The 144,179-nt window shown below is 42.1% G+C and overlaps 1 protein-coding gene across 2 annotated transcripts; it reads left to right on the top strand.

The window, feature by feature from the left end:
- The first annotated feature begins 83,090 nt into the window (after positions 1–83,090).
- Positions 83,091–129,361, top strand: LOC111968138 (protein FAM107B-like). 2 transcript variants are annotated; one of them, XM_023993714.2, is made up of 5 exons: positions 83,091–83,523; positions 102,247–102,319; positions 116,994–117,222; positions 126,659–126,821; positions 126,929–129,361. In XM_023993714.2, the coding sequence occupies exons 1-5, from the start codon at positions 83,500–83,502 to the stop codon at positions 127,040–127,042; spliced, it is 603 nt and encodes a 200-aa protein (XP_023849482.1). In that variant the 5' UTR covers positions 83,091–83,499; the 3' UTR covers positions 127,043–129,361. The 2 variants fall into 2 exon arrangements, with proteins under 2 accessions (XP_023849482.1, XP_023849474.2); XM_023993706.2 differs by lacking the exons at positions 83,091–83,523; positions 102,247–102,319 and adding an exon at positions 103,608–103,797.
- Positions 129,362–144,179: the final 14,818 nt, after the last annotated feature.

Below are 144,179 nucleotides of genomic sequence, written 5' to 3'. Positions count from 1 at the left end.
AAAAATGCACAGGAAACCATATGCAGACCACCACCGTACTAGCTAGATTATCTAATTAATAATGAATATACTCAGTTTTATAACATTTCTATGAAATCATTAACACTACTCTCTTGTTATCAAGCTTCCATTTTTCTAGGTTGGTAGCTAGATAGCTAGTTTGCTTTGTACATGGAGGATATGCTAGCTAGCTACAAAGATACTTTGCCTTTTATTTATTTATTTATTTTTATTTCACCTTTATTTAACCAGGTAAGCTAGTTGAGAACAAGTTCTCATTTACAACTGCGACCTGGCCAAGATAAAGCAAAGCAGTGCGACACAAACAACAACACAGAGTTACACATGGAATAAACAAGCGTACAGTCAATAACACAATAGAAAAAAAGAAAGTCTATATACAGTGTGTGCAAATGGCATGAGGAGGTAAGGCAATAAATAGGCCATAGTAGCGAAGTAATTACAATTTAGCAGATTAACACTGGAGTGATAGATGAGCAGATGATGATGTGCAAGTAGAGATACTGGTGTGCAAAAGAGCAGCAAAGTAAATAAAAACAATATGGGGATGAGGTAGTTAGATTGGGTGGACTATTTACAGATGGACTATGTGCAGCTACTCAGATAGCTGATGTTTAAAGTTAGTGAGGGAAATATAAGTCTCCAGCTTCAGCGATTTTTGCAATTCGTTCCAGTCACTGGCAGCAGAGAACTGGAAGGAAAGGCGGCCAAAGGAGGTGTTGGCTTTGGGGATGACCAGGGTGTTGTTATCGTGACCAGTGAGCTGAGATAAGACGGAGCTTCACTTAGCATAGATTTATAGATGACCTGGAGCCAGAGGGTCTGGCGATGAATATGTAGCGAGGGCCAGCCGACTAGAGCATACAGGTTGCAGTGGTGGGTGGTATATGGGGCTTGGTGACAAAACGGATGGCACTGTGATAGACTGCATCCAGTTTGCTTAGTAGAGTGTTGGAAGCTATTTTGTAGATTGCCTTGATTGCAGCTGACCTGTATGCTAGCCAGAGCCCCATATTTGTATGCATTTTTTTCAACATATATAGCCAGCTAGCTCTAATTGCAATGTTTGATAAATAGCTAATCTGTTCCATTTATGAAAATAGCGACAACTACACTCACTGTATTTGACCTTTTCCAATGTTCCACTAGCACTGTGCAGCATGCATGTATGCAAAAACATTAGCTAGCCCAGCTGTAGCCGCCAACTACCTAGCTGACTAGCTAGTTAGCTACCTGAGTTCCAGTTATTGTCTCATTATTTTTCAGCTGTCTTGTTTGAACACCAAATGACCACAAGCTGCCTGCCACTGGGTGCGCGAGCTAGCTAGATATCCCTGAATCAGTGATTGGCATTCCATTGGCTCTCTTGCCAGCATGCATGGATGAATGCAGAGGTCAGTCATGTAACATTAGCAAACAAGACAACCCTCGTTTTCAATGAATAAGCTGGATTAGTAGCTACAACATCACACACATATTTCCTTACCTGAGTGGCTGAGCTGGGGCTACGAGGTTATCAGAAAGTATATTACCTAGTTAAGCTAGCTACTTGTCTGGCATAAGCCGTAGCGTACATGTCAACATGTAATCATTGCAATTTGAGAGTTAATGTTATACACAGAAAATAACAACCTCTGCTTAAAAGACAATATTATTGCTTGATTGTGATGTCTTTAATCTATGATGAGTGAACAGGCTATCATATCATTGCTTGTTGTTTATTTGCGAAGAAACAGTTTGGCATAGCACACAACTCACATAGGCAGGTAATGGAGGTAGTGGCTCACTACCTAGATACTTTTGAGATTTCACCATGTGTATGAGTCGAGAAGCAGGTGCAGGTGAAACGTTTAATAAAACAACATGAAAACGAGACAGCGTAACAGTGGCGATAAAGCATGAACACAGGAACAATACCGACTGAGGAAGTAGCACAAGGTAGTGACAGATAAAGGGAAGGTAATCAGAGAGATAATAGAGTCCAGGTGAGTATCCTAATGATCTGCAGGTGCACGTAATGATGGATGCCAGGTTTGCGTATTGATGAATCCCAGGACCGGTGGTTAGTATTCCGGCGACATTGAATGCCGGAGGGGAGGAGCAGGAGTAGACGTGACACCAAGAAATAGTACTGCGACATTGACAATGGTTCATGCTATTGGAAAGTCAATTTTGCCGGCTCCTTACTGTGCTGTCAACTACATTATGTGATGACTGATTTGTAAATACAGAGCACAACCATGCAGAGAACCATGTACAGAACGCAACTTTCTCAACCCGGAACAAAATTTGCTTGCTATTGTGACATCATGGTGATCTCTCGTATTGAAGTCAATGTACCCAGAGGAGGACAGAAAATACAGTCGCTGTTCTCCGGCTACACCATGGTGCTACCCAAGAGGGTGCTGTTCAGGCTACTGCAGATTCAATGCAAAACAGTGTGTTTTCATCAGTTATTAGGTGACGTGAATATATACAGTATAGTTTTATCTAAAAAAAATTATGTTTCACAATATTTATTTTTATTCACTGAGTAGGATGGTCCTCCCCTTCCTGCTCTGAGGAGCCTCTACTGTCTGTTTTACCATTTAGAAATGAATGCACTTTATGTGTATTGTCCCATCATTTGAAGGTGCCATAAGCATTTGGACAAATGTACTTATAGTGATTTACATTTAGTCCAAATGTTAAGTGCTTGAGGAGTCACCCGGGTTCGATCGCAGGCTGTGTCACAACCGTCCGTGTCACAACCGTCCGTGACCGGGAGTCCCATGGGGCAGCGCACAATTGGCCCAGCCTCGTGAGGGGAGGGTTTGGCCGGGGGGGTTTTACTTGGCTCATCACGCTCTAGCGAATCCTTGTGGCAGACCGGGTGCCTGCAGGCTGACTTCGGTCGTCAGTTGAAACAGTGTTTCCTTCGACACATTGGTGTGGCTGGCTTACGGGTTAAGCGGGCGGGTGTTAAGAGGTGCGGTTTGATTTACCCTGAGAGATTCACAGCTATAATGTCTGCCAAAGGTGATTCTAACATGTATTGACTCAGGGGGTTGATTACTTACAGTATGTAATCAAGATATATCAGTGTTTGATTTTATTATATATTTTTTTACTAATGTTACAATTGTTCTTCCACTTTGACTTTACAGTGTATTTTGTGTAGATCGTTGACAAAAAAGACAATTTAATCCATTTGAATCCCACTTTGCAACACAACAAAATGTTGAAAAAGTCAAGGGATATGAATGCTTTCTGAAGTATGTGTCAGTCCATCTCTGAGCATGAACTGTGTAAAATGGGTTTGATGTCTGTTCAAATTGTGTGCATGAACTCTCACTTTAATAAAAAATTTAATCTATCTCCAACACTTTTAAGGTGATTGCCAACAAATGGCTTATGAGTGTATTTTAATGATGGGCTGTCAATTCCCATAAATCACAACAAGCGCTGTATGTTCAGAGAAATTAATGCAGAAATAATTGTGGTGCTTGCACTTTGCACACCTTTCTCCAGACATCTTATCATTATTCGCATTAGCAGTTGAGGGAAAGTCAATGCAGGACTGTAGGCGTGATAACAGAGTGTTGTGTTAATTACTTGGGCCTTAACCTCTGTGAGATGGGGTCCATTGGCTTAATTTGAATGGATTACCAGGCTAGTATGAGGCTGCAGACCCTTATTGAACTCCCAGCCTAATCAGCTTGAAGCCATGTTAATGCCAGGCAATTGTATCAAAGTGTTTAAGTTGTTAGGTGTTTTAGTGAACGCTGTCTCACTTTTGGAAACTTTTCTGTACCTACAGCTTCCATTACAGTTAACACTCTCTCACACTGCAACATGGCTTGGATAAAAGTTGACAAAAAGAGCAACCATTTTCCACATGTACAAACCAGAGGGCATTTGTGAGCATTGGCCTCATGGGAACAGGACTCTAGGACCATGCTGAGCCCCAGCCCAAGTGGGAAATGGACTGACTGGCAAATTAGCCACTCTCATACAAGGTAGCCATCATCCCCTTCCTCCCTCTCTCCTCTTGGTCGTTCAGCAAATGAAACCTCTTCCAGAGGCACTCATGTCCGACTCAAAGCACAAATGCCCTCTGCAAAAAAATACATCTTTCCATTAAATATAGCCAGGCTTAATCTACCAAAAGTACCTGTTCTGCTCTAACATCTTTTTGGGGTGTAATTTGTGGTGTTTCTAACACTCAACTGCCCACAGCCTAATAAAGTGTGTGACTGAAATGGCCTGGTATTGTTAGGAAGCAGATGGTAGCAGGTTGGCAGCTTTCCCTCTCCCTTCTTATCCTCGCAGGGTATAATTCTGTAAAGGGTGCTAATGACGTGGAAGCCTAATGTGTTGGCTCCCCAGGTGAAAGCAGGCCCAGTGTTGGATGGAAAGCGATGAGAGCAGTGTGAGAGTGTTTGAGCTGTCAGCGTGGGGTCCACATAAAGCTCTTCTCCAGAGCCAGAGGGACTGAATGTAGTCCATCACACCTGAGAGGACTTTTGCCAGAATTGAAATAGCCAGTTTCTCTAGACACAGGTACTATCACCCACCACCCCCTTCAGGGTTTCTCTTCAGCATGTGTTAGAAGAATACGATTTTGTAACTATGTGGAGTTTTCTGTCAGTTTCTTGAGTGAGCATTTGTTCAACTCCTGGACACACAAACACACATCCTTTGGAAAGGATGATGATGGCGAGTGTTGCCATGCCAACAACCGAAGGGGACCTGAGCTTTTGTGGCGTTAATGGTTGTCTGTGAGAGCCTGAGTGAAGTCTGTGAAACGCAGTGGACTGAAAGATGCACAGTTTAATCTGAGCATGCCCTTAAAATGTTGTTCCTTGGTGACGCTACTGTCTTGCTTGTGTTATTCCTGTGCTGATCTTAGGTTAAATTCCCACAGTTAGAAGAATGGAACTCCATTCTATTCAATGACCCACAATTTTTAAGTGGATGCTGGTCAGGGAAGGAATGAAAATATGTTCTATCGTTACTGACTACTGATGGGCTCTGACTTATAAACTTGAACGTTTACATTCTGGCGGAACATGTTATTGTTAGACATCAGGTATCCTATGGAAAGGAGAAGGGCCACAGTCTGGTTGCTACAACAGAAGTGAATGGGGGTCTGTAGGAGGAATGGATGTGGGGGAGTCAATTAAGGTTGGATATGAGCCAGGGGCTTGGAATGTTACTGAGTAACGGAAAGGCTATCACAAGGTTACGGTCACTGAGAAGGGTGGAGATCTGTGGAGTAGTGAGGAATGGGGGCCGAGGTTGGATCAGGTCACATCAAGGGAGAAGGAACAGTTTATTACCAACATCACTTAACTTCCTGCCTAGCAATAAAGATGAAATGTATAGAAGGAAGGAGGAGACTTCACCTAAATTGGGGTATATATACTTGTGCTGGTGGGAACATGTCTTTGTCTGTTCAGCTGTCTGACCCATTGGGTGAATACATTTTGTTTGAGCTTTTTATAGTTGTCCATCAGTTTTTACCCTGTTATTTAGAAGCTTACACTACCAAGGGCTGTGCTTCCACCAACAACTATGTGTGTTCCTCCCACTCTCGCTACCTGTTGGGGATTTCACTGTCAGATTTCTCTTCAAGAGTGTGCAGATGGGAAGGGAATGAGGAAATGATGCTTCCATTAGACAGTGGGATATTAAACCCAGGCACGACTCAGAGGAAAGGGGTCATTATGTAGGGGATTCATGAGATACCATATAGCACATTACGACTGGAAATCCAATGCATGATTTTCCAGTGTAGTTTTGATTTAGAATGCTGGTTATCTGTTTCAATTGAAAACTTAATTGAGATTTTTTGGATCCTGATTCCCTCCAGGATGTGCTAATTCTGTAAGATTCAATATTATTCAACATTCAACATTGTAATAGTACAACTTTTAATATAATGCAATTAATACAGTTAAAGTTTAATAGACATGCAAAAATAAATAAATAAATCTAAGTCCTTTTTATCCATCCTGACAGCTGTCTGGTAGGTTGAAAATGAAACCTATCCAACCTTGCCAAAAATAAATACTCACCGATCACTGTGAGTGTATTTTTATGTAAATTAGTTTCTGTCCTGTGCTATTAGCATAACAAACCTAATAACAATTAAAGAGGATTGATATTCACAGAGACCCTGGATCTAATAATACAAACAGGCTGTGTCAAATTGACATTATCACAGTACATTTGCCTCATACGAATATCTCATTATTTTAGGCAGTACAGCAATTTCAGGTAATCTGCTAACCAATGGGGTGCAAGTCTCTGCCATTGCATTCTTCCAATTATCATCAAGCAATCGACAAGTGTGTGTGTGTGCGTGCGTGCGTGCGTGTATGTGTGCATGTGTGTGTTCAGCAAAGCAATGCTAAAATGACTGAATTATTCATCCTAGGTACCTCTGCCTAGTAATTAAGGTATAGCTGTGGGAATCATTTTTCACACTGTTTACCAAACGCCATCTTCTTCTCATTAATAAACCAGGGCAAATGACACATACTATTCTTAAGCCATAATGCAGAGTAACAGCTAGGGGAAGTGGATATATTTATCCTTCAAGGTATTTAGATTAAATTAATTGCTACATTTTTCAGCAGTAGTTGTTTAGTATAAACATGATCATAATAACACTTGATTATGTGGTTGCAAGGCTCAAGATATCATAACATTGAATTTACAAAACAGTGGCAGCTATCTACGTTGGTAAGGTCAAATGAGGTGATTTGCTCTATTTTGTATTCCATTTTAGAATTGCTAAACTATGGAAAGGAACACACACACATATCACATGACCCATATGTTCTGTCCAAGATGCAGATGCTGAATGTGGGGGCGAGCTGTACTGTATATGTCCATAGTGATAGAGATCACAGGCGAAGCCTCTATGTCCGTGTGATGTTGCAGGCGGTTTTCCTAACGAGTTCTGGCAGTGGAGATGAATTCAGATGCCAGGCCCCCATTAGGCTGAGCATCTTGCTTGCGGTCAAAGAGAACTCACACTCCATTTGTAGCTGGGGCAGATGGCCACACCATCATGGAATCACTGGTGGTAGTGGGTGGATTTTTTCATTTTCTTTTTCAGGAGGCTGGAAGGTGCAGCTGTGTGTGTTTGGGGGGTTGGCATGGTGATAGCGGTGGCTGTTTAAGTAGCCGAGGGGATAATTTCGCATTTATAATGCATATGGTCTCATTTTGCATCAATTCCTGGGAATCTATATATTGTACCTTAGACCAAAGTAAGTTTCATGGAATTTTTCACTTTTTCTTTTCAACGTTTCACCATAATACTGGCAATATAAATCATACATTGCACATTTTCAAGGTTGGGTAAATGTATGAAATGCCACTGCAATGTAAACACACACACACTTTATTCCCTTGATTTCAGTCACTAATTCATCTGTTTTCTTCATACCACGGGGGAAGCCATTAGCAATGTTATCAAAAATTACATTCTGATTAAAACGAGCATGCTTAGCCTCACCTGCAGTTATTGTCAAATTGGCATTACTGAACATTGCAGCTACTCTCCAGTCCCCACCACAGAAGTGACTGGAGTATTGATTTGCACCATCCAGCTAAATCATGCTCTTAATTTTCTAATTTAAAGATCAAATTCAGCCCCTAGGTATCTATCTCTAATTAGCATTGATGATTCCTGTGTGCCTCTGTAATTAAGTTATGAAGATTGTATGACAAATTTGCTGCTAATCTCCACTTGATCGTGGCCACAGACCCGGGAGGGATTCACTCGTTTAGTTTCGGCCTTATGGTGCTGAAAGGGGATCATTCTGTGAGTCCAGATGTGCCTCAATCCACCGGTTGTGATTCTATAACTGTGTTAATCAACACTCTTTTCCTTCACGAGGCCAGCCCTGCTCTCTGAAATCCCACTCAGAGCCAGGGTAAGGTCACTGGGCAATGAGGGGCCTAAGGGGACAGTACTATAGAGTTACCATATGGAAGACGTGGAGACTAGACTATCATAATAGCTACATACCCTCCATTTGTCAATTTAACAATATCTTTATGGATTATATTTGGTGAGCTTGAGTGTAATTCATTCCATTCAAAATAAAACATTCCTGTGTCTTCCTTCCTATCAGTCTGAAGGAAACATACTGTAGCTATTTCACAATGCATTAAAACCTTTCTTTGTCTATTTACACGTAAGTAGCCTGATGAGAACTATGATGCTGAAACAAAGTGTTTTTTAATAATGAAGAGACCACTTTAATTCAACCTATATTCTCTTTCAAGTGGCTAGATATTCACAGCGTCGTCTGGGTTTGGCCGGGGTAGGCCATCATTGTAAATAAGAATATGTTCTTAACTGACTTGCCTAGTTAAATAAAGGTTCAATAAAGTGTGAGAAAAAGCCAATTTACGAAATGAAAAAGCTCTCTCAAAAAAAAAAATAGAATGTGGGAGATGGAGATCACATCCCCCCCACATGATCTGTTTTTAGATGAATGATATATCCATCTCTCCACCCACAAGATGGTCCCACTCTCCTCCACCAGCAGTTACATAATGATCTGAGACCTGCATAGGATAACGTGTGTGTGCCAGAGGGAATTTCAGCAGATTTTGAACAACAGGAGATTGAGAGTGGAATCAGTGTTCAGATTCAAGTAATGTTCTCAGAGCTGGTTAATGTTCTCAGCCCCAGCTTGATAACGTGCTGTATGCTTTCTCTGCACTAATTTCACTCAGAGCAGTAGTAGTGTCATGATGGGACACAGTTTTTTAGAAATGTTAGCAAATTTATAAAAAATTAAAACAAATACCTTATTTACCTAAGTTTTCAGACCCTTTGTTATGAGTCCACCTGGGGTAAATTCAATTGATTGGACATGATTTGAAAAGCACACACCTGTCTATCTAAAGTCCCACAGTTGACAGTGCATATCAGAGAAAAAAACAAGCAATGAGGTTGAAGGAATTGTCCGTAGAGCTCCAACACAGGATTGTGTCGAGGCACAGATCTAGGGAAGGGTGCCAACACATTTCTGCAGCATTCTTAAATGGGAAAAGTTTGGAACCACCAAGACTCTTCCTAGAGCAGGCAACTTGGCCAAACTGAGCAATTTGCAGAGAAGGGCTATGGTCATGAAAGTGACCAAGAACTTGATGGCCACTCTGACAGAGCTCCAGAGTTCCTCTGTGAAGATGGGAGAACCTTCCAGAAGGACAACCATCTTTGCAGCACTCCACCAATCAGGCCTTTATGGTAGAGTGGCCAGACGGAAGCCACTCCTCAGTAAAAGACACATGACAGCTCACTTGGAGTTTGCCAAAAGGCACCTAAAGGACTCTCAGACTATGAGAAACCAGATTCTCTGGTCTGATGAAATCAAGATTGAACTCTTTGGCCTGCATGCCAAGCGTCACATCTGGAGGAAACCTGGCACCATCCCTACGGTGAAGCATGGTGGTGGCAGCATCATGCTGTGGATATGTTTTTCAGCGGCATGGAGACATGTCAGGATCAAGGGAAAGATGAACGGAGCAAAGTACAGAGCGATCCTTGATGAAAACCTGTTCCAGAGCGCTCAGGACCTCAGACTGGGGCGAAGGTTCACCTTCCAACAGGACAACAACCCTAAGCACACAGCCAAGACAACGCAGGATTGGCTTCTGGACAAGTCTCTAAATGTCCTTGAGTGTCCCAGCCAGAGCCCGGACTTGAACACGATCAAACGTCTTCGGAGAGACCTGAAAAAAGCTGTGCAGCGATGCTCCCCGTCCAACCTAACAGAGCTTGAGAGGATCTGCAGAGAAGAATGGGAGAAACTCTCCACATCAGATGTGCAAGCTTGTAGCGTCAAACCCAAGAAGACTCGAGGCTGTAATCATTACTTTGTTGAAGCACCTTTAGCACTGAATAAAGGGTCTGAATACTTATGTAAATGTGATATTTTTTTTACTTGTAATACATTTGAACAATATTTGAAAAACCTGTTTTTGCCTTGTCAGTATGGGGTATTGTGTTTAGATTGATGAGGGGAAAAAACGATTTAATCCATTTTAGAATCAGGCTGTAACGTAACAAAATGTGGAAAAAGTCAATGGGTCTGAAAACTTTCCGAATGCACTGTATGTCTTTCAGAATGGTAGAACTCCTGGAGAAATACAGCAAATAAGGGATGTGATATTATTTTCTGAACCGTGGGAAAGACATTCATCTTATGAAGCTATAAAAAATAATGCTTACCTTTGTGCACATGGCAAGGGTGAATAAGTCTCTCATTGATACAATCTGTTCCTGAATTACATTACAGACTAGGAATATTACATCACCAATTGACACACTTTAGTGATGGCATCATTAAATCACTCCCCTGAGGACATGTTCACTGTCTTCAAATCTTTATTTGTCTGACTTTATTAAAGCTTACCTTTAGCTCTGTCCTGTACAGCAGAGTCCAGTATGCGTACATGGCCCTTTGATTGTCACTAGCTCCATTAAATTGTGTTATTGTTCACCATCTATAACCCTTGTCAGCGTGTGCCCCAAAAGAAGTGTGAAAGGGAAAGGGAAACCCTTGGCTGTTATGTTTGATTACCTGGACATTAGTAATAGAGCAAGTCTCCTGCTCAATGAAACACTGGTGATGAGATGGAGTGGCATTTAGAATGCATCTTCATGACCCCTTCCCTTTCCACACAGAGCCCACTCTGCAGTGTGCATAGTTGATGAATACCCCTGTTATTAAATGAAACTACTGCACCAGTTAGGCCTGAGTCAAATAAACACAATCAGAAACGACTAGGATTTCTCTGCTGCGATCAGGAGTCAAGTGAAAGCGATCTTTTCCTGGGTGATCTCCACTGAGATTGCTATCGATCGCTCTTTATGGGACTTCCCAGTGCCTCATTGTGCCATTTTAATCTGGTCCCTTAACCATGGAGGAACAGCTCATTCCCTATATATATATATATATGTGTGTGTGTGTGTGTGTGTGTGTGTGTGTGTGTGTGGTGTGTGTGTGTGTGTGTGTGTGTGGTGTGTGTGTAGTGTGTGTGTGTGTGTGTGTGTGTGTGTGTGTGTGTGTGTGTGTGTGTGTGTGTGTGTGTGTGTGTGTGGTGTGTGTGTGTGGTGGTGTGTGTGCGCCCTTACAAAAAAGGAGAGCTTTTGTGACATGTATGAACACACATTTGAACAAATCACGGGAAAAATGTGACGTACATTCCTTTATAATAAAAAATTAGTTAGACGTGATTTTCGAACATGTGTGAAGTTGCACATGGATTGTAAAATTTATGAACACAAAAAAAAGACACGGTTTTCGGACACATGTCAAGTTTCACATGACACGTGGTTTCCCAACAAGTTTCACATGTGCTTTTGTAACCTGCAGGAGTCTAACCTGGTCTAAGCCAATGTTTTGACCATTAAACCAAGAGGGACGACACTGGGTTTCTCTTCCAAGGTACTGTATATTTATTATCAATTTCTCTCAATCTCAGAATATTGACTGTTCAATTCCAAATAGGGCTGTCAAACGCTTAACATTTTTAACAAGTTAATCACAGGATATGCTGTGATTAATCCTGATTAATTGCAAATACTAAATTTCAATATTGACGTTTTGATTTTGTCCAAAGTAAGAGTTAGCAAATGTAGGTAAATTGATAAACGCACACTTTCTTTAACCTCAATGCCAGTTTGTTTTGACATCGCATTGTTGTTTTTAGCTGTATAGATTATGTATTTTGGATGTTTTCAGTGTAAAAGAAATTGGTGCACTAAAATTACAAAAAGTTAACTTGAGTTAACTGTTTAATTCTTGACAGCACTAATTAAAATTAATATCTTTGTAGAAAAGTATAAGTTCGAACACATACACAGATTTTCAAATACATTAAAATCCCCTTTAGACATGTGTATTAAATGTAACAAAAACCATTGGACAGTTAACAATAACAGAAGTTAAAAATAGCTAGTTAGCATGAAATGGAAGGCTAACTATTGCATATCACTAAGCTAGCTAGTCCTTAGCAATTAGCATGCTACCATTATTTACACATTTTATAAAAAGTAACCTTCCAAAATACATATTATTAGCATGGTTCATATGCACAGTACATTTGTTTTCAACAGGACAATGACCCAACACACCTCCAGGCTGTGTAAGGGCTATTTGACCAAGAAGGAGAGCGATGGCGTGCTGCATCAGGTGATCTGGCCTCCACAATCACCCGACCTCAACCCAATTGAGATGATTTGGGATGAGTTGGAACACAGAGTGAAGGAAAAGCAGTCAACAAGTGCTCAGCATGTGAGAACTCCTTCAAAACCATTGGAAAAGCATTCCAGGTGAAGCTGGTTGAGAGAATGCCAAGTGTGTAAAGCTGTCATCAAGGCAAAGGGTGGCTACTTTGAAGAATCTCAAATATAAAATAGATGTTGATTTGTTTCACACTTTTTTGGTTACTACATGATTCCATATGTGTTATTTCATAGTTTTGATGTCTTCACTATGTAGAAAATAGTAAAAATAAAGAAAAACCCTTGAATGAGTAGGTGTGTCAACTTTTGACAGCTAAAATATTTTAGAATATACAGTACCAATCTCAATAATTAAGTTTTAAAGTCTTTTGCCTGATGTTTTATATTATACATTACTTTTGAATGGATTGGGTTGTTAACCGTCTTTCGCTGGAGAAGTGGTCAGTTGATAAACAACAACGGATTTTCATTAAAACACTGGACACATATTCCATAAGCTTTCAAATCCCTGCAAGGTTTTTCATGAGAAATACATTGTTTTCGTGGGATGATGCTTCTAATGAAATTGAGCTTTCTTACTGTGGAAGCACTGGTATCTACAGCCTAAAGGAAATCTATCGAAACAGTAGTGTAGTAGGTGATCAGGGACCGAGGCTATGATGGAGGCTTTAGTAGAACTACCTTCAAATCATCATGTGAGATCATTCACACACTACAGAGTCTCTCTTGGTCAGTAGCACAGTACTCCAAAAAGCACATGCTCCTAGAACCTTCTGTGTGTATGTGTGTGTGCAGGTATATGGGTGTGTGTGTGCACGTGTGTGTGAGAGAGAGAGAGCGAAAAAGAGAGAGAGGTTCATTATCACTAATGGGACATTAAATAAAAGTCAGGGGGAAATCTCCCAGGCCCCAGGGTCTTCAGCACCAGCAAGGGCAATTAAAACGAGCGATCATGCCATAAAAGCTGCACTGACGTGCATTGAATATTCACTCATATACAACCCCTAGCCACCATGCCCCACCAACCCACCCCCTGAAGCCCATCACCTCAGGCACAGTGTGTCTGACTGAGCAGAAGAGGGGCTCCTTTTCATTTATTAAATAACTAATAAATCAGAGAGGCAACCAAAGCTGTCCCACAAAACCCACCCAGGCAGGCAGCATCATTCAGGGTGGTTTGTATACTGTACACTTAGGGAATTTCATTTATGTGTTGTTGTTTTGTAATGCAAAGCAGGTAATCCCATTTGTACAGAGATAAGACTGTTGTTTATTTTAACACAAGCTTTTTATAACCTCAATTTGTATTATCAGGTCATCAGGCACTATTAGGAGTATGCTACTTTCCAATCAACTGAATGAGTCTCCCGGTGGCTTCACTGTAGTTATTGTATTACAGGGGAGTCTGATTTTGTGGTGTCTGAGTTGTATATGATGATTGCAATCACTCACGTTATTGATTGATTGAAAGCCATTGTATAATACAGTGACAGAATAGATCATCAGTGTAATCTGGACATTATTTCCTGCCCTCTTCAGTTTCGTAGACGTACGATGGTAGAATGTCATCTACTTCAGAGAGAGGATATACACTGAGTGTACAAAACTGTAACGGCAGCCTTCCCTCTCTTCCCGAGAAGACACCACTCCACCATTGTCTTTGTCCCCCTCCTTAGCGTCCTTTGAGTGGCGACCCTCGCCGCCGACCTTGGCCTAGGAACCCTCACAAAGGGCCCCATCAGACTGAGGAGASAGCTCCRAACCGAGARGTAGCTTAGGACAGAGAGGTAGCTCAGGACAGAGAGGTAGCTCMGGACAGAGAGGTAGCTCCGGACGAATGGCAGCTCCGGAYTGAATGGCAGCTCCGGACTGAATGGCAGCTCCGGACTGAGTGGCAGCTCCGGACTGAGTGGCAGCTCCGGACTGAGTGGCAGCTCATGACTGGAGGGCAGCTCATGACTGGAGGGCAGCTCATGACTGGAGGGCAGCTCATGACTGGAGGGCAGCTCATGACTGGAGGGGCAGCTCATGACTGGAAGGGCAGTAGCTACAGTAGACTGGCGGTGCGGCTCTGGCAGTCCTGACCGGACTGGCGGCTCTGGCAGCTCCTGACTGGACCTGGCGTGTGCTGGCGCGTCTGGAGCTCCTGACTGGCTGGCGGCTCTAATGGCTCGGGACACGACGGGAAGGCGGGGCTCGTGACTGACGGCTCCGGGACAGACGGAGCGGCTCAGATGCGCGCTGGGCAGACGGATGGCTCAGATGGCGCTGGGCAGACGGATGGCTTCAGAATGGCGCTGGGCACGACAGGCGCAGGCAGCTCAGATGGCGCTGGGGCAGGAGCAGGGTCCAGAGGGGCGCTGGGCAGGCAGGCAGCTCAGACCTGCGGAGGCGCAACAGTGGGGCCTGGTGCGTGTTGCGGGAACTGGGTGGTACCGGTTTGTAGACACGCACCTCAACGGCTAGTGGCGGGGAGCAGGAACAGGGCACACGCTGGACTCTCGAGGCGCACTATAACGGTGCGTGGTACCGGCACTGGTGGTACCTGGTACGGGCTGAGGGCCATCGCACCTCAGGGCGAGTGAGTCGAGGCGAGGAGAAGGAACAGTGCGTACAGGGCTCTGGATACGCACAGTAAGCTTGGTGCGTGGTGCCGGAACTGGTGGTACCGGCTGGAGACACGCACCACAGGGAGGTGCGTGGAGGAGGAACAGAGTTCTGGAGACGCACAGGAAGCCTGGTGCGTGGTGTAGGCACTGGTGTTACGGGGCTGGGCGAGGAGGTGGCGCCGGATATACGGACCGTGAAGGCGTACAGGAGCTCTTAAGCACCGAGCTGCCCAACCTTACTGGTTTAATGCTCCCCGTAGCAGGAGCCAGTGCGGCGAGGGTGGAATAGCCCGCACTGGGTGTGCTGGCGAACCGGGGACACATGCGTAAGGCTGGTGCCCATGTACCGGGCCCGGTAGTAGCCGTACTGCGAGACCAGATATGTTGAGCGGCTTCATAGCCCCTGGCTCGATGCCCACTCTAGCCCGGCCGATACGTGGAGCTGGAATGTACCGCACCGGGCTATACACCGTAACAGGAGACACCGGCACCTTTCCGCACAACACGGTGTCTGCCCGTACTCTCGTCTCCCACGGCAAGCCGGGAAGTTGGCGCAGGTCTCCTACCTGACTACGCCACACTCCCCTTTAGCCACCCCCCCCCCCAATACATTTTTGGGGTTTCTTCTCGGGCTTCCTGGCCAGCCGTGTTCCCCTCATAACACCGTTCCTTCGCGGCTGCTTCCGCTCTCCTAGCTGCCTCCACCTGTTCCATGGAAGGCGATCCCTTACAGCCAGGATCTCCTCCATGGTGTAACAACCCTTTCCGTCCAACACCTCTTCCCAAGTCCATTCCTCCTGGTACCGCTGCTGCTGCTGCTGCCGCTGCTGCCCGTTGCTACGGTGCTTGGTCCGGAGATTGGTGGGTGGTTTGTAATGGCAGCCTTCCTCTCTCACGAGAAGAGAGGGTGTAACAGGGATCAGACCAACACGCAGCGTAGCCAGTGCTCACATGTTTAATAAAAACGATAAACAGTGAACACGATACAAAATAACAAATGTGGCAAACCGATACAGCCCTATCTGGTGCAGAGAAAACACAAAGACAGGAAACAACCACCCACAACCACAACACAAAAAAGCCACCTATATATGATTCCCAATCAGAGACAACACAAAACACCTGCCTCTCTGATTGAGAACCATATTAGGCCAAACATAGAAACAGACAAACTAGACACACAACATAGAATGCCCACCCAGCTCACGTCCTGACCAACACTAAAACAAGCAAAACACACAAGAACTATGGTCAGAACGTGACAAAAACATTTTAAAAAACTACTTTTTACATGACATAGACTGACCAGGTGAATCCAGGTGAAAGCTATGATTCCTTATTGATGTCACTTGTTAAATCTACTTCAATCAGTGTAGATGAAGGGGAGGAGACAGGATATAGGAGGATTTTTAAGCCTTGAGACAATTGAGACATCTATTGTGTGTGTGTGCCATTCAGAGGGTGAATGGGCAAGACGAAGGATTTAAGTAGGTGCCAGACGCACCGGTTTGTGTCAAGAACTGCAACGCTGCTGGGTTTTTCACACTCAACAGTTTCCCGTGTGTATCAAGAATGGTCCACCACCCAAAAGACTTACAGCCAACTTGACACAACTGTGGGAAGCATTGGAGTCAACATGGGCCAGCATCCCTGTGGAACACTTTCAACATCTTGTACAGTCCATACCCCGATGAATTGAGGCTGTTCTGAGGGCAAAACGGGTGTTCAACTCAATATTAGGAAGGTGTTCCTAATGTTTGGTATACTCAGTGTATGTATTAGTACATTGAAACCACCTCTTTGCAGTGGTTATTTTATTCCGTTTTAAATACTGTAACTGTTTAAGAACTTAAGTATCACGGTCATCTTTTGTTTTCCCAGATCCTCTGTAAGTTTTCATGTCCTTGAGTGTATTTTCATCTCAGTTGTAGGAGATCACCAAGGTCATTGTGTAAGAACGGAAAGAACAGAACTTGTACTGTTCATATATGAATGATTCTTTGTGGGTATGTTCAGCTATGTGTGAGTTCTCATCAAACATTGAGAGCATTCTGTCGAGCTGCATGTCTCACCGCCTGGTACGGCAACTGCACCGCCCGCAACCGCAGGGATCTCCAAAGTATGGTGGGTGTTCACCCCACTACCATCTAGAAGGCAGAGACAGTACAGGTGCGTCAAAGCTGGGACTGAGAGACTGAAAAACACTTAAATAGTCATCACTTGTCGGCCTCGGCCCGGTACCCTGCCCTGGTCCTTAGAGACTGCTGCCCTATGTACATAGAGTCATTGAACACTGTTCACTTTAATAATGTTTACATACTGTTTTACGTTTTAGGTGAGAAGTAGGCACTTTTAAAAATCTGGTATGTGGTTCTTGGTAGTGGCTTGACGGCTCATGGCGAGAGCCGTCATGTGTTGTGTACCTCCAATCAAGTTGATTGCGAATTGATTCGCCCCCACAATAATACTGTATTCTAGTCATGGCTCATCCTATATAACTACTGCTGTACACACCTTTTATATTAATATACTGTCTATACACACCATTTATATATTCCAGACTCTGACATTGCTCATGTCTTTCTTTATTATTTTTATTTTTTGGTTATTGTGTTGGTAGATATTACTGCACTGTTGGAGATAGAACCATATGCATTTTGCTGCACCTGCGAGAACATCTGCAAATCTGTATACACGACCAATAAACTTTGATTTGATCAGCACTGGCCCATCTCTGCTAATGATGTCATTGGTGTCTCCACAGGTGTCCCATAACACCCCCTTCACCAGTGGGGTCTTCTCTTCCTATATCTGACTGCTGCTGAGAGGGAAACTAATGTGTATTTTATTTACTTTTGTCGTGTTTATTTATGTAGTGGTGAGATGCTCATTAAAGTGATAGGCTGTAATTAAAGGAGCCAGAGTAAATCTATCTGTGAGGGGATGTTGATTAGGGGCCTCAGTGATCATTCATGGATTTATCTTATCCTACAATAATGTGATTGTGTGGCCATTTGCATATTTCGGTGCTAAGGAAGTGAAGTGAAAGGACGACTCTGCAATTAGCCCTAAACTGCTCCGGAACTCTCTTCTGGGATCGGCTTAGAATAAAGCCTCACCATGAACTTGAGAGAATTGAGTTATCTAACTTTATTGAATGACATTGACTCATGTGAAGTCACATGAAACTCTGTAATTGACGTTGTGGCAAAGTTGTGCCAATTTGTTTTATGCAGTACCAACCTCTTAATTTCCATCCAATAAGGAAAATGAGGAGGGGCATGTTTATTTTTGTGGTTGATTGTATATTGTCATAACTGAATGCACGGATTTACAATCAAAGCTCTGTGGGAAAAGACAAGCCCTTAGATAAATCGCATCCCTCTGATTTGTCATTTGATGGTGCAAGTCTTATACAACTGCAAAGTACCAAGATGCATTCACTAGCCCTCATCTCCAGAAAGTCCTTTTCTTCTCCTCAGCCCCTTGAACTCATCTGGTATTTTTTATGAGGGAGCCTTTTGAGTTTGTATCCCTGGGCAAGCAGCCATAAATAACCCCACAGAGTGATACTTCACAAGATTACAAGCCTAAGAGATGTGAGTCTCAACAAGCCTCTCATCACCACACGCCAAATAAAAAAGACAGCTGTCCCTAATGATGGCTTTACCACCGTAATCAAGCACTAATAAACGCTGCCTGAAACAGCTACCCAGAGCATTCATATCACATTGGATGCATGTACTCTATCTATTCATTCATTCTCAAATACGTTTACTCATCTTGCCTTGTTTATCTCTCTAATTATTTGTATTCAAGTTTACCAAATTGCGTATCTATCGTGGGAAGCTGATGTGTCATGGGAATTTTGTTGAGGAGGATCCTCCACCTTGCTGACACTTATATCTGTGTTGCGGATATCTTTTTCAAACACAAAAGAAAGAAAATAATAGTCGTTAGATGGTGCCATTTACTCCATGCCCCAGCTCCAAACATGGTTATTTCCCTCTGTCCTTGTTGTCTTCTGCAGAGGTGAGTAAACATGGCTATTTTCTGTCTAGGCCCAGATCTGAGAGGTAGGACAGACTCAGCTCTTTCTGTCTGGACCTAAGCTCTGTTTTTCTCCCTCTACAACCCTTCATCCTTCACTATATAACTTCACTATATAAAGTAAATATTTTATTATACCCACAATGTGTGAGACTTGCAATCCTGTTCAATGAATATTTTCATTGAATTAAAAAATTGCTCTGTTTTATTTATTTCATTAACTTAGTCTGGGTACCAGTCTATTTAGCTCACTCCCCACCTTGCCACTCCTGTCATGCTAAACATATGACATGGAATAAGGAGTGGAAATTTAGCTAAACAGACTGGTACCCAGGCTGTCATTAACTCCCTTTCAAGCATAAGAATGTCATTTTAAGTTGTTTTTGTCATATATAAAATATAATGTGATGACCACTAAGGAGTAAATGTAGAATAGTGTTTATTTTGTGTGGAGTGACAGCCTGTTTGCTTTGCTGTAGGTGTGTCTCTGTGACCACTGGCCCATGTCCAATCAGAAGTGTTTGTTGACTTAAAAAGCATTGAAACACATTAGACGTTCTGGGCAAACAACTGAAGGGGAACTTAGCAGGCACCAGTGAAACAGGACAACAAATTAGATCTTGAAATGCATCTCCAGTTAGGGTTATGAGATACACAATATCCACATACTATACAACATACCACAATACACTTATCACATCCACAGTACAGGACTAGCTCTACCCATGTGGTACAACTACGACAAGGTGAGGGTATACTCTACTGAAGTAGAATATGCATTATGTCTAGGTAGGAATAAGATTGTGTTGTTTCTTCCAAGGAAACTCTGGTGTGATGTTTGCTAGTTGTCTCAAATTGTGGTTAGCCGTTCATAGAGAACAGCATTTAAAAAAAATCTTATTCTTGTTTTTTGCACCAATGAAATGTGTTAAAGGGTTTCCTTTTCTCTGCACATTGTTTAAATTTGACTGCTTTAGCTTACACATCAGTGCTCACAGAAGGTTAGAACTGAAAAAGGGATACTTACAGGTGATTATTCACTCGTAAACATCTGCTAAATACAATTACATAAAAACAGTTTTCGGGGAGACCCTCATGCATTAAGATTCATTTAAAAAAAAGGTAAAGTACGAAACACAATTTCTCAACTGGCTCTAATATTAACCAGTGAATACATTATTCAGATGTACGATTTTCAGTAGTTTGCTTAGAAGGATGAAAATATCTGAACCATAAAATCATTTCGCTTTTACTTTTCCATTTGAAGACCTTTAATGTGCCCTGCCCGTCACTTTACATACAAATTACTATGACGGGTTCAGATTGCTCTTTCGAATTGCAACATTCTAGTGCCACAATGCAACCCTCTGAATGGTGAAGCTGTATGCCTAGATGTCATTCACAGCAGAAATTCATTAATAAGTGCTCTGATATTTTTCTGATTTAATCAAGTATTACTTTTTTCACAGACACTTAAACTCTGAAGTGCCAAAGCACTTGTGTGGCCTACCTGGGCAGAGTTTACACATTTGAAAATTGTTTTTGAATATTTACAAACAGTTTCCTCCTTTTATAGCACAATCCGTTGCATTAGTACACATTGGGCTTGTCATACCATCGTACCAGATGAGATGTTGTGCCTGCGGATAGTGTTGTTTCTCTTAGTCTTTAGCATCCTGTTACTCTGTATGTTTGCAGGTCTGTGTTCTCTGTAGACTTCACCTCAAAAAGCCTTTACATGGAATCTCTCAGCTGCTCCTCACACTATGCTAGACAGATGTAGTGATGCCCCTTGACTCCACAGTTTGGACTAGACATGAATATCCTTCTCTCTCTCTCTCTCTCTCTCTCTCTCTCTCTCTCTCTCTCTCTCTCTCTCTCTCTCTCTCTCTCCTTCTCTCTCTCTCTTCTCCTCTCTCTCTCTCTCAGGGCAATGTCACCTCTTTTCCATCCTCTGGGGTGGAATCCTCAGTCCCAACGCGTCTCTCCTGTCCTACAGTCTAACCAGCTGTTCCAATCAGCCTGATTAGCCAGTGGAGGGATCTCAGGGGCACTGAGGGGGACAGGGCACCTTTACATCCCCTATATGCAATGGCTGCTGACGAGTGCAAAAGCTATTCACCGCTCTGTCTGTCTCTACTCAACAAAAACTCCAGCCATCTGATCTGTCAGTGTACCTTCTACACCTTCCATGTGCACATACAAACTCCTCCTACTCTACCTTTAATTTATGTAGCACCTTCTAACAACAAAAATAAATGCTGATAGTGAAGTCATGCTTTAGACAACTGGTCCGGGTTGTCTTTTAGGTACGATCACATTACTCATATTAAACTACTTTGAAAAATACTACAGGACAAGGTTATTATAGTAAATGAAAACTGAAAAAAAACTACAATTGGAAAAATAATTTAAACAATTTTCTTTGAGTGCAAAACTAAAACAAATAGCATAAATTCGGTTTAGTTTGCGTTTTTCTTCTAAACTTTGGGCAAAAATCAAATGGGGTTTTCAAGCTTTTATTCTAATGATTTTTGGAACTTCTGAATCTGGCGGGTATATGCTGCCAGTAGATAGGCCTAGCTTGTGCATCACTATCACTAGCTATCACTAGGTAACAGGAAATAAATCAGAGGGCGAGCACGGAGTGTGACTGGGCCAAGCTAGAAGAGCTTGTGAAGTTGCTGGAGCTGATCGCAATCCACACCGACCAACTTCAAACTGACAGCCAGTCGCTGTCTGATGTGGTGCCGTGCCTTCTCAACCTTGAGGCACACTTGCAGTCAACTACTGTTGCAAAACAGTTGGTTCAGGTCTTCCAGAAGCCACTGTCTGAGCGCGTTTGCATGCGTACTGAATCCTCTGGGAGCCAACTTTGATTCAACCCCTGCAGCATCTTTTCTGATGGACCCAAGTGTGTCTCTGGCAATTTGCTCAATAGAGGTGGAGCAACTGTTCTTCAGCAAATCAGAGAGTACAGCCGTGGAATAGCAGGACCCCAGGAAGATGCACGATGAATCCAGCAAGCATCTCGACCACAGTGCTTCAGAAATATATCTTCCTCGCATCAAAGATTGTGTTTAAGGTCACTGTCCAGCAGCAGGGTCAACCTGGTAGGGCATTAAGTGCCCCGTGTGAGCTGTGGAAATATCTGGAAGCGGTAAAGGGGGGAGTCACCTCTCTAGTTCTGGGAGGCAAGGATGGCTGTTGATCCAAAGCTGTGCTCTATGGCACTGGATTTGTTTTCTACCCCTGCATCCCAAGCATTCATGGAGAAAATATTCTATGTCTGTGGACAACTGTCATTGGGCTTGAGAAACCATCTCGTTGTCATCTCGTCATCTTGTTGTTGCAGCTGTTTTTATTAACCCTATTTGAAGGGGTTAGTCAGTGATACATGATTAATATTACATGACTCTCTTTCTGTCGTTAAAGGCACTTAAAGCATTGGATTGGTGCAGTGTGCTGGGGGGGGGGGGGGGGGGGGGTAACATCACTAGGGAGGATGCATCTGGGCTTAACAAAATCATCAAGAAGGCTGGATCTACTATCGGCACCCACCAGTTTTTTTTATATTCATTGATGATGTGCTGCTTTTAGTGTCTGTGTGTCCTTGTTGTGTTTTTATGGCATATTTATTGGTAATGTACTGTATGTATTGGCTGGTGCAATCAATTTTCCCCTCTGTGGGATTAATAAAATACTCTCTTATCTTATCTAAACATGGGCAAGAAAGTTTCCTTCCACCATGTGTGACCGACCGCCTCAATTCGCTCTTATGTAGCAAAATTAGTAAAAGTAGAGTCCCAGATCTAGATAATGGTATGTCATACACTGCAATTGAGGAACAATGGGAAAGTAAATCTGCTTTGATAGTTGATAAACTTGTAACCCCACTTTTGAGGAAATGGTCCTTGTATGTTTTGGTACACCTACTGGAGAGCTCTTCTTTGTCTACACCCATTCAGTCCCATCCATCTCTTTATGGATTCACCATGTGAGGCCATGTGGTAAACACACGCTATATCATATCAAATCTAAGTTTATTTGTCACATGCAAAGGATACAGAAGGTGTAAACAGTACAGTGATAGTACTTGCATATGTAATGGGTTGAAAACAAAGTCACTAAAAACAGACACCCCTTTATTAGAATTTTTTAAAACCAATTTGTTTATGTATTTTTCTTAATTAATCAAAATTGTATTTTCTACATTAGCATTAGTAGTCCATCAAGCCAATTGATGGCGATGTTGCACTGTGGTAGTAGGAGAAACAGCATGTTCTGACCAAGTGCGTCCACCATTCTTCAGAATAAAGAAAGCACCAGAACTTTGCAGACATAAACCTCTGTCCATTCTTTTTACTATTACAGGTTAGTAACAGAACTTACAAACTTTGTAATATCGAAAGAATATGTAATGACATGTTATTTAACAACTTTGTCAAGGTATTATGTTAGGAAAGGTTTGGTGTTGTTTTTGTGTCTTTTTTATTTCTATTTAACCTTTCTTTAACCTTTATTGTTTTTGTGTTTTTGTAGCCATGAAGTCCTTTGAAAGGTTGGTAATGGCTCACATCAACACCATTATCCCAGAAGCCCTAGACCCACTCCAATTTGCATACCGCCCAAACAGATCCACAGATGATGCAATCTCTATTGCACTCCACACTGCCCTTTCCCACCTGGACAAAAGGAAAACTTACGTGAGAATGATATTCATTGACTTCAGATCAGCGTTCAACACCATAGTACCCTCAAAGCTCATCACTAATCTAAGGATCCTGGGACTAAACACCTGCCTCTGCAACTGGATCCTGGACTTCCTGACGGGCCGCACCCAGGTGGTGAGGGTAGGCAGCAACACATCTGCAATGCTGATCCTCAACACTGGAGCTCCCCAGGGGTGCGTGCTCAGTCCCCTCCTGTACTCCCAGTTCACCCACGACTGCATGGCCAGGCACGACTCCAACACCATCATTAAGTTTGCAGACGACACAACAGTGGTAGGCCTGATCACCGACAACGATGAGACAGCCTATAGGGAGGAAGTCAGAGACCTGGCCGGGTGGTGCCAGAATAACAACCTATCCCTCAACGTAACCAAGACTAAGGAGATCATTGTGGACTACAGGAAAAGGAGGACCGAGCACGCCCCCTTTCTCATCGACGGGGCTGTAGTGGAGCAGGTTGAGAGCTTCAAGTTCCTTGGTGTCCACATCACCAACAAACTAGAATGTTCCAAACACACCAAGACAGTCGTGAAGAGGGCACGACAAAGCCTATTCCCCCTCAGGAAACTAAAAAGATTTGGCATGGGTCCTGAGATCCTCAAAAGGTTCTACAGCTGCAACATTGAGAGCATCCTGACTGGTTGCATCATTGCCTGGTACGGCAACTGCTCAGCCTCCGACCGCAAGGCACTACAGAGGGTAGTGCGTACGGCCCAGTACATCACTGGGGCTAAGCTGCCTGCCATCCAGGACCTCTACTCCAGGCGGTGTCAGAGGAAGGCCCTAAAAATTGTCAAAGACCCCAGCCACCCCAGTCATAGACTGTTATCTCTACTACCGCATGGCAAGCGGTACCGGAGTGCCACGTCTAGGAAAAAAAGGCTTCTCAACAACAACAAAAAAGGCTACCCGGACTATTTGCATTGTGTGCCCCCCCCACCCAACCCCTCCTTTTACGCTGCTGCTACTCTCTGTTTATCATATATGCATAGTCACTTTAACTATACATTCATGTACATTCTACCTCAATTGGGCCGATCAACCAGTACTCCCGCACAGTGGCTAACCGGGCTATCTGCATTGTGTCCCACCCACCACCCACCAACCACTCTTTCACGCTACTGCTACTCTCTGTTCATCATATATGCATAATCACTTTAACCATATCTACATGTACATACTACCTCAATCAGCCTGACTAACCGGTGTCTGTGTGTAGCCTCGCTACTTTTATGGCCTCGCTACTGTATATAGCCTGTCTTTTTACTGTTGTTTTATTTCTTTACCTACCTATTGTTCACCTAATACCTTTTTTGCACTATTGGTTAGAGCCTGTAAGTAAGCATTTCACTGTAAGGTCTACACCTGTTGTATTCAGCGCACGTGACAAATAAACTTTGATTTGATTTGAAATGCTAACTAGCTAATATTAGGCTATAACTAGCAATGCAAAAGGATTTCTGATTCTAATAATATTACTACATATATCATGCATGTAACGTTAGCTAGCGAGCTAGCGAGCTAACGTTTGCCAGTTAACTAACAGTATGCTTTGACTTACAATAAAAATGACTTTCTGACAAATTTAGAAACATATATCTGGAAAATGTAGCTAGACTCTAACCTGTATACGTGGATGAACACTTGACAGTAGACTGGAACCATTTAACTTTGTTTTATTTTGTAGCCACATCTTGTTTGGCCAGCTTTGTGTCACGTCACTCCGGTTCACACTGACCATGGCGTGTGCAGAAAGTAGCCCATCACATTTTTCCTACTGATCTGTCGATAGTCCCTGCTAAATTCAGGGCATCAATGTAGTTGAGACAAGTAGCAAACTTCTGTAGTTCTCGATGGCTAACGTTATATCTTTCAAAATTGCGCGGTAGAAAGGGTTGTCAACACATACTGAACAGCTCATGTTATAGGCAGAAGCCTGCTACATGGCAGACCAATCGAAACTCATCTCCCGGCATGTACAGCCCATACATTATCTCAGCCAATCATGGCTAGTGGGAAAATTCCTGTTTCATTTGTTGGCTAAACCAACTAGGCTCGTAATTTACATGTTTTATTCATATTTATGGATGGAATACAAGTTTGTTATTAAGGCACATGAAAGTTCACATGTTCCAGAAGGCATTTCTGCCAAAAAAATGCATTTTGATAAAACATTTGTTTATGTTCAAATGCTGATCCTGTGGTATGCTCCAGCAACATCTTCTCAGGCAACTTACCTGGTAAAAAAAATAAAATTGTGATGTATGACATACGCCTAGTTTCTTGAAAAAAGTTACATATTTCTTGCACCAGTCTAGGAGCTCATCCTTTAAATCTAAGTCATAGGATTGATTTATAATTTAAACCTAACCAAACCTGGCCATGGAGTTGTATAGAGTCCTCTAGTGGCCAAAAGCCTGTCTTAGCATAGGCAGCTCTATTGAGGACTTTCACCATTTTGATATAGTCAACTGGGCGGAACTTCCAACTTAATTTGCTGATCCCTCCTGATGACCCGGTTGGAGTCATGACAGCCAGGTCTTCAGGAGTGATCAGCCAATGAATTATACTTGTGAAGACGAAAATGTACTATTTCAAGATGTAGAAGGCCTCAATGGTGTTGCCCATGCTCTCACAGATGCCATCATGACACAGATACAGAGATGCCTATGGTCCTCATCCATCACCGTATGTACTACTGCCTAGTGGAAAGAAGTGACATCCCCAAAAAAACTGTAGGCTTACAACACATAAATGGCTCCTAGCCTCCCACGTATAGGCTACTTTCTGTCCCTAACACTAACACTAAAACTAAAACTAAATCATCTACAAACCAAATAGAAATGTTTTTATCAAACTGAAACTAAATAAAAACTAGTAAATCAAGTCTTAAAACTAACAAACTAAACTGAATTTCAAATAAATTTCTAAAAACTAATAGAAAACCCCCAGGAATATTAGAGGTAGGTGCCCCAAGGCCCCAAATGCGGTAGTCCGGCCCTGTCTAAAATAGGGGTGTCAAACATATGGCTCCAAGAGCCTATTCAATGTACCCCACAGGTGGTTTGAGTAAAACAAATTCTTGATATAGACTGTTATTCTGCTAACAATATGCTTATCCAAATCAATGTGACATCACAGAAGCTACGGAAAAAAACAATGTTAATGCTGTTTTCACTACCTCATTGACTCCAGCTCTCTCCAACCAAAATGCCACGATATTGACCTTGGAGGCACACGTTGGGATCAGACGGGCTGCAATCGGCTGTAAAAAAACGTTGGCCGTCATAGTAGTTCAAGAGAGCCTCACATTTTAACCGCATTTCAATTCCGTAACCTTTTGTTCAAGTGGCCACAGATTGGATCAGTTTCTGGAAGAGATTGCTTCCTGAATTGGAAATGTTGTGCCCGTGTCAAGGGCACATGGCTGCTACTCTCCACTCTTATCGAAGCCTCAAGGTCAACGTTGTTGACACAGCTCTCCATCCTGGACCCAGCACAACAGTTACTGGTTAAAATATGCAAAGTGTTTGTCACAAGTCCCCAAAAACCTCCAATATCTCAAGAGGGGTCATGCTGAGAGCTCAGTCTCAAGTGACACTACTACTGTGTGTTTAATCACAGCAGTTTGGAATCATTATAAAGTGACAAAAGCATAATTGCTTGGATGTGACATTTCATATATCGTGTTATATAACAGCCTGAAACAGTAATCCATCTCCTTAAAGTTCTCATTAGCACCCTTGTGATCTTACAGAGAGCAGAGGTTAAAAACCTCTAACACTCATTGATTTCTATCACAAGACAAGTTTTTGAAAAATGTTTCTTGGTGCATCTGTGTCTCTTTCCCAAGTATGCTGCAATCCAATTGTTCAACACTTTGAACTGTGAAAGTGTCACATGCTCAAGTAGGGAAATACTTCATGATTGTGGCCATTATTTGATAACTTGCTGTGTGATATTGTCTTTGTAATCTTACCACATGAAATGAAATGATGGCCATCAATACATGAACCAGAAGGAAGATGGGCCTGTGTATTTGAACCATAAGAAATATGCATACTGTAAATGTGACCAAGCTGACAAACATCAGTTTCATGCATTTCTTTTGGTTGCCTTCAAAGTTTGTAGGCTTTGTATATTCTAAAAATGTTTACTTTGAAGGTTAAAAGCACGTTAACAATGTGGTTGTAATTTCCCCCAAAATTGGGGGAAAAGATCAAAGTTTGCCTAACAACTATCCCTGACCAATATGATACCATCTCCAGAATATTATTCATTTTTCAGTTAGTTTGGTTCAGTCCAAAAAGCACTTTGATTTACAACTTTGGTTCCATCAGTGTCTCTAATGAATGCCATATATCTGTGTCTCTCAGTGCATAGTGGCTTTGATGATTTGAGGGCACCTTTTACTTTGAGCTGTATTCATCCAGCATCAATGGAGTTTAAATCTACCGCTAGCATGCTGTATGTCTCACATGTTAGCTTGATCCAACAATCTATCTCATCTAGGGAAAGTTGTAGAGTGTGCTTTGATCTAACACTGTTCTAAGAAGATAAATAATGGGGATGATGTAAGTGGATGCAGGGGAGCAGTCCGTCAAATGAATACATTCTTTGCAACCATTTTGATATCCATCATGTGCAGGTCTACAGGGCTGACTGTTCATACTGGAGAACCCCAAAGATTATGAACACACTATAGATATAGACTTCCTAAGACTACATAGGATTATAGAGGAAGCTGGCAGACCATTATTATGTGGTGGAGAATGAGGCAACACTGAATAATGAGGTATTCAGTACGGCCTCTCTTCTTTGTGAGGAGAGCAACTTCACTCTGACCCTACAAACAGTGCTGATACAGTAATTAACAGCAGACAGACAGAGCCACTGAGACCCCTTTTCACAGAGAGAGCGGAGCAGCCAGAAAAAGGTTCCCCTGACAAAGTGCAAGTACACTACGGTACAGAAGACAAGCCCTGTGCTCTGCAAATGTAATCGCAAAACGATGCCAACACGCCTCTGAATGAGCCAAAGAGAGGAGGAAGCTTCTAAAACGCTGGCAAGGTACTCAGGAGCTGATGACATCGTGCATATTTTTTCTCCTTTCTCCCTCTATCCGTTGGTGCATGAGAGAAGTATTTGATGTATGAGGGAGGAGGGAGGAAGTGGGAGATGAAAGGGATGTATCAAAAGTGTCAGGGGATGAACTGTGTTTATGCCAAAATCACTGAACTCCACCTGAAACGATCAAACAAGTCAGGGTCTAACCTAACGTAGCAGGCGTAAAATAAATGCTGTCSGGGGGGGGGGGGGGGGGGGRGGGTTCTCACCTGCACTGTTGAACCAATCCAATAAATATGGAGGAGGAGTTAAAATGGAGTGTCGCCTTGTTAACGTACCAAAGCGAAAGTTGCATCAAATGCTCTCTTTCCATTTTCCCTGAAAACCAGATGCATCTGGTTGTTTCCGCCCCGCAGACGGTGGTCAGGGTCAGACCCCGAGAGGGAGGAAGGAATATAGAGAGAAGGGAAGAGAAAGAGAGTGTAAGCTTCTGCATGTGTACACACAAAAATGCAATCCTGTATTTTAAAAAGAACACACAAATAAAGCAAAAGAGAACTGTATTTCATGAGGTGGTTTGATGTCATACTCCTTTATACTTCATTATTAATGGAAATCCAATATTGTGTTTGTTTGCATATCACCTCTACAGTTACCTTTCGTGCTACATTTCATGTAAAAAAAACAAGCCAGCAGCCTTCCCAGAGTTATTCTGGCCATCTGTATCTTTACATAAGCTCCAATAACTTTGAAAAAGGTTCAACTACAGGCACTTGAAGACAGTCTCTGGATTTGTTGTTTAATATGTGTTGTGTAACAATTTGTTACACAATACATATGGAACAACAAATCTGCATTCTGCAAGATGTAGAAATAGATAACAGACTTAAGGTCATCCAGAAAATGTTTTTGTTGTCATTGTGGATGTATTGTTGCATAAATCAACTATAAAGAAATTATTATTCTGGTGTGTGTGCGTGTGCATGTGTGTGGTTGCAGTATCTGGCCAAGACCCTCATAGCTTTTTAATCTGTGCTGGGATGCTGAGCAGCCCCATGGCATGGGCAGTAATACTCTCATAGGACCTAGACAGAGTGGGGCACTGATGGGATCATCAGATAGCTTTATGTCCCCTTCCCTCCAGGACAGTAGCACTAAGTTTAGGGAGGAGGGAGAGCATTAGAGATACACAACAAGAGTGAGAGATGGAGGTAGGGAGAGAGGGAGAAAGAAAGAAAGAAAGAGTGTATCCTGTAAAAAGAAGTGAAAGGGGGAATTGAAAGAAAGTAAAATGTTCTGCTGTATGAGCAATGTCACTATAGTTCGATTGCTTTAATTGCAGAGGCACAGAACTATACTTATTGTAGGTATTTACAATCAAAGAAGATATCAACAGCTTTTCAAAAATTGCTCTACTGTGTAACCAAGATACACAATGAATAAATAATTATTATCAAGTTGTTATCATCTTGTCCTGTTAAGTATTTTTCAAATTCTAGGCTCAGTCCCCTAACTATAATCAACACAGGCTTGTATACAGTGCAAGGACAGTATCTCTTCTTTGTTATTGTGAAATTGAACACTGAGTAGCAAATGAGTAATAATAAGATTGGATTATCACATGCACAGGTTCGCAGATGTAGTTGCAGTTTTATATTTTACCCTCATTTTACCAGGTAAGTTGACTGAGAACACATTCTCATTTACAGCAATGGCCTGTGGAATAGTTACAGGGGAGAGGAGGGGGGATAAATGAGCCAATTGGAAACGGGATGATTAGGTGGCCATGACAGTATGAGGGCCAGATTGGGAATTTAGCCAGGACACCAGGGTTAACACCCCTACTCTTACAATAAGTGCCATGGGATCTTTAGTGACCACAGAGAGTCAAGACACCCGTTTAACGTCCAATCCGAAAGACAGAACCCTACACAGGGCAATGTCCCCAATTACTGCCCTGGGGCATTGGGATTTTTTTTTCTCGATCAGAGGAAGGAGTGTGTCCTACTGGCCCTCCAAAACCACTTCCAGCAGTATCTGATATTCCATCTAGGGACCGAACAGGACCAACCCTGCTTAGCTTCAGAGGCAAGCCAGCAGCGGGATGCAGGCTGGTATGCTGCTGGCGTACAGTGAAATACTTCATCGCAGAGCACCAACAGTGCAGGTGTGAATGAAACAATGAAAAATAACAATGATAAAATATATTTACAACTGTAACAATAAATCTAAATGAATGTTTATTGGGGTGCATGCAGGGCAAATGTTGGCCCAAATTTTGCTCCAACTTGATTACATTGTGCATGTTCATTTATAATTATTATTATGTCCTCACTCACACCCTCTTGGTTGATGGCATTCCAACATTCCAATCGTCCTACTACGCCACCATGTCAGTGTCAACTGTTAGTTAAATTGACTATTCTCTCCTCATTAATTTGACTTACATATTTCAGCAATTAAATTTTTTTCTCTATATTTGCCTAATGTTGGTAAGGCATATTACTTTGTTTTAATGTTATCCTTAATCACTATGATGAATAAAATAGTTTTTCTTTAGTGTACTTTTAACAGAGCTGAGACTGTTGGTTATCAAAACGTCATGACTGTAACGGTCCTGACCAGTTTTATGTTGTTTTTGTATGTGTAATTGGTCAGGGCGTTAGTTTTGGGTGGGCAGTCTATGTTATCTGTTTCTATGTTGGTTTTGGGTTGCCTGGTATGGCTCTTGATTAGAGGCAGGTGGTTTGCGTTTTCCTCTAATTAAGAGTCATATTTAGGTAGGGYGTTCTCACTGTTTGTTTGTGGGTGATTGTCTCCTGTGTCGTCGAATGTATGTTACCATACGGGACTGTTTGGCTGTTCGTTTATTTTGATGTCGTCTGTTTCCTGTCCGTGAGTTTACGTTTAGTTATGTAAGTTTATGTTCAGGTTTCGTCAACGTCRTTTTCTTGTTTTGTTTATTTGAAAGTGTTTTGTTTCGTGTTGCCGTCGTGTTAAATAAAAAGATGGCTTATTTCCCGAATGCTGCATTTTGGTCTGATGATCCTTCTCTCCTCTCCTCGTCCGAGGATGAGGAGAGCGACAGCCCTTACAATGACAGGGTAATCCTACACAAAAACACAGCCCTCATTTTAGGTGTTTCTAAAATCACCTATGGGAAAAATGAATGGTGGAAAAACAATTTGAACCATTTCCTTGTTTGACCGCTAGGTTTTATGGGTATTATGACACCTCCACTGTGGGGCTTTATAAACTTAGTTTTGATTTTATGTCAACGTGTGTAAAATATGTAAGTTGAGCTACGTTTGGGCCAACACTTTTTTGTTTTGTTCAAGTAACACTTGAAATGATAAGTTGAGTTAACAAAAAAAAAGTCTGTGGAACCAGTTACTTAATAAAAATTACTTGAAACTCAATTTTGTTTAGTGTATATGCTCACACACACACACATGCACGGGCACGCGCAAGCACACACACACACACACAAAGAAACACACATTGCCGTATTCACAGAGCTTTTAACTTTCTCAATTCAAACAGGCTCTTTGCATCACTAAGCATGCAGATATTCATATGAATGTAATAGCAACAGACGATGATGATAACATAAACACTGAAAAACAAACGCAATAAACTGGACTACATGAACCATATCTTGCAATCATGGATCTCTTACTATAAACAATCAGTGTCCATTCTCTCTCCAATGTATTCTCCTCGTCCTGATAAACCCATTAGCTGTTGTCCTTCAGTTTCTGTCCGTTAGACGCTGGGTCTACATCATAGACTGGCAACGTGTGGAAACACATCGCTCTGTGGTGTCTAAGGTGTACCAACAGTGCCACCATTAGACAGGCAGAAGTATTTATTCAAAGGGTTTTGAAATTGCAGATTCATTTATCACAGTGAACATAAAGGCAGATTTAATGAGTCTGAATACTAGTTGTGATTTTTTTAAATAGCAAAGACATTTTTGTAAATCAAACATACCTCAACAAACTTTAGGCCTCTGAGCTGTCAGCCTGCGTCTCTTCTCACAGTAATGTGTGTAGCCTACCTCTGACTTAGATTAAAGGAACAATCTCCGATGATTGTGTTATTCTGAGTGGAATTCATTGTCATCCATCTTTCCTCCATCTCCTTATCTTGTAAGTGGAGCATCAGTCAGATTTCATGATTTATTAAATCACTTATTAATTAAATAAATATTCAGTGTGCTAACAAACAGAGATAAGCTTTTGGTGGAGTGTGTTGAAGATGATTTTCTTTATTGATGATGGCAGAAAGACCATGTTGTTGTTGGTTTATACACACCACCCTCCTCCATTGTTTTGCTTTGAGGTGCTGGGATGTGATGGAATTGCTCCAGTGGTGTGCTGAAATGGAACCTCTTCCACCACCCAAGATTAGACGTGGTCACAAAGAAATAATTAAAAATATTGATTGTGCGTACAGTGCGAGGAAGCGATCTCGGACGGGAGAGATAGAGTTCAGCCTTCCAGCCCGAATTGGTTTCTGGGGCTGTGGCAGAGTGAATTACACTGTTGTACTGTGCCTAATGCTGTGCCCCTCAGTTCCACGACAGGGAGGGAGCAGGACCTTGTACAGAAGAGAAGGGGAGAGAGAGAGGGAGAGAGAGAATGAGGGAGGGGGAAAGAGAGCGAAAGGGAGAGAGAGAGAGAGAGAAAGAGGGGGAGAGAGAGAGTAGTTGTTGTAGGGTGAACCTCTGATTACATTAGAGGGTATTTTCTGTGTGGGTGTGTGTGTGTGTGTGTGTGTGTGTGTGTGTGTGTGTGTGTGTGTGTGTGTGTGTGTGTGTGGTGAGGAAGGGAGGTGGTATAATGTTGTGGTTTATTATGACCATTATGTATGACATGGCAGGAACCAAGACACTCACAGAGCATTCGGAACATCCTAGTCTTTCTACGGAACCAAATGATGTATTAGCTGCATAGAGAATTAGCTTTTACACTTTTGACGTGCAAACCTCGGGACTCCCTCAAATCAAATCAAAATCAAAAATAATTGTATTGGTCACATACACATGTTTAGCAGGTGTTATTGCGGGTGTAGCGAAATGCTTGTGTTTCTAGCTCCAACAGTGCATTAATATCGAACAAGTAATATCTAACAATTTCACAACAGTACACACAATACACACAAATCTAAAGTAAAGGAATGGAATTAAGAGTATATAAATATTTGAACGAGCAATGTCAGAGCAGCATAGACTAAGATACAGTAGAACAGAATAGAATACAGTATATACATACAGTATGAGATGAGTAATGAAAAATATGTAAACATTATTAAAGTGACTAGTGTTCCATTATTAAAGTGGCCAGTGATTTCAAGTCTATGTAAATAGGGCAGCAGCCTCGAATGTGCTAATGATGGCTATTTAACAGTCTGATGGTCTTGAGATAGAAGCTGGTTTTCAGCGTCTCGGTCCAAGCTTTGATGCATCTATACTGACCTCATCTTCTGGATGATAGCGGAGTGAACAGGCAGTGGCTTGGGTGGTTGTTGTCCTTGATTATCTTTTTGTCCTTTCTCTGACATCGGGTGTTGTAGGTGTCCTGGAGGGCAGCTAGTTTGCCCCCGATGATGCTTTGGGCAGACCGCACCACCCTCTGGAGGGCCCTAAGGTTGTGGGTGGTGCAGTTGCCGTACCAGGCGGTGATACAGCCTGACAGGATGCTCTCAATTGTGCATCTGTAAAAGTTTGTGAGGGTTTTAGGTGCCCTTTGTCCATATTGCAGTAATGTCTAATGCTTGCAAATGGCAATACAAGGTCAATATGTGTTCCACAAAGACTACCAATTCAATTGCTTTTTATGTTTATGCCTTAAAAAATATGTTTTCATGCCTTACAATTCTATAGACTACACAGACAGACAGACAGACAGACAGACAGACACACGCACACACAAAGCCGCAGCACTTTTCTATTGCTCGATGGTTTCGTCTGGGTGAACGGCGGGATAGGAGTTGTCCTTCATCTGCAAGGTTTATTTAAAGCAGATTCTACATCTCAGTACCTGTCTGTGTCTGAACAGAATCCCATTGTGATACGTGAAAATATAAGTAACCTTATATTTCTCCCAAGATCATAGTCTGAAAACTTTATTAACCTGAAATATTGAGGCACAGTTGTTGTTTGTAACATATTGTCGTTATCTGTCTTTATGGTTGTTGTCTGTCTGGCTTTATAAATAAATATGTTTGCCCCTGAAAAATGTGGTGAATTTTCTCAGATGAACACGCCATTGGGGCGGCAGGGTAGCCTAGTGGTTAGAGCGTTGGACTAGTAACTGCAAGTTCAAATCCCTGAGCTGACAAGGTACAAATCTGTCGTTCTGCACCTGAACAGGCAGTTAACCCACTGTTCCTAGGCCGTCATTGAAAACAAGAATTTGTTCTTAACTGACTTGCCTAGTTAAATAAAGATAAAATAAATTGCAAGCTGTGCTCTCCAGAGGAGGACAATGAAAATGTATACATGCATTGATCCAGATGAAACTCCAAGTGAAAGGACTCTCAGTAGCTAGAAACATGAAGAGGATATAAGTAGCTAAAATAAAAACCAACAAAGTATGGATAAATGTCACACAGACATGCTATTGTCTCGCTCCCCAGACTGCCTCTCAGATGTAATGAAGGCTTCACATTGCTTCTCTCAAACAAAGGCTTTAGGGTCATACTGCCCCACTGTAGCAGATTCTCTTGATGTCATAGAAAGTGTAAGGACAGAGGACACTCAACTATCAATCTCTTATTACTTCTCTTTATTACTCTTAGTCGGTCTGTATCTCTGTCATTGTCCCAATGTCTCTCGCTCTCTCTATTCATTTCAATTCAATTTCAATGTAAGGGCTTTATTGGCATGGGAAACATATGTTTACATTGTCAAAGCAAGTGAAATAGATAATAAACAAAAGTGAAATAAACAATAAAAAAATGAACAGTAAACATTACACTCACAAAAGTTCCAAATGAATAAAGATATGTCCCACGTCATATTATGTGCAAATAGTTATTAATCCACCTATCGTGTCAGATTTTGAAAATATGCTTTACAGTGAAAGCAATCCAAGCGTTTGTGAGTTTATCAATCACTAGACAAAACAGTAAGAACAGCTAGCCCCAAATTAGCTTGGTCACGAAAGTCAGAAAAGCAATAAAATTAATCACTTACCTTTGATAATCTTCAGATGTTTGCACTCACGAGACTCCCAGTTACACAATAAATGTTATTATTGTTCGATAAAGATTAGTTTTATAACCAAAAAACGCCATTTGGTTTGCGCGTTATGTTCAGAAAACCACAGGCTCGTTCCGGTCCTGAAAGGCAGACGAAAATTCCAAAAAGTATCCGTAATGTTCGTCGAAACATGTCAAACGTTTTTTTATAATCAATCCTCAGGTTGTTTTTAACATACATAATCGATAATATTTCAACCCGGACGGTAACCTATTCAATACTACAGAGAAAGAAAATGTCGAGCTACATCTCTCGCGCGCAGGAACTAATCAAAGGACACCTGACGCGTTTTGAAAAWTCTCRCAAATTTTTCAAAATAAAAGCTTGAAACTATGTCTAAAGCCTGGTCACAGCCTGAGGAAGCCATTGGAAAATGAATCTGGTTGATACCCCTTTAAATGGAGGAGGGGCAGGCAACGGAACAGGGATTTTTCCAAATAAAAAGGCACTTCCGGGTTGGATTTCCTCAGGTTTTCGCCTGCAAAATCAGTTCTGTTATACTCACAGACAATATTTTGACAGTTTTGGAAACGCTAGAGTGTTTTCTATCCTAATCTGTCAATTATATTAAGTACAAAAGGGAAAATAAATAAACATAAATATGGGTTGCATTTACAATGGTGTTTGTTCTTTACTGGTTGCCCTTCTCTTGTGGCAACAGGTCACAAATATTGCTGCTGTGATGGCACCCTGTGGTATTTCACCCAACAGATATGGGAGTTTATCAAAATTGTGTTTGTTTTCGAACTCTTTGTGGGTCTGTGTAATCTGAGGGAAATATGTGTCAGACATTTGGCAGGAGGTTAGGAAGTGCATCTCAGTTTCCACCTTATTTTGTGTGCAGTGTGCACATAACCTGTCTTCTCTTGAGAGCCAGGTCTGCCTACGGGGGCCTTTCTCAATAGCAAGGCTATGCACACTGAGTCTGTACATAGTCAAACCTTTCCTTAAATTTCGGTCACTTTTACTCACAGCTTTGTGGAAGTTACCTGTGGCGCTGATGTTTAGGCCGAGGTATGTATAGTTGTTTGTGTGCTCTAGGGCAACGGTGTCTAGATGTAATTTGTATTTGTGGTCCTATCAACTGGACCTTTTTAAGAACACCATTATTTTTGTCATACTGAGATTTACTGTCAGGGCCCAGGTCTGACTGAATCTGTGCAGAATATTTATGTGCTGCTGTAGGCCCTCCTTCGTTGGGTACAGAAGCACCAGATCATCAGCAAATAGTAGACATTTGACTTCAGATTCTAGTAGGGTGAGGCCGGGTGCTACAGACTGTTCTAGTGCCCTTGCCAATTTGTTGATATATATGTTGAAGAGGGTGGGGCTTAACCTGTCTAGGACTGGGGTTCCGCCCCACATTCCACTGAAAAGGCAGCGCGCGAAATTCAATTTTTTTTTGTTGAAATATTTAACTTTCACACATTAACAGGTCCAACACAGCAAATGTGAATCCAGCCAACATGTCCAATTTTTTTAATGTTTTACAGCGAAAACACCACGTATATTTATATTAGCTCACCACCAAATCCAAAAAAGCACAGACATTTCTTTCACAGCACAGGTAGCTTATACAAAACCCACAAATAGAGATAGAATTATTCACTAACCTTGGAAAATCTTCATCAGATGAGTCATATAACATCATGTTACACAATACATTTATGTTTTGTTCGATAATGTGCATATATATATATATATAAAAGAAATCTGTTTACATTGGCGCGTTATGTGCAGTAATGTTTTGATTCCAAAACATCTGGTGATTTTGCAGAAATACTCATAATAAACATTGATAAAAGATGCAAGTGTTATTCACATAATTAAAGATAAACTTATCCTCTATGCAACCGMTGTGTCAGATTTCAAAATAAACTTTACGGAAAAAGATTAATCTGAGAACGGCGCCCAGAGCCCCAACCAGCCAAAGAAATAGTCACTATTTTGGCGTCAACAAAAGCTACAAAAACACTATAAATATGCACTTACCTTCGAATAACTTCATCAGAAGGCACTCCCAGGATTCCCAAATCGACAATAAATGACTGAAAAGTTCCATAAAGCCCATCATTTAGCCACTTGTTGTTAGCATGTTCAGCCCAGGAATCCATTTTCATGACGCACGAGCAAACCTCCAGGCAAAAACTCAAAAAGTTCCGTTACAGGTCGTAGAAACAGGTCAAATGATGTTTGCAATCCATATTTAGTATGTGTTTTACATTAACCTGTCTAGCCCCGGGGTTCCGCTAGTGGAACTCCTCCCACATTCCACTGAAAAGGCAGAGCGCGAAATTCAAAAAATATTTTTGAGAAATATTTAACTTTCACACATTAACAAGTCCAATACAGCAAATGAAAGATAAACATCTTGTGAATCCAGTCAACATGTCCGATTTTTAAAATGTTTTACAGCGAAAACACCACGTATATTTATGTTAGCTCACCACCAAATACAAAAAAGCACAGACATTTCTTTCACAGCACAGGTAGCTTTCACAAAACCAACCAAACTAACCAAGAACCAACCAAACTAACCAAGAAACAACTTCATCAGATGACAGTCTTATAACATGTTATACAATAAATCTATGTTTTGTTCGAAAAATGTGCATATTTGAGGTATAAATCAGTTTTACATTGCAACTACCATCACAGCTACCATCACAAATAGCACCGAAGCAGCCAGAGTAATTATAGAGACCAACGTGAAATACCTAAATACTCATCATAAAACATTTATGAAAAATACATGGTGTACAGCAAATGAAAGACAAACATCTTGTGAATCCAGCCAATATTTCAGATTTTTTAAGTGTTTTACAGCGAAAACACAATATAGCATTATATTAGCTTACTACAATAGCCTACCACACAACAGCATTGATTCAAGGCAACAGTAGCGATAGCGACAAAACCAGCAAAATATATTAATTATTTCACTAACCTTCATAAACTTCATCCGATGACAGTCCTATAACATCATATTACACAATACATATATGGTTTGTTCGAAAATGTGCATATTTAGAGCTGAAATCCGTGGTTATACATTGTGAAAACGTAGCAAATATTTTCCAGAATCTCCGGATATATTTCTGACACTCACCTATTCTGACCAAATAACTAATCATAAACGTTACTAAAAAATACTTGTTGTACAGCAAATGATAGATACACTAGTTCTTAATGCAATCGCCGTGTTAGAATTCTAAAAATAACTTTAGTACGACATGCAGCTTACGTTATAGCGAGAGAGCGCCCAAAATCTGGGCGGAAACTAATAGTAAACATTTTCAACAGAAATATGAAATAACATCATAAATGGGTCCTACTTTTGTTGAGCTTCCATCAGAATCTTGCACAAGGGGTCCTTTGTCCAGAACAATCGTTGTTTGGWTTTAGAATGTCCTTTTTCCCTCTCGAATTAGCAAGCAAAACTTGCCAAGTGGCGCGAAGCTGTCCATCGTGAACAAACGCAGAGAACGGAACACGCCAAAACTCCCGAAAAAAATTCAATAATCTGATAAAACCATATTGAAAAAACATACTTTACGATGATATTGTCACATTTATCAAATAAAATCAAAGCCGGAGATATTAGCCGTCTATAAGGAAAGCTTTTCAGAACCAAAAGCTGATGTCCATCCCGCGTCTTCCTGAACAAAGGAAATTGGGGTCCTGTCATTCCAAGACCTCTCTTTTGACCATAGATATGGCTATACACTCCATTTCACCTCTCACAGCCTATTGACATCTAGTGGAAGGCGTATGAAGTGCATGTATAGTCATACATTTCAAGCAAATTGATAGGGAGGCCCTGGAACAGAGCCTCGATTTCAGATTTTTCACTTTCTGACAGGAAGTTTGCTGCAAAATGAGTTCTGTTTTACTCACAGATATAATTCAAACAGTTTTAGAAACTTCAGAGTGTTTTCTATACAATAGTAATAATAATATGCATGTATTACCTTCTGGGACAGAGTCGGAGGAAATTTCGTTTGGGAACGCAATTTGTTCAAAGTCAAAATGCTGCCCCCTATCCCTATAAGCTGCATCCTTGTCTCACCCCACGGCCCTGTGGAAAGAAATGTGTGTGATTTTTGCCCATTTTAACCACACACTTGTTGTTTGTGTTCATAGATTTTATAATGTTGTATGTTTTTCCCACAACACCACTTTCCATCAATTTGTATAGCAGACCCTCATGCCAAATTGAATCAAAAGCTTTTTTGAAATCAACGAAGCATGAGAAGACTTTTCCTTTGTTTTGGTTTGTTTCTTTGTCAATTAGGATGTGCAGGGTGAATACGTGGTCTGTACGGTAATTTGGTAAAAAGCCAATTTGACATTTGCTCAGTACATTGTTTTCACTGAGGAAATGTACGAGTCTGCGGTAAATGATAATGCAGAGGATTTTCCCAAGATTGCCGTTGACGCATATCCCACAGTATTTATTGGGGTCAAATTTGTCTCCACTTTTGTGGATTGGGGTGATCAGTCCTTGGTTCCAAATATTGGTGAAGATTCCAGAGATAAGGCTTATGTTAAAGAGTTTAAGTATAGCCAATTGGCAACAAAAAAAATGTTGTTTTTGAGCTACACTAAACTATATATTCTTAACTGTGATATATTTGGAGCTATGCACACTAATCTGTTTCAAAGTTATGTTTGTGAGTGATACACACAGCCTATATCTTTTCCTTCACAATGATGTTTTGGAGCTGCTACGCACACACTATATCTGTTTCACGCTGATGTTCTCTGGGCTCACATTGTGCACGGCTCCACTGACCTGAACTCCCATGGCTCGTTTGGCAACGGACAGGTCCATCTGTATTTTATTCTCCCGGCCGTGCACATGCATCTGATTACATCACTGATTCTGCCCCGGTCCTTCCCTCCTCTGTGGCAGAGCACGTCATCGAGGTCTTTAGCTCTGGTAATTACCCAGTGCTCATTGGGTTTGATTAATACATTGTGGCTGCTGGCTGGCCCTAAAATGAGTCACCCTCTGTTCATTATCTCAGTGGCGGCTTCACCCTACCAGGGCACCAGCGGCCATCTTTCACTGGCCTGGTGTCACCTTACTGACAGGCTAGCTAAAGCAGCTGTTATCACAGCCAGTCAAATCAAAGTCCAGGGTAAAACAACTCCATACACTCACTCTAATATGGATATTACATAGGGTTTTCTCCTAGTTGTGTGTTTGAATATTTTCAGATTTCAAACTCCTTTTGGATTCAAGAGCCATTCCACTTCTTACCCTTAATCGATCTGTAGATTAATATATGTTTCCAGAAGAAGTCACTGGTGCCGTATAAGTTTTGTACTACCATGGTTTTGTATGGCAGTTTTCTGTGGTATCGTAATAGTATTGGTACTGTTTTACATTTCAGTACTGTTTCAGTACTGAGCTCTAGTAGTACACTGTCTCCTAAGCCTTGTTTGGTGGCTCTCTAAGCCAAGCAAACACACACACACACACACACACACACACACACACACAGACACACACACACAGAGTTCTTAAATGATCTCTCTGCCCATATCAGCACTCGCTATCTTAATAATGTAACACTTCCTATTTTCCCAATGACACTCGCTCCCATTATTCTCCAGTAAATGTTGGTGCAGGGGAGGGTTTAGGGATGAAAGCTATCTGATGGAAACAATCTCCAGCTATCTCTTTCTGTTGTTGTTATCAGCATGAAATAATATTACGATATTAATCATGGAACAGGATGTGGGGATGAGGATGTTTGGGTTAGTTTGGTCTCTCTCTTCTTGGAAAATGTGACGCGTTTGTACTGATGAGTCTGACATCAGAAAAACCATTAGCAAAAATATGTGGTTTTTTTTAGGTGATTTTCCCCTTTCTCTATTCTGTCTTTTATCCTGCAGTATTTGCAATTACTTTTGAGCGCTGTGATTCTCCCATTGTAATTGCTCACTGCATCACTGCACTGCAGAGTATTACTAAGGATACAGGTCGCATATTAAACTGTCTCTTTCCAGTTAATCTAGAGGGTTAAACCCAGTCTGGCCCCATCAAAAGACAATGTATCATATTTATCCACAGCAAAGTGGAAGTGGCAGTGCTACTGTACACCAAGCACAATTGTAATATTAAAAGGCAGTAGTGCTATAATGTACTGATCATTCATTGATGGTATACTGCAATGTAGTTGTCAATTAAAAAGGTAGTAGTACAAGTAGTAATAGTGTAGTAGTAGCATAGTATAGTAGGAGTAATAGAAGTAGTAGTATAGTAGTAGTAATAGTAGTAGAAGTAGTAGTAGTAGTAGTAGTAGTCATTGTCGTAGTAGTAGAAGGAGTAGTACTGTAGTAGTTGTAGTAAGTGTTAATAGTTCAATAACTACAGCAGTAGTGGAGGTAGTATAGTGGTAAAATACATATAATATTGCCCTACTGATAATATCACATAGAGTATTTCTAGAAATAGATGTGTGTCCTCTGAGGTTGCTGGCAATGTGGAATGAATTGAGTGCACTGTGGGGTAGGCAGAAAGGCTCTGGGAGCTTGACCAGTGTCAGCAGGTTAAATCTCAGAGGCCCAAACCACTCTCCCTGTGCCCTTGACCAAGGTTCCCTACCAGGGAGGATATTTGGGAAACTAGGCCGAACAGCGGAGTGGAAGATTTGTTTAGAAATGTCAGATGAAGCCTCTTCCAACCACTTGCAGGGTGATTTTGGTACTTGCTCCAAGAGACGAGTCGAGATGAGAGATGGTTGCAATGTATTTTTGTTTGTCGTGCATTACCAACAGCTAGATTTAATTTTCACAGTCAGCAACTGGAGTCACCAATGCCTTCGACCTTCTAATCAGTACAACACTAGATCTGGGCCTGTACATGGCTGCACTCACTAGTTGGTTGACTTTTTTTTTCTTTTCTTTTTCTGGTAATGTCTGCTTATCCCACTTTTAGTCCCATCTGAGTAACAAGCAACCCACTGGTGTCACGACTTCCACCGAAGTCGGTTCCTCTCCTTGCTCGGGCAGCGTTCGGCGGTCGGCGTCACCGGTCTTCTAGCCATTGTCGATCCACTTTTCATTTTCCATTTGTTTTGTCTTGTTTTCCTACACACCTGGTTTTCATTTCCCTCATTAATTGTTGTGTATTTAACCCTCTGTTCCCCCCCATGTCTTTGTGTGGAATTGTTTGTTGTAAGTGCTTGTGCACATGTTTACTGGTGAGCGTCGAGTTTTGTACCCATGTTGGTTATTTCTTTATGTCGTTGGTTTTGCAAATAAACTGCTCCGGCTATTACCTAGTTCTGCTCTCCTGCGTCTGACTTCCCTGCCACCAGTTACGCACCCCTTACAACTGGGCACAAACTGAATGAATCAATGTAGTTTCAACCTAATTTACCAACACATTGTGACGTGGATTTTTTTTTGAAAATGGAGACGTAAACTGTTGTTTTGAGGGTGAAATTTCAACCACAGGATTATGTCATCCTGGTAACTAAATTTCAACATAAACAACCTCAGATCTTCAACTTTATATATATTATCAGAAAAAAAACTATAGGCTGTGCAGCACCTTCAAATGTAACGATATGTAGTGATATTGAATTGTGTTTGGTTGTCAACCAAATATAAACATTTGAAGGAGATCAAATGTTTGAAGGAAATCAACCAGAACTTGAAACCCTAGGCCTATTGTATGTCTATTTTTAGTTGAATTCTGGGTTGATTTGAAACAATAACTGTTGATTACTTTGAAAATGCTATGTAGGCCTAAACAGCATCCTTGATGACATATGAGTGATAAATTATGGTCACATTAAATTTGCTCTGTTAAGCCTATCCTCTGGACTGACATTTGGGTGACAACTAAACCAAAAATTCAGACATATTTTTTTAATTGGAATTTGGTTATGCTTTTAGATGGCATAGTGGTTGGCTGTCTTTTTGAGTGGGTGAATATAGGTTGTAATCTCATTGACCAACATCTCAACCAAATATTACCCAATTATCCACTTTGAAAAGACATGGTGTGCCTAGTGGGTAGTTCATCCCTCTGGAAGGCACAACACAGCGCTGTTGCCTGATATGTTAATATCTAACAAACATTTTTTCCAGCAACTTCCTCTCTCCCTCTCCAACTCATTAAATGCATCTCTTCTCTCTTTGAGTGCAGGATGATTTCAGCCATGTGTCGCCTATCTCCTCTGCCTCTAGTTTGTAGGCCTTAACATGCTTTGAAATCCCCTAAAGACAGTGGTCATGTCCAAATACCCATACTAGCGTACTACATACTTAAACTGCATACTATGTACTCATCGTTGCATACTATTTAGCATATACCGTTTAGTAAAAAGTAGTATGCCATGGCCGAACGCAGTAGCGGCTCCTGACTGGCTGAGTAGGTCGGGCAGGGCCGAGTGTGGGTGGATTTTTCCAAATTCAACAGACATACATCGATTAACTTCTTATGGCTGCAATCCCATTAACGGGATGATATGACAACAGCCAGTGAAAGTGCAGGGCGCCAAATTCAAACAACAGAAATCTCATAATAAAAATGCCTCAAACATACATGTATCTTATACCATTTTAAAGGTAATCTTGTTGTTAATCCCACCAAAGTGTCCGATTTCAAACAGGCTTTATAGCGAAAGCACCACAAACGATTATGTTAGGTCACCGCAAAATCACAGAAATACACAACCATTTTTCCAGCCAAAGACAGGAGTCACAAAAAGCAGAAATAGAGATAAAATGAATCATTAACCTTTGATGATCTTCATCAGATGACACTCATAGGACTTCATGTTACACAATACATATATGTTTTGTTCGATAAAGTTCATATTTATATCCAAAAACCTCAGTTTACATTGGCACCATGTTCAGAAATGCCTCCAAAATATCTGGAGAAATTGCAGAGAGCCACGTCAAATAACATAAATACTCATCATAAACTTTGATGAAAGATACATGTTTTACATAGGATTAAAGAAACACTTGTTCTTAACCTTGCGTCCCACTTGGCCAATAGCCAGGGAAAATGTAGAGCGCCAAATTTAAAAAATTGATATAAAATCAAACTTTCATTAACCTCTTTGGGCTGCAGGGGCAGTATTGAGTAGCCTGGATAAAAGGTGCCCATTTCAAACGGCCTCGTACTCAATTCTTGCTCGTACAATATGCATATTATTATTACTATTGGATAGAAAACACTCTCTAGTTTCTAAAACCGTTTGAATTATATACATAAAATGGGTCCTACTTTTGATGATCTTCCATCAGAATGTTGTACAAGGGCTCCTTTGTCGGGAACAATCGTTGTTTGGTTTTAGAATGCCCTCTTCTCCAGTCAATTAGCACGGAAAGCTAGCAAAGTGGCGCGAAGCTCTCCTTCGTGAACAAACGCAGACAAAGCAACACGCCTAACGTCCTGAAAAATTTAAATAATCTAATAAAACTATATTGAAAAAACATACTTTACGATGATATTGTCACATTTATCAAATAAAATCAAAGCCGGAGATATTAGTCGTCTATAACGACAGCTTTTCAGAAGGCAATACCAGGTCCCTTCTCGCGCGTTCCAGAAAACAGGAAATTGGGGTCACAGTCATGCAAGAGCTTTTATTCGACCTCAGATCATGTTTATACACTCCATTTCTTCTCTCACTGCCTGTTGACATCTAGTGGAAGGCGTATGAAGTGCATGTATACTAATACATATCAAGCACATTTATAGGCAGGCCTAGAACAGAGCATCGATTTCAGATTTTCCACTTCCTGTCAGGAAGTTTGCTGCAAAATGAGTTCTGTTTTACTCACAGATATAATTCAAACGGTTTTAGAAACTAGAGATTGTTTCTATCCAATAGTAATAATAATATGCATATTGTACGAGCAAGAATTGAGTACGAGGCAGTTTAATTTGGGAACGCTAAATGTCGAAGAAACAGCACCCCCTGTAGTGACAAAAGGTTAAAAATCGGACCTGTTGGCTGGATTCACAAGATGTTTTCTTTCATTTGCTGTATTGGACTTGTTAATGTGTGAAAGTTAAATATTTCTAAAAAATATCTTTTGAATTTCGCGCCCTGCACTTGAAGTGGCTGTTGTCATATTGTGCCGGCTTCGGGCTTGCAGCCCAAAGAAGTTCATTAAATCACACATATAACACACATACCAAATTAAAGCTACACTCGTTGTGAATCCAGCCAACATGTCAGATTTCAAAAAGGCTTTTCAGCGAAAGCATAAGATGCTATTATCTGATGATAGCACAACAGTAAACAAAGAGAGTGTGCATATTTCAACCCTGCAGGCGCAACACAAAACGCAGAAATAAAATATAAATCATGCCTTTATGTCCCATAAACATCACAAATGTCCTTTTGTTCGATTCATTCCGTCCATATACAGTGGGGAGAACAAGTATTTGATACACTGCCGATTTTGCAGGTTTTCCTACTTACAAAGCATGTAGAGGTCTGTAATTTTTATCATAGGTACACTTCAACTGTGAGAGACGGAATCTAAAACAAAAATCCAGAAAATCACATTTATGATTTTTAAATAATTAATTTGCATTTTATTGCATGACATAAGTATTTGATCACCTACCAACCAGTAAGAATTCCGGCTCTCACAGACCTGTTAGTTTTTCTTTAAGAAGCCCTCCTGTCTCCCACTCATTACCTGTATTAACTGCACCTGTTTGAACTCGTTACTGTATAAAAGACACCTGTCCACACACAATCAAACAGATTCCAACCTCTCCACAGATGCCAAGACCAGAGAGCTGTGTAAGGACATCAGGGATAAAATTGTAGACCTGCACAAGGCTGGGATGGGCTACAGGACAATAGGCAAGCAGCTTGGTGAGAAGGAAACAACTGTTGGCGCAATTATTAGAAAATGGAAGAAGTTCAAGATGACGGTCAATCACCCTCGGTCTGGGGCTCCATGCAAGATTTCACCTCGTGGGGCATCAATGATCATGAGGAAGGTGAGGGATCAGCCCAGAACTACACGGCAGACCTGGTCAATGACCTGAAGAGAGCTGGGACCACAGTCTCAAAGAAAACCATTAGTAACACACTACGCCGTCATGGATTAAAATCCTGCAGCGCACGCAAGGTCCCCTGCTTAAGCCAGTGCATGTCCAGGCCTGTCTGAAGTTTGCCAATGACCATCTGGATGATCCAGAGGAGGAATGGGAGAAGGTCATGTGGTCTGATGAGACAAAAATAGAGCTTTTTGGTCTAACTCCACTCGCCGTGTTTGGAGGAAGAAGAAGTATAGTACAACCCCAAGAACACCATCCCAACCGTGAAGCATGGAGGTGGAAACATCATTCTTTGGGGATGCTTTCTTGCAAAGGGACAGGACGACTGCACCGTATTGAGGGAGATGGATGGGGCCATAGTATCCGAGATCTTGGCCAACAACCTCCTTCCCTCAGTAAGAGCATTGAAATGGGTCGTGGCTGGGTCTTCCAGCATGACAACGACACGAAGCACACAGCCATGGCAACTAAGGAGTGGCTCCGTAAGAAGCATCTCAAGGTCCTGGAGTGGCCTAGCCAGTCTCCAGACCTGAACCCAATAGAAAATCTTGGAGGGAGCTGAAAGTCCGTATTGCCCAGCGACAGCCCCGAAACCTGAAGGATCTGGAGAAGATCTGTAGGGAGGAGTGGGCCAAAATCCCTGCTGCAAGGTGTGCAAACCTAGTCAAGAACTACAGGAAACGTATGATCTCTGTAATTGCAAACAAAGGTTTCTGTACCAAATATTAAGTTCTGCTTTTATGTTATCAAATACTTATGTCATGCAATAAAATGCAAATTAATTACTTAAAATCATACAATGTGATTTTCTGGATTTTTCGTCTCTCATAGTTGAAGTGTACCTATGATAATAATTACAGACTCTACATGCTTTGTAAGTAGGAAAAACTGCAAAATCGGCAGTGTATCAAATACTTGTTCTCCCCACTGTATGTCCAAAATGTCCGTTTATTTGGCGCGTTTGATCAAAAAAAACAGTTTTCAATTTGCGCAACGTCGACTACAAAATATCAAAAAAATTACCTCTAAACTTTGCCAAAAACATTTCAAACTACTTTTTAATACAAACTTAAGGTATTGTAAACGTTAGTAATCGATCAAAATTAAGATGGGTTCTATCTGTTTTCAATACAGGATGACAACAAACTAACAGATACTTTTCTAGTCTTGCGCAACTCTTCAAACAGTACACATAGACGTTACACTGATTCCAGATGGCCTTTTCTTCATTGCACAAAGGAATAACCTCAACCTATTTCCAAGGACTCGGTGACATCCAGTGGAAGCGGTAGGAACTGCAAACAGGTTGATTAGAAATCTAGTATCCCAATGAAAGCTCATTGAACAGACGGTGACCTCAAAAAAAAATCTGAATGATTAGTCCTCGGGGTTTTGCCTGCTACATAGTTCTGTGATACTCACAGACATGATTCAAACCGTTTTAGAAACTTCGAGAGTGTTTTCTATCCAAATCTAAATAAATACTAATAATATGCATATCTTATATTCTGGGTGATGTAGAAGGAAGTTGAAATTGGGCATGCTATTTATCCAAGTGAAAATGCTGCCCCCTATCCTATAGAAGTTAATGAATACCGCTGTGTCAGATTTCAAAAAAGCTTTACGGCAAAAGCACAATATTCAATAAATCTGAGAACAGCGTTCAGCACACAAAGGAAGCCATACAGTTACCCGCCAAATTGTGCAGTCAACAAAACTCATAAATAGTATTATAAATCTTCACTTACCTTTGCTGATCTTCGTCGGAATGCACTCCCAGGACTCCCACTTCCACAAGAAATGTTTGTTTTGTTCGGTAATATCCATAATTTATGTCCAAATAGCTATTTTTGATAGCGTGTTTGGTAAACAAATCCAAAGTCAGGAAGCGCGTTCACTAAAAGCATGTTTATGTTTTTAACATAAATCTTGAATAACGTTCCAACCGGAGAATACCATTGACTTCAGATGTGCGATGGAACAGAGCTCCCTCTCATGTGAACGCGCATGGTCACCTCATGGCAGACCTGATTAATTCATGTCTTCTTCGGCCCCACTTCACAGTTGAGGCATCAGACAAGGTTCTACAGACTGTTGACATCTAGTGGAAGCCGTAGGAAGTGCAAACAGATCCATATCCCACTGTGTATTGAATAGGGGCTGGGTTGAAAATCAACCAACCTCAGATTTCCCACTTCCTGTTTGGATTTCTACTCAGGTTTTTGCCTGCCATATGAGTTCTGTTATACTCACAGACATCATTCAAACAGTTTTAGAAACTTCAGAGTGTTTTCTATCCAATACTAATAATAATATGCATATATTAGCAACTGGGACTGAGGAGCAGGCAGTTTACTATGGGCACCTCTGGGCACCTTTCATCCAAGCTACTCAATACTGCCCCTGCAGCCATAAGAAGTTTTAACCAGCCTGATAATAGCTCATTTCCAATACGATTGATTTCTCTAAACTCTGAATAGAATAGGAATGGAGTTATAGGCCTACTCAGACTGGTTATAGGCAGACTATCACATTCGACCTATACCTGTAGCCCATACAGCCCATCTACCCTATTTAAAAAGGACTTGGTTCCATTTCATCATATTTATTAGTGGAACCAAAGTGCTTTAACATATACTGAACAAAATTATAAAAGCAACATGCAACAATTTCAATGATTTTACTGAGTTCCAGTTCATATAAGTCAATCAGCCAATTCAAATCAATTCATTAGGCCCTAGTCTATGGATTTCGCATGACTGGGAATACAGACATGTTGGTCACAGATACCTTAAAAAAAGGTAGGGGCATGGATCAGAAAACCAGTCAGTATCGGGTGTGACCACCATTTGCCTCACGCATTGCGACACATCTCCTTCGCATAGAGTTGATCAGGCTGTTGATTGTGGCCTGTGGAATGTTGTCCCACTCCTCTTCAATGGCTGTGCGAAGTTGCTGGATATTGGCGGGAACAGATATAGGATCTGAACACGCTGTCGTATACATCAATCCAGAGCATCACAACATGCTCAATGGGTGACATGTCTGGTGAGTATGCAGACCATAGAAGAACAGGGACATTTTAAGGTTCTAGGAATTGTGTACAGATCCTTGTGACATGGGATTGTGCATTATTATGGTGAAACATGAGGTGATGGCGGCGGATGAATGGCACGACAATGGGCCTCAGGATCTTGTCATGGTTTCTCTGTGCATTCAAATTGCCATTGGTAAAATACAACTGTGTTCGTTGTTCGTAGCTTATGCTTGGCCATACCATAACCCTACCACCACCATGGGGCACTCTGTTCACAACGTTGACATCAGCAAACCGCTCGCCCACACAACACCACACATGTGGTCTGCAGTTGTGAGGCCGGTTGGACATACTGTCAAATTCATTGTGTTGTGTGACAAAACTGCACATTGTAGTTGCGTTTTATTGTACCCAGATCAAGGTGTACCTGTGTCATGCTGTTGAATCAGCTTCTTGATATGACACACCTGTCAGGTGGATGGATTACCTTGGCATATGAGAAATGCTCACTAACAGGGATGTAAACAAATTTGTGCATAACATTTGAGAGAAATAAGCTTTTTGTGCATGTGGAACATTTCTGGGATCTTTAATTTCAGCTCATGAAACATGGGACCAACACTTTACATGTTGTGTTTATATTTTTGTTCAGTGTGTATAAATGAAATCAAATAGCCTAGTACACACCAAAACTTTTCAAATGTTCAAATCAAAAGGCTATTGCACAGAAAAACATGGACAGTTGGGTGCATCGCAAATTCAGAACCGCTGGACAGCAACATAATAAACTAAAGAACTGATCATTGGCAACGAGATCAGAATGACTGCTAAGGCTTCATCCATAAATTAAATAATTAAATTAGGTAGCCTAGCCTACAAAACTAAAACAATCCTTATGTTTAAATCAAAAGCCCTGATTAACATGACATCCGTAACGCAGCCACATCCCGAGTCCCCTGTGCCAGCACATTCAGAAATCAAAAGACGGTTTAGATTTCATTTAAAAGCTCTGACGAAGGCCAAGAGAACAAGACATTTTCAATGAGAAAACAGAAATTCACTCAGGACAAAAATATATATTTTTATCTATTTAAAAAAAAATGCAGCATACAATGCAATACTCGTGATCATATTAAGTAGCCTAGTTTTGTTGTTTGGCTTCTTGAATAGAACTAGGGCCTATCACTCGCAGTCCACCTTTTCAGTGCATTGTGGTAAAGTGTGCATCAAATTCTACTTCATTCAGAGCCGAAATGAGTATAACATCCTGGCATTTAAACCATACTCGGATTTCGAAAATTCACATAGGCCTACTATAAAACATTATATTTTTGCATACTGAGAATGATAATGCGCGATTGCTTCGTTTCCCGCTATTTGTTGATTTCAGTAGCGCATCCCCATATCTAATTCATCAGCTGTTGTCAAAGCCAAAATGTGTATGACATCCGGGCTTTTAAAGTATGCTAGAATTTCAAAATGTTGCATACTATTAAACTGTATTTTTTTGCATAATCAAACGCCCTACTATTTAGGACGCAAGTATGGGTATTCAAGTATCGTTATTCGGACAAGGCCACTGTCATAAAAAGGTTGTGTTGTCTCAGTACTCCACTTAATTCAAAGAAGCACCCAAAATCTATAGTACAACAATTTGTTCAATGTTTCTTCCTCTCTCGTTCTCTTTATCTCTGTATGTTTGTGTGTGCCTTCCGGTATGACTGTCATCTTGTACCAATTCCACACTTGTCAGTATACTGCTAACTTACACTACTTATATATATGTTAATTTGCCCCTATTCACAAATGTTCAACATCTAAAGAAGCTTGGTGCCATTGTGGGGGAGTTATATCAAAGTCTATAAAACTCTAAATAAAGCATTGAGGATTTATCAAGCCTCTCTAATTGCTGTTTATTCAGTTTCTGGCTGATCTGTTGATTTTGATGATGTCGTTGTTGTTTTGTTATAACTGAGGCGTGGGCAGTGACGGTCCCTGTTCTGGAAGACATGCTGACAGGTCAGGAGCAGCCATATGCTGCATCTTCATTTCCCTGTTGTAAATCAGCAATAGTAGAGAGAGTAATGTGCTTACACCTTGATCACACCAACAGCGGCAATGCACAAAATGGTATGCTACATCATCTGGATATGTGTGCAACAAAAGTTCAACATTCACCATCTACCATTTCTATCAAGCCGTCTACGCAATTTGATAGATCCAACATATGCACCACACAGAACGCACTGCAACTGCCTCTGCAATGCAATGCTGCAAGGCTAACGCAGCGTACCATTGGAAATGAATGTACTTACGGTGTATCAAAACGCAATGTCGCTGTTAATGTGATCGAGGCGTTAGGTTGAAACAAAGGCATGATTGTCTACATTGTATAGGTTGTGTTCTGTGAGCTACAGAAACAGCAGGATGGCTCATCATCTCCTCCTACTGGAGAGTTGATAAACTTCTTATAACAGACCTAATGCGTTACATTTTCACAGAACAGCCTTGAAATAACCCTTCAACTCTTAATCTTCCCCAACCTCGCTCTCCTCATTCAAATCCTCAACCGGAAAATGTTATTTAGAAGAAAAAAGAGGGAACCTTGGTGCAAATGAAGATAATGTCTGAAGATGCGGAGGGAGAACATCTGACAAATCGCACAGCGAGAAAGAAATTAATAGATTACCCAAAGTCAGACTGTGACTATGTGTGAAAAATGTGCTGCCACTGATAAGTATTAATCTTCACTGATTAAGTGGTACTTTTGTTAAAGAAATCGAGCAGCTATGGTAAGAAACTATTGTGTCACATTCAGGAATCATGTCAACAACCGGTCAGGAAACAAATGTCCTGTTTGTGTTTACTTTTTGATATCATTAAGAGCATGTTGATATGACAGAGGTTGTGAGGGGTGTGCTTATGTTGTTATTTTGACTTTCAGGGATAGTAAAAAATATAGATAACTGATTTATCATGTCCAAAGATTTGAAGCTGGAGCAAACAACCGAAGCTCAGCACCTGAACCTAAAAGCTCCTATAAATGTCCAGCACTCGTTGTACAAAAGGATCTCTTCTTCTTCAGTCGCTGGAAAATCACCCAAATGTTTTTACAGTCCAAATATTGGCTGTAAAACTCTGTAAAAGTCTCTCTTTTAGGGCTTTAGAAACTAAAGTGACCTTGAGATCAGAATGCAGTCTTCACTCTAGTAACATGTCACAAGTTGTTAACATCAGCAGGACTCTGGTATTTCCCCAGTAAGCAGAGTAGTATTGATTGGCGGAGCACTCCTTTCACACCGCTGAGTGGGAGAATGGCTGGATGAAGTTGTTTCACAAATGGCTGTGGCTATGTTTGGAAAAAGCTAATGCACACTGGCTGTGCACCTAGCCAGACCACAGCAAAATTGTTTTTCTATGAGCTCAAAAGAGACAATCTACCTGCTGTAGCTCAGAATCAAATCACCTCCAGGCTACCATATCACACACATGTACACATACACAAACCCAGAGAAATAGGAGAGAGAGTAATCAATCCATACTATAATTCCACTACTATTAAGTCATGGTCAGTGTGTCTCTGGCTGTAAGCAGTGGCCTGAGTAGAACATTGAGTGGACTCAACCAACCCAGTATCACAGATTATTGTGAAATAGACACAAATTGCTTATTGGAAATTTGCAACAGGCACACAAAAAATCTTTTTTTCATGTGCAGTACACAATTTTGTATACAGTGCATTTCAATCACAGATATCAACCGTAGGTTACATAAATGATAGGAGGGAGATTGGTCAGGGACGATGAGTGGGTGTATAACGGAAATGTCTATTAACCCAAAGGTTGCGTGATATAATCTCATCATGGACAATTTTAGTATTTTAGCTAAAGGCAACTTTGTAACTACTTACTACTGTTTAGCTACTTTGCAACTACTTAGCATGTTAGCTAACCCTTCCCCTTTAACCTAACCTTAACCATTCAACTACTTAGCTAGCATGTTACCTAAGCCTAACCTTAACACTAATCCCTAAACCTAACCATAACTTTAACCCCTAACCCTAATTCCTGGCCTAGCTAAAGTTAGCCACCTAGCTACCCTAGCTAATGGAATTTGTGTAATATACACAAATGCGTTATGACGAAAGGAAATCGTGTAATACACACAAAAAAAGTGTGCCTGTCATGAATTTTTAATAAGTAATTTATGTCTATTTCAAAATAAGCCGTTATAGTGTGTTTACTCAACAGGGAACCATCCTCAACTCCCCTGCACTTCCTCACAAATAATACAAAATAAAAATAACTCGAAACTGTGTGTCACGACTTCCGCCGAAGTCGGTCCCTCTCCTTGTTCGGGTGGCGTTCGGCAATCAACATCCCCGGCCTTCTAGCCATAGCCGATCCACTTTTCATTTTCCATTTGCTTTGTCTTTGTTTTTCACATCTGGTTTCAATCCCCCAATTACTTGTTCATTATTTAACCCTTTGTTCCCCCATGGGTTTTTGTGAGTGATTGTTTTGTATGTAGTAAGGTCTGTTTATGTGGGCTCTCTTTTGTATTGCATTTGATTTATGTTGAGTAAAGTATGTTTATTTACTCATATCTGCTGTCCTGCGCCTGACTCCTAACCAGCTACACACAGACCTCATTACAGAATCACTCACCCGAAGAATGGAGTCAGCAGGAGCAGACGCCCTCCCGGTTGCAGTGGAGGAGCGCGTTCAGCATCACGCGACCATGTTGCAACGTCTGGGCACCGCTATGGATCGTGTGCTACAGACGATGTATCGTTTGGAGAGAGAAGGAGGTTTCACAGCGCCTCCACCAGCCCCACTACAGCAGGTCCCACTGTCCACCCCTCCTTCACCCGGTCCCAGCGGGATTCGACTCTCGCTCCCGAGGGAGTATGATGGGACGGCTGCCGGATGCCAGGAGTTTCTACTACAGCTGGAGCTCTACCTGGCGACCGTCCATCCGGCTCCTTCGGGGCGTGAAAGAGTGTCCGCCCTCGTCTCCTGCCTCTCAGGCAAAGCCCTGGAGTGGACCAACGCCGTATGGTGTGAAGGAGACGCGGCGTTGGACCATTACACAGAGTTCACCTGCTGCTTTCGGGCAGTGTTCGACCACCCGCCTGAGTCTCTTCCACCTGAGGCCGGGGACGAGGAGCGCGCAGGATTTCGCCTTGGACTTCTGGGACCCTGGCCGCCAGCACGGGATGGAACAGCAGGGCCCTGATCGATCACTAACAGTGCAGTCTGAGCGAGGAAGTCCGTCGGGAGTTAGCCTGCCAAGACACCACCCTCACATTGGACCAGCTGGTGGACCTGTTCATCCGGCTGGACAACCTGCTGACTGCCTGCGGACATCCGGATCGGGGTCTGTCAGTTCCATCCCCCAGCACCTCCGCTCCGACGCCCATGGAACTGGGAGGTGCTGCTCTTAGGGTGACCGGAGGAGGTGCCATTCCCTGCACCATCTGTGGCCGCAGAGGGCACACTGCTGGTCAGTGCTGGGGGGGTTCCTCAGGGAGTCGAGGCAGCAGGCAGGGCACTATCGTGTCACCCCAGGTGAGTCGGCACCAGGCTCACCCAGAGCCCCCTGTTGCTCACATGTATGTGTTTATTTCATTTCCTGAGTTTTCCCCGCATTCCCAGCATAAGGCGCTAGTAGATTCAGGCGCAGCTGGGAATTTTATTGACCGTTCATTTGCCCATAGTTTAGGGATCCCCCTTGTTCCTGTGGATATGCCCTTCCCTGTGCACGCCCTAGATAGTCGACCATTAGGGTCAGGGCTGATTAGGGAGGCCACTGCTCCACTAGACATGGTTACGCAGGAGGGTTACAAGGAGAGAATCAGTCTCTTCCTTATTGATTCTCCTGCGTTTCCCGTGGTGCTGGGCTTACCCTGGTTGGCCTGTCATGACCCCACTATTTTGTGGCAACAGAGGGCTCTCAAGGGGTGGTCACGAAAGTGCTCAAGGAGGTGTGTGAGGGTTTCCAACGTGTACATCCCCTCAGAATATACCGATTTGGCTCTCTCCTTCTGTAAGAAGAGGGCGACTAAATTACCACCTCATCGACATGGGGATTGTGCAATAAAACTCCTGGTGGACGCAGCACTTCCCAGGAGTCACGTGTATCCTCTGTCACAGGAGGAGACGGTGGCTATGGAAACATATGTCTCCGAATCCCTGGGGCAGGGATACATTCGGCCCTCCACTTCACCTGCCTCCTCGAGTTTATTTTTTGTGAAGAAGAAGGATGGGGGACTTCGCCCGTGTATTGACCATCGAGGTATCAATCAGATCACTGTGAGGAACAGCTACCCGCTGCCTCTCATAGCCAGTGCGATCGAGTCAATGCATGGGGCGCGCTTCTTCACAAAATTGGATCTTAGGAGCACTTACAACCTGGTGCGGATCCGGGAGGGGGACGAGTGGAAGACGGCATTTATTACCCCCTCAGGGCACTATGAGTACCTTGTCATGCCGTATGGGTTGATGAATGCTCCATAAGTCTTCCAGGCCTTTGTAGACGAGATTCTCCGGGACCTGCACGGGCAGGGTGTAGTGGTGTATATTGACGACATTCTGATATACTCCGCTACATGCGCCGAGCATGTGTCCCTGGTGCGGAGGGTGCTTGGTCGACTTTTGGAGCATGACCTGTACGTCGAGGCTGAGAAATGTCTGTTCTTCCAACAGTCCGTCTTCTTCCTAGGGTACCGCATTTCCACGTCAGGGGTGGAGATGGAGAGTGACCGCATTTCAGCTGTGCGTAATTGGCCGACTCCCACCACGGTAAAGGAAGTGCCAACTACTACCGGAGGTTTATCCGGGGTTTTGGTCAGGTAGCAGCTCCCATTACCTCACTGCTGAAGGGAGGACCGGTGCGGCTGCAGTGGTCGGCTGAGGCGGACAGGGCTTTTGGTCACCTGAAGGATCTGTTTACCTCGGGTCCTGTGCTGGCTCATCCGGAACCCTCTTGGCGTTCATAGTGGAGGGGGACGCCTCCGAAGCTGGAATAGGAGCTGTGCTCTCTCAGCGCTCGGGCACGCCACCAAAGCTCGGCCCCTGTGCTTTCTTTTCGAAGAAGCTCAGCCCGGCGGAGCGGAACTATGATGTGGGGGACCGGGAGCTGTTGGCTGTTGTCAAGGCTCTGAAGGCGTGGAGACATTGGCTTGAGGGGGCTAAACACTATTTTCTCATCTGGACTGACCACCGCAATCTGGAGTACATCCGGGCAGCGAGGAGACTGAACCCTCGCCAGGCAAGGTGGGCCATGTTCTTTACCCGTTCTGTTTTCACTCTGTCCTACAGACCAGATTCCCAGAACGCTAAGGCAGACGCACTGTCCCGGATGTATGACACAGAGGAGCGATCCATGGATCACACTCCCATACTTCCGTCCAGGGTCTGGAGAGCGTTCATGGAGCGTCTGGGGGTCTCGGTCAGCCTCACCTCAGGTTTTCACCCCAAGAGTAACGGGCAGGTGGAGAGAGTAAACCGGGATGTGGGTAAGTTTCTGCGGTCATATTGCCAGGACCGGCCAGGGGAGTGGGCAGAGATGGCCCAAAACTCACTCCGCCACTCCTCCACTAACCTCTCTCCCTTCCAGTGTGTGTTGGGGTATCAGCCGGTTCTGGCACCTTTGCATCAGAGCCAGATCGAAGCGCCTGCGGTGGACGAATGGTTTAAGCACTCGGGGGAGACCTGGGACGCAGCCCATGTGCACCTGCAACGGGCCGTGAGGCGGCAGAAGGCGAGTGCCGACCGTCACCGCAGTGAGGCGGATCGGGTCTGGCTCTCGACCCGAAACCTGCCCCTCCGCCTGCCCTGCCGGAAGCTGGGTCCACGGGATGTGGGGCCATTCAAAGTCCTGAGGAGACTGAACAAGGTATGCTACAGGTTACAGCTTCCCCCAGATTACCGTATTAATACATCATTCCATGTGTCTCTCCTTAGGCCGGTGGTGGCTGGTCCACTCCAGGAATCTGAGGTGCGGGAGGTTCCTCCGACCCCTCTGGACATCGAGGGGGCCCGGGCGTGTGCTGTTCGAGCCATCCTGGACTCGAGGCGTTGGGCGAGGGACCTTCAGTACCTCGTGGAGTGGGAGGGGTACAGTCCGGAGGAGAGATGCTTGGTGCCGGTGGAGGACGTCCTGGACCCTTCGTTGCTGCGGGTCTTCCACCGTCTCCACCCGGATCACCCTGCGCTTCGTCCTCCGGGTTGTCCCCGAGGTCGAGGTCGGTGCGCTGATGGAGCCGCGCGTCAAGGGAGGGGGTACTGTCACGACTTCCGCCGAAGTTGTTCCCTTTGGTTGTTCGGGCGGCGTTCGGCGGTCGCCGTCACCGGCCTTCTAGCCATCGCCGATCCACTTTTCATTTTCCTTTGCTTTGTCTTTGTTTTTCACACTTGGTTTCAATCCCCCAATTACTTGCTCATTATTTAACCGTCTGTTCCCCGATGGATTTTTGTGAGTGATTGTTTTCTATGTAGTAAGGTCCATTTATGTGGGCTCTCTTTTGTATTGCATTTGATTTATGTTGAGTAAAGTACGTTTATTTACTCATATCTGCTGTCCTGCGCCTGACTCCTAACCAGCTACACACAGACCTCATTACACTGTGAAATATCCTGCAGTTGGAGTTACTTCAGATGAGAAACATTTGCATTTTGGTTGGGACAAAATACTGTTCACATCCACATCCTTCCAAATATTCACAAAGTTTCACAGTATCCTAAAAACACATTGTTGTCTCCCACAGTGTTTCACTTTCACAATAACTAATGAACACATACTGCTTATGGAATCCCAAAGCTAGATAATACATTTCTACTGCTGGTCATTGTGAAAACTAAGACTCTCACACAGTACAGCAGGCAACATTGGATGCTTCATAATGGAGTACTGATTCATACTCTGTACCTGTATACACTCAGTTAAAATCTCTATTTATAAAGCCATCCCAACTTTTCACATAAGCTGCTTTCCTCACCCGCAGTAACCTTATTATGCTGTTTGGTAGGTTTAAGACATAGTGAACATGAGGGGAGAGGTGGAGAAGAAGAGAGGTAGTTGAGACGCAATAAGATGGTGCCACAGTCATGACAAAGTTACAATTCATAGCAAATTACATCATCAACATGTGATAATTGTGGTAAACCAGCATGTGTACAATACAATTGACATTACTGTATAGTTGTGTTCTTAACTCTCTGCCTCAGATCACAGTTATGACTATGAACATAACTCTGGATCAGCATTATAATAATTTCTTTTTATTGAGGAACATAGGATTCTCTAACAAGAGACCTGATTTGAGGAGAGTTTAGTTAAACCCAGTTTAGTTAAACCCCACACCATGCTGGAGGGCTTGTAAAGGTGCATTTAATCAAGGGTTAAAAAGACAGGATGTAGACCTGGTCAACCATTAAAATGTTATACTTGGTGGGCTGAAACATTCCCTAGTCTCCTTTCTAAAGGCCCTTTTTTCACTCTGTACATCTCCACAGCCGTCAGCTAGGTTAATTAGTCCTTCACCCCTGCACTTCAGAAAGGCTGTGTTTTTAACCTTTGGTCTTATATCTATAAATGATACAGTATACATAGTATGGAGACTAATGTGTCCATGCACAAAGGTGTGTGCACGTTCACTATGCATGTCTGTTCTCCATCCATATACACAAACCGAATCTATTTGAAGCCTTTTTCATTTAAAAACATAGTACTGTCTGGTCTCATAGACCTTCTCTCCTACAGAGAGCTCATTTGAGGAGTGAATAGCCAGCCAGAGTTACAGTGGGTGTTTGACATCCAATGCCCAGAGGGACTCTATTAACTCAACAAATCGTTATGTAGGCCAAGAGCACAGCCCAAATATCCCTGGATCTATCTAGGTCTGCTGAGACCTGCTTTAACATACAACGTCTATAGACTTTTTGTCTTTTAAGACTAAAAACCTCTCCTTGTGTAACTGTTATCCGCTCTGTGTTTTAGCACCTTTTGTGTGTGTGCCATTTAAGGTTCCATCCCTGAAATGAAAAACCCTTTTTTCAGTGTCTTACCAGAGCCATCATGGCAAATCATGGAAAAATATCTGCCATAGTTTTCCCATGTGAATGGTGAGCCTAAACATGTTGTGTTGACTGTGACTATACTGAAATATGCTTCTCGCAGTGTGGTCTTAAAGGCAAATAAACTAAAGGCAAATGAACTTTTAGGCAAATTAAGTTCAAGGCGAGAATCATGCCCTGAGTAACCTTACCTGGGATTTGGAGACATACAGTGGGGAGAACAAGTATTTGATACACTGCCGATTTTGCAGGTTTTCCTACTTACAAAGCATGTAGAGGTCTGTCATTTTTATCATAGGTACACTTCAACTGTGAGAGACGGAATCTAAAACAAAAATCCAGAAAATCACATTGTATGATTTTTAAGTAATTAATTTGCATTTTATTGCATGACATAAGTATTTGATCACCTACCAACCAGTAAGAATTCCGGCTCTCACAGACCTGTTAATTTTTCTTTAAGAAGCCCTCCTGTTCTCCACTCATTACCTGTATTAACTGCACCTGTTTGAACTCGTTACCTGTATAAAGACACCTGTCCACAACTCAATCAAACAGACTCCAACCTCTCCGCAATGGCCAAGACCAGAGAGCTGTGTAAGGACATCAGGATAAAATTGTAGACCTGCACAAGGCTGGGATGGGCTACAGGACAATAGGCAAGCAGCTTGGTGAGAAGGCAACAACTGTTGGCGCAATTATTAGAAAATGGAAGAAGTTACGATGACGGTCAATCACCCTCGGTCTGGGGCTCCATGCAAGATCTCACCTCGTGGGACATCAATGATCATGAGGAAGGTGAAGGATCAGCCCAGAACTACACGGCAGGACCTGGTCAATGACCTGAAGAGAGCTGGGACACAGTCTCAAAGAAAACATTGGTAACACACTACGTCCGTCATGGATTAAAATCCTGCAGCGCACGCAAGTCCCCCTGCTCAAGCCAGCGCATGTCCAGGCCTGTCTGAAGTTTGCCATTGGCCATCTGGAATGATCAGAGGAGGAAGGGAGAAGGTCATGTGGTCTGATGAGACAAAAATAGAGCTTTTTGGTCTAAACTCCACTCGCCGTGTTTGGAGGAAGAAGGATGAGTACAACCCCAAGAACCCCATAACAACCGTGAAACATGGAGATGGAAACATCATTCTTTGGGGATGCTTTTCTGCAAAGGGGACAGGACGACTGCACCGTATTGAGGGGAGGATGGATGGGGCCATGTATCGCGAGATCTTGGCCAATAACTCCTTCCCTCAGTAAGAGCATTGAAGATGGGTCGTGCTGGGTCTTCCAGCATGACAACGACCCGAAACACACAGCCAGGGCAACTAAGGAGTGGCTCCGTAAGAAGCATCTCAAGGTCCTGGAGTGGCCTAGCCAGTCTCCAGACCTGAACCCATAGAAAATCTTTGGAGGGAGCTGAAAGTCCGTATTGCCCAGCGACAGCCCCGAAACCTGAAGGATCTGGAGAAGGTCTGTATGGAGGAGTGGGCCAAAATCCCTGCTGCAGTGTGTGCAAACCAGGTCAAGACTACAGGAAATGTATGATCTCTGTAATTGCAAACAAAGGTTTCTGTACCAAATATTAAGTTCTGCTTTTCTGATGTATCAAATACTTATGTCATGCAATAAAATGCAAATTAATTACTTAAAAATCATACAATGTGATTTTCTGGATTTTTGTTTTAGATTCCGTCTCACAGTTGAAGTGTACCTATGATAAAAATTACATGCTTTGTAAGTAGGAAAACCTGCAAAATCGGCAGTGTATCAAATACTTGTTCTCCCCACTGTAAGTGTTAGAGTAATATGTAAATAAATGAGACTATTATAATAACACTGTTTTGAGAGCATGGAACTTTGTTCCGCACAATGAACTAAATCCTTTGAGATGAATAACTGTTTCTGTCATGAGACAGACTTGTGTATTCGGTGACATCACATTTCTTTGAACATAAAATGAGAATTCTAATATATCTGGTCTTGGCAATTAGGAGCTGTTCTTCGGGGTGCTTTCCAAAAGAGGAAGTGCTGAAGTATTTAACCTGATCAAGCTAAGCTATAGATAGACAGACGAGCAGAACCAAAGCAGGTGGAGGGTGTGGTGGTGGTAGGGAAAAGGCTCAGCAGCAACAATGTTTGCCCAAACACTGCTGAAGATCCGATTGAATGGACAAAAAAATACAGTTGAAGACGTAAGTTTACATACACTTAGGTTGAAACTTTTTCAACCACTTCACAAATTTCTTGTTAAACCTCTCTAGGGTACGTGGGGCGGTAGTGTCCCACCTCGTCAACAGTCAGTGAAACTGCAGGGCGACAAATTCAAAACAACAAAAATCCCATTATTAAAATTCCTCAAACATACATGTATTTTACACCATTTTAAAGATACACTTGTTGTAAATCCTGCCACAGTGTCCGATTTCAAAAATGCTTTACGACGAAAGCAAACCAAACGATTATGTTAGGTGAGTGCCTATTCACAGAATAACACAACCATTTTTCCTGCCAAAGAGACGATTCACAAAGAGCAGAAATATAGATAAAATTAATCACTAACCTTTGATGATCTTCATCAGATGACACTCGTAGGACTTCATGTTACACAATACATGTATGTTTTGTTCGGTAAAGTTCATATTTATATCAAAAAATGTGAGTTTACATTGGCGCATTACGTTCAGTAGTTCCAAAACATCCGGTGATTTTGCAGAGAGCCAATCAATTTGGATCAATTTACAGAAATACTCATTATAAATGTTGATGAAAATACAAGTGTTATGCATGGAATTTTAGATGCACTTCTCCTTAATGCAACCGCTGTGTCAGATTTTAAAAAAGCTTTACGGAAAAAGCAAACCATGCAATAATCTGAGGTCGGCGCTCAGAGCCCAATCAAGACAAAAATATATCCGCCATATTGTGCAGTCAACAAAAGTCAGAAACAACATTATAAACATTCACTTACCTTTGATGATCTTCATCAGAATGCCCTCCCAGGAATCATAGTTCCACAATAAATGTTTGTTTTGTTCGATAATGTCCATCATTTATGTCCAAATTCCTCCTTGTTGTTCTAGCGTTCAGTACACTTTCCAAACTCACGACAAGTCCAGCGGAAAGGGCAAGTCCAGCGGAAAGTACGGACGAAAAGTTAAAAAAGTTATATTACAGTCCGTAAAAACATGACAAACGAAGTATTGAATCAATCTTTTGGATGTTTTTCACATAATTCTTCAATAATGTTCCAACCAGAGAATTCCTTTGTCTTCAGAAGTGCAATGGAACAGAGCTCGCTCTCACATGAAAGCGTATGGTCAGCGCATGCTCAGCTCATGGTAGACTTTACTCAATCCCCTCTCATTCGGCCCCACATCACAGTAGAAGCATCAGGCAAGGCTCTAAAGACTGTTGACATCTAGTGGAAGCCTTAGGAAGTGCAACATGACCAATATCCCACTGTATCTTCAATAGGAGCTGAGTTGAAAATCGACCAACCTCAGATTTCCCACTTCCTGGTTGGATTTTTTCTCAGGTTTTTGCCTGCCATATGAGTTCTGTTATACTCACAGACACCATTCAAACAGTTTTAGAAACTTCAGAGTGTTTTCTATCCAAATCACTAATAATATGCATATTCTAGCTTTTATGGCTGATTAGCAGGCCGTTTACTCTGGGCACGCTTTTCAACCGGACGTGAAAATACTGCCCCCTACCCCAAAGAAGTTATTAACTATAGTTTTGGCAAGTCGGTTAGGACATCTACTTTGTGCATGACAAGTAATTTTTCCAACAATTGTTTACAGACAGATTATTTCACTTATAATTCATTGTATCACAATTCCAGTGGGTCAGAAGTTTACATACAATAAGTTGATTGGGCCTTTAACTTATCTGCTCTACGGATCCCTTTTACGGGATCATTGTCCTAAACAACTGCTGAATTGCAGGGCGCAAAATATTACAAAAAATATTTATAATCATGCAATCACAAGTGAAATATATCAAAACACAGCTTAGCTTATTGTTAATCCACCTATCATGTCAGATTTTGAAAATATGCTTTACAGAGAAAGAAATCCAAGCTTTTGTGAGTGTATCAATCAATGCTAGAACAGCTAGCCCCAAATTAGCATGGTCATGAAAGTCAGAAAAGCAATACAATTAAACAGCTTGGAAAATTCCAGAAAATTATGTCATGGCTTTAGAAGCTTCTGATAGGCTAATTGACATCATTTTTGTGAATTGGAAGTGTGCCTGTGGATGTATTTCAAGCCTACCTTCAAACTCAGTGCCTCTTTGCTTGACATCATGGGAAAATCAAAAGACATCAGCCAAGACCTCAGAAAAAAAATTGTAGATCTCCACAAGTCTGGTTCATCCTTGGGAGACATTTCCAAATGCCTGAAGGTACCACGCTCATCTGTACAAACAATAGTACTCAAGTATAAACACCATGGGACCACGCAGCTGTCATACCGCTCATGGAAGGAGACACTTTCTGTCTCCTAGAGATGAACGTACTTTGGTGCGAAAAGTGCAAATCAATCCAAGAACAGCAGCAAAGGACATTGTGAAGATGCTGGAGGAAACAGGTACAAAAGTATCTATATCCACAGTAAAACGAGTCCTATATTGACATAACCTGAAAGGCTGCTCAGCAAGGAAGAAGCCACTGCTCCAAAACAACCATAAAAAAAGCCAGACTAGGTTTGCAACTGCACATGGGGACAAAGATTGCACTTTTTGGAGAAATGTCCTCTGGTCTGATGAAACAAAAATAGAACTGTTTGGCCATATTTACCATCGTTATGTTTGGAGGAGAAAGGGGGAGGCTTGCAAGCCGAAGAACACCATCACAACTGTGAAGCACTTGGGTGGCATGTTGTGGGGGTGCTTTGCTGCAGGAGGGACTGGTGCACTTCACAAAACAGATGATATGAGGGAGGAAAATGATGTGGATGTATTTTAGCAACATCTCAAGACATCAGTCAGGAAGTTAAAGCTTGGTCACAAATGGGTCTTCCAAATGGACAATGACCCGAAGCATACAGTCATGGCCAAAAAGTTGAGAATGACACAAATATTAATTTCCACAAAGTTTGCTGCTTCAGTGTCTTTAGATATTTTTGTCAGATGTTACTATGGAATAATGAAGTATAATTACAAGCATTTCAAAAGTGTGAAAGGCTTTTATTGACAATTACATTAAGTTGATGCAAAGAGTCAATATTTGAAGTGTTGACCCTTCTTTTTCAAGACCTCAGCAATCCGCCCTGGCATGCTGACAATTAACTTCTGGGCCACATCCTGACTGATGGCAGACCATTCTTGCATAATCAATGCTTGGAGTTTGTCGGAATTATTATTATTATTTTTTTCAACCGCCTCTTGAGGATTGACCACAAGTTCTCAATGGGATTAAGGTCTGGGGAGTTTCCTGGCCATGGACCCAAGATATCAATGTTTTGTTCCCCGAGCCACTTAATTATCACTTTTGCCTCATGGCAAGGTGCTCCATCATGATGGAAAAGGCATTGTTAGTCACCAAACTGTTCCTGGATGGTTGGGAGAAGTTGCTCTCGTAGTTTGTGTTGGTACCATTCTTTATTCACGGCTGTGTTCTTGGGAAAAATTGTGAGTCAGCCCACTCCCTTGGCTGAGAAGCAACCCCACACATGAATGGTCTCAGGATGTTTTACTGTTGATATGACACAGGACTGATGGTGGAGCTCACCTTGTCTTCTCCGGACAAGCTTTTTTCTGGATGCCCCAAACAATCGGAAAGGTCATTCATCAGAGAAAATGACTTTACCCCAGTCCTCAGCAGTCCAATCCCTGTACCTTTTGCAGAATATCAGTCTGTCCCTGATGTTTTTCCTAGAGAGAAGTGGCTTCTTTACTGCCCTTCTTGACACCAGGCCATCCTCCAAATGTCTTCGCCTCACTGTGCATGCAGATGCACTCACACCTGCCTGCTGCCATTCCTGAGCAAGCTCTGTACTGGTGGTGCCCCAATCCCGCAGCTGAATCAACTTTAGGAGACGGTCCTGGCGCTTGCTGGACTTTCTTGTGCGCCCTGAAGCCTTCTTCACAACAATTGAACCACTCTCCTTGAAGTTCTTGATGATCCGATAAATGGTTGATTTAGGTGCAATCTTACTGGCAGCAATATCCTTGCCTGTGAAGCCCTTTTTGTGCAAAGCAATGATGACGGCACGTGTTTCCTTGCAGTTAACCATGATTGACAGAGGAAGAACAATGATTCCACGCACCACCCTCCTTTTGAAGCTTCCAGTCTGTTATTCGAACTCAATCAGCATGACAGAGTGATCTCCAGCCTTGTCCTCGTCAACACTCACACCTGTGTTAATGAGAKAATCACTGACATGATGTCAGCTGGTCCTTTTGTGACAGAGCTGAAATGCAGTGGAAATGTTTTGGGGGGATTCAGTTCATTTGCATGGCAAAGAGGGACTTTGCAATTAATTGCAATTGATCTGATCACTCTTCATAACATTCTGGAGTATATGCAAATTTCCATCATACAAACTGAGGCAGCAGACTTTGTGAAAATTAATATTTGTGTCATTCTCAAAACCTTTGGCCACGACTGTACTTCCAAAGTTGTGGCAAAATGGCTTAAGGACAACAACGTCAAGGTATTGGCCATCGCAAAGCCCTAACCTCAATCCCATGGAAAATGTGTGGGTAGAACTGAAAAAGCGTGTGCGAGCAAGGGGGCCTACAAACCTGACTAAGTTACGCCAGCTCTGTCAGGTGGAATGGGCCAAAATTCACCCAACTTATTGTGGGAAGCTTGTGGAAGGCTACCCAAAACGTTTAACTCAAGTTAAACAATTTAAAGGTATTGCTACCAAATACTAATTGAGTGTATTTAAACTTCTGAACCACTGGGAATGTGATGAAAGAAATAAAAGCTGAAATAAATCATTCTCTCTACTATTATTCTGACATTTCACATTCTGAAAATAAACTGGTGATCCTAACTGACCTAAGACAGGGAATTTTTTTACTAGGATTAAATGTCAGGAATTGTGAAAAACTGAGTTTAAATGTATTTGGCTAAGGTGTATGTAAACTTCTGACTTCAACTGTATATTTGTTGTCAAAATGATTGGATGTGAAGCTCAGCTGGAGCTGTCAGCTGACTAATCACGTGACAAGAACCCAGAACCTGTTCCATGCCAGAATCAGTTTACTTCCATTTTTGGCCTCCACAATCACCCGACCTCAACCCAATTGTGATGGTTTGGGATGAGTTGGACCGCAGAGTAAAGGAAAAGCAGCCAACAAGTGCTTAGCATATGTGGGAACTCCTTCAAGACTGTTGGAAAAGCATTCCAAGTGAAGCTGGTTGAGAGAATGCCAAGAGTGTGCAAATCTGTCATCAAGGCAAAGGGTGGCTACTTTGAAGAATCTAAAGTAAAATAATATTTTTTTAACACTTTTTTGGTTACTACATGATTCCATATGTGTTATTTCATAATGTTGATGTCTACACTATTATTCTACAATGATGTAGAAAATAGTAAAAACAAAGAAAACCCTTTGAATGAGTAGGTGTGTCCAAACGTTTGACTGGTACTGTACATGTAGGTATGGGTAAAAAATCTGGATAAATAATAAACAGAGGAGCAGCAATGTCTGTGTGTGGCGTCTATATGCATGTGTGTGTTTTTGTGTGTGTGTGTGTGTGTGTGTTGGAGTGGCAGTGTAGTATGTGTGAGTGTCTGGGTAGAATCTAGTGAGTGTGTATAGAGCCAGTGCAAGAACGTCAGTGCAAAAAATGTATGATAAAAAAAGGGGGTCAATGCAAATAGACTGGATAGCCATTTGATTAACTGTTCAGCAGTCTTATGGCTTGGAGGAAGAAGCTGTTGAGAAGCCTTTTGGTCCCAGACTTGGCTCTCCGGTAGTGTTTGCCGTGTGGTTGCAGAGAGAACAGTCTATGACTTGGATGGATGGAGACTTTGACGATTTTTTACGGCCTTCCTCTGACACCCCCTGGTTTTGAGGTCCTGGATGGCAGGGAGCTCGGCCCCAGTGATTTACTGGGCTGTATGCACTACCCTCTGTAGCGCCTTGCGGTCGGATGCCAAGCAGTAGCCATACCAAGCGATGATGCAGCCAGTCAAGGTGCTCTCAATGGTGCAACTGTATAACTCTTTGAGGATCTAAGGACCCATGCCATATCTTTTCAGTCTCCTGGGCGGGGAATAGGCATTGCCATGCCCTCTTCACGACTGTCTTGGTGTGTTTGGACCATGATAGGTCCTTAGTGACGTGGACACCGTGGACACCATTTCTTGTAGTCTACGATCAGCTCCTTTGTCTTGCTGTTCAACTTGGTCTGGTAATTGAGATGGAAAATAATCTATTAACAACATATAAGGGCTTATTAAATATGAAACGTGTTATTTTAACATGCAATGCCATTAATGTCTAAGCTATAGGCGGAAGCTTTTTAACTGGATAGCCCTGCCATACGTGTTTGGACTTTTCCTGAATCTACCGGTAAGAAGACATTAGACTTTTTCCCCCACAGATACAACAGTAATGTGCCGTTATGAGACTCAAATGTTTTTTCATGTCACCTTGAAGTATTGATGTACAGTGGGGTCAAATGATTGACACCCTTGACAAAGATGAGCAATAATGACTGTATAAAATAAATTTTTGGGGGAAACTATATTATACTAATACAATTATTCAGAGAAAGAGATTTTGTTGAACAAGTTATCATTGTTTTCTCAAAAAGGTAGTTGTCAACATTATTGACACAACTAAAGATTGTTATAAATAAAATAGTCAGAAGTGTAGTATTTGGTGTGATATTCCAAGCACACAATGACTGCATAAAGCTTGTGATTCTACAAACTTGTTGGATGCATTTGCAGTTTGTTTTGGTTGTTTTTCAGATAATTTTTCAGATTATAAATAAGCAATGATTATGAGTTTAGGTGAATTTCAATTGTGAGGGAATTACTGTGCTCATTAGTGACAGATTAGGACAGCTGCTTGACACATTGCCGTTACATTCATTTAATTGTTTAATTAAATGTTAATTAAATAACATATTATTGCTGTGATTAATGTGAGTTACTTTTGGCGATGGGAGAGCATCAAAGCACTGAGTATATTGACAAGAAAGAGGATGCCATTTAGTAATGGTTGTGCTATAAACCCCACTGCGTCCCTGAGGGTATGATGATAGGTTGCATGTCACGTTCTGACCTTTATTTCCTTTGTTTTGTCTTTATTTAGTATGGTCAGGGCGTGAGTTGGGGTGGGCAGTCTATGTGTGTTTTTCTATGTTGGGGTTTTGAGTTCGGCCTGGTATGGTTCTCAATCAGAGGCAGCTGTCAATCGTTGTCCCTGATTGAGAATCATACTTAGGTAGCCTGGGTTTCACTTTTGAGGTGTGGGTGTTTGTCTTCCGTGTCAGTGTTTGTTGCCACACGGTACTGTTTCGGTTTCGTTCGTTTCACGTTTATTGTTTTGTATTTTGTAGTGTTCAGTTTATGTCTTTAAATAAACATTATGGACACTTACCACGCTGCATATTGGTCCTCCGATCCTTCTCGCTTCTCCTCGTCAGAAGAGGAGGACGACAGCCGTTACAGAAACACCCACCAAAACCGGACCAAGCAGCGTGGTAAAGGACAGCAGCAGCAGCGGCAAAGAACACAGGACTCCTGGACATGGGAGGAGATTTTAAACGGAGAAGGAACCTGGGCACAGGCTGGGGAATATCGCCACCCCAAAGCAGAACTGGAGGCAGCGAAAGCTGAGTGGCGGCGATATGAGGAGGCAGCGCGGCAGCGCGACAGGTACGAGAGGCAGCCCCCCCCAAAATTGGGGGGGGGCACACGGGGTGTGTGGCTAAGCCAGGTAGCAGACCTGAGCTCACTCCTCGTGCTTATTATAAGCAGCGCGTTACTGGTCAGGCACCGTGTTATGCGGTTAAGCGCACGCTGTTGCCAGTACGTGCCCATAGCCCGGTGCGCTATAGGGCAGCCCCCCGAAAGTGTCATATGAGTGTGGGCATCCAGCCAGGGCGTATTGTGCCTGCTCAGCGTGTCTGGTCTCCGGTACGCCGTTTCGGTCCAGGGTATCCTGCGCCGGCTCTGCGTGCTGTGTCTCCGGGGYGCTGGGAGGGTGCAGTGCGTCCTATGCCTGCGCTCCGCTCGTGCCGGGCAAATGTGGGAGTGGAGCCTAAGGGAGAGGTGTGCGTAGTAGGCACTAGATCTCCAGTGCTYACCCACAGCCYGGTTCAACCTGTGCCTGCACTCTGGAGGGTCYGRGCTAGAGTAGTWWWCCAGCCTGGGGGAGTGGTGCCAAGRCTGCGYACCAGAGCTCCAGTGCTCCCCCACAGCCCGGTCCTTCAGGTGCCTCCTCCTAACACCAAGCCTCCTGTAGGTCTCCCCAGCCTGGTGGGTCCTGTGGCAGCCCCACGCACCAGGCTGTCTCTCCGTCTCCTCCATACAGGTGCGCCCGTCTGTCCAGCGCCGCCTGAGCTGCCCGTCTGTCCAGCGCCGCCTGAGCTGCCCTTCTGTCCAACGCCGCCTGAGCTGCCCGTCTGTCCAGCGCCGCCTGAGCCGCCCGTCGTCCAGCGCCGCCTGAAGCCCCGTTCTGTCCCAGCGCCGCCTGAGCCGCCCGTCTGTCCAGCGCCGCCTGAGCCGCCCGTCTGTCCAGCGCCGCCTGAGCCGCCCCGCCTGTCCAGCGTCGCCTGAGCCGCCCCCAGCCCGAGCCGCCAGAGCCGTCAGTCAGCCAGGCGCCGCCAGGAGCCGCCAGAGCCGTCAGTCAGCCAGGAGCCGCCAGAGCCGTCAGTCAGCCAGGAGCCGCCAGAGCCGTCAGTCACCCAGGAGCCGTCAGAAAGCCGTTCACGTCACTCAGGAGCCGCCAGAGCCGTCAGTCAGCCAGGAGCCACCAGAGCCGTCAGTCAGCCAGGAGCCGCCAGAGCTGCCTGTCACGCCGGCGATGCCGGAGTCGCCCTTCACTCCAGAGCTGCCGGAGTCTCCCGCCTGTCCGGCGCTGCCGGAATCTCCCGTCCATTCGGGACCCATGGCTAGGGTCCCCAGTCGGAGGTCGGCGGCGAGGATCGCCGCTCGTAAGAGGCCACAGGGGGCGGTTAAAGAGGCGGACAAAAACTATGGTGAAGTGGGGTCCACGTCCCGCGCCAGATCCGCCACCGCGGACAGACGCCCACCCAGACCCTCCCCTATAGGTTCAGGTTTTGCGGCCGGAGTCCGCACCTTTGGGTTAATTGTTAATTAAATAACAAATTATTGCTGTGATTAATGTGAGTTACTTTCAGCGATGGGAGGGCATCAAAGCACTGAGTATATTGACAAGAAAGAGGATGCCATTTAGTAATGGTTGTGCTATCGACCTCCGACTGGGGACCCTAGCCATGGTTTTTGCATTACTGGAAAACCAGTGAAAAATGGTAAATAATGGACAACTTAAAGCAACAATCTCAGTTTAATTAACTATTTGAATCATTAATTAAAAGTGAAATTGTTCCAGTAGTATATCATTAGAAGGTTTTAATCTCATCATTCTAATTTCTTTCCGAAAATGTCTGGTTAATCAAATTCATTAGTGTCTGTATTGTAGGTGTCGTACTTCCTTGCGTTTGATTGAGTTTGTTCACTCTTCAATAAGCCTACATTTTTTTAATGGTACAGCAGACAAGAAGAAACATATTGTTGACCATGCTATGTTCCTCTAAATTTGCATTTGAAACTAAAATGAGTCTAATAAAATAATCCTGTACCCAAAAACTTTGGAATGGCTTTGGTCTTTGGCTGTACAATGGAGGGCTTGGACCAGATGAAGCACAGAAAAAGGAGTGTGGCCAGCAGCACCCTAACATACACAGCTTCTGTCAACACTGGGAGACATCAGGAATGATCAACACATAGATGAAACAATATCTGGCTGCATGTCAGGGGTTAAAATGGGATTTTGTTGATGGTAGATTCTGGGCATTCAATGCAGATTCCTTATATGTGGAGTAAAACTCTTCCATTCACCCTGTCTGCTGAATGGCTAAATACATTATGTACAGGTGTGTAGCCACATACCACAGACATTAGTACTGGTGCATCTCACCTTTTAACCTCATCTTGACTGTTTGGTCGCTTGCGAATGTTCTGTTCTGACCGAGGGATCGAAAGAACACATTAGGATGAATGTACGATAGATAGATAAACTACAGGCTGTCAAAATATGCCCTAACTTCTTTAACACACCAGAAAATACCACATTTCTGAAACTGCCCTCTTAAACTGCCATCATGCACAGCCTAATCCTAATCACAGTTAAAAGCGCTCTGCAGCAATTCATGAATCTAAATTTCCCATATGACGTATAGTAACTCTCATTACTTTGCTTATCAATTACACAGCTGTACAGTAAGTGAATGGATTGTAATGCAATGATTACATTTTAGACAACTGGACAAAGGCTTATTTACCTGGCCAGAGGGGATGGTTTTCCAGTGCAGTCTGCCTGAAACTGAAGCCTTATCCACAGTCCTATCCAAGATCAATTATGGTAAGTGAAACAGGATGTATACTACTGTGCCCACATGCCACACCCCAATAACAGAGAGTCAGCTAAGCTATGTCCACAACTCATACTGCCCCAAAGGACTTTTGATGGAGATATGGCAGTTGTTGTTTCACTAGGAGTTTATGCATATTAAGAGAGTTGCTTCAACTCCATACATAGCTTCCCCGAGACCGTCTTTGAATATACTACCTCTAGAGGTGTGATACTGCTACCTGTTGAACTTGTACTACCTGTATGAGCTGGTGGTCAAAGGGACAGTAGGTGACCGGTATATCATGGTACCAGTGAGATGTGTGTATACATCTAACAGCACCCTCGTTTTTTATGGGCAAAATGGAAGTAAACTGATTCTGGCATGGAACAGGTTCTGGGTTCTTGTCACGTGATTAGTCAGCTGACAGCTCCAGCTGAGCTTCACATCCAATCATTTTGACAACAAATATACAGTTGAAGTCAGAAGTTTACATACACCTTAGCCAAATATATTTAAACTCAGTTTTTCACAATTCCTGACATTTAATCCTAGTAAAAAAAATCCCTGTCTTAGGTCAGTTAGGATCACCAGTTTATTTTCAGAATGTGAAATGTCAGAATAATAGTAGAGAGAATGATTTATTTCAGCTTTTATTTATTTCATCACATTCCCAGTGGTTCAGAAGTTTAAATACACTCAATTAGTATTTGGTAGCAATACCTTTAAATTGTTTAACTTGAGTTAAACGTTTTGGGTAGCCTTCCACAAGCTTCCCACAATAAGTTGGGTGAATTTTGGCCCATTCCACCTGACAGAGCTGGCGTAACTTAGTCAGGTTTGTAGGCCCCCTTGCTCGCACACGCTTTTTCAGTTCTACCCACATATTTTCCATGGGATTGAGGTCAGGGCTTTGCGATGGCCAATACCTTGACGTTGTTGTCCTTAAGCCATTTTGCCACAACTTTGGAAGTACAGTCGTGGCCAAAGGTTTTGAGAATGACACAAATATAAATTTTCACAAAGTCTGCTGCCTCAGTTTGTATGATGGAAATTTGCATATACTCCAGAATGTTATGAAGAGTGATCAGATCAATTGCAATTAATTGCAAAGTCCCTCTTTGCCATGCAAATGAACTGAATCCCCCCAAAACATTTCCACTGCATTTCAGCTCTGTCACAAAAGGACCAGCTGACATCATGTCAGTGATTATCTCATTAACACAGGTGTGAGTGTTGACGAGGACAAGGCTGGAGATCACTCTGTCATGCTGATTGAGTTCGAATAACAGACTGGAAGCTTCAAAAGGAGGGTGGTGCGTGGAATCATTGTTCTTCCTCTGTCAATCATGGTTAACTGCAAGGAAACACGTGCCGTCATCATTGCTTTGCACAAAAAGGGCTTCACAGGCAAGGATATTACTGCCAGTAAGATTGCACCTAAATCAACCATTTATCGGATCATCAAGAACTTCAAGGAGAGTGGTTCAATTGTTGTGAAGAAGGCTTCAGGGCGCACAAGAAAGTCCAGCAAGCGCCAGGACCGTCTCCTAAAGTTGATTCAGCTGCGGGATCGGGGCACCACCAGTACAGAGCTTGCTCAGGAATGGCAGCAGGCAGGTGTGAGTGCATCTGCATGCACAGTGAGGCGAAGACATTTGGAGGATGGCCTGGTGTCAAGAAGGGCAGTAAAGAAGCCACTTCTCTCTAGGAAAAACATCAGGGACAGACTGATATTCTGCAAAAGGTACAGGGATTGGACTGCTGAGGATTGGGTAAAGTCATTTTCTCTGATGAATGACCTTTCCGATTGTTTGGGGCATCCAGAAAAAAGCTTGTCCGGAGAAGACAAGGTGAGCGCTACCATACACAACCTGGAGGTGTGTTGGGTCATTGTCCTGTTGAAAAACAAATTATAGTTCCACTAAGCTCAAACCATAAGGAATGGTGTATCGCTGCAGAAGCCATGCTGGTTAAGTGTGCCTTGAATTCTAAATAACTCACAGATAGCATCACCAGCAAAGCACCCCCACACCATCACACCATCTCCTCCATGCTTCATGGTGGGAACCACACATGCAGAGATCATCCGTTCCTCTACTCTGCGTCTCACAAAGACACAGCGGTTGGAACCAAAAATCGCAAATTTGGGCTCATCAGTCTAAAGGACAGATTTCCACCTGTCTAATGTCCATTGCTCATGTTTTTTGGTTCAAGCAAGTCTCTTCTTATTGGTGTCCTTTAGTAATGGTTTCTTTGCAGCAATTCGACCATGAAGGCCTGATTCACGCAATCTCCTCTGTACAGTTGATGTTGAGATGTGTCTGTTACTTGAACTCTGTGAAGCATTTATTTGGGCTGCAATCTGAGGTGCAGTTAACTATAATGAATTTATCCTCTGCAGCAGAGGTAACTCTGGGTCTTCCTTTCCTGTGGCGGTCCTCATGGGAGCCAGTTTCATCATAGTGCTTGATGGTTTTTGCGACTGCACTTGAAGAAACTTTCAAAGTTCTTGAAATTTTCCGGATTGACTGACCTTCATGTCTTAAAGTAATGATGGATTGTTGTTTCTCTTTGCTTATTTGAGTTGTTCTTGCCATAATATGGACTTGGTCTTTTACCAAATAGGGCTATCTTCTGTATACCACCCCTACCTTGTCACAACACAACTGATTGGCTCAAATGCATTAAGAAGGAAATACATTTCACAAATGAACTTTTAACAAGGAACACCTGTTAATTGAAATGCATTCCAGGTAAATACCTCATGAATCTGTTTTCCAAGATGGCGTAGCAGTCAGACGTGTGTTTGTCTTTGTCTTATCCTGTGTAAATAGCTTGTTTTTTTCATATATATTTTAATCTCACTTTCTATCTACGAACTAAATATACTTTCCTGCAATGTATCTGCTATTTTTATTCCTTATAACCGGAACCTCCACCAGGAGCTAGCCAGCTAACTAGCTACTAGTCTTTGTTAGACACGGCTAGCGGTCTTCACCTTTAGCACCTTTAGCCAGCCTTAGTCCGGACAATACCTGCCAGTCTGCACAGCGCGATATCAACCCAGATATTCTCTCTACCACATCACCGGATTCTTGCCGCTCTGGATCACTACACCGGATCATCGCAGCTAGCTAGCTGCAAATGTTAGCTAACACCTCTGTTGCGAAGCAAGCACCAGTTAGCCTTGAGCTAGCCTCGAGCTAGGCCCATATACCAGCTAATTCTAGGGCTACAATACCTCTTTTGCCAATTGGCCTGGACCCTTTATTGTTGACACGGAGCCCCGCCGTCTGCCGACGTAATCGCCCGATGTGGTCTCACAAGACTATTCCTTTACGATGTCGCCGAAGAACAATCTGTTAGCCCCGGCACGCTAGCTTTCTGAATGCCGTGTCCCCCGCTCGCCTAGCGTAGTAGTGACTACCGAACGGCCCCCTGACTCACCTATTGCTGTTCATTGAACCCTATGATCACTCGGCTACACAGCTGATGCCCCCTGGACTGCTTCAATAACACGGTACCTCATTTTGTTTATCTGTCAGCCCCAGCCTTGAACTCAGGCCTTGTATGTACCTAACTGACCCAATCTGCCCATTCACCCATTGTTGTCTTAGCTCTCCCGATCAACACCTGTGATTGTTTTATGCCTCTCTAATGTCAATATGCCTTGTCTACTGCTGTCTCGGCTAGTTCTTATTGTTTTATTTCACTTTAGAGCCCTCAGACCCGCTCAACATGCTTTAGATAGCTCTTTTGTCCCACCCCACACACATGCGTAGACTTCAACTGGTGCCGCCAAAGACGAAAACTCTCTCATTGTCACTCAACACCTAGGTTTAATTCCATTGTACACACATCCTACCATACCCTTGTCTGTACATTATGCCCTGAATCTATTCTACCACACCCAGAAATCTGCTCCATTTATTCTCTGTTCCCAAAGCACTAGACAACCAGTTCTTATAGCCTTTAGCCATACTCTTATCCTACTCCTCCTCTGTTCCTCTGTTCCTCATTTTCCGCCAAGATAGAACTGCCAAAGGGGGCAAAGTTGCAATCTACTGGAGAGATAGTCTGCAGAGTTCTGTCATGCTATCCAGGTCTGTGTCCAAACAGTTTGAGTTTCTACTTCTAAAAATCCACCTTTCCAGAAATAAGTCTCTCACTGTTGCCGCTCGTTATAGACCCCCCTCAGCCCCCAGCTGTGCCCTGGACACCATATGTGAATTGATTGCCCCCCCATCTATCTTCAGAGTTTGTACTGTTAGGTGACCTAAACTGGGATATGCTTAACACCCCGGCCATCCTACAATCTAAGCTAGATGCCCTCAATTTCACACAAATTATCAAGGAGCCTACCAGGTACAACCCTAAATCCGTGGACACGTGCACCCTCATAGATATTATCCTGAACAACCTGCCCTCTAAATACACTTCTGCTGTCTTCCACCAGGATCTCAGCGATCACTGCCTCATTGCCTGCGTCAGTAATTGGTCCGTGGTCAAACGACCACCCCTCATGACTGTCAAACGCTCCTTAAAACACTTCAGGCGAGCAGGCCTTTCTAATCAACCTGGCCCGGGTATCCTGGAAGGATATTGAACTCATCCCGTCAGTAGAGGATGCCTGGTTATTATTTAAAAGTGCTTTCCTCAAAATCTTAAATAAGCATGCCCCATACAAAAAAATGTAGAACTAAGAACAGATATAGCCCTTGGTTCACTCCAGACTTGACTGCCCTTGACCAGCACAAAACATATTGTAGCATACTGCATAAGCATCGAATAGCCCCCGCAATATGCAACTTTTCAGGGAAGTTAGGAACCAACATACACAGTCAGTTAGGAAAGCAAAGGCTAGCTTTTTCAAACAGAAATTTGCCTCCTGTAGCACAAACTCCCAAAAGTTGTGGGACACTGTAAAGTCCATGGAGAATAAGAGCACCTCCTCCCAGCTGCCCACTGCACTGAGGCTAGGAAACACTGTCACCACCAATAAATCTACGATAATTTCAATAAGCATTTCTCTACGGCTGGACATGCTTTCCTCCTGGCTACCCCAACCCCAACCCACAGCAACTTGCCCAAGCCTGTCCCTCTTCTCCTTCACCCAAATCCAGATAGCTGATGTTCTGAAAGAGCTGAAAAATCTGGACCCCTATAAAATCAGCTGGGCTAGACAAGCTGGACCCTCTCTTTCTAAAATTATCCGCCGCAATTGTTGCAACCCCTATTACTAGCCTATTCAACCTCTCTTTCTTTTGTCTGAGATCCCTAAAGATTGGAAAGCTGCAGCAGTCATCCCCCTATTCAAAGGGGGAGACACTCTAGACCCAAACTCTTACAGACCTATATCTATCCTGCCCTGCCTTTCTAAAGTCTTCTTAAGCCAAGTTAACAAACATCACTGACCATTTCGAATCCCACCGTACCTTCTCCGCTATGCAATCTGGTTTCCGAGCTTGTCATGGGTGCACCTTAGCCATGCTCAGGGTCCTAAACAATATCAAAACCGCCATTGATAAAAGACAGTAGTGTGCAGCTGTTTTCATCGACCTGGCCAAGGCTTTCGACTCTGTCAATCACAGCATTCTTATCGGCAGACTCAACAGCCTTGGTTTCTCAAATGACTGCCTCGCCTGATTCACCAACTACTTATCAGAGTTCAGTGTGTCAAATCGGAGGGCCTGTTGTCCGGACCTCTGGCAGTCTCTATTGGGGTGCCACAGGGTTCAATCCTCGGGACGACTCTGTTCTCTGTATATATCAATGTCGTTCTTGCTGCTGGTGATTTTCTGATCCACCTCTATGCAGACGACATCATTCTGTACACATCTGGCCCTTCTTTGGACACTGTGTTAACCAACCTCAAAACAAGCTTTGATGCCATCAACACTCCTTCCGTGGCCTCCAACTGCTCTTAAATGCAAGTAAAACTAAATGCATGCTCTTCAAACGATCGCTGCTCACACCCGCCCGCCTGACTAGCATCACTACTCTGGACGGTTGTGACTTAGAATATGTGGACAACTACAAATACCTGGGTGTCTGGTTAGACTGTGAACTCTCCTTCTAGACTCACATTAAGCATCTCCAATCCAAAATTAAATCTAGAATAGGCCTCCTATTTCGCAACAACGCCTCCTTCACTTACGCTGCTAAACCCTCGTAAAACTGACTATCCTATCGATCCTTGACTTCGGCAATGTCATTTAAATATTGCCTCCAACACTCTACTCAGCAAATTGGATGTAGTCTATCACAGTGCCATCCGTTTTGTCACCAAAGACCCACCACTGTGACCTGTATGCTCTTGTTGGCTGACCCTCGCTTTATATTCGTCAACAAACCCACTGGCTCCAGGTCATTTATAAATCTTTGCTAGGTAAAGCTGGGCCTTATCTCAGCTCACTGGCCACCATAGCAACACCCACCCGTAGCACGCGCGCAAGCAGGTACAGTTGAAGTCGGAAGTTGACATACACCTTAGACAAAAAAAATTTAACTCAGTTTTTCACAATTCCTGACATTTAATCCATGTAAAAATTCCCTGTCTTAGGTTAGTTAGGATCACCACTTTATTTTCAGAATGTGAAATGTCAGAATAATAGAGAGAATGATTTATTTCAGCTTTTATTTATTTCATCACATTACCAGTGGGTCAGAAGTTTACATACACTCAATTAGTACTTGGTAGCATTGCCTTTAAATTGTTTAACTTGGGTCAAATGTTTCGGGTAGCCTTCCACAAGCTTCCCACAATAAGTTGGGTGAATTTTGGCCCATTCCTCCCGACAGAGCTGGTGTAACTGAGTCAGGTTTGTAGCCCTCCTTGCTCGCACACGCTTTTTCAGGTCTGTCCACAAATTTTCTATGGGATTGAGGTCAGGGCTTTGTGATGGCCACTCCAATACCTTGATTGTTGTCCTTAAGCCATTTTGCCACAACTTTGAAAGTATGCTTGGGGTCATTGTGCATTTGGAAGACCCATTTGCGACCAAGCTTTAACTTCCTGACTGATGTCATGCTGCCACTCCGTGCTTCACGGTTGGGAAGGTGTTCTTCGACTTGCAAGCCTCCCCCTTTCTCCTCCAAACATAACGATGGTCATTATGGCCAAACAGTTCTATTTTTGTTTCATCAGACCAGAGGACAATTCTCCAAAAAGTATGATCTTTGTCCCCATGTGCAGTTGCAAACCGTAGTCTGGCTTTTTATGGCGGTTTTGGAGCAGTGGCTTCTTCCTTGCTGAGCGGCCTTTCAGGTTATGTCGATATAGGACTCGTTTTACTGTGGATTTGCACCTGTTTCCTCCATCTCTTTAAGGATTCACATTTGAGGCCATGTGGTAAACACACCATATATAAAATAAAATCTATGTTTATTTGTGACATGCAAAGGATACAGAAGGTGTAAACTGTACAGTGAAGTGGTTACTTGCATAGTAGCAATATCAAAAAAAGAAAATGTCCAGATAAAAATATTATAAACATTTTTTTCATTATTAGATGATAGTGCCTGCTAAATTCAGGGCATTAATGTTGTTGAGAAAAATAGCAAAAAGTTTGTAGTTCTCGATGGCTAATGTTATATCTTTCAAAAACGGCGCGGTAGAAAGGACTGTCAACACATACTGAATAGCTCACATTATAGACAAAAGCATGCTACATGGCAGACCAATCCAAACCCATCTCCCGGCATGTCCAGCCCATCCATTATCACAGCCAATCAAGGCTAGCGGGAAGGTTCCTGCCTTTGCTTTGTCTTTATGGACGGGATACAAGTTTGTTATTAAGGCACTTGAAAGTTCACATGTTCCAGAAGGCATTTCTGCCCAAAAGAAATTGATTAAAAAATGTATGTTTACGTTCAAATGCCACTCCTGTGAAGTATTTGACGTACGACATACGCCTAGTTTCCTGAAACGACTCACAATTTAACTGCAGTGTCTGTGAAAGAGCTGAATTGAGCACACAGCCTACAGATGGCAGTAGAAACTCACTATGTGACATTGTTGCCCAGTCTGTTGCACTGAGATAGCAGAGATTACTACAATTGAATAGAAAGTCTAAATATGTATAAGTGGCTGTGCCCTAACAGTCTTAACAGTCTTAACTAGCTGACTTTTCTTGCCTCTCATTCTGCATGACTTCTAATCTGAAAATGAATGAAACAATCAAATATAATTCAAGGTCAAGGCCACTCACCCATTCCATAAGGGAGCAGCACAGGGAAAGAATATTACAGTATTCCAAAGTATTGGGACACAGTCTGGAAATGTATACTGTACAGTTTGAAACAGTGTGTAATAGTGCAATGTGACACATTTTATTCATTTTAGCAGCACGAGTAGCGTTTACAACAATATCATGGTCGAGCTGAATATTGTCCTTGTGAATGGTGGGTTTCATTATAGAAGCCCTTCTGTGTAATAGAAAAGGCATACACTTTGAAGACACTTAAAGGCACTTTGACAACTTTTGAATAGTTTTTCAGTAAGTTAATTCAAATTGTTTGTATCTTTCAAGGTGAAAGTGGGGAGATTGAAAAGATTGATTCCGTCAACATGTATTCTGAAAGTAAGTGCCTCTGGTCTCTGCATATAAACAGGAATTCAACATAATAAAAAATACAATGTAACTTCCTGGTACTATTTTGGTGCATCCTAAAGAAATAAGCTTTAGGTAATTAACATTTTACATTGCAATTCGTAGGTACCTGGTAAATAGTGTACTGTAAAACCATGCATAAAAAATGCTTCCTGCATTTAGGTGAGGACTCATTGGTGTTTCCTGAGGAAGATCAAACTCCAAACAATTGTTCTGGTGGCCTCAGATGATCCAGCGAATTGACTTAATTGATAAGAAATTGATCCCAACCCTGCACAGTAACTCCAACTCTGGATTGGGAAAGACTAAAATGACTTTTCTGACCAGCATCACATTAACAACCCAATTAGACAAAATCTAAAACTGTCTGATGCTGTCTCTCAGGATGACTGATGCGATCAGGGAGACGTTTGTCAGTTTGGGGAGCACTGGGGCGATGTCACTGGAGACCAGGGATGGCTGGGTCTTTGTCGGAGCAGGTGATATGAATGGACAGAGCCCCTTTGAGAAGGTACAGTAAGAATGTACTTTTCATTTCTAGGTTATAAAGTTGAAAAAAAGCAAATTGTATGCACCTTGTGTCAGTTAATCATACATTTTCTTATTCGTTGGTGTACATCCTCCATATAGGTTGTGAAGAACAATGTTGAGACAAATGTGTATGATGGCTGGCCAGGTGTGGTGGAGGTGGGAGGCTGCATGCCGAGGAGGAGCAGAGAGTAAGGAATATGATGGTTGCACGGAAGAGTTCCTTTACAGAGCTGTTCTCATTATTCGATATGTAAAATATTACTTGTTGATGTCTAGTTCTAGCATATCAACTCTATCAGTTTATTTATCCTTTCAGAATTGATGTATGATTTTAGAATACTTGTGTAGAATAAATCTATTGATTGATCTATAATCTTTGATAGATAATGTACAAAGGGACTTCTCTTTCTCCACTTGTCTTACCCTAGAGGCTGTTAAGCAAATGGTAGAAGCAAAGTTGGGAGTTAAAGTTTCAGAGCTACATGTAAACTTAGGAACGCAAGTAAGATGGAGCGAGAGAATGAGAACAAGAACAAAGACATTGTGTGTACAGTAGGAGTGAACCAAACCAAAGGTGGCCTTTGAACTCTGTGGGCTGCCTTAGCTGTGCCTCCAGAGCTAGCCCTCTGTGATGTCATAAGCTTACCCGATCTGTGGCATCTGCTTCTAGTGGCCAAATTCCCAAACAGGGAAAGGGAAGACACTCAGAACCCAGGGCTGTATTTCATTCAGTGAACAAGGGACAAGGGAGTTAACAAGAGCATAAGCGATGGAGCAACTTTCTGGAATGAAATGCAGCCCTAGCAGAGCCTGAGAAGGTGAGAAGACAAAAAGACCATAACAAACAGCTAGAAACTCACACACACACACACCTAGGCATAGTCCGTCCAGCCCAGTGCTGTCCAGCGCCTGGAAGTAGCCAGGGTGGTGACTGGTGACAGTGACAGCCATGACACAGTGTGCTCTCTTCCTGGCTTCCTGCTCTGTCAGGCCCAATTACCATAATCCCCCCTTCTGTCCTTAAGTCCGCTAAGAGTGGGGAGTCAGCCAGCAACAGGTGGCTGAGAAGGGTCAGCTCTTCTACACTGGCCATGCTCAGAAGTCCTTCCCCTCACTCAGACACATACAGTACACACACTCCTCTCTCTCTCTCTCTCTCTCTCTCTCTCTCTCTCTCTCTCTCTCTCTCTCACACACACACACACACTACCCAGCCTTCTTTCTCTCCCTCTCTTTATACAATCTGACTCATATGACCTTGCAATAGTTGAGGTTTGATTTGTGGCGTTATGGATCCCTCCTCAACCAGCCAGGACAGCCAGTCTAGTCTTAAGGAACACCTTGTAAACTAGTATTGTCTGGAGTACAGTACAGCACCCCTGTCTGTTGTTGTCACGGTGCCAGAGGGAGAGCTAGGAGGCTCCTCTTCGCCCCCGTCCGTTTGCCCCCTCCCTGGAGCATGCAGGAAGGGTGGACAGAGCAGAGCTGAGCTGAGGGAGAGCCTGGAGCCTGGCCCTGCCTAGAGGAGTGGAGGGACTTAGAGGAGCTACACCTGACCAGGCATACGGAGTAGAGCGAACTGCACATCCAGCAGTATGGGGGCATCTTATTCAAAGAAGGTAAGTCGGCTTCCTATTCTAAGACGGGTTGTTGCTGTTCAACACTGTTCATTTGTCATACTATACTGCCCCAATACATCTTGTTAACCATATATATGTTTGTTTGCTTATTTATTTAATTACCTGTTGGTGGTGTAGTTTAGGTATACGGGAGAGTCACATGAGTGGGCCTTTGTGCTAGACTGCAACATATAACTAAGCTGTTATCTAATTTGCTGAATACTTAGGATTTATTTGAAGACTCATAAAGAATCAAGAACACCTTTTGGCTTAAAATAGACAGAGACACCTGTGTCTGTTTACAATAATACTATATTCAGTGTGTGGTAACTGTGGACATTACAGACTAACAACATAACTTAATCACTTGGTTAAACTTCACACAGAACATAACAACTTGTATTACTCTGTCTTGACACTTGTCATATTAGCGGTTTGAATGGCAGGATTACCAACCTTGACCTTCCCATTGTTTCCCATCACGCAGCCATGCATGAATGTAACTGCATAATGCTGGGTATGAAGGCATTTATAGAGAATGTAAATTCTGCAAATACTCCAGAGGTTTCTCATGATCCAGGGAACCTCATTGTTGGCTGTTGAGCAGGCAGATCATGTCCAATAGAGTATGCACACTGTTGCATTCACAAATATTTGAGCTATGGGGTGGGACACGCCTGTTTAAGGGTGTGGATCGGGGTGTGTTGACACCATGGAGCCACCGAATGTGAGCTGACAGCTGGGGTTCCCAGAGGGTTACTAGGGCATTATGGGATGCATGCATGTTTATTCTCATCAGGGGTCTTGTGTCATATCTGAGGGGAATTTATGACAGTCAGATTAATGGGAGTATATCTATCTCTGATTCATACAATATATATTTCTGTGCTATGGTGAAGCCAGCCTGGAGTCAACAAGTGTTCATTTGAATGAGCTGTGAAGTTAGGAATTTTGTTAAAAGAGAACACATTACAATATCACCTACCTGCAGGTGCTTTTCCCTCATTGATATAGATTCACTGCAGTTTGCTGCAGATTTCTTTGCATTGCTTTGTTTACAATGCCATTGTCGCCAAGTAAGGGAGAACGGTGCACACACAACACATAAAACTCTTATACTGTTATGAAATACAACCATCATGACACTCACGGATCTCAACACAGTGTGACTGTATCTTCAGGTATCTCTTGTCATTTTCACCAATGAAATGACTCAACCTTTCCCAACACCACCACCACCATTTCAACTCCAAAGTCCAAACCAGAATTACCCCCATGGGTAAATATGAGGAGGAGGCATATGCTTGATCTCTTTTTGCCCCACACATCCATTAGTTGAGGGGAGGATGGAGAGATAGAGGGAAAGAGCACTGAGTGATCAAGGGAGAGGGGGAAAGAGCACTAGGCTCTCAGAACAGTGAAAATGTCACTGCACGACCAGGCTGTAATTTCATCCCCTCTGCCAGTTTCCGGGCCCCGCTTGGCACCATGTGAATACCCGGTCGGCCTGGACCTCACAAAACAGCGCCGGTACCAGCCATCAGCCCTACCAGCACAACACAACACTCCCTTTCACTGCGACTAGCACAGAGACCGGAGGGGAATGGAGGAGGAAACTATTTGGCTGGTGCTTCCCGTCTTCTTGTGTTGCTGGGATGGGTGGGTGTTTGGGTGGTATGGCATAAATGTAGCAAGCATAAACAACGTAAGAAGTGAGGCGTTAAGAATCATTCTCACATGCTTCGCTACACCAGCTAAAGGAGGCTGTAATTATAATGAGGAAATTTTGCTCTGATTAATTTTCAAAACAATTTCTGGTTATTTAATGTAATAGAATATTATGTAATAGAAAACAGTTCATTAGACAACTAGCTGTAACATGAGAAAGTATTTTGTTTTCATCTCTCCCATTGGATGGCTGGCTTAGTTTTATAAATCTATAACCTATAAGAAAACCTGTCTCAGGTACCATAACAAATTCCTCTTAATCACAGAGGGGAAGAGATGGATGGAACACCATGGGGAAGAGATTGATGTAACACCAGGATATTTGATTTGGCTGCACCCATGATGAGAGAGCAGCATAGTTATGGCGCTCTGTCTGCACTGATAATACTGTGATTGCTCTACTGCTATCTGGGACATCAAGTAGAGTTAAATCCGTCTTGTGCCAAAGACCCACTGAGGCAGATTAAGGCAATCAGAGAAAATCCCTGTCTACATTACCCAACGGACAGGCTAAAAATACTGGTTACCTCTTGGAAAGAGTTTTACTGTGAAGTACCTGGTGTTATGGTCTCAGGCATGCAGAGAAACAATACAGTATCAGTGATTTGTTTCCTCAAGGATCTAAAGTTATCCTAAATCTTGCCATCTTCTTTTCAGACTTAATTGCAAAGTAATGTATGTGATATAACAGCACTATAAAAATGCTGAATAACAACCATTCCTCTGTTACATTTCCGACTACACAACCAGAAGAATAGGTAATGTGTAGGTATTTGTTACATAACTGTTTAATTAGACTTCCAGACATAAGAACAGACCCATGCAGCTATTTGGAATGCTTTTCTATTCAACTGTCTGGCTCATCAAAGGGGTTCTTTAGTCACTATTGTCTGTGGCCACCAACACTGTCCAAATCATTGAGGGAGAGAGATGTTTGAGGGAGATGCGACTAGAAGGTGGTTAGTAGCCTACAGGTCCTTAAAGTGCTGGGTCATGGCTAAGTACATGTGTGTATGTGCTAAGAGTGTTTTTTAAAAAGGTTAGTGTAGTGTCTTAGCTCTTATTAGTTATTTATACAATAAGAAAGACTCTGAATACAAGGAATTGAAATGGAGCTCCACATTTACTAAAACGAGTTAGTACCAGAATAACATAGAACAACACTGCGCATGACCAAGGGTGCTCCATTCTTAAAGGGGACATCAGTAATTAACAGAACATAACAGAAAGTATTCTGAATCCCCAAACAGTTGACAGTCAATGAACAATTGAACTGGAGTACACAGGGTACAAAAGAAAACATTAACAGTTAACATTAACACTATTTTGAAATGTACTCACTACTCTTAATGTTTTTTTCCAAATAGTCACACCCTTCTGATTGAGAGCTTTGGGAGTAAATCAGGGTATGGTTGAGGTGAGGCACGGTATGTTTAATATCTGTATTGATCTGGCTGTAGTGAGAAAGCGAGGGGTAGGTTATCGTATGCAGATGGCTACACCGACTTAGGAAACATCCATTAGTTAAGTTTGGCAAACCAGATGTACTGCTTACGTATTACTCACACAGAGATGGTAATGACGCTAGGACTAAACCCCTCAAGACCAACAATAACCTCAGAATCTGTAATACAGGGGTTTATTGTAACACCATTCAATGTTCAAGACGCTCAGAAGACCAAGCTCTGGGCAGGACAAATTCCATGCTTGAAAACCAACATTGTCACATGAGCTATATGTTGAAAACTGAGACAGGAGACTAGTACTTACTACATCAACTGAACACAAGCAATTCTCAAGATGAAGGTTAAAGAGTAAGCCACACACTAACCTTTCCCTGAACCATGACCCTTTGTTATACAGTGAGAAAGAAACATGAGAAGGCATGTGTGTGTTCAGCCCTCTTTAGGGCATGTAAAATACACAGCCCCCTTGAGGGATTTGCACATGGTGTTGAGTGTGTCCTGTTGGATGTGTTGTGGTGAGGGAGGAAAGGGTTGAGAGCACCTCAGACACAGCTTGCCCTGGCAGTGTCCGTAAGACTTCATTAAACAGGAGGAATTTAGGATCAGTCTCAGTGAGCTACAGAGATATCTGTGGATAATGGGTTTAAATATCTCCAAAACAGTAGGTTGTGTCCCTGTGAATTTCCTTATAAGGCAACTTGGAAAATATAATAATACACAGAAGTAGACACTTGTCAAAAGTGAATGAGGAGAATTGGGGGTATCTGTATCTGTTGTTGTTGTTAGGCGTCACTGAATGTTTAAAAAGGAAGAGTTGATCTTTGCCCTCTGGGTCCTGAAGTTTGACCAAATGCTTTTGATCCATGTTGAGTTCTAACCAACCCAGGGCACCCAATCACCAGTCACTCCCTCAACCCTGACGCCAACAGTGTCTGGTATTGTATAAGACTCAAAGCAGGAGACTCATAGCCTTCATAATATTTATCACAGGGAGAGACAACAGAGAGAACCATACAATGTAGCTGAGAGTGACTGGACTGAACTGGGCTGAACAGCTTGTGCCCTATCTGTGCTTTGCCTTTATATCTTGTAAAGCTGCAGAGGGTAATGGAACAAAATCTCATCTAACTACTTCTTCAATAAACTATAATTACTGTTATTGTTATCAAGCAGACTGAAATCGTCCATTTCAGTCTGTTTTTGCAACAAACTAAATGGCACTCTGCCTTATGTTATGGTAACAGTAATCATTACTGTGCTGACTAAACTTTTTTTTCACCTTTATTTAACCAGGTAGGCTATTTGAGAACAAGTTCTCATTTACAACTGCGACCTGGCCAAGATAAAGCAAAGCAGTGTGACACAGACAACAACACAGAGTTACACATGGAATAAACAATAAACAATAAACAAGCCAATAACACAATAAACAAGTCAATGACACAGTAGAAAAAAATATAGTCTATATACAGTGTGTGCAAAAGGCATGAGGTAGGCAATACATAGGTTAGAGTGGCGAATAATTACAATTTAGCAGATTAACACTGGAATGATAAATGAGCAGATGATGATGTGCAAGTAGAGATACTGGTGTGCAAAAGAGCAGAAAAGTAAATAAAAACAGTATGGGGATGAGGTAGGTAGATTGGGTGGGCTATTTACAGATGGACTATGTACAGCTGCAGCGATCGGTAAGCTGCTCAGATAGCTGATGTTTAAAGTTGGTGAGGGAAATAAAAGTCTCCAACTTCAGCGATTTTTGCAACTCGTTCCAGTAACTGGCAGCAGAGAACTGGAAGGAAAGGCGGCCAAATGAGGTGGTGGCTTTGGGGATGATCAGTGAGATATACCTGCTGGAACGTGTGCTACGGGTGGGTGTTGTTATCGTGACCAGTGAGCTGAGATAATGCGGAGTTTAACCTAGTATAGATTTATAGATAACCTGGAGCCAGTGGGTCTGGCGACGAATATGTAGCGAGGGCCAGCCGACTAGAGCATACAGGTCGCAGTGGTGGGTGGTATAAGGTGATTTGGTAACAAAACGGATGGCACTGTGATAGACTGCATCCAGTTTGCTGAGTAGAGTATTGGAAGCTATTTTGTAGATGACATCGCCGAAGTCGAGGATCGGTAGGATAGTCAGTTTTACTAGGGTAAGTTTGGCGGCGTGAGTGGAGGAGGCTTTCACATGACATGAGAACATTACAATGACTGTCTGTCCTTGAGATCATTGGAGTCGTCTAGAATAGGCACCAACAACCGGGGAGAATGATGTCTGTATCATGGCAATAGTGAAAAGATATAAAACGTGGAGTACCCACAAATTCCAATAGATGCGGTAAAGAGGTCAATGGAATACAGACCGTGGGGGATAGAAGGACGCCGGATTGGTGCACATTCAACAAATCTGATCTAACAAAGTAGATAATTATCAAATCCGTCATGATTAATGTATTGTAACAGGCCTACAATGTGGTTACTAAGTCCAATTTGGATATATTTGTCTGTTTTCTCTGCATAACATTTAGAAGTGAGTGCTAAATGCTAACTCTCGTTAGTATAAGCTGGTAGCATCGCTGGCATACAGAAATCGGTGGTGGTAGTCAAAGTCGTTTTTTAATTGATTGGTGACGATGACATGTGTTTAGGTTGACATTCATACAAGCATTATGCTCAGATTTTACCTCAACATAGTGTGAAATACACATATAAACAATAGCCTAAATGTGGGTTAGTTTTGCTGGGGGGCAATGAGAAGATTTAGGATCTTTCTCCCATGGCATATTCCCCCCACACGTTTCCATGGCATTTCTATTGTTTGGGTCGAGTTCCATTGACCTATTTACCACATTGAGCCCAACCCTGATGGACAGGCAATTGATAAGAGGCTGACAGAGCAGCAAACCCAGACCTGGCCTGACAGCAAGGACGGATGACACAGGACAGGTTGTAGTTCCATCACAGGCTGCACTGACACCAGCTTCAGCCTGGCATGGTCTGGGATCAAAGTGAGTGACCTGGCCTGTACCAGCCAGGCCAGGTCACTCACCTTTCACCTGTGGGTCACACTTTGATCCCAGACCATGCCATGCTGAGGCTGGTGTCAGTGCAGCCTGTGATGGAACTACAACCTGTCCTGTGTCATCCGTCCTTGCTGTCACACATCTGTCCCTGGCATGTGACCCAGTGTTGTAGTACTCGAGACCGGTCTCACTGAGACACTCAATACGGAGGCTGGGAATGTAAATACAATCAAACTTGGATGGGCAATGATCACAAGCCAGTCATAATGTGGCTAATAGGCTATCCTATCTATTTATGTAGCAAGCTAAAAACACAGAGACTAACATTAGCTAGCTAGCTAGCTGTTAGAAGGATGTCATACCATTGGAGGAGTGGGTAAGTGACTGACTTTTTCCCCTCATATCGTTTTCAGTGTCTGGGGTTCTATGTTGTCCTTGTTTTGTATTTCTGTGTGTTTGGCCTGGTATGGTTCTCAATCAGAGGCAGCTGTCTATCGTTGTCTCTGATTGAGAATCATACTTAGGTAGCCTGTTCCCACCTGTGTTTGTGGGTGGTTGTTTTCTGTTTAGTGTATGTCACCTTGCAGAACTGTTCGTTTATCGTTTTTGTTGTTTTGTTCTGGTATTCATATTCATGAAAAGGAATTATGAATACTTACCACGCTGCACCTTGGTCTTCTCCTTCTCCTCTATACGACGATCGTTACACTCTGGTTATCTACTCCAATCTCAGAGCACTTTCGTCGGAGTGTGCCAGAGAGCAGAGGAGCTGATGAATTTACAAACGTGCAAAACCCAGTTGAATATGACCGGTGTCAGTAAACGTATGCAAAATAAGTAATAGTTAGTCAAGAACTCTCTAGATGACATGTAAACAGACTAACCAGCTCTGCTACAGTGAGTAAAATKGTCAGTGAGGTCTTGTTTGTGTCTGGAAGAAGCTATCTAGCAAGCTAGCCAACTTTAGCCAGTTAGCTTGGGTGCTTGGTTGGGACAAGCATGCATTAGCAGACAAGCTGCAGAAGGACGGGGAGGCTACAATTCCCCATTGTTTATCAGTGCAATTTTGACAGCCAACTAGCTGAAAAAAGTTAGAGAATTTATCTAATGTTCCTTTGTTAGATTTTAGCTCATCTTGCTTTGGCTAGCATTAGTTGTTTAACTTGYTGTTGATGTGCATAACTGAGGGAGAGAGAGCCTACCTTTTCATGGTTGTTTCCTCAATAGGACTGTAAAGAGGACTTCCATGTTGTTTTCATAAATGCAGAAATCCATTCAGGTGAATTTTGTGTATTTTGGTGAATGCGTTCTAATGATCTAAAGTTGCGCTGTTGCAACTGCTTGTAAACACACAGTCCAGTTCAAAGTGAATTATGGAAGGCCCAGTGGCAAATGGCTTGTTTGTATAAAGCCCTACTGTAGCTCTGATTGGCTATAGCGCACCGGTCTGTGTAGACTCCGGTTTTATTTCCTGCAGTGTCTATTAATTGTCGAAACGCACGGCCACTTTCCCACTCTATATTGCTATAGAATTTTCACAAATGCCTTAGTACAGGTATTCCCCCAGGGGTACGCGCAATGCCGTTGGGGGTACGCCAAATTTTCAAACAGTACATTTATTTTTTCCAACAGGGCTATGCGTTTGGGTGAGTTTTTTTTCTCACCTGAGTAGCATCGTTTCACTGCCAAAAATAAAATTAAACCATCTAGTGTTCAGCGAAATAACAACACAATGTCAAACACAGGTAGCCTAGTCAAAKAATTTACATCCAGTCACATTAACCGTTACTTTCTCGTGGGAAACCTTCACTCTTGCGCGGGAAACCTTCACTCTTGCACAGACAGTTAGAAACAAAACATGACAATTTGAAAAATAAGCCACGCAATTCAATTGATGAAAGAACGAGATTATGCTCTAAAAATAGCCCTAAAATCTAAATTAGAGCATGACAGACGTAGGTTTACCATGTTGAGAAATAAGGTGATGAAAGAAATCAGACAGGCCAAGGCAAACTTTTTTATTAACATAATTGGTGAAGCAAAGGGAAATTCTAAATTGATATGGGAGAATCTAAAAMAGTTAACAGGGAAAGACCATAGTAACACTGCAAAAAGACTAGAAATCATGGTGAATAACAATCTAACACAGGATGCAGTCGAAATAGCAATAGCCTTCAATTCTTACTTTATTGACTCTGTCAGGGTACTGACACAGAACCCCTCCACTGGTTTCTTGGGCTCAGTGCTAGTGAATGACACTCAACCTGTCTTCATCATAAGGGAGGTTTCTGAGTCAAAGGTGAACAAGGTGATTAGCTCACTGAAGAACTCTAAAGCTAAAGATGTGTTTGGGATGGACTCTACCTTTCTTAAAAACTACAAAGAGTCACTCATTGGCCCCATTACTAAGGTCACCAACACATCTATTGGTCTCGGTGTGTTTCCAAGGGTATGGAAGTCGGCCATAATAACGGCCATCTTTAAATCAGGCGACCCTGCTGACGTGAGTAACTACAGGCCCATTAGTATACTACCTGTGGTGTCAAAGGTTGTTGAAAAGTGTGTAGCAGAACAACTGATTGCCCACCTCAACAACAGCCCCTTCACATTACACTCCATGCAGTTTGGCTTCAGAGCGAAACACTCCACAGAAACGGCCAACTGCTTTCTTCTGGAAAATGTGAAGTCCAAGATGGACAAAGGGGGTGCTGTTGGGGCTGTGTTTCTGGCCTAGGAGGCTTTTGATACTGTTAACCATGAGATTCTCATCACAAAATTGTCCAAGTTCAACTTTTCCCCTGATGCCTTGAGATGGATGAAATCATACCTTGAAGGCAGAACCCGTGTGTCAGAGTGGCAATGAGCTGTCGCCCACTCTTAGCTATGATGTGGGCGTGCCCCAAGGGTCAATACTGGGGCCCCTCCTGTTCAGCCTGTACATTAATGATCTGCCTTCTGTCTGTACTGGGTCTGAAGTTCAAATGTATGCAGATGATACAGTGATATATGTGCATGCAAAGAGCAAACAACAAGCTGCACAAGAACTCACTACTGTAATGGTCCAGGTTACAAAGTGGCTCAGTGACTCGTGTTTGCATCTCAATGTGAAAAAACTGTTTGCATGTTCTTCACAAGAGGGCAACAGATGCTACTGAGCCAGATGTCTATGTGTCAGGGGAGAAGCTCCAGGTGGTATCCGATTTTAGTACCTTGGCATCATACTTGATTCCAACCTCTCTTTTAAAAAGCATGTGAAAAAGGTACTTCAAATAACCAAATTCAACCTAGCTAATTTCCGATTTATACGAAATTGTTTGACTACAGAGGTAGCAAAACTGTACTTCAAATCTATGATACTCCCCCACTTAACATACTGCTTGACTAGTTGGGCCCAAGCTTGCTGTACAACATTAAAACCTATTCAGTCTGTCTACAAACAGGCTCTCAAAGTGCTTGATAGGAAGCCCAATAGCCATCATCATTGTCACATCCTCAGAAAGCATGAGCTCTTGAGTTGGGAAAATCTTGTGCAATACACCGACGCATGTCTTGTATTCAAGATCCTTAATGGCCTGGCTCCCCCTCCACTCAATTTTTTTGTTAAACAGAAAACCCAGACATATGGCAGCAGATCCACAAGGTCTGCCATGAGAGGTGACTGTATAGTTCCCCTAAGGAAAAGCACCTTTAGTAAATCTGCATTCTCTGTGAGAGCTTCCCATGTCTGGAATACACTGCCATCAGACACACATAACTGCACCACATATCACACTTTCACAAAATGCTTGAAGACATGGCTAAAGGTCAATCAGATTTGTGAACATGGTCCCTAGCTGTGTGTTGCCGCTTTCCATGTCTGTTGTCTGTAACTTGTAAGGTGTGGAAACACTTTGTTGCTTTTATGAATTTTGTCTTGCTGCTTTTTTTTCTATGTTGCTCTGTCTGTATGCTACGTCTTGCTTGTCCTATGTTGCTCTGTCTTTCTTGTTCTATGTTGCTATTGTCTATATTGTAATTGTTTTTAATAACCTGCCCAGGGACTGCGACTGAAACGTTGATTAATGTGCACTGTCCCTGTAAAAATAAAAATAAACTCAAATAAACTCAAACTCAAGTTGAGCCACGCAAGTTTGAGCGAGAATAAAGACGACTTTCGAGTAGTAAGACATGTATAAAAGCAACAGATACTATTAATAAGAAGGGGCTAGAAGTGTCTTATATGGTGAGCTACCGTGCGGCTAGGACAGGCAAGCCCCATACAATTGTGAAGGACTTAATTCTTCCTGCTGCCGTGGATATGGTGGGAAATGGTGGATATGGGGGGACAATGCTGGGGAAAAAGGCCCAAAAAAACTATACAGACAGTGCCTTCATCAAACAACACTGTTTTATGACGCATCAGTGACATGGCAGGAGATGTTTTGAAACAATTATTGCTTCGCATACAAGCCTGTGAATTATATGTGTTACAGCTGGATGAGTCAACAGATGTGGCGGGCCTGGCACAGCTCCTGGTATATGTCAGTTACATTTATGGGGGGGTCAATTAAGGAAGAGGATATTTCTATACATGAGAGGATATTTTTTAAGTACTGTACAGCTTTGTGACATCAAATGGACTTGTGGTCGTCAAAATGTGATGGTGTCTGTACTGATGGCGCAAAAGCCATGACAGGGAGACATAGTGGAGTGGTAACGCACGTAAAAGCAGTTGCCCCCGACACCACTTGGGTACACTGCAGCATCCACCGAGAGGCTCTTGGTGCCAAGTGAATGCCTGACAGCTTGAAAGATGTTTTGGACACTACAGTGAAAATGGTTAACTTTCTTAAAGCAAGGTCCCTGAACTCTCGTGTATTTTCTGCATTATGCAATGATATGGGCAGCGACCATGTAACGCTTTTACAACATACAGAAGTGCGCTGGTTATCAAGGGGCAAAGTATTAACACGTTTTTTGAATTGAGAGACGAGCTTAAAGTTTTCTTTACTGACCATAATTCTCACTTGTCTGACCGCTTGCATGATGACAAGTTTCTCACACGACTGGCCTATCTGGGTGATGTTTTTTCTTTCCTGAATGATCTGAATCTAGGATTACAGGGACTCACTGCAACTATATTCGATGTGCGGGACAAAATTGAGGCTATGATTAAGAAGTTGGAGCTCTTCTCTGTCCGCATTAACAAGGACAACACACAGGTCTTTCCATCATTGTATGATTTTTGTGTGTGCAAATGAACTAAAGATTACAGACAATGTCAAATGTGATATAGCGAAGCACCTGAGTGAGCTGGGTGCGCAATTACGTTGGTACATTCCCGAAACGGACGACACAAACAACTGGATTCATTATCCCTTTCATGCCCTGCCCCCAGTCCCCTTACCGATATCTGAACAAGAGAGCCTCATCGAAATTGCAACACGCGGTTCTGTGAAATTTTTATTTAATCAGAAGCCACTGACAGATTTCTGGATAGGGCTGCGCTCAGAGTTTCTTGCCTTGGCAAATCGCGCTGCTAAGACACTGATGCCCTGTGCAACCACGAACCTATGTGAGAGTGAATTCTCAGCCCTCACTAGCATGAAAACTAAATACAGGCACAGACTGTGTGTGGAAAGACTCTCTCCAATACAACCCAACATTGCAGAGTTATGTGCATCCTTTCAAGCAAACCCTTCTCATTAACCTGTGGTGATTTATTCACAATTTTTGATGAACAAATAAGGTTTCATATGTAAGGTGGCTAAATAAAGAGCAAAATTATTGATTATTGTTATATTATTATTTGTGCCCTGGTCCTATAAGAACTCTTTGTCACTTCCCACGACCCGGGTTGTGACAAAAACTCACACTCATTCTTCTGTTTAATAAATGTATTGTATAGTGTGTGTGTGGCAGGCTTACAATGATGGCAAAAAACAACATTTGAGAGTGCGCTGACCCTGGTACTAGAGGGGGTACGCAGCTGGAGGTTGAACGTTTGAAGGGGTAYGGGACTATAAAAAGTTTGGGAACCATTGCCTTAGTATACATAATTCCCAAACATTCTAAGAATTTATGAAATCTTGAAAATGACCATATGTGACCGAGCTCCTCGATTTGGTCTTATCTAGAATAATTTGAAATTGTGTTTTTTTACATTGGATAAAAGTAGAGACTCGGGGCTAGAAAATGGTATGTCATACACTGCATTTGAGGAACAATAGGAAAGTAATTCTGCTTTGAAATTTGATAAACTTCTAACTCCACTTTTGAGAAAATGGCCTTTAAATGTAATGGTACACGTACTGGAGAGCTCTTCTTTGTCTACACCCATTCAGCATCGTTCACACCCTCTTAAGCCTTAGCCCCACCCATGTCTTTAAAGATTCACCTGAGGCCATGTGGTAAACACACGCTACATGAAGTTTATTTGTCACATGCACAGGATACAGAAGGTATAAATGGTACACTGAAATGGTTACTTGTATAGTAGCAATATCAAAAACAGAAAGTGTCCAGATAAAAATATTTTATAATTATTATATGATGCTTGAAGGAAATGCTATAACCATCCCCCAGCCACATCTAGCTGTGTATGGGTCACTATTGTCTAGACATTTACGTTCAAATGCCGCTCCTGTGAAGTAGTGATGTGCAATATACGCCTAGTTTCCTGAAACCAGTCACATCTTAGTGGTCGGTTGTCAGAAAATGTTTTAAAAAGTGTCATATTCTTCCTTGTGGTGTAAATGAAAAGATTTTAATGAGATTTCAAGTTGCTAAAATGCTGTCAGTTCCACTTTAAATGCTACAATGTTTCTCGCACATGAGTTATTTCAAAGAGATGGCGAACAACAGTAAGCACGCTGCAATAAAAAACACAGTTTCACTCACCAGATGTCGATCATTTGAAACATAACTTCTTGTTGAAAGTTATTATTGAAAAGGGAGTTGCTAACAAATTTGCAACAATATCCTCTTTGATAACACCTGCTGCAGCCGCTGCAAACTAGCCAACAACAAAAGCTAGCTAGAAGTTTCCATATGTTTTTGTAAAAGCAATCCCACCCATTAAGTCAAAATGTGATTGGTTGATTCCACTGTCACTCCAAAATGTTGCCCTAATATAGTTGAATGGCAGATGTCTTTATATAGCTAGCCAATGGCTGACATTGCTAGCTCGATTTATCTCCCCAGAGACCAGCAAAGAAAATCCTGATTGGATCTTGTTTTCTCTTCAGTGTTAACGCTTTCCAACAAAAACTGAAGAGATTAAATCAGATCATTGAAAAATAATAATATAATTATAAAAATTATTGTATAAATCCTTAACCCTTCTCTGAAGGCATAGTAGGCCCATTGTGTTTGGGTTAGTAATAATTTGTAGAGTCGCTCTATTTTCCCTCAGCATACATGTTTCACTATTCTGAATGTCTAAAGAATCCATACATTGTTCTGAAATATGAACACAGAAATATTGGTGCATGTTGAACTCTGTTATAAGGTGGTGATTTGACAAAATTACAATCATGGTCTTGAATTGGACTCTCATTTTTCTGGTCTCGGTCTTGCCTCGGTCTCGAACCCCTTGTCCCCCTCCTGGTCTCGGTCTTGAATCGGTCTCGAACCCCTTGTCCCCCTCCTGGTCTCGGTCTTGCCTCGTCTCGAACCCCTTGTCCCCTCCTGGTCTCGGTCTTGAATCGGTCTCGAACCCTTGTCCCCTCTCCTGGTCTCGGTCTTGAATCGGTCTTGCTTTAGGTGGTCTCGAAAAAAACACTGATGTGACCTACAGGGGCCCAGCTGCAGATGTATAGGACCAGATGGTGTTTCTGTTTATCTGCATGGCCCTGTCTCATTAAGAGCTCTTCTGGCTCACCAATATAGAACATTATACTGAAAACAGTTAAATTCCCTCAGATATCTGTTTGTTCACTGAAGCATATGGTTAGTGCTCGACAATTACATGACCTGAAATGGTACTGTAGCTGTAATGAGCTTAGTTATCTTTAGCGTGCCTAGCTCTGAAGTTAATTACTGCCACCACAATCTGTAGAGAGCAGAGAAGTATACCTGTTTTTCCACTAGGTGGCAGACTCAACTCAATCTGATCATGTAAGAATCTGAATCAGTAACATTGGTTGTATTGTGTGTTGTTATTGAGTGTGTGTGTGTGTGCATGTGCGTGGTGTGGTGTGTGTGTGTGTGTGTGTGTGTGTGTGTGTGTGTGTGTGTGTGTGTGGTGTGTGTGTGTGTGGTGTGTGTGTGTGTGTGTGTGGTGTGTGTGGTGTGTGTGTGTGTGTGTGTGTGTGTGTGTGTGTGTGTGTGTGTGTGTGTGTGTGTGTGTGTGTGGTGTGTGTGTGTGTGTGGTATGCGTTCTGTTAAAGCCTGTTGCAGGAAAGGGAACGTTTTGTAGTTTACAAGGCCTCCCAGATCTGAGCGTTACATCTTTGAACCATCTGTAAAACATTGTGTCCTGCCTAAGTACATTACTTTTCCTTCCTGGAGGGTAGCTGGCATAGTGGAACATGGTTCATGTTGAGCTGTGATGACCTGTGGTGCAGAATCTGCCTTCCTGAGATTAAAGACAGGGGGAGGTGAGAGTGACTAATGTACTGGCCTGAGGTGGGCACTGTCCCTAAGAACTGATCTTGGATCCGCTTCATGGCGTGGTTCCCATCTTTGTTGTGCTGTGACCATCGAAGGCTGGGATTCAATCCGACCGGCAGTAGATCTGGGGCAGCAGGTAGCCTAGTGGATAGAGAGTTGGGCCAGTAACTGAAAGGTTGCTAGATCAAATCCCTGAGCTGATAAGGTAAAAATCTGTCGTTCTGCCCCTGAACAAGGCAGTTAACCCACTGTTCCTAGGCCGTCATTGTAAATAAGAATTTGTTCTTAACTGACTTGTCTAGTAAAATAAAAAAAATACAAATCTGCGTTACAGAGCACTTGGCATTTAACGGTAATTTCCAATTGAGCCGACATATGCAGCATTTAATGTGATTACAGTCTCCGTGAATATGGGAACATTGCTTATAGACTTATTTAGGAAAAGATAAGGACAGAGGGGGGCATGGAAAAGTGTATTTAGTAGCACAGACACATGCTGGTGACAGGCCCTTCAGCAGTGTACAACATGGTCAGTGTTTCAGTTTGCCCACTGATTACTCCAGTTAGGATTTGGAAAAGCTATGTTAGTTCCTTGGTAAGTCAGGATCTACATGAGGTTTGTTTTGGGTTGCTAACTGGGTCTTTATTGACAGGGTCCTGACTGTTTTGTTTAATGAAAACTTGGGGTGGGATTCAAACCGATCGCGCTTTACACATTTTAAATAAAACAATGCACTTTTTATGGTGAGTGAGCGTTCCTTTTCAATGTCTTACTACAGGTGTCAGGTTCTAAATGTGCAATTGGAGAGTATGTCAAGCCAACAATCTCTGGGGCAGTAGTTCCCTCTGTCTCATCTAATGGCAGTGTCCTGAATGCCACTGACAAGCTCTCTGCTTTTACTGCTCTTTCATCTCACTAGGAGAGCACTACGTTAAGGGGCTCATATGGCTCAGGGGGCCGAAAAACAAAAAAGGTTGGTGAAGTCTGTCGCCGAAATGTGTCTGTTTGCTCTGACCTCTGCTGCTAAAAAAATATATTGAAACTTAAAGAATATTTCAGTGAGTGTGGGTTTTACTTTCTCATTGGGGACAATAAAACATCAAAATCCCTTAGGTAGGGAACACAGTGTACTGTACTGAGGCAGTGTCAGCTACAAGACTTGATTTTGTAATTAGAGAAATATATATTTAAATGTATTTATTTATATCCATGGTTGAAATTACTCGTGTTGACACAGTGTCCAATATTCAAATATTCAGTAAGACTCTATTCAAAGGGATAATCCAAACGTAATCATAACTTTGTGTAATTATCATGATATACTCACATTTTGTGTGGGTGCATSTGTGCGTGCATACATGTTTGCGTATGTGTAACTGAGTGCTTAACTGGGCCTGAGCGGGTCATCAGGCAATATCAAGGTTATGGTTAAGGTGYGGGTTCAAGTTAGAGTTAGTAGTTGGAAGGTGCATTGCTTGTGTACTTTTCTAGCAACCCTACTCTCCTGTCCAGGGCCTCTGCTAACAGCCTGTGTCGCTTGGGTAACCTGACTACCCTGAGGGGTGAAACCAGAGCACCAGATCACCGGATCAGGGTCCAAATTGATTTGACAAAAAAAGGTCAAACCTCTTTGTCTCACCCCTTATTATAGGGTTAGAGGTATAGAATCACTTTCTGAGTCTGTTTAATAAAACATGAGGGAAATCAAACAGGACTCTGATTGGAAAGGTCAAATGACCACTGATGGTAATGAGACACTGGGCCAGGGAAAAACACAACACAACAAACACAATCTAAACCCAGGTCAGCCAGCCTGCACAGTAGGGACTAGGTTCAGTGCTTCCAGAACGGATTTAGACCAGGAATCCTCCAACTGGGATTTCTGGAAAGTTACCAGAATTGTGCAGCCCTACTGAGACCTGTTTGGATTTAATTGTCCACTTACAGAGGCAAGCCACGAACCTTGATACACTCCTGGGGCAGGAAAATKAAGAGGATAAAGTTATGGACACTCATAATCACTGGAGATCAATACGGAGCTTACTGTTCTTTATTCACACAGCTCATAGACGTTGTGAGGTGACTCATCAATGAGAGAGGGGTTTATGCAGTGTGGCTGTAAATATGGAGTTTTTATTCCCTCTAAGCTCATTTAAAACTTGACTCAAGTGTTATTAGAACAGGCTTTGCTTCTTATATCTTCTTAGTGAACCCCTGGTAATCATAATACTGCTTAGAGCAACTCTGTTGTACTTTAAAGCAACGAGAGAGAGCATGAATATTAGGAGCAATGTGTTGTAGAAAAAATCTATTATTTCCATTATTACTATTACATTTTACACAACATAAATGTATTCCATTTACCAATTTAAAAAACTAGTCTCTAGACATGATCATGACTGAAGCCTCTATTTTGATCATGTCAGAAAAAATAACATGCATAATAGTACATGATACAATCAACAGAGTTTAGGTATTTTCCATGTGAGGTCATGTATTATTCATGTTTGTTGCTGTTTGTCATATTTACAGAGCATTTTTAGAGTACATGAGGAACACCCTGTCCCAACACAGTGACAGAGACACATTTAGGAGAAAGAGATCATTCATTAAAACACTGCCCTCCCCAAACCTCCATTCCCCCAAACTCTCCATTTCCATGCACAACACAGAATTTACCCTATACCCCACCAGTGGATTAACAGAAATGCCCCCACCCCCAGTAATGCCAGGGAGGTAGGGGATGGGGGGGGACTCAAGACAGTAAGGGCCTTGTCACCACACCAAGCCTTAGAAGGCCTCACCTAGCAACCGTAGACGGCAACACAATAACCTTTCACACAGCCGAAGAGGGCGTCAAAAGGCCCTTTGAATGGAGCTCAGCTCACCCCTGTGAAGAGGCTGTGCTGCAAGGCTTCAGTATGGAAACCAGGCCTCTGGGGCCCTGTCAGAGAGAGAGGGAATAGGAGGATGGGAGGGGAGGGAGGGAGAGAGAGAGAGAGAGAGAGAGAGAGAGAGAGAGAGAGAGAGAGAGAGAGAGAGAGAGAGAGAGAGAGAGAGAGAGAGAGAGAGAGAGAGAGAGAGAGAGAGAGAGAGAGAGAGAGAGAGAGAGAGAGAGAGAGAGAGAGAGAGAGAGAGAGAGAGAGAGAGAGAGAGAGAGAGAGAGAGAGAGAGAGAGAGAAGAGAGAGAGAGAGAGAGAGAGAGAGAGAGAAGAGAGAGAGAGAGAGAGAGAGAGAGAGAGAGAGAGGAGAGAGAGAGAGAGAGAGAGAGAGAGAGAGAGAGAGAAGAGAGAGAGAGAGAGAGAGGAAGAGAGAGAGAGAGAGAGAGAAGAGAGAGAGAGGAAGAGAGAGAGAGAGAGAGAGAGAGAGAGAGAGAGAGAGAGAGAGAGAGAGAGAGAGAGAGAGAGAGAGAGAGAGAGGAGAGAGAGAAGAGTAAGAGAGAGAGAAGAGAGAGAGAGAGAGAGAGAGAGGAGAAGGATGAATAGGAAAGGGATGTGGGGAGCAGAAGCAAAAGGGGAGGAGCAGAAACAGAAGGGGTGTAGAGGTATGGGGAAGAGGAAGGATACATGTGAGGAGGAGAAGGGAGAGAGAAGGGAGGAGGAGGATGATGAGAGGAATGGATAGAAGTAAAAGGAGTAAGAGGAGTMGAAGTGAGAGAGATGGAGGAAGAATGGAAGGATGAGAGCCAGTTTAATGCCTGCTGTCACTGTGTGCCAGTGGCCTTTAGCTGTTTATAGCCCCCAGACCGGTAATGTCCATTTAAAATCAATGAGGAGACACTAATGACATCACAAGCATGCTGGGCGGATGTGAGAAATGGCAATGATCAGGGTCTGATGTATCGTCTGAACCCATCTCTATTTCTCTCCCATCCCACCCATCTCTCTCTATTCTTCTTTCCCTCTCTCTACAGAAGACGTATAACATCAACCAACAGCAGCAGCAGCAGCAGTGTGTGAAAAACGGAAAGCACAGGAATGGCAGAGGTACGTCTGGCCCTCTCCGGTTACTGTCTCATGGAACAATAACATGCCTGGGAAGTAAAGCCAAGCAACTCTGAGTTACCATCTTGTGTTATCACTGCCTCTCATTGTACACAGCGGAGTAATGGACCTGGCCCTCCAATCACTGTGACCATACCTGCCAGCCAGGTAGAGGTACTTCCGCACACTTGGCACGTTTGGCTGTTCACGGGTCTGGTTACACTGTTTGTGTTATGTATGAAAATGTTTTTTAAAGGGCTCAAAGCATCCAGTAAGTACCTTAAGAGTCTTAAAAGAGTCTTACAATCTAGTGCCTGTGCTAACATGATAAACTCTGAGTACGTTGATTTTGTGAAATACAAGGGATTTCGTGGTACTCGACATAAACTAAAGTGTCCAACTTTGAGATCAACATGTCTTGGAGAGTTTTCATCAGAGTRCTGAAGAGGTTTACATTTCTTCCTAATCCCATGTCTTACTTTGTTGACAAATTTTGGATATTTTTTATCAAAAGTATTATTTATAACTAACAAATAAGTCAGTGAACACCTTGTCACTTAGTTATTTTCTATAGTGGTAAGTGAACCTCTCTTTGTCAGGAAAAAAATATCACATTGATACTGCCATCCCTCTGACTAATTGCAGGCTAGCTCATAATCTCTATCTAGCTAACACTGTATACATTCTACATCCCCTTAAAGCAGAGGCATTGGGAAAGTCATGTGTAGATGAACAGCCCAGTGTGCTCTCTCCCAGTACTGCCAGCCTGGCTACTGTACTACACTGCTGAGTATGAAAGCACCCAGATGACTTATGGTTAATATGAGCATTAGGAGAGAACTTAAGCCTTCTGCTAATCCTACCAGCTACAGACCACTGAGGATCAGAGAGAGGGAGAGAGAGAGGAGTGAGAGTGTGAGTGAGAGAGAGGGGATAGAGTGGAAGATTGAGAGAGAAATGAGAGGGAAGGAAGGAAAGAAAGAAAGAATGGAGGAGAGAACTAGAGAGATTGAGAGTAGTGGAGAGAGGGAAAAGTGAGAGCATAGAGGAAAAGACAAAAAGACAAAAGAAGAGAGGGAGAGAGAGAGAGTATCTAACAGCAGGCTAGAGACGGAGGGGAGAGGCAATAGATAGAGTAATACTATTGAGAGAGAGAGAGAGAGAGAGAGAGAGAGAGAGAGAGAGAGAGAGAGAGAGAGAGAGAGAGAGAGGAGAGAGAGAGAGAGAAGGAGGGGGGGTGTAGAGAGGGAGGGGCGGGCAGTGGAATGCCCGGGGGTCATGTGACTGTTTACTCTAGCCTGGGCAGAGAAGCATGCTTAAAGGAGTGCTGCAGCAGGACACACACAGATACACCCGGACACAGAGAGAGGGAGACAGACAGACAGACACCAAGAGAGGCATGGCACAGAGAGTCACCCACAGTCACAGCCTGTTTCCTTCTGGCCAGGCTGGGAGGACCAGGGATGTACTGGTCAAGTCAGGTAAGACCCATGCAGAGCTATGCTCCACTCTGTCACTATGACAGAACAGCAGGGCTGACACAGAGACTTCAGCAGAAGCCAGATTTTGCAGGACAGTGTTTTAGATGTTATAGGCTCTGTTTATTTATGGGAAAGGGAAATTGTGCAAGTAGAGATAAGGTAGTGAGATCTGTACAGTAAAACAACATGGTTTTGCGAGGATCCTGGAATGTATTACTGAGGTTAACAGGAGGGAACTTTGTAGATACTAGATGTTGTTATCTGTTACAATTGTCTCTACTTATGGGGGAGAAGGTATTTTAGACAAATTTAGGAGGGCTCATTGTTTGGGCCTGGAACAGACAAACATGAAGTGAAATGTACTGTACATGTATGTGTACTTGAGACACAGAGAGAGCATCAGATCAGTTTCATAGCAAAATCCACTGAGGACAGCTAGCTATGTCTATAACTTATGCATTGGTACAGCAGCACAGATTGTCATGTTAACAGTTTGGGAACGATGTGCTGGACACACCAGGCACAATGACTTCACATAGCAAGATTCATTCAGATAATGTAATTATAATGCTTAAGCAGGATTTTCTTGTTTCGTACTCTTGAGTCTTGGGACATTACATGTTATTTGTGTAGAAGAGCCCTCTGTCCATCAATTGGACAATACAGGACCACTTACAGYTGAAGTCAGAAGTTTACATACACCTTAGCCAAATACATTTAAACTCAGTTTTTCACAATTCCTGACATTTAATCCTAGTAAAAAATCCCTGTCTTAGGTCAGTTAGGATCACCAATTTATTTAAGAATGTGAAATGTCAGAATAATAGTAGAGAGAATGATTTATTTCAGCTTTTATTTCTTTCATCATATTCCCACTGGGTCAGAAGTTTACATAAACTCAATTAGTATTTGGTAGCATTGCCTTTAAATTGTTTAATTTGGGTCAAACATTTCGGGTAGCCTCCCACAAGCTTCCCTCAATAAGTTAGGTGAATTTTGGCCCATTCCTCCTGACAGAGCTGGTGTAACTGATTCAAATTTGTTGTCTCCTTGCTCGCACACGCTTTTTCAGTTCCGCCGACAAATTTTCTATGGGATTGAGGTCAGGGCTTTGTGATGGACACTCCAATACCTTGACTTTGTTGTCCTTAAGCCATTTGCCACAACTTTGGAAGTATGCTTGGGGTCATTGTCCATTTGGAAGACCCATTTGTGAGCAAGCTTTAACTTCCTAACTGATGTCAGGGGCGGCAGGGTAGGCTAGTAGTTAGAGCATTAGACTAGTAACCGAAAGGTTGCAAGATCGAATGCCCGAGCTGACAAGGTAAAAATCTGTTGTTCTGCCCCTGAACAAGACAGTTAGCCCACTGTTCCTAGGCCATCATTGAAAATAAGAATTTGTTCTTAACTGAGTTGCCCAGTTAAATAAAGAAAAATGCCTTGATATGTTGCTTCAATATAGCCTCATGATGCCATCTATTTTGTGAAGTGCACCAGTCCCTCCTGCAGCAAAGCACCCCCACAACATGATGCTGCCACCCCCGTGCTTCACGGTTGGGATGGTGTTCTTTGGCTTGCAAGCCTCCCTCTTTCTCCTCCAAACATAACGATTGTCATTATGGCCAAACAGTTCTATTTTTGTTTCATTAGACCAGAGGACAATTCTCCAAAAAGTACGATCTTTGTCCCCATGTGCAGTTACAAACTGTAGTCTGGCTTTTTAATGGTGGTTTTGGAGCAGTGGCTTCTTCCTTGCTGAGCGGCCTTTCAGGTTATGTCGATATAGGACTCGTTTTACTGTGGATAAAGATACTTTTGTACCTGTTTCCTCCAGCATCTTCACAAGGTCCTTTGCTGTTGTTCTGGGATTGATTTGCACTTTCTGCACCAAAGTACATTAATCTCTAGGAGATAGAATGCGTCTCCTTCCTGAGCGGAATGACAGCTACGTGGTCCCATTGTGTTTATACTTGCGTACTATTGTTTGTACAGATAAACGTGGTACCTTCAGGCATTTGGAAATTGCTCCCAAGGATGAACCAGACTTGTGGAGGTCTACAATTTCTTTTCTGAGATCTTGGCTGATTTCTTTTGATTTTACCATGATGTCAAGCAAAGAGGCACTGAGTTTGAAGGTATGCCTTGAAATACATCTACAGGTACACCTCCAATTGACTCAAATGATGTCAATTTGCCTATCAGAAGCTTCTAAAGCCATGATATTATTTTCTGGAATTTTCCAAGCTGTTTAAAGGCACAGTCAATKTAGTGTATGTAAACTTCTGRMCCACTGTAATTGTGATACAGTGAATTATAAGTGAAATAATCTGTCTGGAAACAATTGTTGGAAAAAATACTTGTGTCATGCACGAAGTAGATGTCCTAACACACTTGTCAAAACTATAGTTTGTTAACAAGAAATTTGTGGAGTTGTTGAAAAACGATTTTTAATGACTCCAACCTAAGTGTATGTAAACTTCCGACTTCAACTGTATGTGCACTTTAAACTGATCAATGACAGCTCTGTTGTCATATGTCTCAAACTTATTGAGCCACATTTCGCAAATTATGTGTGTTCACTTGYAGTATCTGGATGTCTTGTTTATTTAAATAGTATAACACCGGGGTCACCTCTGTGGTATGGCTGAGTTGTGATCAAGTCAAATAAACTGTGCTGCCTGCCGGACTTGTTTGAACAGTTATTAGGGGATTGTGACTGACTGTCCTGAGTACAGAAACAGTAAAATACTGTACTTAAACAAGCACACAATGTACTGGGGTCCCTTATTCAAGCAGCATGTCTGTACTGTTCTGTATGTATAACTGAGTCATTCAATTCCATGAAGTTTACTGTATGTTCTGTATGATTCTGATGGCATGTCTGGTTAGTGGCCATACATGCGTCCTCGTTGGCTTCTGCTGTTATGTTAGACCCTTGCCTATTTTAATGATAATGACTTCATGGAGCCTCAGTCTGAATTTCATGGTGTGTCAACAATCTGTATTCACAGTGTATTCTGGGAAAACAACTCCCCCGCCCTGTCCCTTTGGAGACTGCGTGCTTTGGTCATTTTAGGGGCTAAGCCTGCGTTGCCACGACGACAACCAGTGTTCTGTTTGTATACAATCTGAGAACCCTTTCACTCTCAGATTTTTCCTCCCAAGGCGCATAGCGTCATAAAATGAGACAGGAATTAAATAATTTCCCTACCCATCTGCATCTACCTGTTGAAGTAACAGTGAAGAAAATATCACATAAAAAATGTGAATGTGCTTTGGCGAAAGTCAAAAGGAAATAGTTGGTTGACAGACCCAGCTWTTTCACCATCATTTCCCATACTCATTTATAATCAAATAATGTGTAGCCTGCTTTGACTCCAATAACCACTTACTCAGAATATGCAAACAGAACCTAATAGTGACATTATAAAGCATTTCAAAGAACAAACAGCGACTCAAATGGCATATTACCGTAAAATGGTTTACTGCAAAGATTGTGGGATAATGAAGATTGAAAAGGCTCCTGTTTTTCTAGCCACTGTGTTGTAGCCTGAGCCTCATCCCCTGTCATAGACACCCAGGGGAAAATRTGATTTGCCATACTCCTCCAGGGTTATAAGAGATCCATCTAAATGCATTGTGCCAATGTAACTGGATGATGGACTCAGTGCACAGAGATGTTACTAATTTACCCAGGGTGCATTGAGATGACATCTAGCATGTCCTAAATGTCAAATCAATACAACCACAGCCGGGATTATATGACTCAAGAACTACCAAATTATCGTACATGTCTGTCTCTTATGTGACTAGGGTTGCAAAGGGAGGGTATTTTACTGGAAATAAACTTTCTAAATTTACCAGTAAACTACCAGAAATGTGTAAATGTTCAAGGATTTTATGTAATCTATCACATCTAGTGGCCCTTTTGGGAACTTCAGATTTTTACAGTTGTTTGTAATTATCTTTGGTCCTCTACGAAATAATTCAATAAGATTAGAAAAAAACTAATAGAATTACAAAACTGTAAAACATTATCCTAAGTATAAACCATGAACTYAGTGAATACCATTGGTATTTAATATGAGTCTTTCAGCATGAAATATAAAAAAATGTACACAATTTTATTTATTTTTGTAAGAACAGACGCTGGGAGACGAGAAGCAAGTACAGGGAGGGAACATTTAATAAATAACCAACATGAAACAAACAAGGACACATCTTGACGGGAAACATAATGACAATAATGCTGACACGGGGATCAAACTGAGGAACAGACAGATATAGGAGGGGCAAAGTAATGGAGTCCAGGTCAGTCCAAAGATGCGCTGGTGCGCGTAACGATGGTGACAGGTGTGTGTAATAATGGGCAGCCTAGTGCCCTCGAGCGCCAGGGAGGGGAGGAGGAGCAGGCGTGACAGTACCCCGCCCCTAGTGGCACCACCCTGGGTGAGCCTGATGGGCTTGCCGAGACATGAGAGTTGGCTGAGGCGTGGATGCCCGATGAGCCGGTTGAGGCGTGGGAACCCGATGAGTCGGCTGAGAGCCTGTGTGACTAAATAGTTAAAGATCATTACTATAGCTTCTGTCTTGAGCCAATGAGTTTAATTTAGTAAATGCCGGATCTCTATGGCAAGATGCATCATTCACTCAAGTTTAGTAAAAATCGGCCCAGCACTGTCTGAGATATCGCGTGTTACTAACAAAGAAATGGACGAACGAATGGACGGAGACMGATTTAAAAGTTATTCAAGTATGAATTACCAAATTTACGATAGATTGTCATCGATTTCTGTTAATTACCAAAATGACTGAAGAGTCCGGTAACATTGGTAAACTACAGGTAGCTTTGCAACTCTATATGTGACACTCTGCATGTCTGTCCTGATCTTTTGAGGGAGTCTTGTCTATTTTTATGAAGGATAAGCAAACATTCCACACAGAAGATTGTGGACTTACATTGCATAACAAATGATGCAACCGGCCTTCCTTTTTTGTTTGTTGCCAGCCTGGTCTCATAGACTAGTCGTAACATAGTAAATGTGAATCCGGGACCCTCAAATTAGTATGATATGTAACGTTTGGTATGGTTACATAAGAGAGATGGTTACTTAAGGCAAAAACTGAAGTTGGGTGAGAGTATAAAGCGAATGCCTAGCAACCCGAAGGTTGAGTTTTAATCTCATCACGGACAACGTTAGCATTGGTCAATAAAGAAGTGGTCAGATGACGCAGATGCTAATATACAGGACTKTTTTGCTAGCACAGACTGGAATATGTTACGGAATTCTTCCGATGGCATTGAGTACACCACATCAGTCACTGGCTTCATAAATAAGTGCATCGATGACGTCATCCCCACAGTGACTGTATGTACATACCCCAACCAGAAGCCATGGACTACAGGCAACATCCGCACCTAGCTAAAGGGTAGCGCTGTCGATTTCAAGGACCGCTCCTTGAAATCGACAGCGCTACCCTTTAGCTAGGGGCTAGGAGTTTGAAAGAAATCCCGCTACGCCCTCCRACAAACCATCAATACAGGATKAAGATTGATTCGTACTACACCGGCTCCAAATCWCGTCGGATGTGGCAGGGCAAGCAAACTATTACTGACTACAAAGAGAAGCACAGCCACGCACTGCCCAGTGACACAAGCCTACCAGACAAACTAAATTACTTCAATGCTCGCTTCGAGGCAAATAACACTGAAGCATGCATGAGAGCATCAGCTGTCCCAGACGACAGTGTGATCACACTCTCCATAAGCGATGTGAGTAAGACCTTTAAACAGGTCAACATTCACAAGGCCACAGGACCAGACGGATTACCAGGACGTGTACTCCGAGCATGCGCTGACCAACTTGCAAGTGTCTTCACTGACATTTTCAACCTGTCCGTGACTGAGTCTGTAATACCAACACGTTTCAAACAGACCAGCATAGTTCCTGTGCCCAAGAACACTAAGGTAACCTGCCTAAATGACTACCGAGCCGTAGGACTCACGTCTGTAGCCACAAAGTGCTTTGAAAGGCTGGTCATGGCTCACATCAACACCATTATCCCAGAAACCCTAGACCCAATTTCTATTGCACTCCACATTGCCCTTTCCCACCTGGACAAAAGGAACACCTATGTGAGAATGCTATTCATTGACTACAGCTCAGCGTTCAACACCATAGTGCCCTCAAAGCTCATCTCTAAGCTAAGGACCCTGGGACTAAACACCTCCCTCTGCAACTGGATCCTGGACTTCCTGACAGACCGCCCCCTGGTGGTAAGGGTAGATAATAACACATCTGCCATGCTGATCCTCAACACGGGGGCCCCTCAGGGGTGTGTGCTCAGTCCCCTCCTGTACTCCCTGTTCACTCATGACTGCGTGGCCAGGCACGACTCCAACACCATCATTAAGTTTGCAGATGACACAACAGTAGTAGGCCTGATCACCAACAACAATGAGACAGCCTATAGGGAGGAGGTCAGAGATCTGGCCATGTGCTGCCAGGATAACAACCGTTCCCTCAAAATGATCAAGACAAAGGAGGTGATTGTGGACTACAGGAAAAGGAGGACCGAGCATGCCCCCATTGTCATCAACAGGGCTGTAGTGGAGCAGGTTGAGAGCTTCAAGTTCCTTTGTATCCACATCACCAACAAACTATCATGGTCCAAACACACCAAGACAGTCATGAAGAGGCAAAGCCTATTTCAGGAGCCTTTTCAGGAGACTGAAAAGATTTGGCATGAGTCCTCAGATCCTCAAAAAGTTATACAGCTGCACCATCGAGAGCATCCTGACTGGTTGCATCATTGCCTGGTATGGCAACTGCTCGGCCTCCGAACGCAAGGCACTACAGAGGGTAGTGTGTACGGCCCAGTATTTCACTGGAGCCAAGCTTTGCTGCCATCCAGGACCTCTATACCAGGAGGTGTCAGAGGAAGGCTCTAAAAACTGTTAAAAACTCCAGCCAACCTAGTCGTAGACTGTTCTCTCTGCTACCACAATTCAAGCGGTACCGGAGCGCCACGTCAAGGTCCAAAAGGCTTAACAGAATCTAYCCCCAAGCCATAAGACTCCTGAACAGCGATTCAAATTGCTACCCAATCTATTTGCATTGTCCCCCCCTTTTACGCTGCTGCTACTCTCTGTTAATTATCTATGTATAGTCACTTTAACTCTACCTACATGTACAGTACTGTTCAAAAGTTTGGGGTCACTTAGAAATGTCCTTGTTTTTGAAAGAATAGCACATTTATGGTCCATTAAAATAACATCAAATTGATCAGAAATACAGCGTAGACATTGTTAATGTTGTAAATGTATTTCTTTCTTTTTTTTTATTTCACCTTTATTTAACCAGGTAGGCCAGGTGAGAACAAGTTCTCATTTACAACTGTGACCTGGCCAAGATAAAGCAAAGCAATGCGACAAAAACAACCACACAGAGTTACACATAAACAAACGTAGAGTCAATACCACAATAGAAAAATCAATGTACAGTGTGTGCAAATGTAGAAGATTAGGGAGGTAAGGCAATAAATAAGCCAAAGAGGCGAAATAATTACAATATAGCATTAACACTGGAGTGATAGATGTGCAGATGATGATGTGCAAGTAGTGAAACTGGTGTGCAAAAGAGCAAAAAGATAAATAACAATATGGGAATGAGGTAGTTGCGTGTGCTATTTACAGATTGGCTGTGTACCGGTACAGTACATACAAATCATTAAAATCCTGACGGAAAATATTTACACAAGAAGCAACCTAATATCACACAGTCAAACTCTCAGTAATTTAGTAAGTTCACCATTCTGCGATTCTCACGGTTAAACATCACACGGTGTTTCAACACAACGGCTTTTTATGTCATCATTTATGTCATCATCAGCTCTGACAGCTGATGCTTAAAGTTAGTGAGGGGGATATAAGTCTCCAGCTTCAGTGATTTTTGCAATTCGTTCCAGTCATTGGCAGCAGAGAACTGGAAGGAAAGGCGGYCRAASGWKGWGTTGGCTTTGGGGATGAYCAGTGAAATATACCTGCTGGACCGCGTGCTACGGGTGGGTGTTGCTATGGTGACCAGTGAGCTGAGATAAGGTGGGGCTTTACCTAGCAAAGACTTGTAGATGACCAGGATCCAGTGGGTTTGACGACGAATATGTATGGATGGCCAGCCAACGAGAGTATACAGGTCGCAGTGGTGGGTAGCATATGGGGCTTTGGTGACAAAACGGATTGCACTGTGATAGACTACATCCAGTTTGCTGAGTAGAGTGTTGGAGGCAATATTTTGTAAATGACATCGCCAAAGACAAGGATCAGTAGGGTAGTCAGTTTTACGAGGGTATGTTTGGCAGTATGAGTGTAGGACGCTTTGTTTGCGAAATAGGAAGCCAATTCTAGATSAAACTTTGGATTGAAGATGCTTAATGTGAATCTGGAAGGAGAGTTTACAGTCTAACCAGACACCTAGGTATTTGTAGATGTCCRCATATTCTAAGTCAGAACCGTCCAGAGTAGTGATGCTGGATGGGCGGGCAGGTGCTAGTAGCGATCGGTTGAAGAGCATGCATTTAGTTTTACTTGCATTTAAGAGCAGTTGGAGGCCATGGAAGGAGAGTTGTATGGCATTGAAGCTCATCTGGAGATTAGTTAACACGGTGTCCAAAGAAGGGCCAGATGTATACAGAAGGGTGTCGTCCGCGTAGAGGTGGATCAGAGAATCACTAGCAGCAAGAGCAACATTATTGATATATACAGAGAACAGAGTCGGCCTGAGAATTGAACCCTGTGGCACACCCATAGAGACTGCCAGAGGTTCGGACAACAAGCCATCCGATTTGACACACTGAACTCTATCTGAGAAGTAGTTGGTGAACCAGGCGAGGCAGTCATTTGAGAAACCACGGCTATTGAGTCTGCCAATAAGAATGCAGTGATTGACAGAGTCGAAAGCCTTGGAAAGGTCAATGAAGACGGCTGCACAGTACTGTCTTTTTTTGATGGCKGTTATGATATCATTTAGGACCCTGAGCGTGGCTGATGCGCACCCTTGACTAGCTCGGAAACCAGACTGCATTGTGGAGAAGGTACGGTGGGATTCGAAATGGTCGGTGATCTGTTTGTTAATTTGGCTTAAGAATATTTTAGAAAGTCAGAGCAGGATGGATATAGGTCTATAACAGTTTGAAGAGGGGGATGACAGCGGTAGCATTTCAATCTTTGGGGATCTCAGACGATATGAAAGAGAGGTTGAACAGGCTAGTAATAGGGGTTGCAACAATGTTGGCGGATAATTTTAGAAAGACAGGGTCCAGATTGTTTAGCCCAGCTAATTTGTAGGGATCCAGATTTTGCAGCTCTTTCAGAACATCAGCTGTCTGGATTTGGGTGAAGGAGAAGCGAGAGGGGCTTGGGCAAGTTGCTGCAGGGGGTACAGAGCTGTTGGCCGGGGTAGGGGTAGCCAAGTGGAAAGCATGGCCAGCCGTAGAAAAATGCTTATTGAAATTATCGATTATCATAGATTTATCGGTGGTGACAGTGTTTCCTAGCCTCAGTGCAGTGGGCAGCTGGGAGGAGGTGCTCTTATTCTCCATGAACWTTACAGTGTACCAAAACCTTTTGGAATTAGTGCTACAGGATGCAAATTTCTGTTTGAAAAAGCTAGCCTTAGCTTTCCTAACTGACTGTGTATATTGGTTCCTGACTTCCCTGAAAAGTTGCATATCACAGGGGCTATTCGATGCTAATGCAGAATGCCACAGGATGTTTTTGTGCTGGTCAAGGGCAGTCAAGTCTGGGGTGAACCAAGGGCTATATCTGTTCTTAGTTCTAYGTTTTTTGAATGGGGCATGCTTATTTATGATGGTGAGGAAAGCACTTTTAAAGAGCAACCAGGTATCCTCTACTGACGGGATGAGGTCAATATCCTTCCAGGATACCCGGGCCAGGTCGATTAGAAAGGCCTGCTCGCTGAAGTGTTTTAATTTGTGTGAGATTGAGGGCATCTAGCTTAGATTGTAGGACAGCCGGGGTGTTAAGCATATCCCAGTTTAGGTCACCTAACAGTACGAACTGATAAATGACTATTGTAGCTGAAAACAGCAGATTTTTTATGGAATGTCTACATAGGCATACAGAGGCCCATTATCAACAACCATCACTCCTGTGTTCCAATGGTATATTGTGTTAGCTAATCCAAATTTATAATTTTAAAAGGCTAAAAGGCTAACCCTTTTGCAATTATGTTAGCACAGCTGAAAACTATTGTCCTGATTAAAGAAGCAATAAAACTGGCCTTCTTTAGACTAGTTGAGTACTTTCTTCTGAAACTCGTCAGTCTATTCTTGTTCTGATAAATGATGGCTACTCCATGCGAGAAATTGCCAAGAAAGTCCTCAACTGGCAGCTTCATTAAATTGTACCCGCAAAACACCAGTCTCAACGTCAACAGTGAAGAGGCGACTCCGGGATGCTGGCCTTCTAGGCAGAGTTCCTCTGTCCAGTATCTGTGTTCTTTTKCCCATCTTTATCTTTTCTTTTTATTGGCCAGTCTGAGATATGTCTTTTTCTTTGCAACTCTGCCTAGAAGGCCTGCATCCCGGAGTCGCCTCTTCACTGTTGACGTTGAGACTGGTGTTCTGCGGGTACTATTTAATGAAGCTGCCAGTTGAGGACTTGTGAGGCGTCTGTTTCTTAAACTAGACAGTTGTGCATTGGGGCCTCCCACTCCTCTTTCTTTTCTGGTTAGAGCCGGTTTGCGCTGTTCTGTGAAGGGAGTAGTACAMAGCGTTGCACGAGATCTTCAGTTTCTTGGTAATTTCTCGCATGGAATAGCCTTATTTTCTCAGAACAAGAATAGACTAACAAAAAAGTGCTTTGTTTCTGGCCATTTTTAGCCTGTAATCGAACCCACAAATTCTGATGCTCCAGATACTCGACKMRTCTAAAGAAGGCCAGTTTTATTGCTTCTTTAATCAGGACAACAGTTTTCAGCTGTGCTAACATAATTGCAAAAGGGTTTTCTAATGATCAATTAGCCTTTTAAAATGATAAACTTGGCTTAGCTAACACAACGTGCCATTGGAACACAGGAGTAATGGTTGCTGATTATGGACCTCTGTACGCCTATRTAGGTATTCCATAAAAAATCAGCCGTTTCCAGCAACAATAGTAATTTACAACATTAACAATGTCTACACTGTATTTCTTATCAATTTGATGTCATTTCTATGGACAAAAAAATWGCTTTTCTTTCAGAAACAAGGACATTTCTAAGTGACCCCAAACTTTGAACGGTAGTGTACATATTAACTCAATTACCTCGACTAACCTGTGCCCCCGTTCATTGACTCTGTACTGGTACCCCTTGTATATAGCCTCGCTACTGTTATTTTACTGCTGCTCTATAATTACTATTATTTTAAACTTTTTACTTAACACTTATTTTTCTTAAAACTGCATTGTTGGTTCACAGTTTATAAGTAAGCATCTCACTGTAAGGCTAATACAACACCTGTTGTGTAGGGATCCAGCAGAGAGCTGGAGCACAGTAAGCTGCTTTAGACATCGCTACTGCTTTAGAAACCTCTCCCTCCATTTACCTCCAAGGCATTAGAAGGCAGTCTGCATTGCTGGACCAGCGCTCATAAAAAAACAATTACCCTGGGCTTCTCTTTCTCTCTCTYTCCCGTTCTATTTCTTTCTATGTATCCCTCCCTTTCTGTGTTGCTCACTTTCTTTTTAGGACTTTTTATCCTGTCTCTCTCCGTTCCCCTGTCTCTTTCATTGTAATACTTCTGTTATCTCCAGCGCTCTCTGTATTGCTCTCTTTCTTTTGATTACTTTCTCTTTCATTTCCTCCTCTGTATTGCTTTCTCTCTTTCTATTACTTTCTATCTTTCCCTCTCTATGAATTGCGTTCTCCCTGTGCTCTCCCTAATGCCCTATTAATCCTCAGAAAAATGACACAGCCTGGATCACATGTTTCTGCTGTTGTTCCTTCAGAGTCACTGCAAGTTACTGCACTGTACATGGCTAAAAAAGCAATAATTTTACTGTAGTTGTCAATCTGCTGTTAGTGGCATTCTGTCAGAATGAGAATGAGGCAGATAAAGAAAATGGCCCAACTAGCATTTCAAGCAATGGCCTGAATTCAATTACCTGTATTTGCTAACGCAACACAAGAACCAGATTTATTTTCCCATCTAAAATGTGTTGATGTGTTTGTTACTGTTTCCAATGCACAAATCATCTCCTGTTGGCTCCAGCCCATCAACAACCTGTCACTAGCCCTGATTGGGAAGAGCTGGGACAAGACAACCACAGCTCATTTCATTTTTCTGAAATATTAAGTAGCAGAGATGGTGTCTGGTTGCACTTGAGAAAGAGTCATTGTTCTGAGCTGGCCTGCTTGCGTATGACATCTGATCTCTCTCCAGAAACACTCTAGCACAGATCAGGTGCSTCTTAATCTGTCTGTTCTGATGGAACAAAACCCACTAAAATATGTGGAAAATACAGTGGGCTGGGACATTTGGTACAGACATTACGAAACCATGTCTATGCTTGAATGTATCTTTGTATGTTCTGATGGGACCATTCACATCCTAACGACRGAATCAACATTCTATGAATGATCCTATCACTTCCATTGAGAGTGCTGCGGATKGACTAAATCCCATGCATGTCACAGATGTCACTGAGGGAATGAGTGGTAGTTGCCCCACCTTTATGGAGTACCTAATAATTGACTCAGAATGTTAAAGCTTGTTGTACATGACATTCTCAAAGGGGGTTGCTTGCATGTATGGTTTACAGTGAGCAAAGAAGGTGTAACCTAGTGTGTCAGCATCTCAACCCACAGCAGAGTGGGGAAAGGGGATATGGAATTTCCTCTAGCTCTAAAGAACGCAAACGGAGCCAAGTGCCTGGCGGCTCACCTGTCCTTGCTCAGCTGCTGCCCGGCTAATGTGTGAAAATGAGCAGGAATGTTTCCTCATCTCCTGAGGATCCAGAGATTTCCCCATGATGGGACTTTGGAACCTCTGCTATGGACACCTTCCTGTTACCTTCAGTCACGCCTCAATTTCTAGTATACTTTTCCACAGTTTTTTTTCTTAATCACTAACACTGGTGTCTTTCTCTGTCCATTTCTCCTGTCCCACCCTCTCTCCTCCTCTCTGTCATTCAGCGTCAGCCTATGCGGACCTGCAGTGGGAGCAGCAGCCCAGGCAGGATGGGAGCCACCCACCTCAGGACTACCCTCACAGGGACCAGCCCCCCGTGGCTGGCTATGTCCCCCAGCCAGATTATGTGGAGGGAGATGATGATCTCATCAAGCCCAAAAAGCTCCTTAATCCAGTGAAAGCCTCCAAAAGCCACCAGGAGCTCCACCGAGAGCTGCTCATGAGTCAGAAACGGTACAACTCCCACCCAACAGAGTCCCATACAAGATCTAGAACTAACAGCTGATTTAGCTTATTATCCAGCAATCTAGCTATTGGTATGATTTCAGCACTTACACTGTACTTGTTTGCATGTTTATGCATCTGTGTGCGCACACAGACAGTCAACCTGACAARTAATTCAGAATTCTCAGCCAAGCCCTCTGTAATGTTTTGCCTCACATATACTTATATTATATCACAGAGGATGGATATTTCCGACCGTAATTCCCCATTATAGATTCATATGATATGATATTTTAGGCACATACCCATATCATGGCATTACGTAAATGAAGAAATACAGGATTTCTAGTGATCACTGTACATGCCTCAACATGTATGGATTTACATAAAAGGAGAAGTACATACTAAAACATAGACAATAGTCACGAAATGTCAGATGACAAAGGTGTAAWCTCACTTGTCATTTATATAAACCAAAGGTACTGTATTGTAACAACATAACAAACAGAAAGGATAGTGTCACGTTCGTCGTAATGTGGAAGAGAGGAGGACCAAGGCGCAGCGTGAAGTGAATACATTCTTCTATTTATTTAAGAAGAAAACACTAACCAAACTAATACAAAACAACAAAATGAACGTGACGCTATATATAACAGTGCAGACACAGGCAACTAACACATAGACAATCACCCACACCCCACAATGACAAAACAGGCTACCTAAATATGGTTCCCAATCAGAGACAACGACTAACACCTGCCTCTGATTGAGAACCATATCAGGCCAAACACAGAAACAGACAAACTAGACATACAACATAGAATGCCCACTCAGATCACACCCTGACCAAACAAAACATAKAAACATACAAAGCAAACTATGGTCAGGGCGTGACAGATAGGTTTAAAAAGGGTCATAATGATCTAAACAAAGTCTGATCGTAGGCAGCATTCCCATTTACCCTCTCTCTTACACTGCCCCTCTAAAATGCTTTCTGAAAGTGGTATTGGTCATCCACTCACAACATAGGCTAGTAAGTACACTTAAAAGTTCCAGAAATATTTAGCTAGCAACTGCAGCACTGGAGGTAAGAGGACTGTTTAAAGCAGCAGATGCCTCCCATTCAACTAAGGAAGCAGGATATTTTCAGCATGCCAGGTTTGGGTATGGGGGATGGAAGGGAAAAACACCCCCTATTTAAAATGTCTCAAATAGGAATTCTTAAATGGGCTACAAAGAATCAGCTCTGTTTGGAGTTTGGTATGAAGAAAAACATGCCAGCATTTAGGGAAAATGTGCAAGTTCATCACAAGTCCAGCTGTGATTGCAATAGTGGTGGGGTGAACAGAAAAGTGTGGTTCAACTTTACACTGCTGCTAAGCTATGGCAAAACAAGCCAGTGTTCATATACAGTTCATATTTGTGTTAACACCCAAAGTTTTAACCAATCCTAGACTCAGTTGTTATTCTTTTACCCCTACGAATGTGAAAAAAAATGCCATTCTAAATAAATACTGCACAGACAGTGTATGGCATATCAAATAGCAACTACCCAAACAGAGCAGTTCTTTCTCTCCATTGAAGCCTGTCGTCTGTCGCTCTTGATCAACATCTCTTTAATTAGCAGGACCATTAGAAGCCAGTTGTTGCTAGGTGACAGCCCACCACGATCCTGTCCCTATCGCTGAGTTGTTGGGATCTGGGCAAATCCCCATGACTCCAGCACTCCAACCCTCCATGAGGTGACAGTGGGAACTCAGACCCTTAAGAGAGTGGGCAACAGAGGACCGTTTATGCCCCTCCAGCCCTGCTGTTTCACTGCCATTGAAGAGTAGGCCCATAGAAAACCAGGCTCTGGAAGTAAAAATGACATTCTTCTAGTGTTCTTCTTGTTTGTGTCATTATGCAGTTCTCCAAAACGCAAGAAAAATGTCATTGTAGAATGCCGTAGAATGCCACAGAATGTCAAAGATTGCCATAGCGCGGAAACCCAATTTCCAGGAATATGGAATGCAGTATACAACAGGCAAATATCTCCCTTATCTGCTCTGAACTTCCCTTTCTGTAATCTCTCTACAGTACGATAATTTCCCAACTTATCTGTTTGGTGTGTCTGACCTGTATCTGAACTTGTTTACTCTGTAGCATTGGTCAGTTAATCATTCAGGCGCTAAATAGGTTATAATAACAATATCCTGCAGGAGAGTCAGACCAATCAGTCATAACCCACTAGTCTACTAATAAATAATTATTTGTGAAGCAAATCTGGTAGAAAAGGACATGCATGTCTGCTGTCTGTCTATCTTCTAGTAATTTGACTCTTATAGAATATATCCACATCCTAGTATTGATCTGACAGAGAGAAAGACACAGTACACTAAAACCTGGAGTGTAATTAGTGTGAGAAATGGGAAGAATATAAAACATAAATGTTAATAGATAAATATAGCAGAACATTCAAGTCTAATTTACAGTATCCAATATCTTCCCACATAACAAATACTACAGTTTACTATAGAATACTATAGTACTAAATTTAGAATTCTATAGAATTCTGTAGTAAAACTGTAGTACACCGTAGAATCCTATACTCCACACTGTAGTATCCCTCAAACATGTAGTGCATACTACAGACTTTTGTAGTATACTGTAGTGTACTATACTACACACTCTAGTATCCCTCGATCATGTAGTGCTGCTTACTTTAGAATTTTGTAGTATACTGTAGAATACTTTATTACACGCTGTAGTATCCCTCGATTGTGTGGTGCTTACTATAGAATTTAGTAGTATACTGGAGAATACTATACACTGTAGTATCCCTATACTACATTGTAGTATCCCCCTCGATTGTGTAGTGCTTAATATAGAATGTTTTAGTATACTGTAGAATACTATACTACACACTGTGGTATCCCTTGATCACGTAGTGCTTACTTTAGAATGTTTTGATCGATTGGACTGCTAGCCAGCTTTACTGCTAGCTGCTAGCCAGAGGTGGTTACATGTACTTAAGTACATTCTTGGAGGATCTAGTACTTTTCTAGTTACTCTCTGTGGGCTGCATTTGCACTCTTACTCAAGTAATTTCTGAAGGAAGTAATTTACTTTTTACTCCGTTACATTTTACCAAATCACTTCCGTTATATAGATATAGTCGCTGTTGGATGAAAACCTCCTAATTTCAAAGTTGGTGATTTACATTAATATTATTTTTTACATTAATGGATACTATTGGTTCCCCTTTATGTCTTTATGAACGTTTCACGACCCCTTGACCAATGAAATGTATTCAAAATAGTCCATTGGCTTTCGAAGTTGTCTGTCAAACCACGTATCTCAACCACGGCTCTTGAAGTGAAGTGCACGTCTTCACTCTTGAGGAGATTTTTGTTCGTAGGTTCTTAGCCAGACACGATCAGAGGTAAGTTGCACTTTATTACCTTCGCCTTTGTAATATTATATATTTTTGGAGAAACATCAATATTTCTCAAATACACTGAAGAAAAATATAAACACAACTTGAAACAATTTCTAAGATTTTACTCAGTTACACTTCATATAAGTAAATAAGAGATTTTAAATAAATTAGGCGCTAATCTATGGATTTCACATGACTGGGAATACAGATATGTTGGTCACAGATACCTTAAAAAAAAGGTAGGGGCATGGATCAGAAAAGCAGTCAGTAGCTGGTGTGAAAACCATTTGYCTCATGCAGCGCGACACATCTACTTTAAAAACGATTTGATCAGGCTGTTGATTGTGGCCTGTGGAATGTTGTCCCGTGGAATGTTGTCCCATTCCTCTTCAGTGGCTGTGCGAAGTTGCTAGATATTGGCGGGAACTGGAACACGCTGTCATACACATCGATCCAGAGCATTCCAAACATGCTCAATGGGTGAAATGTCTGAGTTTGCAAGCCATGGAAGAACTGGGACATTTTCAGCTTCCAGGAATTGTATACTGATCCTTGTGACATGGGGCAGTGCAAACATGAGGAGATGGTGGCGGATGAATGGCACAGCAATGGTCCTCAGGATCTCGTCACGGTATCTCTGTGCATTCAAATTGCCATCGATAAAATGCAATTGTGTTCGTTGTCCGTAGCTTTTGCCTGCCCAYACCATAACCCCACTGCCACCATGGGGCACTCTGTTCACAAGGTTGATATCAGCAAACTGCTCGCCTACACGAAGCCATACACACTATCTGCCATCTGCCCGGTACAGTTGAAACCGTGATTCATCCATGAAGAGCACACTTTACTTGACCACTGAAGTCAGTTACGACGCCAAACTGCAGTCAGGTCAAGACCCTGGTGAGGACGACAAGCATGCAGATGAGCTTCCCTGAGACCGTTCCTGACAGTTTGTGCAGAAATTCTTCAGTTGTGCAAACCCACAGTTTCATCAGCTGTCCGGGTGGCTGGTCAAACAATCCCGCAGGTGAAGAAGCCGGATGTGGAGGTCCTGGGCTGGCGTGGTTACACGTGGTCTGTAGYTGTGAGGCCGGTTGGACATACTGCCAAATTATGATTATTTATTTATTACTTACATGATTCTTATCGGAATACCTACCTTGATGTTTATTCCATGCTGAAAGGTGTCTGATTTGCATACTAGTAACATGATTGATAGTGACATTTCAATATTGTTATTTGACTGTTTTATCACTTACCTGATCCTCTTGATATTTCCTTCTGAGTTAAAAAATAATTAATCACACTTGGTGTAAATCTTTTTAGTATGCATTCACCATAACATGTACTTGAAATTATAGCGAAATTAATTTTCATTAATGTCATTCATTTACCTTTTTATGAAATTGAGCACATTGATAGATATTAAGTCAACATTGAATAGGACCGTAGTTTAAACTGTACAGCCTACACACACGCATTCACTTCTGCTTTTCTACAGGCAGGCAGGCAGATACTCAGAGGTAAGCTGGCAGGGTGTCATGCTTTCAATTAAGAATCTACATGTATCTGCTGGGCTTGGGTTGGCACTGCTACTAGTGCTAAGAGGGGTATGGCTATGAGAGTCAAAGCCCAGAACAGGCAATCTGTGTTGGGCACCATGACAGAGAGAGAGACCTTACAGCACTGGGAGATCAGCCACACCACTGTGATGGGAGTGCAGGTCATCAACTTGAACAGTCTTTCTCTCTCTTACTGAGTGGTCTCCATTTTCTCTGATTGCTGTTTCGCTACCTCTCTCGTTCACTCTCTCACTCTAGATGCATATTTTTTGTGTCATTGAGCATTGATGTCTGGATAGATGTAAGATGAAAGAGGGGAAAAAAGCATAGACCACAACACACAGAAAAAAACATGTTTTGTTTCAAATGTCAATGCCGTTCACAATGCTGTGTAGTAAGAAAGGACTGTCTATTGATTTTAGAGCAGTGAGAAGGTATAGAGGAGTCAGAGGTCCCAGAGTAGGTCATGAATAGGCCTATGGATGACAGCAACCAGAAAGTAATATAGTGGACTCAAATATCAGCCCTTTCACTGTGCTATTCTTGTCCTGTGCTTGGCGATCAAACTATACCTTCTACAGATTTTTGGGGAATAGGGATTGTAGTCTATTGGTAGTGTGTTACTTTCATAAACTATCTACAGTACACAGGCTACTGCTATAAACTGTGTGTGTGTGTGTGTGTGTGTGTGTGTGTGTGTACACCTGTCTCTTATACACATCTAGATGTGTATAAGAGACAGGTGTGTGTGTGTGTGTGTGTGTGTGTGTGTGTGTGTGTGTGTGTGTGTGTACACTGCTCTGACTTATTTGATGAGCAGAGACAAAATTAACAAAAACACTAATCACACCTCAATAGCAGCCCTCCCTCTCTCTACCACCAAAAAAAATGGTGACTGCATCTCCCTAAGGGGGCCAAAGGCACTACATGAATTGAATTAGCAGTCTCAAAGAGGAGAGGTGAGAGGAGAGTTACAAAGAGAGCTCAACACTTTCTATCTTATCCTGAGTATAATGGCATTTCACTCTGAAGAGGTCTGATGTGAGATATTGGGGGGAGATATTGAATGAATTCTTGATGAGTTTTAGAGGCCATATGCTATGATTGAATAAACTCAAAGTTGATTAACAATTGAGAAGGATGGTTTTCTTCCTTTCTGATAAAACAAAACAAGGGTCCCACCACCAAACCTCAGTGGTGTGCTTCCTGCGGTCTATTTCTGTCTAATAAGAAAACAGACTCCTAATTAATCTGGCATCACCATAGAGATTCAGAGACAAACACCGGTCTGTGGATCACAAGTCCCGTAGCCCTTGTTAGGACTACAGGAGAATTTATGAGCAGGGAAAAAAGCTTTACTTCTATGCCATTGTTATTTRCAAAAATGCAACATAATCCTTTCACATTTTATTTTTGTCATATTAATGTAATTGAATCATGAAGAAAAAAACTATGGGTGAGCAGTGGTGTGTATTTATGGATGTCAAGGGGAGCCAGGATTSCCCAAAAATTGGACCAAGAAAAAAATATTTAAAACAACATACACAATAATTTATTTAATCTCTGAGTTTGATAAATGTCCTTCAAATCGCAAGAGGCTGAATATACAGTATCTCACCGGAGAAAGCATCCGAACTAACAAAACAGCGCCCCCTCTGTCTCAGTATGTGTAGCCCATCTCGCTGACGCTGTCAGGTCAGAATGGTTATGACACTGTTGTCAGCAAGCATTTGGCCTGCCTTGATAAAACATATATAAAATATAGCCAATCAGCGTTGAGCTAAACTGAGCGAGCTCAGCTGTGAATAGTCCTGGCACACCAAAAAAAAAGGGAAGCCAGTTTGGATTTGGCTTCACACCAATCACATTACATCTGAAGCCAAACKTCATTGMCAGAAAAAAAWTTGAATTGTTGAGTCTCGTTGTGTTGCTGTCCTCAGGTGGCTAGCTAGCTAGCTAAAATCGGCCTTTTCTTAAATTMGCCAGGAATATATATAGGGATTTGGACTTGTGGTTTTACCTAATTCTCCATACTAGCCAATGATTTATAACGCAGATTCTGATCAAACCATAAATTCATACATTGTGCCCCTGGCCAGATAGGATGGAAGTGCAACATGTGGTTAGATGTAGTAGGCTAATGTTACGTAGCTGGGCTGGCGCATCGTTGCCCATGAAAGGCAGTTAGGCTAGCGAGCAAGCATAGGAAAACAAAAACTAAAAGTGTATAATGTGTGACAGAGTTATAGACCGTTTAGCAGTGATGTAAAGTACTTAAGTTAAAATACTTTAAAGTACCACTTAAGTAGTTTTTTGGGGTATCTGTACTTTACTTTAATATTTATATTTTTGACAATTTTTACTTTTACTTCAATACATTTCTAAATAAAATAATGTACTTTTACTCCATTCAATTTCCCTGACACTCAAAAGAACTCGTTACATTCTCAATGCTTGGTAGGACAGGAAAATGGTCAAATTCACGCACTTATCAAGAGCACATCCCTGGTCATTCATATTGCCTCTGATCTGGCGTACTCACTAAACACAAATGCTTAGTTTGTAAATGATGTCTGAGTGTTGGAGTGTTCCCCTGGCTATCTGTAAATAAATACAAAAATAAGAAAATGGTGCCGTCTGGTTTGCTTAACATAAGGAATTTGTAATGATTTATACTTTTACATTGAATTTGACACTTATTTTAGCAATTACATTTACTTTTGATACTTAAGTATATTTAAAACCAAATACTTTTAGACTTTTACTCAAGTAGTATTTTACTTTGTGACTTTCACTTTTACTTGAGTCATTTTCTATTAAGATATCTTTACTTTTACTCATAATACTTAACTGTATTAGACTAAGCATAGATGATTAGATGATGTTAAAATGTTGTAATGGTGCTGGAAGAGTGGCGGCAGCGCCTGTTTTCTTTTCAACTTGCGGTAACTCTCTGTGGTTATAAATCAATAGTTATTTAGTAGTCCGAAAATGTCGTAAACATTAACTTGCTCGACCATGCTGTATGTCACGTAWCTGTTTATGGACTTCACCGGACATATGTTGCTCTCCGGTTTTGTGATGAAACAAAAGTGTGGATGAATTTATTCTGCTCACTGTGTCTTCTTATTGTCTCAGCCTTAGGCCTATACAGTTGAAGTCGGAAGTTAACATACACATATGTTGGAGTCATTAAAACTTGTTTTTCAACCACTCCACAAATTTCTTGTTAACAAACTACAGTTTTGGCAAGTCGGTTGGGCATCTACTTTGTGCATGACACAAGTAATTTTTCCAACAATTGTTTACAGACAGATTATTTCACTTATAATGCACTGTATCACAATTCCAGTGGGTAAGTTTACATACACTAAGTTGACTGTGCCTTTAAACAGCTTAGAAAACTCCAKAAAATGATGTCATGGCTTTAGAAGCTTCTGATAGGCTAGTTGACATCATTTGAGTCAATTGCAGGTGTACCTGTGGATGTATTTCAAGGCCTATTTGCTTGACATCATGAGAAAATTTAAAGAAATCAGCCAAGACCTCAGCACTTCACAAAATAGATGGCATCATGAGGGAGGAAAATTAGGTGGATATATTGAAGCAACATCTCAAGACACCAGTCAGGAAGTTAAAGCTTGGTCGCAAATGGGTCTTCCAAATGGACAATGCCCCAAATATATTTCCAAAGTTGTGGCAAAATGGCTTAAGGACAAMAAAGTCAAGGTATTGGAGTGGCCATCACAAAGCCCCGACCTTAATCCCATAGAAAATGTGTGGGTAGAACTGAAAAAGCGTGTGCGAGCAAGGAGGCCTACAAACCTGATCCAGTTACGCCTGCTCTGTCAAGAGGAATGGGCCAAAATTCACCCAAATTATTGTGGGAAACTTGTGGAAGGCTACCCGAAACTTTTGACCCAGGTTAAACTATTTAAAGGCATTGCTACCAAATACTAATTGAGTGTATGTAAACTTCTTACCCACTGGGAATGTGATGAAAGAAATAAAAGCTGAAATAAATAATTCTCTCTACTATTTTTCTGACATTTCACATTCTTAAAATAAATTGGTCATCCTAACTTACCTAAAATAGGGGATTTTTACTAGGATTAAATGTCAGGAATTGTGAAAAACGGAGTTTAAATGTATTTGGCTAATGTATCCGACTTCAACTGTATATCAGGTTGTCAAGCAATATGAACTAACAGGATACAGCAAACAACGCACTTATCACAACACATAGGTTATAATAAGACTTTTTTTCCTGACTTGTCTTCCCCAGTGATTTTACCCACACACCACTGCTTTGGGTGAGGAAAGGATATTGTATGAGAGCAAAATCAGAACATAGCATTTAGCATGATTAGAGTTCCCTCTGCTGGAGACAAGAGGAAAACATTGAAGTTAAATTAAAATGCAGATGACCTTAGTAAATACCTTCTCTCGCTCGGTCTCTTAGGAGTGGCGGTGTTGGGATGGAGTCTAAGCCGGAGCTGCAGCGTGTCTTGGATGCCAGGAAGAGGGAACAGATCATCAAGCAGAGGAAGGAGGAAGATGAGGCCAGAAAGAAAATCTCCCCTCTGGAACAAGAGCTCCTCAAGAGGAAGGAGAAGCTAGAAGAGGTAGGAGAGATCATCAATCGGTCAATACAATTATATTGCTATAGAGCTTTTTACAATTTAATCTAATCGAAATTGATTGAATAAACTCCCTTTTGTTTCTGATTCAGCTGGAGAAGGAGCAGGAAAAAAAACAGGAGACCGTGAGAGCCCCAGAGTTTGTCAAGGTCAAGGAGAACTTGAGACGGACGTCCTTTCACAATAATGGAGAGAAAGAGGTGTAGGGACAAACCGGTCCAAGGATACCGTTGAGTTAGAATCTGCTGGAGTTTGTACACTTGTGTGTATTATGCGCGTGAGTGGACACAGAACAGCTGTGTTGTGTTGCTCTGACTGCACAACTCAAGACAACAGCAAGGAACTTCTACCTACAAGGACTGGTTGGCAAGCCATGACACAATGCCTTCACTAACCCACTCAGAGCAGAGACACAGCGGGAGAGACAGAGAGAGACAGAGAAGGAAGGTTGACTCTGCAATGGGCTACTGTTACAGGGATAGGTCGAACTGTGTCTGTGATATCTCAATCCAGAGTAACTGACATGAGAGTGTTAGGGTCAAAAAGGACAACATGGACTCGGGGGTAGACGTAACATAGTAAACGTAATTCCGGGGCACTACAAATAGTATGATATGTTACGTTTCGTATGGTATGAATTAATTTGTGGATGTCCATCATCCATTTCGTATGATTATTACGAATGACAATTCATACGATATGTTACAGATTGCAATTTGTACAATATGCTAAGAATTTGCTAAACATATGACATGATACGAATTCCAATTTGTTGTCGCTAACGTTAGCTAGGTGGCTAGCGTTAACTAGACTAACGGTTAGGGTTAGGGGTTAAGGATAAGCTTAGGAGTTAGGGTAAAGGGTTAGGGGAAGGGTTAGCTAACATGCTAAGTAGTTGCAAAGTAGCTAAAAAGTAGTAAATAGTTGCAAAGTTGTTCATTAGCTAAAATGCTAAATGTTGCCCGTGATGAGATTTGAATACACAACCTTTGGGTTGCTAGACATTCGTGTTATAGGCCTACTCATGCATCCCGACCAACCACCCTACTTTTGTTTTTACCTTAAGTAACCTTCTGTCTTATGTAACCATACCAAACATAACATATCATACTAGTGTCAAATTTACGTTTACTATGTTACTTTTAGTCTATAAGACCAGGCTGAAGAAGAGGGGAGAAGCTATTCACTAGTGGATGTAGTGTTCCGTACTGCAATGACTCTAGAAACAAGGACACGTAAGATGTTAAGAGACAAATCCAAAGTTGGTTGTTTATCTCAAGTGTGTCACAAAGCAGTGGTTACTTTTCATCTTAGGCTGTGTATATCCAATAGCAATTCTCTAGGTTACAGTATAAGAAGCACACTGTACCTGCACACACAATCAGTACAGATTGTTAATAACAGTAAACAATCAAATGTTCCTCCTACTAATGGCATTTATCTGCAATTCAAGGTCACATGTCTCAATGTGAAATCTCTCACTGAGAAAGCACCTATCCCTAACAGTGCCTTCCTAGCTCTAGCTGCATGTCATCCTAATCAAAAAGTTCAAACCAAGGAACGCTATCTTTATGAAATAGTGGTGCGTGTAACGCTTATACCAACGGTATACTATCAAACCACATGATCTGAGGAATCAGATAGAGTATTTGTACAGTATGTAGGTGAGTGTGAGTGGTTGTGTGAATGCATGTTGCAGACACAAGAGACTGACACAGAAATCGCGGTCTTTTGTAGCTCAGTTGGTAGAGTATGGCGCTTGTAACACCAGGGTAGTTTGATTCCTGGGACCACCCATACATAAAACGTATGTGCGTGTGAGATTGTRTAAAAGCATCTGCTATCTGTAGCATACGTTATATTATAGATATAGATTTTTCTCTAACCCCATTTCACWATTTTTTTGTAACATATACATGTTTTGAAAAGGGATATTTATGTTTTGTGCTTAAGGTCTGAGACCAGGTAGATATTCTCACATTTGTAATTGTATCACAGCGCTTTTTAAATAGTATTATGTAGCGATACAAAATAAAATGCAATCATTTGAATGTTATTTCAATAAGGCACTTTAGAACATTGAAATTATGTATCTGAACATTTATTTTACCGATCAATTATGCATTTGTCATTTTTTAAATGTCTTTAATATGTTTTTATCCTGATTGCATATAGATGGCCATTTGTATTTTGGTGTTTTTTCACCAAATATTGTTCTACTTGTATGAAATATCTGCCTTTACTGACTCCTGCAGCCACTTAAGATGTTTAATATTATAAAACTGTACATGTTATAAACATGAATACATTCTTTCTCATTTCTATTTCAGTCTCTTCATTGCATAGAAGCATGAATATATTAATGTATGAATATTTCAATAGCTTTCACAATGACAGAATGATTGTTATGAATAACAAAGGTTTGTACTTCAAATTACTATGGTACATGTTTGAGAAGAGAGGTTCAAAGAGTTGGAGAAAATTGTATTCCTTTCTAAGAAAATAAATAAAGGACAAACACTGCATTGATAGTTGCACTGTGACCTTTCATTTGGTCTGATAATGTCTGGATCATTCCACAAAAATAGTGGCTTTCCTGTCGCCCGCCTTAACCACCTGGAAAATCACTTAAAAAGGTCAGATAATAACACAAAATATATGTTTTTGTTTTAATTTAAGTGTWTTATTGTTAATAAAACATATGTAAGACAGTTAAATTGCAAAATATTATTGTATACATCGTAGAACAGGGTTTCCCAAGCTCGGTCCTGGGCCCCGCCTGGGTGTACGTCTGTTTTGGTTTTTGCCCCAGCACTACACAGCTGATTAAAATAATCTAAGCTTGATAATTCGTTGGTTATATGAATCAGCCATGTAGTGATAGGGCAAAACCAAAACGTACACCCTGGTGGGGCCCCAGGACAGAGTTTGAGAAACCCTGTCGTAGAACACGGTCAGTATCATGAAAATGGCTTGTCCCTCGGGTCATGAGTCGTGGTTTAGTGACATATTATTGAGTTAAAATAAATTGTTTTATGTCATAATACAAAGGAAAGTATTACAGTTATTTAGTAGATTACCTGAAAAACGAAAAGATCAACTAAATATTGTAAATCATTTACAGGGAATACCTGTCCCTCAATTTCATGCCACTGGTGTTACCCCCATTATAAAAACAGCCATTTAAAAAAAAAATGTAACATCCTTTCCAACTAATTCCTGGGTCAAAGGTTAATTGAAGGTGGGGCTGTTATGAAAAGCACATGGTGAGTCTGCACTCTCTCTTCATATGTTAGCAACTTGATTATTAATTTGGTAATTCCATGCGAAGCATTAAGATGTGTCACTGGTGTTACACAGTTTATACTAAAGGGAACAGGAAATTTGATTAAAATATATTATCAAATCACATGATTAAGTCATTTATTTACAATTTAAGAAGTGCGGTTTGAACAACTGTGGCCGCCATCTTAGATATTCTATATTTTCTGCAGATTTGTCACTGGTGTTACCATCACTGGTGTTACTGTTCCTGCTGGATGTAATAGAATAGTCTGAAGATACTGTCAATGGTGCTATTATAGAAAAATGTGTTTTGTTTAAAGTAAATTATTACTAATTTWAAAAAAATCTCAATATTATCAATTACTTTTTCTGTCTTAATTATATATGCAAAGTAAATAGTCAAATKACTTTCTGGAAAGCCTGAATTGTCATTAAAATATACAGTAGGTAACACAAGGCAACACAATCATTTTTAAAATTTAATGTAGTAAAAATATAAAAATACATTAAGATTTAATTTATGTTGATTAAGGGGCTAATTATTATCTAAGTCAAAATAAATCAATAATAATAGAACAACCCGTCTAGAATCATCGATTGTTTATTGAATGATGTTGAACAGGAGATGAATAATATTATTTGGTGAGCTAAGTTACAGAGACAAACACACAAAGTTCTAGAAAGTTTTAGCAAACAACGTTCCATCAGTATGCATCATCAGTGAGTTTGCAACAGTGTATTGAGTTTAGCGTCCCTATTGGGTCCATTTAGGGAGAGCCAGGGAGCTGTCTCTTTTGCCAAACAACCTGAACACAGTGCACTCATTCCACTTCCTATATAATGTTACAAACCAGAAAATGAGACGTGAGCAGCAGTGTCGAGGCTGGAATTCTGAACTGGTAACACCTGAACAGGTAACAAACCAAAGCCTGGGAGAGTGAGTGGCAATATGTAGCCTCTCCAACTCCGCTAAGCCTTCATTAAGATTGGGAGATGGTGGTAGTACAAAATATATTGTCACCAAAATTCCATAAACGTGTCTGTCGGTGACATTTTTGGGGGGGGAGTTGTGCCTTCAGTTTAATATCCCAACTTTGACCAACTTGCAAATTCTCCAAGGTATCCAATGGAATGATTTCATGGGAGTAGGATAGTCAACTGCACAATATAATGATTCAGACTCAGACCCTGACCTAAGAATAATTGATTGCTATGAGTAAAACAGAGAGAATATCTTGTTTGAATATCTTGCTCAGGCAGAAGAGACAATTGCAGAAAGCTTTTGTTAAGCATTGGGAGACACCATTAGACATAGTCCTCTGTGCCCTCACTAACTTCTTTGGCCACTTAATTATTGGGGTAGAGTAACGTGACACTCTGCATCACAAGAAGACTCTTTGTCCTCAAACCRCTATCACCCTCCTGTGTGCTTAATCCTAAAGAATCTTCAGGATACGATTTGTACTACTCCGCTACACAGGAGCCAAATTGTTTCAACTAGCCTTGGTGACAACCTGGTCTCAGAGCATTTCATATTATTCTGTACGTAAATCCAAGACACTCCATTTAGTATGTTATGTATTAATGTGTGAATGTCCATCACCGATTTTGTATGATAACTTGCTCTTCTCTACAGCAGTGGAAGTAACCTATTTTATATTAGACTGTAGAAACCAATAACTAACGACAAGCTAAGCCAGATTTGCAAGTTAAAATGCAAAGACAGAAATGTGTTACTTACAACTAGCCTATAGCATAACTGTTATGATGATGAAGATATGAATACACACCATGTTACATTCCTGTCTGCACTTCAGTTTGTCTATTGAAGTATTGTGTGATTTTCTATAATTTTTTCCTTATTGAAAAAAATCGAATCACTTATACAAAGTGATATGAAGCTGCACATGGCGCATTCACAGGTTTTTCATGTTTWGTACACTCAGTGTATATGTGTGTTTGTCTGTGTGGGTGTGTGCATGACTGAGTGCATGTGTGCTAAGGTGTGGAGAATCAACAAGAGGAACAGGGCCAAAGAGGGTGCTCTATTTCTAAGCACTGTCCTCCATTTATCCATTCCTAATATTGAGTTGCACCCCCCTATTGCCCATTCACCCTCTGAATAGCACACATACACAATCAATGTCTCAATTGTCTCAAGGCTTAAAAATCTTTCGTTAACCTGTCTCCTATCATTCATCTACATTGAGGTGGATTTAACAAGTGACATCAATAAGGGATCATAGCTTTCACCTGGATTCACCTGGTCAGTCTATGTCATAGAAAGAGGTGCTCTTAATGCTTTGTACACTCAGCATAGATTCATTCTACACACACAACACAACTGATCCTACCAGACTCTTATTATACTGCTCAATTTATACACCCCCCCCCTCCTTCCCCAATACACATGTAAATATTGGACTATAAATAATGCCTTCCTGTATTATACTTATGCTAAAATGTTTATTTTATTCTACTACCATTTACATTATGTTCATATTCATATTTTTTAAATATCTTAATGTTGTTGCATTGTCGAGAAGGAACCTGCAAGTAAGCATTTTGTTGGACAATGTATACTACATAGTGCATTCGGAAAGTATTCAGACCTCTTGACTTTTTCCACATTTTGTTACGTTACAGCGTTATTCTAAAATGGATAAATAAAACAATTTCCTCATCAATCTACACACAATGCCACATAATGACAAGGTTTTTAGAAATGTTTGGAAATTTATATTAAAAAATACCTCATTTACATAAGAACTCAGACGCTTTGCTATATGCTGTTTCCATTGATCGTTGAGAGRTTTTTACAACTTGATTGGAGTCCACCTGTGGTCAATTAAATTGATTGGACATGATTTGGAAAGGCACACACCTGTCTATATAAGCTCCCACAGTTGACAGTGCATGTTAGAGCAAAACCAAGCCATGAGGTCGAAGGAATTGTCCATAGAGCTCCGAGACAGGATTGTGTCGAGGCACAGATCTGGGGAAGGGTACCAAAGAAAATTCTGCAGCATTGAAGTTCCCCAAGAACACAGTGGACTCCATCATTTTTAGATGGAAGAAGTTTGGAACCCCCAAGACTCTTCCTAAATCTGGCCAATTGGCCAAACTGAGCAATCAGGGGAGAAAGGCCTTGGTAAGGGAGGTAACCAAGAAACCAAAGCTCACTCTGTGGAGATGGGAGAACCTTCAAAGAACGACAACCATCTCTGCAGCCCTCCGCCAATCAGGCCTTTATGATAGAGTGGCCAGACGGAAGCCACTCCTCAGTAAAAGGCCGCTTGGAGTTTGCCAAAAGGCAGCTAAAGGGATCTCAGACCATGAGAGAGAGAGACTTTTGAAAAAAGCTGTGGAGTAAAATCGATACAATTTTACTTAGTTCTATCACTATCAATAGTGGACTTGTTATTTGTTGTCATCGGATAATACATTTGACATTTGATAGTTAAGTAACTTAATACATTATTCCTACATRAACTCAGCAAAAAAAGAAACGTCCCTTTATCAGGACCCTGTCTTTCAAAGATAATTTGTAAAAATCCAAATAACTTCACAAATCTTMATTGTAAAGCGTTTAAACACTGTTTCCCATGCTTGTTCAATGAGCCATAAACAATTAACGAACATGCACCTGTGGAACGGTCGTTAAGACACTAAAAGCTTGCAGACGGTAGGCAATTAAGGTCACAGTTAGGACACTAAAGAAGCCTTTCTACTGACTCTGAAAAACACCAAAAGAAAKATGCCCAGGGTCTCTGCTCATCTGCGTGAACGTGCCTTAGGCATGCTGCAAGGAGGCATGAGAACTGCAGATGTGGCCAGGGCAATAAATTGCAATGTCCGTAATGTGAGACGCCTAAGACAGCGCTACAGGGAGACAGGACGGACAGCTGATTGTCCTCGCAGTGGCAGACCACATGTAACAACACCTGCACAGGGTCGGTACATCCGAACATCACACCTGCGCGAAAGTTACAGGATGGCAACAACAACTGCCCGAGTTACACCAGGAACACACAATGCCCCCATTGTGGTTTTGTCTCACCAGGGGTGATGGTCGGATTCACATTTATCGTCGAAGGAATGAGCGTTACACCAAGGCCTGTACTCTGGAGCAGGATCGATTTGGAGGTGGAGGGTCCGTCATGGTCTGGGTCGGACAACAGCATCATCGGACTGAGCTTGTTGTCATTGCAGGCAATCTCAACGCTGTGTGTTACAGGGATGACATCCTCCTCCCTCATGTGGTACCCTTCCTGCAGGCTCATCCTGACATGAACCTCCAGCATGACAATGCCACCAGCCATAATGCTCGTTCTGTGCGTGATTTCCTGCAAGACAGAAAAATCAGTGTTCTGCCATGGTCAGCGAAAAGCCTGAATCTCAATCTCATTGAGCACATCTGGAACCTGTTGGATCGGAGAGTGAGGGCTAGGGCCCCCCAGAAATGTCTGGGAATTTGCAGGTGCCTTGGTGGAAGAGTGGGGTAACATCTCACAGCAAGAACTGGCAAATCTGGTGCAGTCCATGAGGAGGAGATGCACTGCAGTGCTTAATGCAGCTGGTGGCCACACCAGATACTGACTGTTACTTTTGATTTTGACCCCCCTTTGTTCWGGGACACATTATTCAATTTCAGTTAGTCACATGTCTGTGGAACTTGTTCAGTTTATGTCTCAGTTGTTGAATCTTATGTTCATACAAATATTTACACATGTTAAGTTTTCTGAAAATAAAYGCAGTTGACAGTGAGAGGACGTTTCTTTTTTTGCTGAGTTTATATTAAGTACTGTGATATTGCAAATATTCCTCTGTGTTTTTCTTTTTGTTAGCTCTGCTGAGGAAATCCACAGCTGCTGACTTCCTGAGACCAGTGAGAGAAAAGTGTTTTGCAGGGTGTTTCCCTGCACGCTACAGTATGGAGGACAGTGAGGCTGAGGAGCTAGTGGAGGCCAACTTCGTGAGTTCAGGCTGGCAGACACACGTTGAAGTATAGACAGTACATATGGGTCACTCAATATCATAGTATTACTCAAATTACAAAATACTGCACCTGAGACCAGCATGCTATGGTGTTCCTCCTTTTAGAATGGCTTAGTTAAAGCTAGAACTAATCAAATCTGTTTCAGCTAACTGGGTCTCTCCTGAAAAATAGATGTTTATCTCTGTAACTATATTGGCCATAAACACTGCAACGTGGACTCAGGTAAAATCAAGGACACACAAATGAGCGTAATATGTTACATTTGGTATAGTATGTATTAATTTGTGGATATCCATCATCCATTTTTTTATTTTTTTWATTTAACCTTTATTTAACTAGGCATGTCAGTTAAGAACAAATTCTTATTTACAATGACGGCCTACCCCAGCCAAACCCTAACCCAGACAATGCTGGGCCAATTGTGTGGTGCCTTATGGGACTCCCAATCAAGGCCGGTTGTGATATAGCCTAGAATCGAACCAGGGTCTGTAGTGACGCCTCTAGCACTGAGGTGCAGTGCCTTAGACTGCTGCGCCACTCGAGAGCACAATCCATATGATATGTTACGGATTACAATATGTTCCAAATTTGCAATTTGTTGTGGCTAATGTTAGCTAGATGGCTAACGCTAGCTGGTTGGCTAACATTAGTTAGACTAGGGGTAAGGGTTAGGGTTAGGAGTTAGGTTAAATGTCTAGAGTTAAGGGAAGGGTTAGCTAACATGCTAAGTAGTTGCAAAGTAACAAAAAAAGTAGTAAGTAGTTGCAAAGTTGCTAATTAGCTAAAATGCTAAAGTTGTACGTGAAGAGATTTGATCACGCAACCTTTGGGTTACTAGCAGTTTGCATTATAGCCCACCCATCCACACCAACCAACTACCCTACCTCCTTTTGTTTTTGCGTTAAGTAACCTTCTGTCTTATGTAACCACACCTAACATAACATATCATACTAATTTGAGTGTACCGGATTTTCGTTTACTATGGTATGTCTAGTCTATGATGTCAAGCTAGACTGACAAACATTGCTCTGTAAGTTGATCCTCCAGGGCAGTGGTGCAGCTCCCACTACCATGCTCTGACATACAGGGGAACAAAACAGCTCAGGACATTGACCCTGACATTGTTACAATCTGTTTCATTTGCACCAGCCTCAAATATCACATTTGATTTCTAGTATGAGAATTGTTACTAGTCCTGAACTTGAACAACTGTGGCTAACTCAACAGACAGTAGTAATATGGAGTACTTCATATTCTGTAATACAGTAAAGCCTGCTATGTGTAACACAATTTGTGAGGATTACATTACTTTTTCAATTCACAGGAGGACAGTTCAAAGATGCTGTTGAATGGCGATACTGTGGCATTGGTGAAATCGCTAAGTTCCAAGTTTTACAAACTTTTGATCGAAAAGAAGGTGCCAGTCTGTGTCTTTTTTTCAGAGCCCTAGCAGTGGGGCTATGCTGGAAGGCTTGGAGATGTAGCCCTGGGGTGTAATGTAGCATCAGGCCAGGCCAAGGCCAGGAGAGCTGGAGCGGAGAGAGAGAGGAGAAGCATGGGTCTTATCTATAACGAATGATACAATGCAAGGCCAAATATTCCACTTTATTCATCATTATCTCTTGGGGTGGGAGGAATCATTAAACAAAAATATTTTTCTCTTTGAAAGTTAARTGGTAAAACGTGATCTACGAGAGGCAACTTGAAGTGCAATAATAATATTATGTGGTGCAATGGAAAATGTTGTTTTTGCAAAACATTTTTTGAAGAGTAATGTTTTGGAATGAGCCAACTCCCAAGTAAAAKTGTTTACTTATGGGAATTTATAATGTACAATTAAATTCACCCTAGGCCGTATTACCTGTACTTAAATATCCAGCTTACTGATTTAGAAATAAATAGGCAGGCCTACCTTGATATTGTCTGTGTCAGTATCTCAATAAATGAATATTTTAACCAATTGTTGTCATTTGTATGTGGTGTCTAAGATAATTAGTTATGTASATTGGGGGAATGCTATTAAGTGTAAGGCAATATTATTTCACATGAAGAGAGCAATGGAAAGAGCTATGTAAGCTTGTAAAGAGGAAAACACAATATCTGCAATATAGAATGAAACATCAGTACCTCGGAAGGCAAATTGCCTTTTTGAGAAATCAGTAAATCAGAAAAATATGTGTAAATCTAAACTCTGCTGCCATCATCAGGCAAAATATGAAACCATTCTTAGAACCATGACCCAGAAATGAACCTCCCAGATTTCTGAAAAGATAGAATAACCACCCTAAACAATACATAATTCATTCTCACTGGAAATTCCTTTTCCTACCAGGAGAGAGAAACCACATGTGAATCTACCCTACCTGCATCTGTCCATTGTTGTCCCCAGCTCAGTGAATGAGATTATGTACATTATGTATKTTATTTGTTTTGTTTCCTGTTTGGACCCCAGGAAGAGTAGCCAGCAGCTAATTGAGGATCCCAATAAAATACTAAATACAAAAAATACTAAAGCATGTTGACAGGGGGGCTTGCAGGTCCAGACAAGGATATCAGGGAGAACTACAGTATAGACACCTGACACTGTGTTCTGACAATGTTCCTACCTGTTGCTGGTGAGATGTTTCTAGGAGAACCCAGCCAGGAAAGTATGGAGGCTTGTCAGCTATACCGTGGGAGAAGAAACGCTCTAGAGAGCTGGGAAAGGGACCAAGTCTGGAGTTGGGCTGGGCTGGGAATGGGAGAGGAGTTTTAAGGATGGAGGTCTGAGCAGTGGAGGTTCTAGACCATTTCAACTGGGGGGGCCAAGCTGGGGCCAGTTCTACTGTTAGAGGGGCCAGTTACATTAGACGTTATTGTTGTCATATCGTTTTCTTTACTGCATTGCAGGCATTAGCAGGCAAAAGACCATGTTCATAATCATCATCGTTGCCACTGTCTAATAACGGATGTAAAAAAAGAACGATAGCAAAAATGAGTTATGTAAAAATTATTTCATACTCCACATTTAGGGGGGCCACAAGGGGGTCCACAATTGTTGTCACAGGGGCACTGGCCCCCCCTGCCCCCCAAGAACCGCTAGTGGGTCTGAGAAATAGGAACACCACAAAAACAAACAGGAAGCACAAAAGGTACTTTGATTTTCTAGAATGTAAACTGCTGGCGCCATTGTTAGCCCTCTGTTTTATTGAGTTAGGGTGTTAGTCCCATGAGATAAACATGTAAAACAGTACTATGGACCAGAGCACTCAAAGGGATGTTGTACATTCATGTTCATTTTATCCAATTATTCTGCAGGAAGTCTTTTCATGCTCAGTGCCATAAAGGATTAGCAAACTTTCTTTCTGTTATTGCTCCAGAAAAACCAATGGATCAATGTGACCGACTGGGTCCAAACCAAGGTCTCCTACATACCTGTATTAGACCGCTGAGCAAATGTTAAGGTGTATCTGTCCGTCCGTCTGTCGGTTGGAAAAAACATATAACACGGTTGGCTGCCGCTGACTATCTACTACGCTACTGCCACAAGAGGGCAGAAACGCGCTGTAAGTATTTGCCGCTATAATTGCTCTCAACTCTCAAATTATGTGTTTATAGATGTTGCTGTCTAGTAATGGAACAGTGAAGTGTAGGGTTGAATTCCTGCCAGACTAGATGTGCACGCATTGTATTGTATGTATGGAACGCCGTTTGTGCTCTTGTGTGTCAAAAAAGATACGACGCGTCAAATAACACTATTCTATTATATAATGTTGTGTATGCTGAATTTGCACGTGCAAGCGCCACCACTATGATCACTGTCAAATATGTACAATACTGTGGTTGGTAATAAAGTATTTGTTCGACCGAATGGGAAAACGTCTGTGTGAGGTTTGAAAATAGATCAAGATTAGAGGTCGACCGATTAATCGGAATGGCCGATAAATTAGGGCCGATTTCAAGTTTCATAACAATCGGAAATTGGTAATTATGGACGCCGATTTTGCAGATTTTATTTTAAATTTTTTACACCTTTATTTAACTAGGCAAGTCAGTTAAATACTTGTGAGGACTTTTTGGGGACCAACAAATGATTGCCATTCAAAATGATATTTTCTCTAAACCCTAACCCTTAACTTTAACCCGTTAAGAACACATTCTTATTTTCAATGACGGCCTAGGAACGGTGGGTTTAACTGCCTTGTTCAGGTGCAGAAAGACAGATTTTTACCTTGTCAGCTCAGGGATTCAATCTTGCAACCTTACAGTTAACTAGTCCAATGCTCTAACCACCTGCCTCACGAGGAGCCCGCCTGTTACCCGAATGCAGTAAGAAGCCAAGGTAAGTTGCTAGCTAGCATTAAACTTATCTTATAAAAAACAATCAATCAATCACATCATCATCACTAGTTATAATCCTAGTTTATCTAGCGTGTCCTGCGTTGCATATAATCGATGCAGTGCGCATTCGCGAAAAAGGACTGTCGTTGCTCCAACTGTACCTAACCATAAACATCAATGCCTTTCTTAAAATTTTAAACCTGCATATTTAGCTAAAAGAAATCCAGGTTAGCAGGCAATATTAACCAGGTGAAATTGTGTCACTTCTCTTGCGTTCATTGCGCGCAGAGTCAGGGTATATGCAACAGTTTGGGCCGCCTGGCTCATTGCAACTAATTTGCCAGAATTTTACGTAATTATGACATAACATTGAAGGTTGTGCAATGTAACCGGAATATTTAGACCTGATGGATGCCACCCGTTAGATAAAATAGGAACGGTTCCGTATTTCACTGAAAGAATAAATGTTTTGTTTTCGAGATGATAGTTTCCGGATTACCATATTAATGACCTAAGGCTCGTATTTCTGTGTGTTATTATGTTATAATTAAGTCTATGATTTGATAGAGCAGTCTGACTGAGCGATGGTGGGCACCAGCATGCTCGTAAGCATTCATTCAAAAAGCACTTTTGTGCGTTTTGCCAGCAGCTCTGCTGTTTTTGAATTAAAGCCTATCAACTCCCGAGATTAGGCTGTGTAACCGATGTGAAATGGCTAGCTAGTTAGCGGGGTGCGCGCTAATAGCGTTTCAAACGTCACTTGCTCTGAGACTTGGAGTAGTTGTTCCCCTTGCTCTGCATGGGTAACGCTGCTTCGAGGGTGGCTGTTGTCGATGTGTTCCTGGTTCGAGCCCAGGTAGCGGCGAGGAGAGGGATGGAAGCTATACTGTTACACTGGCAATACTAAAGTGCCTATAAGAACATCCAATAGTCAAAGGTATATGAAATACAAATCGTATAGAGAGAAATAGTCCTATAATTCCCATAATAACTACAACCTAAACTTCTTACCTGGGAATATTGAAGACTCATGTTAAAAGGAACCACCAGCTTTCATATGTTCTCATGTTCTAGCAAGGAACTTAAACGTTAGCTTTCTTACATGGCACATATTGCACTTTTACTTTCTTCTCCAACACTTTGTTTTTGCATTATTTAAACCAAATTGAACATGTTTCTTATTTATTTGAGGCTAAATTGATTTTATTGATGTATTATATTAAGTTAAAATAAGTGTTCATTCAGTATTGTTGTAATTGTCATTATTACAAATAAATAAATAAAAAATCGGCCGATTAAATCGGTATCGGCTTTTTTGGTCCTCCAATAATCGGTGTCGGTATCGGCATTGAAAAATCATAATCGGTCGACCTCTAATCAGGATCAAACATTTTTGATACATATGTTATTAGCAACTTCTGGGTTAGCTAGCTAGTTTTAGYGTGGTACCTAGCTAGCACCAATGCAACCAGTCTGAAAACAATGACCAGTAAAAACTGCAGTAATTTTCAATATTCTTAGCATTGGTTTAGGAATCCATGTGAGTACGTAATAGCTAGGTAGCCACTTGTTGTTCTCCTATTGAAATAACTAGCTATGCCATCTACTTAACCCTATTGCCCAAAACTAACGTTATAAACAGSCAGCTAGCTTCATCTGGCTAGTATGGTTGACCGGGCCGGGTTATGTGTTGTGAAACTAGCCACAATAGTGGAATTWGCGTTTCGCCTTCAAAGTAAAAGCCCATATTTAAAGTGATGCCGTATGTTACAATTGGKGAAATCATGCCATATTTAGACTAGATATTCTTAAACAAGTATRAGTCTACTCGGTGACGCCCGGTCACTGTTCCCCGGGCTCCGAAGACGTAGATGTCGATTATGGCAGCCCCCCGCACCTCTGATTCAGAAGGGTTGGGTTAAATGCGGAAGATACATTTCAGTTGAATGCATTCAGTTGTACAACTGACTAGGTATCCCCCTTTCCCCACSCACAGAACACAACTGTGAAGAGTTTACGCACATATTAGCGTCATAGTAGCTCTTATTTTGGGACTTTGACTGTGGCAAATGTAAGAAATTGTATAAGATACTGGTAACTTGTTTTAACCACTTCTCAACATAAGCTATTCTTGGCACAACATGCACCCATTCCCACTACTTTGTCAGACCCACACACACATCCCCTCCCCCATGAATAGGGCCTGTGAAAACAAACGCACATGCAGGATGCCATTGGATGTGACTAGTACAAAGAACTGTGTGAAAAGCCAATGGAATGTCGACATCAGGCTGAACAGGACTACCCACGACCCAGATCGACCAATCGGAAGGCCAGACTTCAAGATCAACCTACTTTGCTAGTTGTCTATATAATCTGTATGTACTGTGTGGAGCGGCCTCTTCTCCGACGATTTCATAAGAATCTGACAGAAAGGGGCCGTGCACGTTTTTGCCTGATATCTTTACACTTGAATAAAACGGCCTTATTATAAAATTATCCACCTCGTCCTATGTCTCCACTTGGTCTCCTGTCTCCAGTAAACGTTTTATCAACACAAATCACCTCCCCAGTCAGCCTATTGTTTGTATTGACATTTATATTGCACTGGACAGCCTTACCCCATTTCATTGATCCCCAATCCTTAGGTATCAGTCTACTCAGTACCCAAGTGCTTTTTTCCCCAAAGTCYTACGCAAGAGTTATCAGGTTCCCAAACATCCAGGTTGTATTGTTTTTCCTCTGGAATAGTGTTCAATACCCATAGTAGGTTGACTGGTACAATCAATGTGGCTCAATTCACAGYGGTTTCAGAGTCCCGCAATAAGAGCTACGACACTAATGTCCTCTGGGTGTCACTGAGTAGACTGATACCCCATCCACAATCCATAGGTAAGGCTGTACAGTGAAATAAAGTATGTCCCCAATGCAATTCTAAAATCTAATACATCCAGTGTGATTAACAGATTTTTTTCATATTAACAAATTATTGTGTTTTGTTGAATTTATAGAAGAACATTCCAACCTCGTTTAGCATGATTTATTCCATTCTCCATTATGGCATGATTCCACTATTTGTATTCATTTGCATCACTTTCAATTAGACTTATTTTGAAGGTGAACCGCAAATTCCACTATTATGGATACTCCTTATTGTGGCTAGCTTCACATAGGTGGGTCTGACCACTATTAATCAAATAAGGACTGTCTTATAAAGTAAGGGTATTTTAGATGATGACGCCTAGCTAGATAGTTAGCTAGCTAGCTAACTATAGCTACTGAAAGAGATTGTCGTTTTGCTATGTTTTTGGGGAAGAACATTGTTTGCATCCATCAACTAGCTAGTTTATTTATAACCAGCACTGTCCAGAGCTTTGGGATGTGTTTGCATGAAATACGAGTGATGGTATAATCAATATGTAATATTACGTAAAAAATTAATGGACGTGTTAAATTATTACGTGAATTGCAGTCATATTCAGGTCCTGATTGGTCAACAAGCTTATTTGACGGGTCAAATAGTGTTATTTGACGGGTCAAATGGTGATATTTGACGGGTCAAATAGTGATATTTGACTTGTATATTTTTTGACATGCAAAGACTCAAACGGTGTTCCATATGTATCAACCAAAGGTTGCGTACCACGTCATCAAATTGCTATACACCTATCCTGCCATTATGAGATCTGGAAAGCGTCTGCAATATTTTCGGGCCACTGGCATACCACTCACCCCACAGACCCGGCAAGGGTCCATGGGCTCCAAAGCCCCTGGACGTAGGTTTACCTCAATTCAAACTCAAAAGTTGTTAACCTGCTCAGACATTGCATGCATTAACCAATGGTTGTGTGACATATCATTGACTGTGCCGTCGGGCACCAGATTGCTATAACGTACTGTATGATGTGGTTAGCTGATGCATAAAATACCTATTCAGGTGTTGTAAAATCTGGCACGCGTCAGCAACATCTGAGCAGAGGAACACAACCAAAAATGCCATGTGACATTATTGACAGCCAATGACCTAACCTGTTGGCCTAGGCCTAGACAACACCAGCCACATAAATATAAATTTGCTGAATCTAAATAAAATATATGTTTTACACTAGGCTAGACTACTCACCAAGAAAGGAGAGATTTGAACTTTTATTTTAGTGGCTCCATAAAATGCTACTGTTGACAACTTGACACTCTATAGCAGTGTCTCCCAACTCCAGTCCGAAAGTAYCAACAGCACACGTTTTTGTTGTAGTCCCGGTGGTTTGGAGTTGGGAAACACTGCACTAAAGCACTGGTATTTAAATCTTACCCTGAAGAGCCGAAGTAACTTACTCCTGGTTTTCTGTTTTACCTGATAATTAATTGCACCCATCTGTTGTCAGGTCTAAATCAGTCCTAAATTAAAGCAGAAAAAAAGCAGTGGAACTGGCTTTGAGGTCCAGATTTTAATTTGAGAGTACTTTAGCCTGAAATATGCCAAGGGCTAGGTTAGATAGTCCTACAGTACATATTAGGTTACGTAGGCTTAATAAACCTTACATGGACATAGGGCTAATAAACCTCACCTTAAAGGGATAGTGCAGGAGTCTCATAAAATGTGTCCAGTTGCAGGGGGTCAGAATTGAATTTAGAAAATGCTCAGTTATTAAAATAAATACTTTTTTGTAGAAAGATGTCACTTCCTGACCTTAGAGATCCTTTTTATGTCTCTGTTTTGGTTGGTCAGGGCGTGAGTTTGG

The sequence above is a fragment of the Salvelinus sp. IW2-2015 genome, linkage group LG1 (assembly GCF_002910315.2).
Source record: "Salvelinus sp. IW2-2015 linkage group LG1, ASM291031v2, whole genome shotgun sequence".
Classification (NCBI taxonomy): domain Eukaryota; kingdom Metazoa; phylum Chordata; class Actinopteri; order Salmoniformes; family Salmonidae; genus Salvelinus; species Salvelinus sp. IW2-2015.
The sequence above is the reverse complement of the archived record's forward strand: the minus strand, read 5'-3'. Positions and strand labels throughout refer to the sequence as shown.

Coding starts and splice junctions, on each gene's coding strand:
- LOC111968138 (XM_023993706.2), top strand. CDS start 103,629: ATGCTTAAAGGAGTGCTGCAGCAGGACACACACAGATACACCCGGACA. Junction 117,223..126,658: donor CTGCTCATGAGTCAGAAACG/GTACAACTCCCA, acceptor TCGGTCTCTTAG/GAGTGGCGGTGTTGGGATGG. Junction 126,822..126,928: donor GGAAGGAGAAGCTAGAAGAG/GTAGGAGAGATC, acceptor TTTCTGATTCAG/CTGGAGAAGGAGCAGGAAAA.